This window comes from Salminus brasiliensis, chromosome 18 (assembly GCF_030463535.1).
Source record: "Salminus brasiliensis chromosome 18, fSalBra1.hap2, whole genome shotgun sequence".
Lineage (NCBI taxonomy): Eukaryota > Metazoa > Chordata > Actinopteri > Characiformes > Bryconidae > Salminus > Salminus brasiliensis.
The window spans coordinates 23,840,921-23,948,682 of NC_132895.1; the positions used below are offsets into that span (position 1 = coordinate 23,840,921).

The window sequence follows — 107,762 nt, forward strand, 5'->3', positions numbered from 1 at the left end:
GTGGCACTGTTTTGCCAAATACACGCAACCTGTTTAACAGTGTTTCTCCATTACGGAAGAAATTAATAGAAACTGTTTGAATTTCACATTCTACTATGGTTAAAATTAAGGGTTGGGATTAGGGTGAGGTTAGGGTATAGGTTTAGGTTGAGGTGTAGGTTCAGGTAATAAAATAACTGGGGTTACTCTGCAGCATTCTCAATTTGTTTGCTTTCTGCATGTCTGGGTTGCGTCAGTAATCCATGAATATAACCAGAGTCGATCTATAGAGAGAGATCCCACCTATAGTAGTACACACTGTACGAATCCTAAAAAAAATGGTCTTTTAGTCACAAGTTTAAGAATATTTACGAATATCTCTTGAGACCAGCCTGCAATGGAAGTGCTCACAAATCACACTGGTAACTGTTTAAGTGGTCTATTACACATCATACTCTACATACAGGAGTTTACACCATGTCATGCCATCATGCACTGTCCATTTGCTCTTGATGTTATTCCTCAAAATGCAACACAATGTACCACAAATGATATAACCTTTACAGATATAACAAACAGCCTGCACAGGGAGGTCACAAGAAGGTACTTTGAGCATATGTGGATCACAAATGTGATTCCCCTTGCCATTTTTAAGCTCCATTACTAACATCACCAGATCAGATGGTATTAAGCTCTCCGTGTTTCATTTACCAACCCAGTTGGAAAGTGCATTGAAAGGACATCTCTGGCCTCTAGCAAGACATCTCATTCCTTCAAGCAGTCTTCCATGTCTATTCACGACCCAAAAGAACATCAAGAATCTGTCCATGAGACAATTACTTCATCAGAAGTAATTGGGAAGACTATTGCGCAATGATACTTCTGACTGGAGAAGGAAAAGTGGAACGCACCTCTTATATGTACCAAGACTTATGCGATGTACTATGACTAATAAATGGTAGCTGAAGTTAACCCCTAGTTCTGCACATGTAAACTGCAGTGTCGTATGTACCAAGAGCAACCTCATAAAAAATGAAGACAACTTTCCACCCATTTTCTCCAGCCAAAATTTCTTATAAAGCTACTGTTGGTTCAGCGAATCTTTTTTGAACGCAAACATTTTTGAAAATGCTCTCAGCTATGGAGCTGAAGGTTTGTTCGAATCTCAACCTCTGGATGGAAGCACCATTGCGACTTGAAGAGGCCATGGTTGCAACTTGAAGAGGCCCATGCCATCTTCCTCTTTTTTTTGATTTCCCACCCTGGTAGAGCAGCCATCAATTCCTGGCCCATGTTAATGCACCCTTTCAATATTTGATGTTTTTATATGGAGTGCTGACAATAGAACAAGAAAATGGCGGGCACATTTCGCTGATCTAGTTCAATGGCTTCTGCATCCATCTTCCTAACAGAGCCCCGTAAGTGCCTCTCCTCCGCTGGGAACATTTTCAAAGTTTACCAAGGCAAGAAGCTGTGCGGGAGAGGGGGAGTAAAAAAAAAAAAAAAAAAAAAAAAAAAACACAACACAAGAAGAATGCCTTTCCCCAACAGTTTTCTTGTCATCCCTTTTTACTCTTCCCAAACTGCACCCTGTTTCATGTAACGCTGGTAGACCACATGAACGTCAAGGTGAGACTGCAAGGCTGCAAGAACAACAGACCGAATGAAGTGATGACTTTTTGTTCCTCTAAGCTCTTCTACAAACCCTTACAGCCTCCTCCAGCGAAACGCATGCTGTCATTTGCACCCAGGTCATTTCACTGGCCAGAAGATGCATTCTCTTTGGCCTTTCGAGATGGATAGCGATATCTGACCTGCCAACGTGATGCCTTCAACCTTTCAACCTGAAGCTCCATTCCAGGTCCAGTGCCATCAGAAGGATTGCTTAGACAGATATAATGAATGCACAGTAATGCATATGTTTGGTAAGGTTATTCAACAGGAAACCAGGAATACACAAGCTCACCTTAAACACAGCAGGACATAATAATGTCTAGCTTGTAAAGACGACGAAACGGCTCTGCTCCCATGCTACACCGAGTAGAACAGTAAAGCTTCTTTGTTAGTTCTTAATGGAATCAGTTTTGTAAATGAGATTATGAACCTCCACGTAATCAAGTTTTAAAACATCCTCATAATATAATGGTTCTATACCAATCGAGGGCTTTCTATAGAACCATTTGCCCAAGCCAAGAACCATTCAAGTCTTGGCAAGTGAAATCATCATGCAGTATTACTCTTTACACAAGTCCAACTTTGCTGCTGTGAAGCACCACGTTTGTTAGCTGTCCCAAGAAAATTTAGTTCATTAATATGTATTTATATGCAGCAAAGCGTATTACACACTAAGGTGTATTACTCAGTGACTAAATTTGTAATAACGTAAGCTTTTTAAGGGGTTAATAATAGATATTTTCCTCATCTGTTAAGCTAAATGATCAACCTTTCATTAATTCAGTCCAGTGTAAGGGAGAAAAGATACATGTACACTTCACACGTTGCAGAGAGATCCATGAGCTGCCAAAGGTTTTTATGGACTTTTTTACGGAAGCAAAATGTGCAACCAAGTTCCTACTGAAGTTCTCCTACTCAAAACTCGGCCACGTCTAGGCTTGGGTTCAGTACAGGGCAAAGAGAACACTCTTCCAGCAGGGATTCTGATGGTTCTTTATTCAGGACCAAGGGTTGGGAGGGAGGTATATCCTTAGTAATGTGTCATGGTTATAATCAAATTCAGATTGATTATACAAGACATTGCTATGGTCTTTTCTTACTTCTGCTCTTATTCTCAGTTTTTACCTGTTAACCTATTTTTTTCCTTTGCTACCCAGCAGCCCTTACAAGAACAAAAAGAACAAAAACAAATGAAATTACAAGGTGAAGACCTGCAGCAGATTTTTTTTCATTTTTTTTTATATCATCCAAAATGGAAAAAAAAGAGTCTCTCTTTACATTGATTTCTGATAAAAGTTATGATTTACCATTTGGGGACTAATCAGTTCAAAGAAATAGGCCAAGCTGAAAGAAATCAAATGGAACCATTAGTCCACAAATGGCAAATGAAAAGACTTCTGCATTGTCGTTCTTTACTGTATAAGCCTTTATTTGTAAAAAGTCAGTTGGTTAATTATAACCCTTTTTTGTACCACATACTGTTACATTTTGTATTAGTAAAAAACACATTTTGCTCAAACACCTAGAAAAGCTGACTGACACCATTACATTAATTGGCACTGACAAAAAAAAAAAAAAAGGAAATACAACTTTATACTTTACAAATGTTGATTTCATGAAGACAAATCATACCCCAAAATGAATCATAACACCTCAATATATATGAACAAAATCCAAAACCGAAAAGATTAATGTGAACGGAACCAGTACAACACAAAAACAAAAACGCATTTTACTCTCAGGGCAGGATGTAAAGTAGAAATATATTTCCTTTCTATGAGAAAACACAACAATAAGAGTTAACAATTCATAAAAAAATAAAAATAAACAACAAATACAGGCAACTAGAAATGAAACGAAACAATACTGAAGAATGATTGAATCTCCAAATCAGTCGTGTATCGGTTGCCTATGGTGAGTCATAATTTGCCAATCGTTTTCCTAGGAGATTTCTCGTCTCGGTGGCCAGTTTTCCTTGTGTGTGTGTGCGTGTGTGTGTGTGTACGTGCTGTATTTCCAGGAGAACGTTCACGGTAATTGAAGTATTCCGCTGAACCACAGAATCTACTGCTCAGCAAAACAGAAAGTCACTGAGCTGTAGTGTTTTTACAAACATTTTGTCCCTAATGCTTTAAAATGGCCAATACCAATAGCCTCTAATCTAGAGGCGTCATCTGGCAAAGGCCAAAAAACTAAAAAACAAAACTAAAATATAAATAAAAATAAATAAAAAAGGAAAGTTGTACCAGTCTTGCATTCTCATGGCTTAAGTTCTGGTGCCACTGATGAACTGTTTCTATTGTAATCAGTCCTAGGAGATGTTAGCAGAATACTCTACTACCTTGATCTAATGGCTTACTAGGTGCAGCTATCTACTCATAATTGTATGTGATACATAAAAAAAAAAATAAAAAAAAAAGCAAGAAAGGATGGCGTGGATGTGCGTATTTCTTTAAATTGTATTTCTCATTAATGATCTCGTCCATTGCACTCCTGCTCTCTCTCTCTCTCTCGCTCTCTCTCTTTTTGTCGCTCTCTGCCTCTCTTCGCTTTCCTTTGTTGTACAGTGTTAGGTTTAGATCTTTGCCAGCAAGAAGGAGTGCAACCTAAAAGCACATCATCATCAACAACAACTAAGTCCTTTCTCTCCTTGCGTGTGAAGGGTGAAGATATGACCAGTTCAGAATATAAAAAAAAAATATGAAAATAAACCTTTCGGAAAACTTAAGTCATGCAAAACAAAACCGGTATCTTTTTGTCTTTTTCTGTCGTTTTTTTTTTTCCTTTTTCTTTTTTCAGAGGTTTCGTTTGCAGAAGTTATGCAGGTGCTGCAAAAGCTGTCCATGCCAGTCGCAGTGAGGCTAGCTGTTACTACCAACTGCCCTGTTTAGTTCATGCATTAAGAAATATAAGTGAAAGATATCATATTTACAATACAATTCACATGTAATTACACATATACACAAGAGGCAAGAAAAAATTCACATTGAAATCAGTTCAACAGTTTTTGTACTTTCTTTTCTCATGTTTTGTGGTGAAAGACAAAAACAATATACTCAATTAAAACCTCCTTGATGGTTTCTAGTGTTCATGAGGTTAATGGCATGGGAATATTAAAAGGTGATTCGTTAACATTGTGATTCGTTGGCATGAAGTGAATGAAGTGCATGACAAGATTGACGCACGTCCTCCATTGTCACAGATTTTTTTTTCTTCGCCCCGCCCCATCCCTGATATTATATAAAGCTCTCTCTCTCTCTCTCTCTCTCTCTCTCTCTCTCTCTCTCTCGCTCTCTCTCGCTCTCTGAAACATTTATATATATATATATTTATAAATATAGAAGTGAATATTAACAAAGAAATAAGAGAAATCAAACAGATCTTAGTTATTCCTAAACCATTAAGACACAGAACAAATCAGTGAACCGAATCTAACACTGTGACACATTCTCCATAAAAGGCCGACAATCACCTCAGTGACCAGAGTGCTACCTTGACGCAATGTCATTCGTAAGTCTCTTAGTAATATGCTCTTCGCATGAACGTTGGTCCGGCTTGGCATGCCCGTCGGCTTGCGGACAGAATCCGTGATGCTGTGTGCGAATTTGTACATCTAAACCCAAAGACCACTGGAGCTGCTTCTAAAAAGACCTATAAACTATAACATATAGGTTCCATATACTCTGACCATGTTAAGCTTGAGACAGTGGCTAGCTTAGCATCAGAAGCAGACTGCATTTTCCTCTATAACTCACAGTTTTCGTGGTACGCAACATGATAGAGCTCTCGGATGCTGGGAGCGATTCATCCTTAGAGATGTTAACCCGGTTACCAACTCAACTGCCATCAAAAGAGCATCACGATCCCGCTCCTCAAGACACTGGAGACCTCCGGAGAGCAGAACTATTGACCAACAAAAGATCAGACCATCCAATACACAAGGAAAGGGAAGGGGGAATGTTTTTCTTCATCGTTCTATTAATTCAATTATTTCAACGTCTGCTCATACCAAACTGAACAACATGACAAAGATGTTGCGCAAATGAGTGCAAACGTTGGTAAACGCGCAAAACAGATGAGAATGAACGTTTCCGAAAAGCTCATTTTTGAAACTTTAGCACAAGCGGACCTGTTCCCTTTAATAAAAAGGTAAGAAATCTTAAACTGAAAAACAAAAGGAAAACAAACAGGATAACAGGACAACATCATCACTACGGTGGTTAGCTAAGTGGCAGGGACTGCCACGACAACAAACGCCACCTTTCCAGCCTGGTGTTGCTACATGTTTGAGTATTTTGGCCAGCTGACCACTGTAAACTAGCATATCGGTCTTAAAAATAAGATGTCGATTTCAGCACTAGCATGAAACTGTGAACTTCATGATAATAACGTAATGCTAATGTCACGTAATTTGCGAAGTTACACTTTGGGAAACTCTTTTAGCTTTGTCTTGCAGGTTATACCAGCATCTGCTTACTTTTTAATAGCCTGGAATAGTTAGGTAAGATTTTCTGACACTGTTAGCTAAGTCATTATACGTGTATATTAGCGGTAGCGTTGACAACAGTACTGCATTGAGTGAATCTGAAATATTGATCCAGCGATTTTGCTTACTGGCTTACTAACCAGATAGCTACACTGGTTTTGGCTAACACTGTAGCAGATGTCTTTTTTTTTTCTTTTTTTTTTGACTGGGGAATACCATTACAGGACACTGTATTATGATGTACGGACCTCACTATTAGGCTACTATCACTAAGACATTATTCAAAATTAAGACTTACAGATTTACATTAATTTATAATGAATGCCTGTATTAAACATGTTTGCAGCAACCAACATATCTTTGATTTACCTCAGTCTACAACTGATGGGTAATTGCTAATCAATACCTAACCATGATTATAATGACTACTGTGACCATTAAGGCTTGAATTGATTTCCTGTGTGTGGTTTTTGCATTGTATTGCTCTGGTAATATCCTCCACATGTAAAAATGCTTTCGCGATCTAATTAAGGCAGATCCTGCAGGTCAAAAAAATGATGCCCGCAACCCAGCATTCTACCTAGAATTTGATCAAGTTCAAAGTTCAAGATCACTGTGAATTAGCCGAGTGCTGGTGCTACAAGAACATGCTGATGAGCGACAAAATTTCTGGAGGAGATGACTTGCTTAACTGGCTTGAGGAACTGCAAAGCTGAAACTCATACTCCCTCTCTATTCTTAGCTCCCTTAGTTAACCATGTCTGTATGGCACAGAACAACATAGCACTGCTATGCAGCAAACATCATGTCTCATCTCTTTAGCCATAATTGGCTGAGCATGGACGCATCCAGGCCGATAACGATTCAGAATTGTAAATGGCATGTGTAACTGAATATCACAACAGTACGAGTGCATAGAAACTGCAAATGTAGTGGGAGTTAGTAAATAATAATAATAATAATAATAATAATAACAATAATTAAGGAGTCATCTGATGGATACAATAGAAAACCTGTACTGTCTGTACTTCTAAAACTTAAAACACAAACTGAGGGGCTTATTAAAAACAGATTAAGCCAGGTTGTGGACTTAATTCACTTTACATATAGAAATTTAGCCTTTGACTAGACTTGATCTGTTTTTTTTTTTGCTGTTATTTATTTATTTATTTAATTTACATATTAACAAGTTCCACTAGCTACTTCAGAAAAAAGCCTAATTTTTACAACCTAGTGAGCTACCAAATGTTTTTTTTTCTGTTCTAGGGTTAACCACTGAAAGAGAAATACTGTACCTCATTTACGTTGCTAGCTGATCGAGAAATCTACAGTGCATTTTTCGTCAGATGTAAAAATATATCTTCTCTTTTTTTGTCAGGTTGTGCAGTCATATTGTTTAAAGGCAGGGGCATTCAAATGATATGAAAGAGTGCTTGCATGTGTGCATGCTACCAAGCATTCGAGCAATGTTCACTTTGTGATGGCCCATTACCTAATAAGCAAAAAACAAACAAACAAACAAACAAAAAAAAAAACCAATACAAACAAAAAGACTTGTTTGCTCATATCTGAAAATATCTCGGTTGCTTGCTTTCAAAGACTTTTCCAGAAACTTTTCCTCAGACATCTTTCATGAGGTACCTTATGTTATGATCTACACTGATCTGGCAACCGTTGTTTTGTTCGGACTTTCATTTGGCAAAATCAACTTATCCGTATCTCACACAGATATGAATTATATGGTCTTATATGACCACTTTGCCTTTCAGATTTATATTTGCAGCATATTGAATTATGAAGCTTTCTTATTGGTTTCCACTAAGAACATCTAACAGGACAAAGCCTTCATTACATTATTCACTTGTTCCAACATTTCATTGCAGGAGACCTCGCCTTCAGTTTATAATTCGTTCATGGCAAGTTTACTGAATTTCCATGCAGTAATGCTACACAGATATTTGCCAGCTTGCACTTACCATCAGCCCACTCCTGCAGTCACAATAATCCAAGGAATGTGGATATCTAATGTAAAAAGGCATCATCTGTCAAGTTCCAACATGTTCAAAGAACTAAAAGACGACCTCACTGTTGTATCATAAATGTGTAGCATATTAATAGTTTGGCAGTCAATCTCTTTCTTTTAGTTCTAGGTGAGCCATTCTCATGTACAGGGTGGGGTGGTGTGGTATGATATGAGCTGAGATGGTTGAGAAGCAGAGGACTCCGCTCTGTTCCGAGGACTGAGACCTGCTCAAAAATGTCCTCCACCTGGACTACAGCAGAGTTCATGGTTCTCAACCCATGTCATGTGAAGGTCCACTAGAAGATCCTTTTAAAAAGGTCCTCCCTGTTGATAGCTTCACCCAAAAACATACTTCTGCATTCTGTACGTCCTCACGGACTGACCCAGCCTTGCCGTCAGAGTGGAACGGCTCAGCTGGGGGGAGGTCTGTCTACACATGCAGCTTGAGTTTGAGCACGGGGACTTCAAGAGATTCGGTGCCTTTTGAGCGTGGACTGAATGGAGCTATGGGTGGAAGGTCTATGGACGCATGGACTTGTTGGAAGCAACTAGCATGTGCGGTAGGCTCAGTGTGATCATGTGAAGAAGAGAGGCCTTGCAGCATGACATGGTGAATGGAACCCTAAACAGATGTGGCTGTTTGAGACAGGAAATAATAATAATAATAATAATATAATAATAGAAAAAAAAAAATCAGAAATGAAATAAGAATGGATTATAGGCCTTTTTGGTTGTCACTTCAGTTCATGGCTTTTATCGTACATCTCATTTTGCCCCGTTAAAGACTCAGAAGCTCTTTTTTTTTTCCTGATCGTGCTGATGTCATCAGTCTTTGGGATTGAATCCTAAGATGCGTAACATCAGGGCTGTGGGTGGGTCTGCAGTAAGGTGAAAGGTCAGAGGCCAAAGGCTGTTCCTCCCTCTTTTACTTCAATGATCGGCTGAGGACACCTCTTTCGGGTTTCAGACAGGCACGTTAGAGGAACCGAAAAAAAACAAAAAACCCAACCAACCAAAAACAAACCCCCCAAAAAACCCAAAAACACAACAGCGTGAATCGTTCTCAGGATGGGCCACTACGATGAGTGAGTTACTACATACAATATCAGGTCACACTATGGGCTGACTTAAATATGAAAACAGTTACCACCTCTCCTGTTTTAGTACACAATACTCTTTTTTTCTTTTTTTTTCTCTTTACAACATCATATGGTTGATGGACGAACTTCAAAATCCAAGCTCTGACAAACAACTGTAGCTCACCATGGTCCCCCTCATGTCCTCAGACAACACAAAGCTGTGTATGATGTTCATGAATGCTGTATCTACAAAACAGATGGATTGCACTAGGAACAATAATAAAGCAAGAATACGATTATACTACCGAACCATGTCGATGAGGATACTGAGTGAATGTACACTTGATGCCTTTTTTTTCTTTTCTTGGAACAAAATAAAACAAAACAAATAAACCAAAAAAAAAAACAACAAAAAAACAAATGAAAAATGCATATCTGTGGCTCATTATCTAGCAATGCACTAACTCTAGAACTCTATGCTTTAAATAACGCTCTCCCCCGAAACGTATCATTTTCCAAGACAAAATAATAGCAACCAGAGTAGTCATAATCTTTAGAACCAGAATGAAAAATATATACCCCAAGGAATCGCTCGCAAAAAAACATCATGAAGAAAGAAATGAAAAGGAGACTCTGGGCAAGGCTTGGTGGTTTTCAAACGCGGAGATGGCCGTCCAGTGTAAACCATTGACCAGAGCTTTTATGTCTGAGAAAAAGAAAGGCGGTCTCTCGCAAAAATCAAGGGAAACACATAATCCAAAAGAGGCTGCTGTACAGTGTAGAAACGGACAATTCCGTAAGTCTCTTCCATGGTAGACAGCAGGGTGGTGGTAGGGGGCGGGGGGTTCAGTAGGCGCATTGTATGAGACTTGAGGGAGGAGGGGGGGGTGTTCTGCTCGGACGATGCTCAAAAGCACAGGAGCCACCGCTGATTTTCATGAGCTGCGGTGGGAAAAGGCTGATTACAGTGTGTATCAAGAAAAAGCCAGTGATACGCTCTGATGTGTCCTTTTTTTGAATCTCGCAATCTTTCTTTTAGCAAAAATATCATGCAGTCTTTAGTTCCAGACCCTCGCATGGGGGGTAGTGGTGGGGAGAGGGGAGGGCTTCATTGTTGTATGTTTGTTTGTAATTACAGAAGAAAAAGAAATTCAAACGCTTCAAATGTTTGTCTCGCATTATTCTTAAACATTCAAGTCAATCTATATAATACTTTTTTACATCAGAAAAGTCCTTTCGATTTTTACACACGTGTGTGTATATAGAAATATAATATATAGAAATATGCATATACATATGTATGAACTTTTTTTTTTCCTATATGTGTATACATATTTTCCCAATTGTATCAAAGCCAATTCAATGTGCTCTCAAAATATGGCCCATGTTTCCTAGGAGGACGCGCATCAATTCACGTAGTACAACCAGTAGATAAGGTTGAAGAATCCAAACGTGATGGGAAAAATCACCCGGGACCACTTGTCAATGGTGCTGACATCCGTCAGGTTGGGGATTTTGAGCTTCAGCTTGGATGAGCGCCTCCGTAGCCGGCAGTTAGCGCGGCTACGCATGGCACTGCGGTCCAGCGAGTGGTGGCTGAAGCCGTCCCGTGAGGCCATGGGCTTGCGGAACTGCACGCCAGAACTGTCGAAGGACATGACGGAGTTCCGAGAGTCGCTCACGCTGCTGCCCACGTCCGACGGCATCACCTCGTTGTTCATCTCCAGCGTCGTAAGCAGGATGTTGCCATAAGCGTCCACCTTAAGGAGATCAAGGAACAGACCGGTGGTCACCAGGAGTCGGCCCAGGCGTCTCAGAGCCAAAATAATGTTCAGAATTGTCTCATACTGGTCATGCAAAATGCAGTGGTGATGTGATGTCAACATTTACAACAGCACACTACTTTCGAAGAAACTAGTGAACTTTACAGAGCTTCGCTCAGAATGTAGTGGCTGATACAGACACACAACACATTCGCTAATGGCATTGGTATGACCTAAATCTGCAGTCTTGCAGCTATTATGAGTTCTAAATGCATGTACCCCGACTTTTCTTTGTTCCTCGAGATACAGATTTCTTCGCTGTGTATATGACCTGAGGGTGTTGGTTTGAAACGGCGCTGAAATGGAGTCCTTGCGATGTGAAAGAAAAGATGAAAAGAACATTAAAACGCCCAGAAGAAACTTTGACAATCAAGCAACATTTTTCTAAAAATACACAAATGCATAAACATGAGGGTCAACAAGGAAACTTTTGCATAAAGCGTTGCACGTTATCTTTCATACAGAGACAACTGGCTTCATTCAATCTGACTGCCGTGTCATTTGTCCCCTGCTAAGGTTTCAGAAGTTGTATCTTTTGAAGTATGGAATCGGCTGACAAGATGTGAATCAAAAAATAAAGCCAACCGAGACCATAATTCATGCTTGGCATACTCCCAATCTGCTTTTAATGAAAACATGATCACATCTACTGCCTAACCCATTGCTGATATCTGTAAGGGTCAGCTTTTACAGAAAAATACAGCAAAATCATTGGAAATAGAATTTGCGTTAGAGGAAAATTACATATCCAGACCACACTTAAAATTCAAATGTACATAAATAAATAACTGTTTCCAGAAGTTAGGGTAAAAACATCCAGCCTACTGGGAGCTTGCCTCGGTTATAACTGAAACAGGCCCCAAAGCAATCATCTAAAGGAGATTTTCACCCATTTTCTCCCCAATTTGGAGTGCCAATTACCCAACCTGTAGGTACTCCCCCCGCCCCGCAGGCAATGCCCCCAAAACCAGTGAGGGCAGACTAGCACACGTCCCCTCCAACTTGTGCGCAGTCAAGCCACTCATTGTTCGAATCAATGCGTCTGGAAGGAAGCACCGCTCCAACGCACCAGCCTGCAGATGCCAGTAATGACCAGCAACGCAACGAAGGACAGCACCATCTACCCACCCTAGAGAGAGGTCAATAGTGCTCTCGGCCTCATGACCTAGCAGCATGACCGGGATTCGAACCAGCGATCCTCTGATCATAGTGAGAGCGCCTTAGTCTACGCGCTGGACCACTCGGGGGGCGCCCTACATGAGAATTTGATCTAGAATACTGACAGCGTAATATATAGTCAGAACAAGACGAGCCTCTATTGATGATAAAAAAGTAGCTTCGATCAAATGAAAGAAGCCATCGGTTAAGGAGAAGCAATGGGCAATGGGACCTGCGAATGCATCGCAAATGGTGGAGCCAAGCGATTTGTTCAGACAGTAGCCAAGTGTGTCAAAAACCTGATCCTTACAGGACAAATATCATCTAAAAACATATATAGGCAAGATTTGACAGTACCTGAGAATATTCTACTTAAACCAGCTCATTTTTGGGACTATTGACACATTTCAAATCAATACAAATCAAGTTTAAATATGAAATATAAACAGCAATGTCCGCCCAGAGACGAAAGGATTGCCAACCTGTTCTCTCAGACGTTTGTCCTCGTAACGGGGGCGTTCGTTGTTAGCTTTGTTGAGCCTCTCGTTGATTTTCTTCTGCTGCTGGGGTCCTCTTCCAAAGAACACATAGTTTACGAAGGCATATTCGAGCAGGGCCAGGAACACGAAAACGAAGCAGCCCATGAGGTAGACATCGATGGCTTTCACGTAGGGGATCTTTGGGAGGGTCTCCCGCAGGTGGGTGTTAATGGTTGTCATAGTGAGCACCGTGGTAACCCCTGAACAGAATCCAGGCCGCAATCACATTTTTTCTTTTTAGGTTAGGCACATTCATTCATTCATTGACATTATACTTATAAACAATTTTACAGCACAATAAAACTCTTCTCTTTGAATATCTATGGCACCCCTGAAGCAGAGAGGGTCAAGTACCTTGCTCAAGGGCTCAACAGTGGCAGCTTAGCGAACCTGGGTATCAAACCCACAACCCTGTGATCAATAACCCAGTGCTCTAAAAGTTGTTCATTTGCATGTACAGTGAAATGTACAGTTTTCCGCTTACCCAAAATTAAGTCAATCAGCCAAGGCATGTTTAGTGTGTGAAGTTGGCTTCTTTAGCTTTGCACTGGATTATTGCATTTATTTTTAATATTTGCCCCTTTTTATAATATATCAGCATTTCTAATACATCACTGTTATCATCAAGCATCACTTTTACTCAGCCTTAGAGCTTTGCTGTCGGTGGGTTCTTACCCAGGGCCACCCGAGCAGCGGAGGCATCGTAGTTAATCCAGAAGGAGACCCAGGACAGGATGGTGATCAGGATAGAGGGCATGTAGGTCTGCAGGATGAAGTAGCCAATGTTCCTCTTGATGCGGAAACTCAGCGAGAGCCGGGGATACGAGCCTGAGCAGACAGAGAGTGAGAAGCAGGCACAGACAAGACATGTTAGTGAGCATGAGACAAGCGCAGGAAAAGCAGAGGGTTTCAAAGACAGCACTTTGTCAATGTGCTGGATGGTCGTTTCTCCATTTGTTCGAATGGAGCATTTAATTTCCCCAAAGCAATGGATTCCTTCCCGGGGACAGGTTTGATTCCAGTTAAACATGGTTGAAAGTCGCCAGCATGGCAGATTTTTTTTTTTTCTGAAAGCTCCTGTGGCCCTCTGAGAGATGCCACATAAAATCGCACCGTCTTTCTTTTTTCTCGGTTTGCCCCCCCCTTTTTTGTCCATTAAATATCACCGAAGGGGAATAAAAAAAAAAAAAAAAAAGTCATCTAATCGGACAACATGTCCCCTCTCTATATACTGTATCTGAAGTCTGGTGTGCTGTATGGAATAAGACAAGAAGAGTAAACAGCCTTTCAGAGGTAGGTCTGCTTCACATTAGCTCAGACATAGGACATCCAGCTTAGTGAACTGAGGGGCACAGTGAGATACTGTACCTGATATTACAGTATGGTGCATTTATACTTTTCACAGTGCATACATTTGCAACATGTAAATCAATTAAAATAATTTACAAAAAACGTTGATTGAACAATGCAGTTCACTGCTTATAAGCAAATGTAGATTAATGCACCATGGAACCCATTCATTACATTTCTTTTGCTTGAAAAATGTAAAAGAATTGTTTTACTACTCTAACCTGTAAGACTTGCTAATAAATAGGGATGCACAATGACCGAGGAAGCAAAAACGTCAATAAATGACTGGAGTAAGTTATTTAATTGGAGTAAGTAATTAATTTGTACACTTTTCACAGACATGCTGTATAAAAGTACCTTACGAAGACATTACACAGCATAAAATGTATGAACACAAACACATAAAAACACACTGCACAGGAACTACTTTTTAGAAAGATTCCACAGAATCAGCAGATCTTAGAAAAGTGGGTAAAAGTGTTCCACAGTTTAGATGTAGGTGACCTCAAGTGCTCAATCATCAGGAACAAACAGTAAACTTAACTTATTTGACCCAAGAGAATGAGCCGATCAATTGGAGTGACGTGGATCAGCCACATACATAGACGCCTCTATGCAAGGCTCTAGAGGGAAGAGTAAGAAATTTACACTGGATCCTATACTCAAAGAAAGCCAGTGAAGAGATATTAGCAAGGAGGTTGAGGCTGCGAGACCTTAATCATAGGGCTAAACTTTGCAAAACATTTAGCAACACTAAGCTGTAATAAACAAGTTCATATTTGGTTATTTAATCCTTATCATTATTTAATTCTTTCGCTATTAGCTTCAAGTTTAATGAGCTTAAAAAGTGTATGTCCACCTTCTACATCTGTGGTGGTCCTGCCCATACAACACATCCGGAGGTGGAGCTTAGTGAGGAGTGATAAAAGGCTATTGTGTCTTGAGGTCGCCGCCCACACCTATGTAATAGTGGGGACTCTCATCTCTGCTTCATCCTCCGTTAAGGCGGAGTTACAGAAACAGCAAAACTACATTTTCAACCACTTGGTGGCGCACAAGCCAGGCTTGGTCCATGTTAAAGTGTAATTTAAATTGTCGCAGGATGGCTACAATGAATATGCATGTGAAAATGTTTGTAGATAAAACAAACAAACAAAAAAAAAAAGCTCACAGTGATTTTAAGAACATCTTGACAAATCTTGGCACCTGAATTTACTGATTATTTAAATGTCTGCATCAGCGACTCATTAAATGTGAGAGTAATATCCGCTCCTATTCCCTGCGGTTCTGACTTCCCCCAACTTCAGCTTAACTGCAGTGTTTATGGCTGAATATGCAGAACACATACCAAAGGGAGCCCTTTTGACTACAGGTTTATCAAAAAGGAGGAGGGTAGGGACTTCATCATCAAGCCTCAAGTCAAACTGCAATTGGCTGTGAGCAACATGCAGTGAGAGATGACCCAATCTGGCTTCCTGTGGATTGTATGAATCAATAGTCCTCCGCACATATTTTATTCACGCTGGTTCCATAGCCTCCCGCTAAATATAAATAAACAAGAGCCCACAAGGTCGAGAGCGCTTAAAATGATGGCTGCATTTCCTAAATTAATTCAAGCACAACATCACAGAGTGATAACCCTACGTCTTCGTAGTTTTCACAGTGAAGGCGGGCCTCAAGCTTAAATTTAGTGCCACTGTTAACCCCTAGTGGTCGAGAGTTATTACTGTTGTTTTTTACTACCTTATTAAAGTACAAGTAAACAATTACAGAACTAGTTTGAGGTCATTTGTCATTAGTTAGATGATAAATAGGGGCTCAAATGTGCAAGACTGTATGCACAACAACTACTTTCACAGAGATAAGAAAATATCTCTTCTCCTTACAAAAACAAATGTGACTGGATGAGTTGAACATTTGGAATATGAGCTTGGAGCCATGATTGAGAATCTAATATTACAGTACTTTATGACTTTATGTTTATTTCAAAAGGTATTGCAATATTACATCATACATATACATTACAAATTTCCCCCTACATGCTGTTGCTATACCCTCCTGCAAAACCCTCACATCTCCAAATGGACAACTTTACAGTTAATTACTGTTTAATTACATAAAGCGTCCATATTTCTTTTAACACATGTTAGTTGTAGCAAATCAATATCTGCTTTACTGTAAATTTGTAAAGATGTAGCCCACCTTTGACAGCTTGATTCAGCGACACTAGCAAACTAGGTCTTATATATATTTATATAAATAAATATATAACTTGTGATAAACCTCATTTCTCTGGACACGAGATGTAGCGCCACAATGGTAGAGTGCAGTAAGTTGAAAATCAGGCTACAACATACAACTTTGTTTTCTACTGAATCATTTTAAATGTATTGCAACTTAGTAATATTTTCTGACATGATCGCCAAATCCAAATCACAAACAAAAGTGGAAAACCTACTTAACTTTCAATGGACGTCAGGGTAAAACAGATTGTCTCATTTTGGAGCATTTCTATTGGTCCGTTATCATAAAATTGTAAAGAATAATGTGAAGAACTGCTGCAACAATGATGAGCAACCTGCATATCAACCTCCAATTGAAAATAGACACTTTGTTTCCAGTAACAGATAATGAACAACTGTGGCATAAGTGCAAAATCCATCCAACAGTGGCATGAGTGTAAAATTTACAACAAAACCTACAGGTTAATACACCCATGTTGGTAAAGGTAAAATGAAGCAAAACTAGTCCATTCTCAACAATGCTATGCTGTTTAAACTACATAAATGCAAGGATTAGTGAATTAGTATTTAGTGGAAATCATCTGTATCCAACAATGACATTAATTGTTAACCAGTGGAACATCAAATATCATATTTGATGAATCTAACCATTACACACTTCCAAAAATGTAACCGTTTTAACTTGATACAGGGCAAGCAGGACTTCTCATTGGTTTAATTGGGTGTCCTAAACTAACCTTGTAATGTGGAGGTTGTATTTTAGCCTGGTTAGCCCTCATTGTGAGTTGCACGCACACACACACACACACACACACACACACACACACACACACACACACACACACACACACACTTCAGAATGATGCTACATTATAGCCACTGTGAAGGTGAGGGTGAATTCGAGTGAATTCAATGTGTGTATTAGTATAGTTCTCATGGGTGCTTTTCAGAATCGCTTAAAAAGGGGTGCAGTTTGAAAATTAGGTTATACTGCCGTGTCCTTCCCACAAACAGCTGGATCTAAAGCAATGTCGCAAGATTTGCAGTAAGTGACGAATACACTGAAAATGAACCGAAAATGTGCAAAAAAGTTTGACACCAAATGCCGCCTACATTTCCGATGGCCACTGAGTACTTTTTAACTTAAGCAAGATCAGTAATATACCCCTATATGTTGTTGCTATGCAATCCCTCATATCTCCAAATCGACAACTTTACAGCAAATTACTGTTTAATTACACAAAACGTGCAAAATTGTAAGGTGCCACTGACCATAGTTGCTGGTTATAGAGAAAACATTCAGCTCTCATCTTTTTAGGCAAGGTCTCGGGATTCTGATACTTTTTACCAAGTCTCTCAATGACAAATGATAGACGATCCTTTAAATGAAAGCGGTTATTTTGAAGATACAAAATAAAAAAAGTTACTTTTAAGACTTTAGAAATCCTGAGAGGTATCTAACAATTGTCTGATTACTGCGCAAATTCACAGATGGTGTTTCTACTACATAAAAAAAGATCCTTTTACCTGTTAGCCCCCATTTCTTTTAACCCATGTTAGTTTGCGCCCCCAACAACGCAACCCAATGCCTGATCTTATACCACTTTTGATAGACTGATTCAGCAACAGTATAGCAAACTGGTGGTCATTTTTCACATTACCTGTAGTAAACCTCACTTCTCTGGACACGAGATGTAGCTCCACAATGGAGAACTGCGGCAGCTCCAGTTTGTCCACACCCGTCACAGCATTCTTGCCTCCTTGCCAGAAGAACACAATATCATCTGTGGTGTATCCATCTGCAGGGGAAATGGGGGAAGGAAACACAGAAGCCTGCTGTTACAATGAGCTCAGTTGTGGTCTACCACCTTTCGGTCACTCTTCAGCAACATTAGCATTTTTTGATTAAAGTGTTCCACTGTATTTGGGTGGCAATGGCAGGTGAAGTGAAAAAAGGGCAACTGAGCCACGTGGACAGGGGACAAATTGTGATGGCTAGACGACTGGGTCAGAACATCTCAGAAACATTGCAGTGAACTGAACATCCCTATGAACTGGCAACACGATCACGGGCACTTAAAGCTCACTGATGCGATCACTGGAGGCCCCACCTCACAGGACTTGAAGGATCTACTACATCTGCCTACATCTTGGTGCCAGATACCTCAGGACACCTTCAGAAGTGAGGGGGAGTCCATGTGTCAAATACTGGCAGCACAAAGGGGGACCTACTCAAAACTAAGCCGGTAGCTGATTGTTGTGAAGCCGGACGTGAAACAGAGCTACAGTATATCGCACAGAACACTGAGACTTAGGCACGCATCTTCTCAAAAGACCTCCCCAGCCATGTGTGAGACCTCTATGCCCCTTTACGCCTCATTGGAACATTTATGTTGCTCACTTGGAGCTCCCAGGAACCATATATAACTTGGCTCCAGGTTGGTTGGGCCGTATTTCATATTTTAATTACGCCTTTCGCCCCTTGAGCGTGCCAGCGCTCTGTCAAGGGTCATATCATTTCCCTGCCCGGATTAGAATTCATCCCTTTTTAATCATTTTGCTTTAACGTTGGGGTTGAGCGTCTATAGCCCTGCTAGTTCCCCCTCACTGCCCCGTGCTAGGCCAGCCTCTCTGAATGGCTAGTCAGAAAGATCTCTCCTGAGCATCCCAGCAGTGCATCTTCCCATCAATGGTAGTTCTTCTGGAGATTTTACCAAGCTTCAAAAGGGTAGCAGTAGTAGTAGCAGCAAGTCATTTTGCTGTACTATTAAAATGCAAATAAACATGCATATTGATTCAATTGTTAGATATGATTTAATGACATTTACATTACATCTTGGATTGACAGCTTTGAGTCTACTTCCAAAGTTCTTCCTCTTGATTTTTAAAAATATAAATAGTGACTCTTAGAGCCAAGCCTTAAATGTCAAAACCCAGTCAGTCAAACACCATATATGCCAATATCTAGCTATATAGTGCTACGTTCTATTGATACCCTAGAAGATTGCCAATTCTATATTAGTTAGGCTAATTTGAACTGACATTAACATGCAGGTTACTTTGCATGTTGCAGTTTCTGTTACGGGACAGCCAGGGAGCGACCCTAAGTGCAGAGAGGAAAACTTGTAAGTACAGACCTCAAGTGATGTAAGGATGTGGTTAATGTGACAGTGGGTGCTTTTGTGTACTGTGGGAGACGGCTGGGTTTGAACCAGCAACTCTAGCAATCAAACACCTTACCACTCCTCCACCAGCAAACACAGGTAACTGGTGGAGTTGCACCCCTTAAAACAATTAAATAAGAAAGGCGGGAAAATCAAACAAAGGAGACACCAAGATGGCGTAGCTCAGAATAAGGACAGTTAGTAATAAAACAGCGAAAGGAAATTAAATAAATTCCCCTCTCTCTCAAGCTGGTGGATGCAGCTCTTTAAACAAAGGAACTAAGGATCAACGCTTTCCTCACTATAACCTCAGCCTACTGCTAATTCGGCTTACTGACTCTTTTTACTATTGAGCTGTGATCTCTTCAGCCTCTCGCAACTCTTACTTTTCACTTTTCTTTTCTCTTTCTTTCACATCTGTGTACCATACCAGTCACCCCTCTACAAAGGTGTGACAGAGAAGCTGTGTTTGCCACAGCCCTAAATGCTGTGACCACCAGGTGTGTCTGGTTGGCACTGATTACCCCTAGGATTTCTGGGGATTGGAGTTCCCTTGGGTAACAGTGCCTTGCTGCCGTCGCCCTCTGCTGGTAGGTGTCAGGAGACACTGACCCCTTACAGTACACAACTCTCAACTGACTGAATCTTGGTTAGACTACCATTCATACTGATAGTCACTGACATATGCAGAACATCCAGTAGGTCTAGAGCAGTGGTGTCTAGGTCCAACACATCAGGCTCTAATATTCAGACGCCCCTGTAGTCCTTCCTTACCTGGATCAGGTGTGCTATGTTAGGTCCAGCAGCTCGACTATATCTATCTAAGGAAAATGTCTTTTCCATTCAGTATTTTTTTTTACAACCAAATCCTACAAAGTATGTATACCAATTACCAATATGTGTAATTGGTCACAAGGTTTAGAATGGCCAAATTTCATAGCACTTTAGTTATTTCTAGCAATAATGGTGACTTTTAAATGTTAAAGAATGTGAGATCTGCTGATTGGGAGAACAAACATAACAGATTGCTTTACAGTGTTTTTCGGTATTTGCTGTATAAGGCTTCTTGGCGTGAACTCATCAGTATTTGTCCAGTAGCGTTTCATTATTTGTATTCCATTACATAAGTTGTCCATTAGTAATTCCAAACGACAGCAAATGCATTCATTTGAAAGCCAAGCATTTGCCATTTGTCTGTGCACTACTGCTGCATCAGTGATGGACAATGTCCACCTGCCTAGTGGGGGTTGGCTGGTCAATAGCACAGGGGCACCTCATTGACAAACAGGTGAGCGTGTTCAATCTTACCTCAGTTTGTCAATGCTGCCACTTGGCCCCTGAGTGAAAACCCTCTCAGAGCATTTATCACCGCCGTCTCACAATGGCTGGGTGGGCAACACCACAGTTATGGGTGATTGGTGTAAATGAGCGTAATGATCATGCTTGCTGACACTAGGTCTCTCTGGGCTGAGGTGTGCCATCAAAGAGATGAGGTAGACAGGTCTGAACTTGCCATCTGGTTTTCAGGAAGGAAGCTTGAAGGGCTCAGAGGGGAGACTTAAAGTGTAGTTCAGGGATTTGAAAAGTTTGTGTTGATGATACTTTAAGTGTACATAGTAGGGATGCAATGATTCACAAAATTTAGTTCAATACAATAAAAGTGTGGCTTATATTAATGGCTTATGTTAAAATTTCCATTCCGGGTTATTTATTCGAGAATTCATAAAATTCATAAGTATAATATGGTGCAATACAGTACTGTGCAGTGCAATCTGTTGTATTTGTGCATTGCATGTTCATTCCTATTGTTTCTAGAAAAAGCACCCCTCATAGATTTACTACCTGCTCTCCTAGCAGAATGAGCCCATTGGTTATGGACAATTAAGTGTGTACTGTGGACAGAGAACAGTGTATATACAGTATTAGCATGGGAGGAAAAACAGTGTGAAATGATACTTTTAGAGAAATTATATATTTAATTCGATTTGTCCCAATTAAGTAATTTCCTCACTTACTAGTTAAGACTCCTATCACACGATGCTACCAGTGCTGGGAAGGTGAGGGCTAGCAATTGCTTCCTCCGAGTCTCATAAAGCCAACTAAGGCAACTTCATTGGACAGCTGAACGTGATTGGAGGTGAATGCTAACTGCCAGTTCTGTTACTTGACTAACTGACATCTGCATAAGTGGGCACTGCATTGAGTGATTGGGGAAAAATGGAGAGTGAGTCCAATTATGCTCTCTGGGGCACCTAGCCAAAAATGGCTATGGCATCAACAGGGATCAAACCTGCGATGGCCCAATCTCCCGTCAACACTTAGATGGCTGAGCGAAAATTACACTAAGGGAAAAATTGAGTACTTCCTCAAAATCACAGTGATTAAAAGTAAAGAATGATGGAGCCAAAAAATGTAAAATAAAATATATGTGCTGTGGGAGGGGTTTAAGGAAAAGAGAGAAATTCCTAGGCCTTTAACATTTGTAAGCAGTGCATTAAAGGTCTCAGTAAAAAGGATGGTTTCATTCAACGCTTTCACACATATCTCAGACGTCCATTAGCCATGACCGATTTGAACTGCTTTTGATGCATCACATATGACAATGACCAACTATCCTTTTAATGTTTGTCTGTGCTGGGACAAAGCCTGGCTGTCTGCATGCCAGTGACAAAGACAACTGTGATTTGTGTGGCGAGAGTTGCAAAAATTCACAACAACAAAATCTAACAGGGTGTTAGATTTTAAAATAATGCCGCATTTTCGCCTTCTGTAAAATCATGCTTGGTGTGGAAGAAATCATCTGTAATATCTTACACCAAGCGGGATTTGCAGATGTCTGAAACATATGAATAAAATGTGTTAAGGCCTTAGGAGTATTTGCTGTTCGATTAAAAAAATATATAAAAAAAACCAAAACGTGTACTTTCCACTTTGCATCTCACAAATCAGACTGTAGGGCAAACTGTGACACTGGGCCACTTTCCACTTTGAAAAAAAAAGGCCAAAGGAAGTCTCCAAGACTGTCCTTTCCTGTCTGCTTTCCAGGTTTTTACACAATCTAGTAGCAGTGTGGATCCTGCCAGTACTTAGTACGAGAGAGGCCGAAAGCTAATCAGGCAAAGTCAGAGGAAAGAGATGGGAAGGGTAAAGGAAACTCCACATTTCATGATAGTACAGGGACGCTGCAGAGAACAGGGAGTTTCAAAACCCTGATGAGGAGATTAAATATCAAGTGTTTTACCACACAGCTCAGCCCTTCATAACTCAGAATGGCATACTTTTGAGTTTTTGGTAATTTATGTTTCACCTTAGATAAAGGTTGTAGGTCCAGGGGTTCGCAGACACAGGCAGTTGTAGTACACTGAGATGCTGGAGCTGTCGTCTCGCTGCTTGCACGCGATCACTTAGGTTTGTGGACAGTGGAGCAGATGGACGCTAGTGTTTCAGGGTGCTCCCGTGTCTGTGTTACCTTCTGGCTCTCTCCTTTTAACTAGGCTGTTATAGTCAGACCTGTCAGAGTCGTCAGACACACTCTGATACTTTACCTTCTCCGAGTAAATGGCCACCCAGCCCAACCTGCTGAGAAGACTGCCTGCTGAGGTCACCTCTACCAGCTGCCACCTACCAGTTAGACCAGCGCCCCCCACCACCACCACCACCACCCATGCCAGACCAGCGGCACACCCTCCTACCACTGCTACCTGTCCAATGACCCTGTTAAAACCTAAATGGACTTATCTTAACTATCTGCTACTATTAATATCACCACTATTAACTATCATTACTCTGACCACCACTGCCATGACTATACTAAGTTATACTACACCATGATTATTATATTATGATTATGATCAGAGCAGTTCAACAGTATAGATGGTTTGGTAATTTTTATCAATAATTTATAAATAGTTCTGATCAGAGGAGGACGGGTCGGGTCCCCCTTGTGAGTCTTGGTTCCTCCCAAGGTTTCTTCCTCCAGCTCTGAGGGAGTTTTTCCTTGCCCCTGTCGCAGTTGGCTTGCTCACTGGGGGTCTTAGATTTTTCATGTCTTCTTATGTTATTATTTTTTCTTTTTTTCTGTCTTTTACTAACAACTGATTATGTAAAGCTGCTTTGTGACAACAACAGTTGTAAAAAGTGCTATACAAATAAATTTGACTTGACTTGACTTTTAGCTCCACACATGATGAAGGCGAACTATTGTCTTCACGTTTATTAAAATGGGACACAGCCGATCAGTCATGTTGATTGTTGCCATGCCGACACCAGAAAGAAGCGGGATTAGTTGAGCTCATGTGAAACTTTCAACAGAGGGCGCATCAATAATTTTGCATTTGCTGTGAAAGACATTATTGTTAGTTATGCAGTGTTCAAACCTATTTTTTTGCGTCATCTGAAAACATTGCACTAAATGCTGCTTAGGGCTCGTGTTGTGCCATTTTCAGTGAGCCACAGTGCTGTCATAGCCATTTACTGTGGTTTTCTCTGTTGAATCTATTGGGTACATTGAGGAGCAGCCAGTATTTACATGTCTGATTGCTCATTGGACGAAGGGACTCCATGTAGAAAGCAGGGTTCTTTCAAATAGGATGCCCACTCTAAGGCATTCATCTCTGCTTAGTGGAAAAGATACAAAACCAAGAAAAAAAAATAAATATGGAGGACTGAAATGCGGAAAATGTAGTCTGAGGTGTGTGAACACGTTTTTGTATCTGTGTGTGTGTGTGTGTGTTTACATGTCTACTTACAGCTCTCAATCTCCAGGGTGCAGTTCTGTTCGTCCAGGGGGTATCTCCTCAGATCCATCATACATGCGGCCGTGGTGGTTATTCTAGAAAAACAGAAGAGCAAAGAGGAGGAGGAGGAAGAGTGGGAGCGAGGGAGGGGCAGGAAGAGCAGAGAGAAAGAGAAAGAGAGACACCGTTACCTTGGTAACCTTTAGGAAATCGTAGCTTAGCCTTGACTGCGCCATGTGAATCTCTAAATGAGTAATGTTTGGCAGCCGCTGTCATGCGCCAAGAGAAAGAAAAGGGGGAAAATGCAATCATTGGTAGGTGAGTGCTGTATGCAGCCTGTTGTCCTTTCTGACGGGGGAGGGTGAACGAGAGAGAGAGAAAGCAAGAGAAAGAAAGAGAGAGAGAGATAGAGGAGGGGGCTGGATTGTTTAGCAGCATGCTGCCTCTGCAGTACCTGCAGCAGCTCTTGCTTTTTAGTCTTCCTTTAAGGATGTTTTGTCAGACCGCATTATAGACTCTTCTGCACGCGCAATTAGGCCGTTTACTGTGTATACGTGTAACACACAGCACCAGAACCCTGCAACACAGAGCTCTGGCTCTTGGAATATGAAGAAGCTCCATGCTTCTGGGTACAAAATGATGTTTGAAATCACACCACTGATCATTTACACATAATGTAATAAGTAAAGGTTGACTTTATTGTTGAATAAAGGTTTACCAGCACTGACATTAATCAGACTGTGGGATCTACCATCTTTTATGCTTCAGAAGAGCCATAATTCACTTCACAGCCAACATTAGCCTGCATAGCTCTGTGGGTTGTATGTTTGACAGGCATGTCTGGTCTTTTCTATCGCTTTGTGGGAGGCAGCAGTATAGGTGAACTGGTATTTCTTGCTCCTGGGCTCCCCCTACAGTAAGCAAGACAGAGCACCTTTGAGAACTCACTGGTCACTTCATCTACAGAAGCACGAAGCCTTGGTGAAGTCATGGATGACCAGTTATTGTTCTCTAGTCATACTGCAAATCTAACTCGATCATGCAGATTCCTCCTGTACAACATCCAGAGAATTCGACCCTACCTCTCTAGAGAGGCCATCCAGGTGCTTGTTCAGTCTCTTGTCACTTCAAGACTTGGCTACTGCAACTGCCTGGTCTCAATTTGTGCACCATCAGGCCCCTGCAACTTATCAAGAATGCAGAATTGTCTTCAATGTTTCTAACTTCAGCCGTGTAACTGCTCTGCTGACCCGTCATCCTTTTAGATACACTGAAGACAAGCATCCAGGCTTTTTTTTTTGTTCTGGTACCAAAGTGGTTGAACAAACTTGCCTTAAATGTAAATGTCAATGTAAATGTAAGTGTAATGTGTGCTGGGAGCCACCCCAAAAAGACACACTTTACACATGCATTTCTGGACAAGCTGAGAGCAACTGAACCATCACTGAGAGTGCAAAGGGCATGTGGACTGAGTAATGCAGCAATGACCACTATTACAGTGATATTACCGGATTGTACGTGAATATGGCTGGAGTTACGAGCATTGTCAGTTCTTACGAGCATTGTCACGCCCACTTCTCCAGAAATGTTCAGCAGCATGGCGTGACCCGCATGGCAAGTAAGCTCTGTTCTGATTGGCTGTCCTGCTTTGTCCCTGAATTAAAAAATCTTCCATATAATGTAACGCATTAATGGATGGGATTAAACTGGATGCTGACAAGTTGGGTATCACTGCTGTCCAGTGAAAAACGTATCTCCATTGTTGCCAGTTTTTAGTTTTCTCCATGGTTTGAACCCTGGATCTGCTCTGTACCCTGTGTGAATAATTCTGGATGAATAGACCAATAGAAATGCTCTAAATGATTGGAAATAAACTCTTATTTTACATTAACCTCCATTCAGAGTTAAGTCCATTGTGTCTTCTCCTGTAAAGTCACCATTTGGACAATAATGGTATGTGTAAATGTGTTGGTTTTCATGACATCACAAAAAAAGACTGATATCCTGCAACAAAAATATTATAAAGCCAAAGAATTCAGTTATTTTGGATGAATTTCTATTTCATATTTATTTAAATTGGACAGCAATAATTCTCCACTGCATGTATGCACAGGTGACAAACACTCATTAGTTAAAGATGTCACGTGATGTGTGCACGTGCTTCAGATCGATAAAACTGTGGATAAAGGACACGCAGGCGTGGGTGTCCGCCGTGCTCAACAGAGATATTTACTACCGTGGCACATTTTTGTAATTACATTTGCCATGTTAAATCACAGTGGCTTCCTCCCCCCTCCCGGGTTTTCGCGGATGCTTGTGTAAATGAAATAGGGATTCGCTGGTTTGCATGAACGGGAGGGGAGGAGAAAAAAACTGTAATTGAGTTTCGGCTCATCACCCCACTGTGTCAGGAACACGGATGAGTTCTGAGGGAGCCCTGTGATAGGTACTGTGCGCTTGTGTAGATTGGTGTTGCAAATTGTTTATGGAATCATTTATACACCAGTGTAGGGTTTGTATATAAAAGACCAGCATTAAAGGGTAGCATCAAGATTGTGAATCAAAGTATTGTTAATAAATTAACATTATAGGCTCAACACTGAATACATAAGACCAGACCAGCATTTTGTTGGGTAAATCCAATGACAGATTGAGACTAGTTTTAGTTTAAAAGGTTCACAGTGGGAGGGGCTTAACTGCCTATAGGCAGATATGCAAATGTGCTGATTAGTATGCCATCACAACAACAGTAAATTAAAAAAGACTGTTTGTTCAATCTAGTTTCCATGTATGTAACTGTACAGACTGAGAAATGAGAAACTCTACTGTTCACCTCAGGAAAGGCTTGTTCATTAGTTCATTAGTTAGATCAAGTAAGGGGAGCAGGGGGAACTGTAAAATTGCAGTGGTAGCCCAGGAGCAGAATAGAGAACAATTTGTGTGATATATCCTGCTACGTGGTTCTGTTTCATACAAGTGATGCTTAGCATTAAGAATTTCTATAGTACTCATATTGTATTTGTACGCTAGACAAATTCTGCTTTACTTCCCACTATAGAAAATCTCAAAATAGCCTTAAGACTTTGCCAAATCACTCAACTATTAACGCCATTCCAAATCATTTAACTATTAACACCGTCCCAAATTATTAAACTACTAACACTTTCCCAAATCATTCAACTATTAACACCGTCCCAAATTATTCAACTATTAACACCGTCCCAAATTATTAAACTACTAACACCATCCAGAATTATTCAACTATTAACACTGTCCCAAATTATTAAACTACTAACACCTTCCCAAATCATTCAACTACTAACACCATCCCAAATTATTAAACTACTAACACCTTCCCAAATCATTCAACTACTAACACCGTCCCAAATCATTCAACTACTAACACCGTCCCAAATTATTAAACTACTAACACCATCCCAAATTATTAAACTACTAACACCTTCCCAAATCATTCAACTACTAACACCATCCCAAATTATTAAACTACTAACACCATCCCAAATTATTAAACTACTAACACCTTCCCAAATCATTCAACTACTAACACCATCTCAAATTATTAAACTACTAACACCATCCCAAATTATTAAACTACTAACACCATCCCAAATCATTCAACAATTAACACCATCCCAAATCATTCAACTATTAACACCATCCCAAATTATTAAACTACTAACGCATTCCCAAATTATTAAACTATTAACACTGTCCCAAATGATTAAACTACTAACAGCATCCCAAATTATTAAACTACTAATGCCTTCCCAAATTATTAAACTATTACCACCACCCCAAACTATTAAACTACTAACACTTTCCCAAATCATTCAACTATTAACACCATCCCAAATTATTCAACGGTTAACACCATTATTTTGAATCCAAAGCTTGTTTTTTATAATTTATTAATAAAAAAATTGTCTAAATATACAATTTATTACCAGTTAATTTAACACCGGGAAAGAACAATTTTGATATTATTAAAATTCCTTCATGTTTTTAAATGATTTTTTTTTACAGATGTTAAAACTAATTCTGTTTAAATGCACAATTCACAAAAATCATTAGTGAATTTTTTTTTACTCTCTCAATTAGACAGGGAATGGTGGACGGCAACGGTTGCTAAGCAGTGATGGTGGTGAAGAAGGTGAAATTGGAAAGGGTCAATTACATGGTTAATGGTCAATTACACATTGATAAGAAACACATGTAATTAAATACTGACCACATACAAAACAGAGGTGATTCATGTGCAACCCCGAAAAAACATGAGTTTTGTATGCAAGTGCATACCCTGCATACCCTGCATACCCGACATACCCTGCATACCCGGCATACCCTGCATACCCGGCATAGCCACAAATATATGACCTCTAAGGAGTTTAAGTGAGTCAAAGTCTGTGATTTTGAATCATGAGGTTTAGATTTAACCAAGAGTCTAAGAGCACAGAGGAAGTGGGAGTGCAGCTCCTCTGAGGGAAGCTGGAGAGACGTGGAGTGTTTGTGGCTTCGGGGCTCGTGTTTGGCTTCGCCGTCAGAGACTCCTGAGCAGCTCTCGAGCCATTTTGGGTCGGCCCCCGAGTGGCGCTCCACTAAAGAGCCGGTGTCACATCAGCTTCAGGATGAAATCTAGGGCGTCCCAGAGACAGGAGCCCGTTAAAGACCATATCTGGTGCAGTCACGCAAGTTTACGTTAAATATGTTCAGCTTTGCTCCAAATAACAAGGTGCTTTCGTTACTGGCCACATACAGTATTTTCTTTTGCTGTACGGTCCATGCAGCATTAGCATACTCACATGCACATTACTGTAACAGCTGGTGACAACAGACATGACAATTCCATATCAAATACATTTCACATATCTCAGGGTGTTTGCTTTGAGCATTCCCATCATCCTGCATCATAAGATACAGTAGAACATCATCAAACCAAAACTCATCCTTGATGCGAATTTCAGCAACAGACCATCTGCACAGTGCTGCTACGCGCCATACATTAGCAAGCCTTCCAAACAAGAAGGTCTCCCAACACTTGTTCAGCTCTCTTTGCAGCTGCTGGTGGACACCTTGAGATTTGTGCAAGCTGCTGATTGGTAAACTCCTCCTCAGCACCCAGGGCCTACTTCGTCAGGAGGCATAATAAATAAGCATTTAACACTCCATTGATTTTCTCCATTTGTTGCTAGATACAGCAGCATCATATTTGCTTATTAATATGATAGTCAGAGACCCCAGTCCCTACAGCCTTGGTTTGTATCTCACCACTTCAGATGTCTGGACTCATACCAGCACTTGTTGCTTGACTTAGTAACTGGTCCAGTGAGGTATTTGTAGCTCCTCCTAGCACCACCATTTGTAGCTCCTCCTAGCACTAGCAACGCTCCTGACACTAGGGGGGTAAGGACTTAGCAAATGTCCTCTTTGATACATGCAAAGCCAGACAGCGATTCTTTTTGCGCAAGAAGCAAGCTCCACCACTTCAGCTAACATCACTTTAAGTGATGAGGGGAAACAGCACCATCTACCTACTCTTAGACTCCTGCCACTGATGGCAAGGTGGCAAAGGGGATTGGAACTGCATTCAATCCCGCTATTTTGAAACCACTAAACTCGACTTTCTACAGGTTTGATGTTTGCCTGGTCAAATTTGATGGCAGATGTGTAGGCTAAGCTTTGGAGTTCTGGAGTAAAGAAGTCCACTTCTAGACCAGCAAATATCTGATACACACCAAAAGTTAGTAAGTGTTTGGGCTGAATTTGTGCCCTTTTGTAAGAGTTTGGCAAGGCTTTTCTGGCTTACACATGCGAAGTTCATTACTACCATTCTGATCCCATATTTGACAAACACGCAGTTTCACTATTGATGTTTGCCTTGTGTTGCACAGGGAAATCTGTTGTAGACTCTCAGCTTGAGCTGGCATTTAAGAATGTGCTGCTATCTTTAATCCCCACAGACAATAGCAATGAGCATGACAAGAGCAAATGCCATACTTGCCGATTGTGGAGTTAAATTAGGTAATGGAGCATAGGCGTAACGTAGTAATGTAGCCATCACACTGGCTTCTGTGCATTTAACTGTGAGCATCCTATAATTAACATTTAGAGCTGCGTTTGTTTTTAGCTCTGAAACATTTCCAAATGCGACTGCCCTGTGGAACCAAGGAACAAACAACATTAGTAAAAGCCCATCATGTTTTATATAACTCACTTTGCAGGATTAAGGCTGTCTGCATTCCCTTCCATTCTCCGCCCTGCATTTGATTATTATTATTATTATCATTATTATTATTCCTATTGATTTTCTTTAAAGTGTAAAGTAAGGTGTAAATTCGCTGCTTAATGTATTCAGTCCCTAAACAGTCTGCATCTGTTTATAAAGAGGCATCATCATTTGTTTGGAAAATACCACCAACGAAGCCCCTTGGGTGTTGATTGCAAGTGCACAATCATCTTTACATTTCTAGGCTTCAGCCTGCCCTCGCAATAACTCATAAGATCTCCTTTCAAAAGCAGAACGCCATTACATATTAATAGGCATTTATATTTGTATTTAATAAATAATACACAGATAAAACGCCAATAGCTATTCTTAGTCTCCATAATGCAGTGGGAACGATGGTGCTGTTGCTAGGGCAAGCAGCGTGCCTCCCCCTCCTCCACATTTCTATTCATCAGGCCCTCCGTTTGCCGAGACCTCAGGGAGGAAAAGCTCCCAAGCCATGGCCTCATTCCTCCTCCTCCTCCTCCTCCTCCTCCATGATGCCACCTGTGCCAGAGCCCCGTGGAAGAGGAAACAGTTTGTCATCTTTCATTATTGATAGCCTGATTGAGTGGGACGCTCAGAGTGTCCTCGCTGGCTTGCCAGTCGAGGCAGCCCCAGGTTAATGCACGGCAGAGCGGGGACGAGGGCCCGCTTTGGATTTGTTTATTTCTTTTTTTTATTTCTTTTTTTGTGCCTGGCTCTACCCAGTGTGGGTTTCATTGGGCTCTGATGGAGTGATACAACCTGTTACGTCCTGTTACGACATGTGAGTGATACAGGACCTTACCCTATAGCATGCATTTGGTATGGTAATAGAATTGCCATGCATTTACTAACCGAGCTAACTTATCATTTAATAATATATCAGTAATATTACTACATCATTTGTGGTGATAACTATAATTACACTTTATAATGGCTAATAAAGCTTGGATAACTTACGTACAGCATAGTAAGGAGAATGAAAGAATGATAACTTACATAATATTGGCACAATTCAATAATTCAGATATTCTGTTATTCTAATTAGTGGCCAAAGCGAAAAGGCAAGAGTGTGAAGAACCTCCACAAAACATAAAGATACCAAACTAATCTGCCAAATAAAGGTTTTACCTCACTTATTTTATTATAATAATAGTAAGCTAAAAGCTAAAGCTTCTAAATATACAGAGTAAATAGATGTTCTGCTGTTATATGTAGGCCATATACTTTAGATCATCACAGGTTTCTGGACTGATTGAAATAGATAACTGAATGCTGAGTGCATTTTCTTAAAATAAGCCCCAACTAACAATAGTAGAGCACATCATCAGAGGGGGACACCTCTAAATGATGACACCTTGCTAAAAGACAGGTCTGATATTTCTGGTTTATGACATAAGATTAACACAAATCTTAAAAAGGCAGAGTCTGGGCATATGATCCCATTCGCCACCTTCTCCAACCTAATACCATTATCACCTTCCTTTTCGACAAGGACGTGCTGTGTGTGTGAACTGCTAGCAGATGTCTTTAACACACCCTAAATAGAACGCTGTTCATAGACATGACAACCTTTCGCTCCAAACTGTGAAATTAATTGTGTTGCCAAAATGAGCCCTTGGTTTGAGCTCGTGACCAAAAGTTAGGCGAGGAAGTTATGAAGCTATAAAAAGTCACGAGAACTCTGCCAACAATCTTAAAATCTTAATTCTTAATTTCATCATGTGCTGTGTAATTCTATTTCCTTCTAATAAAATGAATACATGCACATTTTGCATGTCATTAGCCATTACTTTTATTATCTTTTAATGTCTTAATTACCTTATTGTCTTAATTACATGTTTTACTATGTCATGGCTATGACTTAATTATTACAACTTAACAATCTCATTCCCATGTCTTACTAGGCTGTGGCCATGACTTGATTATCAAATACCTTACTAACTTGTACCCAAGAGTTCATTCTCTTGCTCTTGTGCCTTTTTAAGGTTCTGACCATGCCTTAATTACTATTATCTTAATTATCTAATTCCTATGCCTTTCTACATCATAACCTTAACTTCATAAGCTCTTCATAAGTTATGGGTGTGACTTAATTATCTCACTCTTGTGCCTTTTAAAGTTCTGTCCATGACCTAATTGTCTCATTCTTGTTCTTAATTATCTCACTCTTGCACCTTAGTAAGTTGTGGCACTGACTTCATTATCTCTTTTGCACATCTTAGTAAGTTGTGGCTCTGACTTAATAATCTCATTCTTATTTATCTCACACCTTACTCAGTTGTAGAACTGACTTAATGATCTCACTCTCAAACCTTACTAAGTTGTAGAACTGACTTGATTATATCTCATTCTCGAACCTTCATAAGTTGTAGCACTGACTTAATTATCTCATTCTTATTTATCTCACACTTGCATCATATTAAGTTGTGGCATTGACCTAATTATCTCCTTCTTATTTATCTCACTCTTGCACCTTACTAAGTTGTGGCACTGACTTAATTATCTCATTCTTATTTATCTCACACTTGCATCATAATAAGTTGTGGCATTGACCTAATTATCTCCTTCTTATTTATCTCACTCTTGCACCTTACTAAGTTGTGGCACTGACTTAATTATCTCATTCTTATTTATCTCACACTTGCACTGACTTAATGATCTCCTTCTTATTTATCTCACACTTACACCTTACCAAGTTGTGGCCATGACTTAAGTATCCTGTTCCTAAGCCTTGTTAAGCTGTGGCGTTGACTTAATTATCTTATTACCATGGCTTACTAAGTCACGTCTATGCATATTCTGTTCCCATGTCTTATAAAGCTTTATTCTTCTTAAGAAGGGATGTCACCAGTGGGGCTCTGCAAAATGCTGTAAAACTGAAAAGGAATTTACCTTAGCCCATAGAGAACCGTGCCGTCAGGGTGGAGCCGGATCATGCGGTTCTTTACCGTCACACCATGCAGGAAGGACTTCTTGTCATTCAGGAAATAGGTGTCTGGCAGCCACAACTGATCGGCCACACGGTTGTCCAGGGTCAGGTTGAGTGGCATTTCCACATAGGCCAGTCGTTTGTCCCGCCAACTCTGTTGGAAATACATGGTGATGGTGTAGTCCTGTAGAGGGGGAGAAAAGAACAGTCAGAGTTTAAACTAAGACCCCCTACACCAAAACAGACTGGAGAGTCTATCTGCAAAAAACAGACCAATGGCTGGTAAAATGTAATCTTAGCAGGTGTTACAATATTCTAAGACTCGTTAGAATCTTATAACTTATTTCTTTTGATGTTGCCAAGATCTTTCTGGGGGCTCTATATAGATTTTTTTGTGTGGGGCCAACATTCTAGTTATTGTAATTGGTTTAGGAATAAAAGTGGAGAGAATCATTTTTAACTATTTAAATTCCATAAATGTCAATGGCAATATAACATAAAATAAATAAATACATATATTCAAATAAAATAAAATATATACTTATACAGTGTAACAGAGGAACCTTTTGCACAGTGTAAACATTATGTATGGGTTTCCTGGATATGAATTATTATGGTAAGACTCAATGTTGGACTACATTTCTTTTCATTTTATTGGATTATTACCATTGGACATTCTTTTTTAGTTGAGGCTAAAGCTTAATAGGGAAACTGGCCCTATATGAACAAAATACAGTAAAAATGTGAAATAATATGAAATAAATACAAATCTCAGAAAAAGTCAACTTAAAAAACCCATCGGCAGTCACAGTAGTACGAAAGGGTCTGTAAAGCTAAATCCTTGCTCTAATAGAATCTCCAGGATGGTGTGTTTGGCTACCAGGCGATGACACCAACAAAAAGATGTGTACAAATTGTATGCACTGTAAACTAACGTGTGGCTGTGCAGATGATTCTGCGGCTGTACTGTAGATTAGGCCTGAGATTTCAAGGGGATCTTTGACAACATAATTGTATGGTAAAAAAAGCAAAAAACAAAAACATGTGTAGAGGGCCCCTGGCAGCCACAGGGCCCCAAGCAGACAGTTGTGTTGCTTATTATGCAGAGCCGGCTCTGTGCATTAAACCCAGTTAGACTTGCTAATCTCCTAGAGCAACCTGCTAACATGATATGCTTGGTAGGAACTGCTTAAGGTGCAAAAACTTACAAACACAAATGTGTTTCTGATTGTTCTTTAATGGAATGATATGCAGTCATTGATCAAACCTTTGATTCAGCCAGCATCTATGTTTATTATAAATTAATATCATGTAATAAGATGTGTTGATGCGTTTGTTTTATTAGAATGCAAATAGAATTTTACATCCAGTTAATAAAGTTTACAATCCTCCACTAGGGAGCGTAGTGATGTCGTCCCAACTTTGGCTGATAAGTTAATTGATCAATTAAACAAGAATATCTGGTTTTCATTATTTCATATTAAAAAATATATTTTAATTTGACAGAAAGTCTCTTTGAATTCCTGGAAAGTTCCATTCTGCAACACTTGTTTTGGGGTGGGCTTGATCTTGTGTTTGGGGTAGGCCTCTAACACTAAAAAGTAAGGCAAAAGTACCATCCGCATGCCCTTTTTACTTGATATTCAATGTTCATAGTAGAATTTTTTCTAAACAGAACATAATATTATAATATTATATTATATTATATTAATATTATAAATGTTCTTCAAGTTGTTCTTTGAGCGAAGCCAGAAGAATCACTTTTGTTTTCATTAATAACTTTGTTAGAAATTTAAATGTGTGAGTTTGAAGAACCTTTGCATCAAGTGAAGGTTCTTTAGACTCTAAAAGGCAGACTTGGCCTAAAGGTCAGAGAAGCAGGGTTGGGACGGGAAGGTTGCTGGTCCATTCTGCAGGACTGGCATCCATGGCTGTGGTGCGCTTGAGCAAGCCACCTAACCCCAAATTGCTCCCTGGATGCTGAGGTGGCTGATCTCGGTGTGTGCTCTCCCAGCCTTAATCACTAGTGTGAGTGTTTGTGTGTGTTCACTGCCAAGGATGGGCTAAATGCTAAGGTTGACTTCTACTGCACTGCTGTGCAATGGAGGTAAAGTGTCCTTAATCTTTAAAGGTTCTTCACATTCACCCATCTCCATTATGGACACATGTCTTTATGCAAACAAAAGTGGTTCTTCTATGGCATCCCTCAAGGAACCATTTAAAGCACCTTTATTTTTAAGATCACTTGTCTTGTGGTTCTCAAAACAAGCCTCAGGACTCCCACACAGCCCACATGTGTAGACTGTGTGGGGAGTCCTAAGGAATGGTAAGCTCAGGACTTAAAATGATTTTAAGTCAGTGTGTCCAAACCTGGTCCTGAAAGGCCGGTGTCCAGCACAGTTTGCTGATTTCCTTGCTGTAGTACAGAGCTGCTAAGCTGAAACTGGTGTGTTTGACCAGGAATAATCAGTAAACCAAACCTGGACATAGAGTTTATACTCTGAGATGCTTTCTTAAATATAGGTAATTAACAAAACCACCAATATTTTTTTTTGCTGAAAATAATCCACTTTGTGTGAGCCTGAAATATCTGGCAATTTGTTGTTTCATCTAAGCGATAAGGGACACCATCCGTGCATGACGCTGATGCATGACGCATTTGTGTATAGGCACTGACTCAAGACCTGAATTGACATATTTTACGAAACAGAATTAGTGTGCAGCAATGGCAGGGCTAGGCTCATGTAGCGAGCCCAGGCTAATGTAATAAGCCACGCTCCATTGTTTAAGAACACACTGGGATCTTAACAAGGGGAAATGGGGAACTCAGTGGGCTGTGCTAATGCACCTACTATGTCGAGAGAGGAGGCTGCTGCACGCCAAAGTCTCTCTTAGCATTCAGCACAGGTATAATGGCAGCCTGGCTGCGATTAACTATGGCCTGAACATTCTGTGCTTGTCCATAGACCGTGTTGAGCAAATAAAGGATACCCCAAAAATGCTAACATGGCAAACTGTAAATAATAACTCTATGCAACAATCCTTAGTCATTATTAGCAATGACAGCATCTTTTTATTAGATTTATTCTATTTATATTTCTATATATATATTCCTATTAAATTTCTATTCTATTTATATTCTATTTATTCTGTGGGCAGTTTATTCGTTTTTGAAACAGTCAAGTTAGCTATGAAAGTAAAAAAATATATACATTGAAATTAAATGACAGGAAATAATGCTTCCAGAGTTCTTACTGATTTGGGACAGTGGTGGTTCAGGGGTTAGAGCTCCGGGCTACTGATGACCGGGTTGTGGGTTCCATACCTGGGCTCTGCAAGCTGCCACTGTTGGGCCCTTGATCAAGGCCCTTCAGCGCTTAGAGCTCTGGGCTATTGATGACCGGGTTGTGGGTTCCATACCCGGGCTTGGCAAGCTGCCACTGTTGGGCCCTTGAGCAAGGCCCTTCACCCTCTCTGCTCCCTGGTTGCTGCAGAAATAGTTGCCCGCTGCTCTGTGTGTGTGAGTGTGTGTGTGTCTGTGTGTGTGTGTCTGCTGTGGATAAATGCTCTTCATTAGCAGATCATGCTCTGTGTTTAGTGGTTGGTGTGATGCAACAGATAACACCATTACGTGTCAGTAAGCTACTACACCATGTGGGAGACTGGGGTTCAATTCCCAGCCTGGGTGACTATGCTGCACTACACCAATAAGTGCTTGGTCAACCTCTGTAACATGAGTAATCTTGTAAGTTGCTCTGGATAAGATCATTAGCTAAATGCCAGAAATGTCAATATCGCTGTCACACAAAAACCTCATATCTCCAAAATACCAACTTTAAAGAAGATAACTTTCAATGGAAGTCAACATAAAACTTCATTCTATTGGCCCATGTGCCACCAAAGTACATTACAAGATTTTTGCTTGAAAGGGACGTTATACTCTGTGACCTTTTGACATCTGTTTGTAGAGTTTACGAGGTTAAAATGCTGCAAATGCTATAAATATAATCTATTAATAACATTCATCTGAATTAATACCATAAAATAAAAAAAATAACTGTCACAGGTGAAGAAGAGGCCATATGTGTCCCGCAGCTCTTCTGCATTTGATGACTATGTCTTTTGCGACAGCATCACCAATTAGGCACTCTCCTTAGCGTCCAGGAAAATCCCTAATTGTTTCGAACCCAAGCGAAGCAGAAGGCACATCACATTTCCTAAGTGGACAGGACAGCAGATTGGAGTGGTCACCCAGTTGGATCTAAAATGACCTACATTCCTGGAGTCGTGCACTCTGTGAGATGGCGAGGGGGGATTCCAGTTTTCCGTAAAAACGTCTATTTGTGGCGTCATAAAAAATGGAGCGAAAGATTAAATATTAACACCCAAGTAGCTTTGTTTTACATGCCTCTCCCTCCGCAAAGCCGAGTACGGAAGGCGGTAATATTTATGGGGCACGAAAATCCCTGCAAGAACACTTTACAGCTGAAGAAGGACTGGGTTTTTCGGGTACCGTCCAAAACAACAGCACTGTGGATTCAATTGTGTGGCAGATTGTGTGGCTGTTTAGCTTTAGAAACATTAGCTTGCTAAAATATGGCATATCTATTATAACTGTGAAAAGCTGCATAGTCTGTAAATCTCTCTCTCTCTCTCTCTCTCTGGATCGAGTTTTTGCAACCTTGTGCTACACTGATTTAGCACGCTCCTTTTATACCGCACTTCTGAAATGTCCAGGGAAACAAAAATAACATAAAACATCAGATAGAACTTGCTGTGTCTTCAAAACACCCGAGTACAAAGAAATTTCAGCAGTAACTTCATGATGAATAAATCAAAGAGGCACACTTGCTCTTGACGGAGGGTTGGGGGGTGGGGGTGGGGACAACTTCATACTTGAGTGACTACTTCCAACAAATTAAAATAAAATCTGCTGCCAGAGACACGACCAGAAGCCTCCAGTGGCCCTAAATGGAAGGGCTGCAGGAGACAACAAAGCAGGATATTGCCCTATCCCTGTATGTGTGTCTTTCTATAGAATCTCTCTGTCTCTTGCTTCCTCTCTTCTTAGCTTGTTTTCCTCCCAGTCTCTATTGCATTTCTCCTGCTTTCTCTCTCTCTCTCAACCTCTGACCCGTCTCCTTCTATGTCTATGTATCCATCACATATCTCCTTTCTCTCCAAAATCTGCCAAGAAGATGTCCATGGTCATAAGAAGGACATCCTTACTGTGAACTATTTCAAAACATCTAGAGAAGTCACAGATGACTTTAAAAAAAAACAAGTGTTGTGGACTGAGGATGTCAAAATATGATCTCATGGAGCTGCATTTCATTATAGGATTCTTGCCAGCTTTGGGGTCGTGTTGCTGCCAGTTGCACTGGCAATGTTGCCTGGGTGGAGGTAAGAATGGATTCCACAAAACACAGAACTTTAAATCCACTAAATAGACAAAAGTATTGGGACATTGCTCATTCATTGTTTCCTCCGAAATCAAGCAACTTTCTTTACTGTCCTGGAAATCACTGCTGTGTGTTTGCATTTAGTGACAAAAGCATTGGTGAGGTCAGGATGTTGGATGATCACCACCACACCTCATCCCCAACTCCTCAACTCATTCCAAAATTATTAGACGGAGCACCAACCAGCATTCCAGGGAACACAGCTCATCTGGCGTGATTAGGCATGATGCCAATAGATCGATGTTTACCTGCTCTAGAGAGTCCTATGCTATAGGCCGAACTTCTCTACAGGGGCTAGACACATCCGTGTCAGAAATGGGTGCTGAATGCATTCATTAAAAGGGGTATCCGCAAACATTTGGACATATAGTGCATCTTGTACATTTCCACTCCTGCAGAGCATACGTTCTATAAGGATCATAAGGCATATGTGCGACATCTGGAATGGTGCTATGGACCTAATGCTGTCAAAAGGGTGGTGGTGAAAGCGTTGGATGACTGGCCATGCTTATTCAGTGCTCTTCGAGCATCATAGAAAATGCTTGGGACTAATAGGAAAAGTGATGGTAACTGTTGAGTTCACCCTGGGAGCACTTTCGATAACTCCATTTTGATTGCCCTCATCATCTCCTTCTCCGAGGCAAAACTGGACAGTGAGAAATGTCAGAGCTGTAAAACTAAGTACTCCTAGACTTCATCTTCAAACTGCCTTTCTGTTAAAAAAAGAAAAGAAAGAAAGAAAGCGGTATCTACCTGACGGCGTCAGGATTTTTTTTTTTGTAAGAGTCAAGAAGGGAGCGAAAGAACTGCTTAAGGAGTGAGCGGAGATATTGTGTTCTGCGGCCGCAGCCTGTTCTTCACACATCTGTTAGGCAGGGTTTATTTTAGTCGTGTGAAGACTGCTGTCTCAAAGAGTCTCGGCTGCAATCTGATGACTGGGACAGGAGGCACGCCAGAACCCTCTCTGATGATGAGGTCACCGCTCGCCTCAGGGGCTTCTGGGAACTGCGCTCCCCGGAGGCGTAGTAGCTCCAGCCATCCGATTGCTGCGCAGGGCCTGATCATGGGCCACATAAAGCGCTCCAAAGCGGAAAAGGCTGACCCTGCATTCAGAAGCGATCGCGGGGAAGCGCTGACCTGAAATCCATTTTCCCCCTCGTCCCGGCTGGTTGTAGTTCCAACATCCTTTGAAGCAAAAGTTGATCCGGAGACCGTGGTCCTCCTTCGGAGGTGGTTTATGAGTGCGGACCATGGTCGTTGAGGCTAAGGCTCTCATAAAATCATAAGATCCCTGACTCGGCATAGGGAAATGATAAATGCAATAACGCCGCATGGGGTCTCCACAGTGGGAGTGCAGGGTGTGCTGTCAGCAGAAATGCAGAGCACGGCTCTTAAACTGCTTTTTAAGGGCTCCAGGGTGATGCTTATCTTAAGGTGGTTAACTTAAGCCAAAAGGTCCATGAGCCCGCCATAATTGGTCAGCTCTGCATAATCACGAATGCATATTATGGATACATTATGAGCGGCAAGGCGCAATAAAGCAGAAATTTGCTTTTTAATAAGCTTGGCTCTTTCCAAATGGTGACTCATCCTATTGAAGAAGAAGGTCATTAGATGCCATTTGCACACAGTTTGTACAGCTGTGATGGAATTCTTTGTTTTTGCATACGCTTAACGTCGGAGTCAAACCCCGATGCATATCTGGGTATGCATCGATGAGACTTGAAGGACTGAAGGGAAAAATGCGATCTTAAAGAACGTGTTCGGTTCTCAAGAGCACCAGAAAAGATTTTATAAAGGCTGTAATTGTGAGTCAAAGAACTCTTTTTGCTGAAAGTTTGTTAATTTGTTGCCTGAGGATTATAAATTCTAACATCCCTGCTTCAACCACAATGCTTAAACAACAAATCCCGTTAGGTGTGTTTCAGTACATCATGCCTTTATCGCCGATCCTTAAGCATGGCGCTCTAGAAACGTTCCAATGTTCATGGCATGGCTTAAGAAAAAGGAACCCATGAAGCCAAAACCACCAATAGAAAGGAACAGAAAAGGAGAGGGAATCCAGTGTTTTAACCCCTAGAGTGACAGGGTGGGGGGGGTGGTAGGGTGGTATATCTATACCACTGCTATATCAAACCAGATCCAAATCTGATCATTTGATATATAGATCAGATACATTATCTAGAACCTGCAGCAGCAAAGCAACTACAGTGTCTACAATACCACTGTTTGACCTCAACAGTCTTTAGTCGTCACACAATTAAACTAGCTGCACGTAGTAGGTGGGTACGCAACTACTAAGCTACTAAATGTGTTGCTCCTAAAAGAATGCACAAAATAAACTATAGCCCACTTATTACTGGTGTATAAAACAAAACGAGCACTAATTTTACTGCCGTGACATAAAAAACATCTAGGTTCTAGAAGGATAAAGAAGCCAGACGAGCAAGAACAGTACATTCAAAAAACAAACAGACTAGTAAGTGTATGTTGGAGCAATTAGAAATGATAGAAATCACATTAAAAATTATTATTTTACAGTAGCATACAGGTTTAGTATAGTATGGATGGTAAAACTAACTGTATTCCCTTACAGTAAGGCAGATACAATGTAAAAATAGGATGATACCTTCATAGGCAACATGAATTCACTCAACACAATTTTTATAGTGTCTATGTTTGGCATATTAAGAACCAAACTGACCAGAGATTTGGGTCCCAGCATCATTTGATGCTAGACCTCCAAAAGCAGCTTAAACTGCGTTGCGGTCGACTAAGCCGTCTCCAAGTACTACAGAGTTTCAGCTTGGGAATAAGAAAGGTGGTGAAAGTGCTGCTTTTTGCGTTTTAAAATAGAAAGTGGTGTACCTAATGACACCCTTTGCATTTTTTTGTGAGCAGCAAAGGATATCTTTGTCACTTGAAGACATTCTGCTGTCAGTCTTTTGTTTATGACGCAAATAACACTCTTAAGCCAAACAATTCAGTTGTATCAAGTGTCCATAATTTTGGCAACTAAACTCTTGAACTCGTACACTCTGTGATACCATAGAAGAAGCACTTTTGGTTCCATCAAGAACCATGTTTGTAATAAAGAAAAACCTTCAGATCTTTTACAAGCACAGTTTTTAATGGAAGAGTGGTTCTTCTATGGCATCACTCAAACAACCTTTTGTAGCACCTTTATGTTTATTACCGTGTTTCTCACCTGCATCACTTATGTCTCATGTAAAAAGAAAAGAGTGCTCTTGTCTGCCTTGTGTTTCGTTGCAGATGCAGTTGGTGAAATTGGTTTTAGCTGTTCTCTGGAGTGATGGTGCTCCATCCAATACTTCAACATCTGAGTTGGGGAGTTAGGGAGTTGGGGGATGAGATGGAGTGGTGATCATCCAACAACATCCTGACCTCACTGGTCTGTGTTGGTGCTGAATTCAATCAAATCCTGCTATGAAGCAATGCTACTAAATCTAGCAGAAAGCCTTCTTTAGACTGTAAAGACAGTTACCCCAGCATAAGCAAGGATGAACGCTCAGGTGTCCCAATACCTTTGTCATAGTGTGTGTGTATATATATATATATATAGCAAAAAGGTGTCCCAATACCTTTGTCCATATACTGTGTGACTCTCTGAACAATTAAGTGTGTGTATGCCACACTTTGGCAATGTTAATTTGGTACTAACGTTAATATTGGTATCAATGTTATGTGTACACATGTGATACTGTGATCTATGCAAAATTTCAAGTCTTGGCTTTGATAGATCAGCAAATTCATTCATGTAAAGAAATGTATTATCTTGTGATCTCTGGTATCTTGATATATTTAGAGAGGGAGGGGGGGTCATATTAATATTTCAGGGCCCCAGCCATGTCTTTGCGTGGGCCTGCATGTTGCAGGCAATGATTTAGTGACTTTTTTCAAGGGCACAGTCATGGAAAGTCTGGTTCAATCACAGCACAACTCACCATGTTGACTTCCGAAATGGAGTCGATGCTGGCAATGTTTATGCTCATTCCCACGATGACTGGGGGACCTGGAGGAGAAAATGAGAGAGGCAGACAAAGAAAGAGAGTCGAGTTAGCTGAGTCCACAGGCACGGCGCAAGCAAGCAGCCCAAGCAATACCCTTCACTGTACGTTAGTCCCTTCAGAGCCAGAGGCCAGCTGTAATGACATTGACACAAGGTCATTTAACATTTACAGTAACATGCTCCCACCGAATGGTGGTACGTCCTCTGGGTGCACATTAGGAGCCCACAGAGCACAGGAGGATCACAGGCAGCAATTCTGAGAACAGTTTGCTCCAATCAATACCAAGTTTTCTGGACCTTGCTACTGATTTGGATGAACCCGTAAGACGCGCTACAGAAAATCATATTTTTTTGCCCGTTTTTGACCTTTTGACATAATTTGAATCTGACAGCTGTCCTTTGCATTGTGTCAAACCACCATGACAAATGGACAAATAGAAATGGTCTTGGATTTTTTACACTGGCTACCATTGAAAGTTAGAAGTTTTTTTTACCCTCTCCTGCCTTTTTGGAGATACAAGGTTTCATTCATTAGATGACAAAGATGTTTTTTGCCCATTCTGGACACTTTTGCCTATAGACTGGTGCTTGACCAGTCTTTACAATCAGACAAAGTCGTAATTTGTTCTGGATTAAGTTCCAGGAGATGGGACGACCTCCCCTCACTCTTACCCGACAACCCCTTCAGCCTACCAATAAACCAGATTCCTTAATGACTTGCTCTGCAATCCATAGTATCACAGTACTCGTATGTAAATGCAGGCAGACTCCGTTCGGGACTGTGTCTGTGTGAATCTAGAGGCTGTAGTGGAAATGGAGTGTTAAATGAGTATGGAAGTGCAAGTTTTCCTCTGCTCTCATGGCCCTAGCGAGCACACAGCCCCACTCCATATGGCGTTTGGAGCCGCGCTCTCTGCTTCATTACAAGTCACTTTGTTCTTCACTAGCACTCGCCCCTGTCCCTGGCGACCTCCTGAGGGAAACGACTTTCGATACAGGAGCGAAGGAGCAGTGTTCCTATTTGTGGTTTGTGCAAGACTAGCAATCTGGTCGCAAAGCTCTGACTATCACTATCAGCGTGATGCAGCATCAACTCTAGGAGAGTGTTTCTCCAGAGAGGCACTTTGGAAAATACACACACACATGCACACATACATACATGAATACAATAGATCAAATCCCAGGTGTTCCCTTTTCTGTTTATGGCTAGGGTCATTGGGGAATGAATCTGGCCATAGGTACATGGGGGAGAAAGGGAGATAGGGAGGGAGGGAGAGGGTTTACTGGATGTCAGAATTTACAGCCTATGCTATGTGAAGTGCTGCATTGCTTCATTTGCATATACAGTCATGTTTATGTGAAATGCAAAGAAAAAAAGAAACAACAAACAAAAAAAAAAACCCCACAAACCTTAAAATCCTGTCTTTACTCCAGCACCATAATTGGTTTTATAAATGGGGTTGGGGTATCAGATAACACTTCAGTATGGGAGAACATTTTCATGCCCTTGTAAAGTCTTTACGAAGCCTTAACAAGGCTGTAGTGGGCAATTAATTGGCTGCTAATTACTACTATTATTAAGCACTTACTAGAGTGAACTGAGCATTTCCAGAGCTCTCTTATTTTACAGTGACCACTCCCATAGCTAGATTTTAAAACAGGAGTGGTCCTGTGGTAATTAATCCCTTAAAAGCCTGTGCTATTACAAACGTCTATTGCCAAAGAATAGCCCCACCAGTTTAGTTAAAGGGTTTTCTCCCCAATTTAGATTCCCTCCCCCATCACATGCAACAACACTGACACTAGTGAGGGCGAGACCAACACGTCCCCACATGCACAGTCAGCCACACCTCTTTTTCCAACTGCCGCCGATGCGACGTCACCAGGCAACCAACGCACCTGGAGGAAAGCACCATATACCCGGCTCTGACACACGGGCTAGCAGACGCCAGTGCCGGCCAGTGCCACACTAGAGTGATGTGGGAGGAGAGAGCCATCTACCCACCCTAGAGAGAGCAAAGCCCCGACTGCCGATGGCTAGCAGCATGATCGGGATAAGTTTTATATTGCTACTGTCAAACACATTAATGGGTCAATTTGTCAATATAAGTATATTGCTACTGTCAAACACATTAATGGGTCAATTTATCAATATAGGTCAATTAATCCTTTATAATAAAATAATAAATAATAAAAACAGCGCTTGCCAACACGTACTGCACTCTCAACAAGCTTCCGAAAAAACACAGTGCATCCAACAGGAGCGAAAAACAGTGGCATACACATTTAATACAATCATAAAAAACATGGTAGCACACAGAAAGCACTGATTCTACACCCTGATCTGTATCACTATGTGCAGCCTTAACATGCATTTAAACCAGTAAAAAATATTCAACCAGTCGACTTCCATTGTGCCTGCACAGTGGCCACAATGGGGCCTGTGAAAACAGGCTAAATCTGAAGCATGGCATGCACTGCTTCAACAGGCATGCTCACAAAACCTCTAGTGAATACTGTGCAGTTTACCTTTAGTCACATGTGCAAAAGACACCCCTGCAATATATAAAGCAGGGTTATGTGATTTTATGAATTGTTCCTGGGCTCCCCCATACGGACGTGGAATTGGTGTTTTGAGCCACCCATCAAGAAAGTCCCACTTTACAAATGCATTTCTGTGTGAGCTGAGAGATACAGACAGGTATTAGACTTTATAAGGACTTTATGAGGGCGTTATAACATCCCTGTTAAAAGATATTATTATTTTGAGCATGATTAAACACACACTAGACTGAGAAAGATCTAGATTATCTGATGTGAAAATGCCAATATTTGCAGTCAACATACATAATCTACAGTAGGTGACTGATTGTCTGAATAAGGGCTTTGTTGAAGCCAGCCTTGCTCTTAGCAGAGTACTAGCAATCATTAAATTTGGAGATGTAAGAATTGATCATACAGGATAGAGCCTTTTGCTCCCATAGGAAATATCAATTATTGGGTTTATACTTTAAGGTGCCATCTGTAGACAACATCTCTCCAATGTGTCTACGTTTTGGATTGATACATGTGGACAGATGAGGACAGTGGTCATGCTCAAAACGTTATCACTGAATTGCATTCTGATCGAGACTTTCTTGTCTCATTTCAAATGGAAAATATGTTCACTGACAATAAATAAAGTGAAAAGCAAAGATTCTAGATACCAATGAACACTGACTCTATTTAAACACTTAAGGTTTTTGTTATGTAAGCTAATACATTGGTGGTTCAGACCCTATAGCGATAATTAGTTCAGCAGGCACCCACTTTTAGCCTTGGTTTGTTCCTTTCTACCTTATATGATGCTGGAGCCTTGGCTCAACCTCACAAGGGCTGAATTCTTTATTTGCCAGTAAGCTAAGTACCGGATCTTAATTGAATCAAGGAAATTAAAAACAATGCCCAGAAACAACAACCAAAGCATGCTCAACAGACAGAACACTCGCCCTTTCTTTAAAGCTATTTAGCTAAGTATTGAGTCCAGAGTCCTGAGTCCTGAGCATGAGTACTTCTGTATAGCAATGCCCCTCATACAAGTGCCACACACACTCTGACAGTACAAGCATGTGAGTATCATGGCTCTGCAATATCCATGGTAAACTCAGCTGGTTGCATAAAATTGTGCATAAGAGTTGCAGTTGGGGCTCTATAGGTTATCCATGGTACAGATCTTTTTTAATTGTGGTCTAGTAAATGAGGGGTCTTTTTAGCATCCACAGTGAAATACAGTGAAAGGCTTGCAGGGGTATGTGTACTTGGGGTAAGAAGGAAGACTGGGCTGTAACTGGACGTTGTTGTATGCCGTATTAGTAGCACACACCTCGCAAGGTCCATGGAGCATTTTATATATGGTCTTTATTGTTTCAGCCCCCTTAGTCAAAGCAAATAATCAGGCATATTTCAGTAATACTTTTGCTTAGATTTGCACATCAAGCCACATCCCCAACGGGCTTTTAAAATGGCTGCTGATGCCAACAACAATATTTGTTTAGGTGCATGGTATGTTTTACCCCCTCAGATCAGTAAATGACTTAGAAAATAACTGAACTCCACACAAACAATCTTCCACTGATATTCTGACACTTAAATATATCTATTATTTGCCATTATTTTTTATTTTAAGTAATTTTTTGTGTATTACTCTATAGGCATACAATTTAGGTTGTTTCAATCATTATTTCTCATAACTACTCAAATTATCTGCATTTTTTTTCTAAACAAATTGAATTATCTGTATTTTTTCTCAAAAGTAGTTAAATGATCTGCATAATTTTGCAAAAGTAGTTAAATGATCTGCATTATTTTTCAAAAGTATTAAAATCATCTGTATTATTTTCAAAACTAGGCAAATTATCTGCATTGTTTCTCAAAAGTAATTAAATCATGTAATTCTTTTCTCAAAACGAGTCAAATTATCTGCATTTATTCTTCAAAAGTAGTTAAATTCATTATTCACTGAATTAATTTTTATCTCATGATGAGAAATATTAAATATATTCAGTTAATATTAATTATGATAAATTTACTTGACAACTTATTATCATTTCGCTGTGTGAACCATTTGAAAGCTCAATTAACTTGCCTGCTTAAACTGTTTTTCATCTACAAATAAAACCTCCTGTAGAACAAAATGGTTCTACATTGCACCAAAAATGGGTTCTCCCGTTATCAAAGAATGGAGTCAAATAACCATTTTTTCACCTTGTAAATCTGACCTGGTGGAGTACAGTTAGAGAATGTTACCCAACTGTGTACATGCAAAATTTGAGTAATCACTTTCTAACCCTTCATCAGTGGTCAGTTGGTCAGTTTCTGACCAGAAAGCTCCTCTCGGCTAAATACATTTTGGATGGTGGACAACTCTCACTGTCTGATGTGTAAATACCTCTGCAGTGCTACTGTTACTGACATATCAGTGCCAGACATGCACAATACCATGCCATTATCATGACAGTATCACTACTATGATGAGAATGGTGAATGATGAGACCAATGGTGAATGAGCTAGAGAATTTGTTGACAGTTTGGCTTTCTAATAAATTGGACAGTGTGTGTATGCAGTTAAATCATGCTGCAATCATTGTACAATACAGTCCTATGATTTTACTGAGAACACGCTGCACCTTGTACAACTCTTCAGTTTTTTTTTTAGTAAAGGCAGTGGTTCTATTTAGAACCGTGAACAAGTTTAACAGATCTTCTCATTCACTTTTGTCAATTTGTTTGTCATCTTCTTGCCCTCAGATAACTCTGCCATCCTCTCCATGGTTTTTGGTCATGGCATTTCTTTCTTAATTCCATCCCTTCCCTCCCAGTCACCGGTGACACATTGACATGGCAGCACATTTCCCAGCCCCCTCCAAAATTCTCTGAACCTCTGGCATTCTGAGGCCTATCTTTAACTCCTAAGAAAGAGAAAGAGAGAGGAGAAAAGAGAGAGAGAGAGAGAGAGAGAGAAGTGGAGCCATTTTCCATTGCGCTCTGGTGAAGGCAACCAGCAACAATTTTCCCAGGAGATGTCAAAGTACATTCGTCGGGCCACTGTAAACAGTGAGAGCCTCGAGATCTCTTGGCCGCTCTTCCTTCTGCATATTCCAAGCCAGGCTTCCTTGAGATATGTGTGTTTGGGGGGGAGGGGGGTCTCTTTCTTTCTCCCCTGGCCTTCCATGATTTTTCTCAAAATAAAACCACTTACCTGCATCTGAGCCTCTTATAGTGTACTGAAAGCTTTGCTCTATAGATTTCTCTGCTCTCAGAGCGGCTTCCATTTTGAGGCTGTTGAGTGTGTTGGCCATGTTCTTGCCCAGTCCATACAATCGTGTGGAGGTTGGCGTCATCTTCCATGTGTGTGAAAGCGCTCTTACGTAATGCCAACTCAAGCGGGGTCAGAGGCCAATTTGGGTTGCGCAAATCTCACCCTGGAAAGTCGTCATTGCTCGGTTGTGCTTTGAGCCACAATAGGGCCCCATTGACCCAACACAGCTCACAGACATCACTCCTTGACCTCAGCCTTCCTTGCATCAGTACTAGGCAGATACCTTACTGAAAACAGACCAGGCACGTTAGTTAAACGTGGGGGGTGCCTCTAATAAAGTCGGGCTCGGTTCCAGCTCACATGAGTCCGACTCGCTCAGGTTCAGCGCTGAGGCAACTCGGCGCATGCTGAAAGATCTCTTGATCTTTGATTGCCTGCCAGTCTCCTCCTCAGATCTCTGCCGATTCCCACTGCTGGAGACAGCACCACCATCTCGCACAAGGCCCCAACAAACACTCCCAATTTGCTGAGGTTTTAATCTAAGCCCAAACACGAGGAGGAAACATGGGGCTTAATCTGGGGTTGAACCGTCTCTATCCGACTCTTTGATTCTAGCTGATGCATTCGATAGAAACGCTAGCAAGACACAAAGGTAAGGCTTAGAGGCAGCTCCAACTTGCCTCCGAGCCCGTTGGTAACCCTCCATTTGAATGTTTATATTGCCGGAGCGTCCCAGGGGACGAGATTAGCATTTCATGTTAACAAATCAATAAAAGTTTGTGTGCCTGAGTTAGCCTTTTTGCTAGCAGTGTGTCCTGCTATTTAAGACATATACACAAAGACAAATGGTGCTCTTATCTGGCATTGTTTCCCTCTGTAAACCTCACTTATGCTAAATCAGCTTTTATGTGCACTCCAAAAACTGCAGCTCCAGAAGTTGCTGCTGCCTCGGACTTTACGGTCACCCTGCAAAACTGCGCAACTTCATTCGTTTGTTAAAAATTAGCAAGACCAAAAAAAAACTGTTCAGCAGACCGAACAGACCCGGATCATTATTTTTATTTATGAATAATAAAACACAGATTCCTTACTGTACAGTACAGTACACAGGAAATTGGCTCCAAAAGAATAATTGCAGCTTCAGAACAAGAGCAACAACTAGACAAGGCTATTAGTTTAATGTGCTAAACAGATATCAATGCAAACAAAGTGCTTGTCGACATGGCACTGCGCTTGGCTAGACCTGCTAAATTGCTACTGTGAAGCCTAAGATGTATCAAGTGTCAAGCAAGAGTAATCAAAAGAATGAGCCACAGTTTATACAAAAGTTCATACATAATCGATAAGAGTCCACACTTGTACATTAGCTACAGGAAAGGTGGCCGACTTGCCTAATAGTTGCCCAGTGCAAGTATGAGTGAGGGGAAGAAAGCCACAAAAAGCTGCCGCATCCCACCCTGACTCTCAGCGTTCCTGAGCTAGTTGACTAAGACAAATTGCGGAGCGCGGAGCCCCAAATGTCCGGATTATTCTTTATGCCTTTTCTCCTTTTGCATACTCTGACATTTTGCATCTATTTGCTCAGTGCTCTGGGGCCCATGTGAGCTGCTCCGTCACCACCACCACCCCCCCTCGCAGAATCCCATGCATTTCCGCCCATTTTTTCCCTCTCTCTCTCCCTCCGCAGCCAGATGGCACTATCATCTGTGTACATATTTAAATGACAAATGTAAGGCAGGTGGCATCTCTGGAGGTGCTGACTCCGTTCAGACTACCGGCTCGTTCCCCCGATGCCATTGTTTTCCTAAACAGCGGGCAAATCACCGGGAGCCCAGCCCAGCCCACGCAAGAGGGCCCAACGCAGTGGGGGGAGGAAAAGACAGCGGAGTGCGGAGAGAGGGGGAAAAACAGTGAAAGCAGTACTTGTGAAAGAGTGCTGAGGATCCTTCGTCCTAGGCGCCGGATCCTCATGGGCCAGCGGTTCCCTCCCTAAACACGTTTCCACTGACACGCTAATGTTTCTCTCCTGCAGGTAATGATGACGATAATGCCTTGCGTTTGTGTTTGGACCTTTTCTTTGCCTCGGGATGGAGCTCAAAGTGCTTACTAGTGGGGGGGCCGCAGCATCCATCTGTATGATGTATAGCCGCAGGCCCTGGGGCCTAGCTGTGGATTGCCAAGGATTTATTACCCCAATTAGTTTAGGGGGTTGATGAGTTATCATGGCATCGGGGAGTGTAATATAAGTATGCCAGGCGCCGCGCTAAACAAATGCACACCTTGAGCGCAAGGGCCCCCGTTCTGCATTGGGTGATTGGGTTGTGCAAGCCACTAGTAGAGTAGAGTACGCTCTACTGTCTTTCATGGAGCATCAGTAAACCTCGCATGGACTCCAAATCCCTAAATCTCTCCAAAGCTATATGAACACCAGTCCTCTTTAGGTCCTGAGCCGTGTCAAAGATCCTAAGTCACCGTAATTTCGAAGAGCTTTGTGTCCAGCTGCTGTTCCAAAATCCATATTTGCACACACCGTGCTATGTTAGTGAGACTCTATGTGGGTTTTAATAATATATGTGTTTATTCTGTTCAGCAGTAGGCTAATTCCACGTGGATTAGGGTTATGCCGGGGTCACGCGCATTTCCATCAGTGCAGTAGCGCACAAAGAACCCCAGCAAAGGCAACTGCAGCGGCAAAAAAGAAAATACCGCTCTTCCTCCGGATTCAAAATTCTAATCATCAACTCATTGCTTAGCAACAGAGGGGTTCCATAGCAACAGGGCGGCATTGTCACTTTAACATTGCAAAGGGAGACACAGTGCTTTTCATGCACTGCGTTCAATCTGCCTCTCGTTTTTTCCACCCCTCCCATCTTCAGTGGCCAAATCCTGGCACCACGTCTTATTGTTGTGTTTTTTTTTTTCCTTCTATTCCTCAGGCAAGGAACATCTATATTAGGCCACTGTGTGAGGCTCCTTGCTGTCGAATGATTAAAGGTTGCACTACATACTCTTACATGCTTCGGAGCCACACAGCAAATGCTGCGTCTTGCAGACACGAATCAATGGCCTGGGCACGGGCCGAAATGGGAATATTCATGCGTTTGTCTACCTGCTGTTTTCAGTTATCAACACATTGTTGACATTTATAAATGTGGCAGTGGAAGCAGTGAGTCAGAAGTAACAGCCTATTCATTATGCTTTAGTGGTCAATAGGAACACCCACACTAACAACGACACTGCCCATCCTAATGAAGCGGACAGATAATCAAAGGGCACCTTAATCGCCACAAAACAACAGGTAAAATAAATAAATATTATTTTATTTATTTATTTTAAATGGTTAACCAACTAATATAATAACTAATATAATAACTAATAACCAACACTGACCAGGCTCTAAAAACAAAATCAGCCAATACTGTGCTCTTTTAAGAATATGACCGGAAACATTCCCATTCACATCTGTATGGTTGACCTTTCCAGTGGTCATTCACTGAATAAGGTATACCTTAAAGGATTCCACTGTGGCTCCTAAATTGAAATTCTCCATCACACTGTCTCATGCAAATAACAGAGGCATGTCTTTTGTTATTTAGTCATTAGCATCCTTTTTGGCAATCGATAGAGGGAATGGTCAAGAGAATTGCCTTAGTTACTGCTGCCGAATAATACATCAGCTTCAGGGCGCTAAAGGCTATGGTAATTAGCATTTCTGCGGCGGACGAAAGAGGCTTCTGACACTTCTTGACGCGTGAAGAATGAAGGGGAGACCATTACTCTAGAGTCACCAGTCAGAGGACACAGCAGAACGATGGAGAGAGTGTGTGTGCATGTGTGCAAGGGAGAGCAAGAGAGAGAGAGAGAGAGAGAGAGAGAGACAGACTTAGAGGCAGAGGAAGTCCCTTTTACGCTGATCTGAGACCACTTTAACCATTTCCCACATGGCTCAGGTTGGAATTCTGGGTCATATAATTTGGTGTCAAGAGACCTCCGGGCCCCCAGTGAGCAATTTCTTAGCCGAGCCAAAAAACCCAAAGCCTTTCCTTCACCAAAGCCTCAGCTCGGCCGGTGCCGGCGCTCTCCCGAGGTGCAATAATGAGATGGGCTTTTAAACATGCTTCCTGGCAGGGCTGCATCAATCTTGGGCCCCTGCCGTAAATGACATTTCTGTCCCGTGTTTATTTATCTGAGACAATAGCGGGTCGCATGCCGCCCTTGGCAGGTCCCTCCTGGCTCCCAAGGACGCACCGCCCCATCAATCACCTGCGGGGCGCCTGGAGAGCGGTGGAGGGGAAACCGCTCTCACGTGAGAAGGGACGCCTCGCACCACATGTGACCCCGGGCCCCGCGGGGCCCCTCTAGGGCCTGCTTTTGTGCTTTACCCAGCATAATTTTTCCCTTTTGCTCCACTCTGATTCTGTAAAGGTGCTGAAAAAAGCAGTTTTTGTGAAAGGCATAGCCTGTTTTTTTTCTGGTCCCAGCACATGCTAACCGAGGCTAACCGAGTGTCCATGTTACCTTTCTGTGCACTTTCTAAATACTACATTTGGTTGTTCTTCAGAGATGTTTTTCTCTCAACTGTTGCTTTACAAAACATTATTCTGTCATATTGAGCCATTAAGGACTTTATCATTATCATATCATGGCTACATAATGTTGAGTTTCCAGTTTGTTAATCAGTTGGAGCCAGGATTAAAACACCAGTGAATTTGCCACCATACTAATGGTAGCTACAGATTATTAGTAGGCTGTAACAATGTAATGCTATATTTTACAGCTTAATTTCAGTGTTACCAGTATTTGTGATATAGCAGTGAGCTGCACTCTAGCCACAAATGGTTCTATGTAGCACTACCAAGGAGTTATTTGAGTCTTTAACAATAGTGGAACCTTTTCTGTTGCTATATAGAACTGTTTATTTTGTAAAGTTGTACACAGAACCATCTACAAAAGGACTGACTAAACTAAAAACTCACATGATTGAATTCCCACTGTGTCTCTATTGTTGTAGAAGTATATGATCAGGTAAGGTAAAGGCGCTGGGGTCTTGGGGTGGTCCCAAAGTTTGCACAGTTGATTGCCATTCCTGTAAGACTCCCATTCTGCTATGTCACTCATTCAAAATCATGCCTTAAAGAACACAAGAACAGGCTTTGGTTTAGTGGATGGATGGACAATGAATGGAGCTACATACAAATGAGCAAACTAACTGGGAACAGCTCACTTTTATCCTGGCTGGGTTAGCTTCACTTGCTAGCTTTCACTGACTGAGGTTCTCTAATGGCACAATGGAACCGACAGGTTGTGGAAAGTAGTTTTGGACATGGCAACGTGTTGGATATAGAAGCACTATAACCACTGTGATTATGATTATGAGGGATAAATCTTGCTTAACATTCTATAAGGACGCAGATTACAGCAAGTTGGACAGTGCATCCAGCAGGTAGACTAACATGAGGCTGGTTAGACCTAAAATACTGGATAAACTAATGCAGCAACTGCAGCAATTTCATCAACAGGAGCTGGTTGGCCAGAGATGCAGGGAGGACAAGAGTCATGTGTAGGAACACTCCAAGTCCCAACACACGGTTGCCACGTGGGAAGCGCAGAATACAGGCAGTCCAGGGAAATTGGCCAGCCAGCTTCAGTGGAGGAAGCAGGGACAGAGCCAACAAGATCGAAGACAATTTTTGACACTAAGATGAATGAGTCCACAGACAGAGCAGGGAGACAGAGAGTTCAGGAGAGACAAAGTGGGGGGGGGGGATGCGAGGCTGTGAAAACTGGCCAGATGAGTGGGCAGATCGGAGTGAGGCAACAGTAGCCAGAGTAGCAGAAACCGAGAGAACGGACCTTGGTTTGGATGTCGGGTTACGTGTTGGATATAGAAGCATGGTAAGTAAGTCATTTAAGGCAGGTGACAAACTTCTTGGTACCAATGGACGTAATGTGGAGATTGGCTGTTAGAAGGTAGTAGCTGCTTGTGAGAGTTGGAATGTGGCAAATTGAGCATGAAAAAAAAGAAATCCCAAAGGGGTGTGACTGAGTTAATGCATAATGTAAGGAACGGGAGGTTGGTTCAGCAGAGTTGCAATTTGAAGAGATGGCGGGTGGAGATGGTGACAGATGCGCAAGGGGGCAGAGCATCAAGGTGGACAAAAACACGACTATAGGCGGGAGATAAAAAGAAAATCCCTGGGATAAGTTGTGAGAGTAAATGGAAGAATTGGAATGTAGTGTATCTGGGTAGGTGGAGAGGTTAAGTGACCAGAGGGAGTGGGCAGAAGACATACTCAAATAGGTGGCGATATAAGAAGACAAAAAAGAGTCCTGTATGGCAGAGGGGCCAGCCACCTACCAGACTTGCCAGTGGCAATATCTGTGGGGTTTTTGGTGGGTGAAGAAGAAAGGGGCAGTTAGGTGCCCTAGAACCAAGGCAAGGCAGGTGAAGGTGAAGGTGCAGGTGCTGGCTGAATAAAAAAAGCTTGTTAAACGATGCTTTGCTGATTAAAGGCGAGATGTCAGGACCTGTGTTCAGAATGACCCTAGATGCACCTAATTCTAGCACTTCTGTAAGAGAGCGATGAACCAGAGGCTTGAGCAGTGTACCGAGGTGTGGTCAAAGAGGGAGGTTGTGACCTAGGTCGTATAGAGAGTGATGGGGCTGAGCTGAGGGCTAGATTGAGGAGAAACTGCTGCCCAAGCCAGAAGGTGTGGGAGGTGTGAAGAGTCAGGCGTTGGGTGACAAGGTGAACATCGAGTTGGCAGTTGGAGTATCAAGTGAAGCTGGCTGTTGAGGACCCAGAGGACCTGACATGAGGTGGACGAGCAAAAGGGAGAGGGTTTTGGTGTGATTAAGAGAGGGGTTGGGATGATAGAGGGAGGGACAGGGATGATGGGGAGGAGTTGAGATAATAAAGAAAAGGGGGATGGATGAGGGAAATTAGCAGGTACAAAAAATAATCATTCTAATAACCACTGTGATTATGATTATGAGGGATAAATCTTGCTTAACATTCTATAAGGACGCAGATTACAGCAAGTTGGACAGTGCATCCAGCAGGTAGACTAACATGAGGCTGGTTAGACCTAAAATACTGGATAAACTAATGCAGCAACTGCAGCAATTTCATCAACAGGAGCTGGTTGGCCAGAGATGCAGGGAGGACAAGAGTCATGTGTAGGAACACTCCAAGTCCCAACACACGGTTGCCACGTGGGAAGCGCAGAATACAGGCAGTCCAGGGAAATTGGCCAGCCAGCTTCAGTGGAGGAAGCAGGGACAGAGCCAACAAGATCGAAGACAATTTTTGACACTAAGATGAATGAGTCCACAGACAGAGCAGGGAGACAGAGAGTTCAGGAGAGACAAAGTGGGGGGTGGGGGGGTGGGGGGGGGGGATGCGAGGCTGTGAAAACTGGCCAGATGAGTGGGCAGATCGGAGTGAGGCAACAGTAGCCAGAGTAGCAGAAACCGAGAGAACGGACCTTGGTTTGGATGTCGGGTTAAATAAATCCGCTGACCGAGCAGGCAGACGGCTAGGAGATTTCAGGACAGCCCATGTGGAGGTAGGCAGCACAGGGAAGCAGGTGAGCTCAGCTGCGCACACTGCGGGCTAAGCTGGTGTTTCACAGCTGGTGCAGAAGCTTCATCATGGGACATAGGCGGTAAAGATGGGAATTTACAGGTTGTAAGCTTGGGAGGAGGAGGGGTTTCCGGCATGTTTTTCCTCAAGCACCTTTTTGTAGCTATAGAGAATGATAATTTGAAAGTATAACTACAAAAATTGTGTAGTACAGTTTTCCCAGATTCTAACGAACAGGACATATTTGTAGGTGAGGCACAGTCCAACACTGCAATATAAGTTACTAGTCCATAATGTCAATTTTATTTCACGCATAAAGGAAATTCTGTCACTTCCAAACAGGCTGAGACGAAGCAGTATTTTGCAAGCTGTTTAGCTTTTTCCCTACAAAGACCTGCAATCAGCAGTCCTGCACTGCAAGTGTGTGAACATGCCTAAAACTGTCAAAGGTTAGGACGATCAGCTGGTCCTAAGTTACGTCCTAAGTTACCAATAGTGAGTATCTGATATTTTCAGTGTTTTAGAAAAGTGTGTTTTGATACATACATACAACTAAACACACGGGAATTACACGTCACCAGTTTCCTTAGACTAAGGAGTATCAGGTAGAGGGCATGACAGATGGACGGACAATTGAATGGAAAATGAGAAAATGTTTTGTTAACAAAGTCACTAGGTTTAACTCAGTGCAGTGCAACCAACTACAAAGGCAACATTGTGCCTCGTATACAGTGACAGAAAACACAGCAACAGCCAGAAAGCTCCAAATCTATTTTACTGCTCAATGCGGACATGCACACACCTCTGCTGCTCTGGGGGCAGAACTGAGTTTTAGCAAACAAATGTACAGATAGAGTCAAGTAATAGCTGAGTCTCAAACCTGCCTCCTAGAGCACTTCTTTCCTGCCTGGGCCCTGGCTCACTTCATAAGCCAGCAAGGCCTTTTCTCCTTGCTAGGATACAGATCGTTCCTGTGCTGCTCGTCTATTCATTCTCTCCCACCTTGGAAGATGCTCCTGTGCTTTCGGCTTACGCAGCTGGACGTGTGCAAAATGGCCTTCAGGTGGTGGTGTGCGTTGGGGAAGCCAACTGCACAGCAGCCGTCAGGTTAATTTATAAGGCTCCCAGGTAGACTGGATGCATTTATTATTAATAGGAAAGGTTTGTGGAGGCAGGCTGGGAAGGAGTCAGCAGCTGGGAGGCCTAGTGGGGAAGCATTGAAGGGAGAGGTCTCCCCATTTGCTGAAATGTGTGCTGCAGGAGCCATATACATAAGACTGGAAGACCTGTCTGTGTTTGTGATGCCATGAATGTGGAGTGGATGAAGGCAGCAGTCTGTTTCCTGGGTGTTAATCTGGCAACAGTCTGCCTGCATTTATGTTGCACATGACAAAGAGACTGGGAGATTACTTTTCAGGAACACTTTTGTTGTAGCGTTGCCGACACTCGAGGAATTGACTTGGGAGTCAAGAAACTGAAAGCTTCTTGAAATGACAAAAATGAGTGGAGATGGAGTGCTTCTTATTAGTTATTGGAATCAAATTAGAAGTACATTCATATTTAAGGCAGGCCTGGCAAGGAGTAAATGCCCTCCCTCTCCTGGAAAACTGCACAGATTGGAATTGCATTGATTTCCTGCTGTTACGACATTTTAGATGATTTTGCTTAATTTGAATCGGACATAGCATTTCATCATCTCAATTCTATTCTAAATGTCTAACTATCCAACATCATAACAATACTAGAAAAGAAACGAAAAAAAAAAGAAGTTCTCCATCAGTTACATGGAGCCGTAAGCTAAGAATATGTGTGTTTAATGGTATAGTCCACTTTTCATATAAGGTAAATCAAGAGCTAAATTCATTAGGTTATCACTGATGCTAAACAGGTTAGCTTGTTAATCTAACACAACGTACATCACCATTTTGCCCTGATGGCTACTTCATCCTGCCACTTGGCCTTATTTGTGCATCTTCGATAACCACATTACTGCTGTACACAGAAAAACAAACTCTCCAATTTCGCAACAGTTTAACAAAAAGAGGTCAGTTATGGGAGGCACATGGATAGGTTCATCACAATACACAAGCAATGTTACTCAGAACAACCCATGCAAACACCAAGCACCCAGCATCTGTATAGAGTCAGCTGGTATCTGAAAAAACCTATGTCATTTCAGCTTTGTAGTTTTATATAGTCTATAGAGTGAAGTTGCCAATCTAGAGAACCACTTCAGAGAGTTGTGAAGTATATTGTGATGGCAGAGCTAAAACTAAAGGAGCCCATAGAAATAAGTAATTATGTTTAATGAACAGTTAAATAAATAAATAAATAAATAAATAGAAATTCATTCCAGATTGCCTGAAGGAGGTGTAACCCTATTTTGTGCCACATTGGGGATGTGGTCTAGAGTGGCACACCTGTTCTTCGTTCCCTAATGTATGTTTAATCGCTTTTCCCCCGAATTCTGTCCCATTCAGTTTTATTGAAATATGACTTTTCACAGCATTGCCACAAATCGCCTATTACACTAACCCAGGCCTGAACATCTAATGAGCAAGCTGAATGTAAAACCTCTCCAACAGCATGAGGAAGAAAGACCATGACAAACCAAGGCTCATAAAGGAAATCCATGTTGCTCTGGGCTCTGCCAAAAAGCAAAGCTGATCCATACTCCACCCACAACTTGTGTTTTTCTGGATCAATTGTTAAAACTAGCTTCACAAAAGCCTCTTTCACATAATAATTCTTGTTTAAAGTCATTTTGTGTTCAAAATGCTATGGTAATGAAATGGCCCATGTGGTTTTAACTTCTCCACTGTTAACATACAATCAATTGCATGATAATAAACCACATATAACATTAACATACTCTGACATTAATAGACACTCTACATTTAGGTAACAGTTTCTCATACAGCTTCATGAACTGTTTGCCAACATTCTGTAAAGCTTGACCAACCTCCCAACAGTTCCTACACGAGCCCGTTTATTTATGGGCAATGTTGCACAGGTCAATTACGAAAAATAGGGATAAGCATATTTTAATGGGTTGAGTATTGGCTATGCTAAGCCCAATTCACTTCCAACCATTTGTTTCTTTTTTTGTGCACTGTGCCACTGTTGTAGAGGTGCTATAAAAAGAGATTATTCACAGCCTGCAGCAGTGAGACAAAGCGGACTAAACGTCTGCAGTGTGGCACTGTTACCAGCTGTCTTTCATCCAAACATAGACACATTAAACGTTTTCCTGCTCTTTACAATACACAGAATAGCACCATCAAGTACAAAATATGGTTTTTACTTGTGAGCTGAGATCTGAAGTGAAAGCGTAGGTGATGTGTTTTGCTTTACCAGCACACTGCTCCTGGTTTAAGACCAGTGTTAGCAGACTGCGAGAAAAAACTCGAGCGAGAGAGGAAGAGCTCCTGCTTGCAGTTCAGAGCAAAATGAAATCATAGTGTATTGACAACACTAGGAACAGGAAATTTTGCATAATTACTTCAATACAAGGAACCATATCCACTCAGACTGTATTCAACCTATGCGTATATCAAAAAGAACGGCAGAAATTGAACTGGTTGCCAAATCATCAGGTAGGTCAATGAGATTCGATCATAAGCCAGTCTTGACAATGGTTTTAAAAAAATCAACAAAATTTTACCTAATAAAATATTAATCACAGTACCTATAAAATACTGTAATTGCTGTCATATTTGTCACATTAGCACATTCCTTTGTTTTTAATACCTAAGTAATAAATCGATTGTTATGGCTAGCAAGAGAAAAATGAGTGGCGAGCTTCTCCAAATGGAGCTGGCTAGCGCACCAACACATGTAGCTGGCTAGCTATTCACATGGACACCCCAAAACATATCCAGTAATGTTACTCCCACACCAAAACTAATGATGATATTGTCAGCTAAATGATGCTAGATAACAAAATCCATCAACATTTCATGTGAAAATTGTTTACTTTGGCAATGCTATGCACACTAGCGTACTGGATAAGAAAGATCGGTCATTCTATAGCGTTTCCCTCTCTCCCACTGCAGTGTAGCTAGCATTAGGTAGCAATGCAGGACCATAGAATGGCTGCAGATTTGAGTTCAAGTTACGTATCACTCTCTACTCTAATACATAGAAGAATATAAAGCTTTCAACGGTTGGCATGAGTTTGAAAAAGGCTCGGCTAGGGGCGTTAACGTATGTGTATTTATCCAAAGGACTGTCAGCCTTTCTCTGTGTACATTTCTGCTACGTATAATGTAACACACTGGAGCTTTCTGTGTTTATAAACAGTTATGAAAGATATAAAGACGGCCTTCTGTCTGTGTGCCAATAAAAACTAGTATCTGAGCTGGAAATGAAGAAAATAGGGCCATTAGCAAAGATGGATTATTGTTCAAACTGCTGAAAACAAAAATTATTGTGATTTACAGGATAAAATATGTTTACTGCCACTGAATTTTGACCATAAGGCTTTGCAGATCTACATTAATATGCTACACTCAGGATCTACAGTATGAATTGATTAAAGTGTACAAAATTGAATCAGATTGGCTTGGTGTCTGACATCCGACATTTAAAGTAATTGGATCAGATCAGTAACCCCCCCCAACCATCCTCAAAATCCAGCAGAACACACATCTCCCCCATCTCCGCACCCATCCCTTTTCTGTCAGTGTCTGGGCCACCTGCCTCCACTCTTTCAGACTGTATTCAATCTATGCGTATATCAAAAAGAATGGCATAAATTGAACTGGTTGCCAAATCATCAGGAAGGTCAATTAAATTTGATCATAAGCCAGTCTTGACAATGGTTTTAAAAATCAACAATATTTTACCTAATATGGCTATATTACCTACACTGCAAAAAGTAAAAGTAAGTTGCTTTAGTTTGCGTACTGTACATTTAATCTATTATGGATATAAAGACGACATTCTGTCTGTGTGGCAATAAAAACTAGTATCTGAGCTGCAAATGAAGAAAATAGGGCAGTTAGCAAAGATAGATTATTGTTCAAATGGCTGAAAACCAAAAATTCCCCCCCTTCCCAACCCATCCCCAAGATCCAGCAGATCACACAGTAACACTCTTCACCCAATGCCGTCCTCCCCCATCTCCGCACCCATCCTTTTTCCATCAGTGCCTGGGCCACCTGCCTCCGCTCTTTGACTGTATTCAACCTATGCATCTATCAAAAAGCGCGTCAGAAATTGAACTGGTTGCCAAATCATCAGGTAGGTCAATGAGATTCGATCATAAGCCAGTCTTGACAATGGTTTTAAAAATCAACAATATTTTACCTAATATGAAATGTACAGTATCGTGCTAGCAGCAATTAGCAAGTAAAAGTAAGTTGCTGTAGTTTGCGTACTGTACATTTAATCTATTAAGGATATTAAGCAACCTAGCAATAATAGATTATTGTTCAAACTGCTGAAAACCAAAACCACCCCCCAAACCCATCACCAAGATCTCCGCACCCATCCCTTTTCCATCAGTGCCTGGGCCGCCTGCCTCCACTCTGACCCGCCACGGGCACACAGCACAAGGGCTTGCATGTGTAAGATGGCTGCGCTAGCCGCTAGTGCCTGTGCCGAAGGTATTTGGAGAAGGCGCTGGTGTCCATGACAACCTAAAGCTCAGGTGGGAGTGAACTGACTGCAGCAACATGATGTAATGGGGAACACATCAGAGAGGCCGACTCTATTTCTTCTCTCTCTGCGTTTCAATTTCTTTCCGCGCTCCTTCCCCTCTCTGACGTCTTCCTGACGTTTTCTCTTCTCTCTCTCTCTCTCTCTCTCTCTCTCTCACTGCTTATCTAAACTGTCATGAGCTTGTGCACAACACAACATGCAAAGAGCATGCAGTGTGCTCACTGACCACGGTCATATACGTGTGATTAGATGTTTTACAGCATGCGCATGTACAATTTAGCAGTTGCTCTTTACGCAGCATCCTTAAATGGCTGGACAAACAGTAAACCTAGATGTAACTTCAAATGCACATGGACTCACGCATTCCTAGATTCACAGGGAATGACCAAAACAAAGAAATGCACGTTCCCAAAAGATGTACATACCCCCTAGGCCCAAGAGTTTGCAGACACCTGCTCATCTATCATACATTTCTTCTGAAATCAAAGGTATTAATAGAGAGTTTGCAGGAGTAACAGCATCTACCCTTCTGGGAAGGTTTTACACTAGATGTTGGACTATTTCTGTGAGGATTTGATTGCATTGAGCCACAGGAGCCTTAGTGAGGTTAGGCGCTGATGTTGAATGATACGTTCTGGCACTCCAGTATGCTGACACCTGCTTAATTTCCTCTGAAATCAAAGGTATTAATAGAGAGTTTGTGCCACATTTACAGGAGTAACAGCATCTACCCTTCTGGAAAGGTTTTACACTAGATGTTGGACTATTTCTGTGAGGATTTGATTGCATTGAGCCACAGGAGCATTGGTGAGATCAGGTACTGATGTAGGGTGTTCAGTTCTGGCACTCTAACTCATCCCAGAGGTGTTGGATGGTGCTCCATCACTCCAGAGAAGGCAGTTCCACTGTTCCACATCCCAACAGTGAGGGGTTTTATACCTCTCCAGCTGAAGCCTGGCAATCCTTTTCTATGGAGATTATACAAGCTGTGTGTGTGCAGTTGAATGCCGGCGTCAGCGATGGGTGCACCTTAAAGTGGCTGAATTCTCCTATTACAGGGGTGAATTCATTCTCATATATATACACACAGACATATCAAGTACTAACAAATCAAATGGGTCTATATATCCATGCATTGTTCACTTCAAGGGTCATGTGATTTACATTTAAGGCTTTGGTTGACACCATTATACAGAGCGACAGTCATATGAATCATGTTACAGAAGTAGGTGAATGTAATGTTGAGAGTCTTGCCCAGCTGGGGAATCGAACCCCGCTCTGCCACAGGGGTAGGCTAGGGTTGTTATTTACTGGTGGATATCAATTGTTGCAAAGATGCACCAATTATGGTACAGCTCTGACAATGTGAGAAATTGCAGGAGGCATTATGGTTGAAATAGCAGTAATTTTAGAATGGTAAGTTTATAAGCAGTAATGAATTGAATAATCACAGTGGCATAATGTAAGCAATAATATCTCAAAATTTGTAATTTCATTGTTTTCCAGTTTTCTTTTAACCCCATTTGTGCAATGCATGCACCATCAAATTTTCAGTATTTCAATTTTACAGTTTATGATGCTGTGTTTTCCGGCACTGGAATCTGCACGTCCTGATGCTGAGCAAGGAAGGGTGAGGAAAGGCCTGCAGGGTGAAATGAAGCTGTGTTCACAGCCTCACGGGCATGTGGCGTCTATTTCAAGCTTTGTTAACGGCCGGCAGACGATACAATAAAACCTCAGTTCCAGCGGCGATGACAGTGTGGTCTCTGGGGTGTGGCTTGGGGAGGTTACCGATGGTTGGGGATTGAAGGGGGGGGGTGTTCTCTATCTGTCTATCTGTTCTCTACACTCTCTCTCTCTTTCTCTTTCTTTCTCTCTCTCTCTTTCCCAATCTTTCCCTCACGCCTCGCTTTGTTTAGAGCCTCTTGTGCGACATCATTATTCGGTGGCCCCCTTGGCTGGGGTTAGGAAGCTCCATCTCTGGCTGATGACTCATTGCTCCCCCTTGCATGCACAAATCAATGATGGGGGACACGCTTTTGCCCCCCCCCAACACACACACACACACAACCTTTTGGCACTCGCATTCCTACCTTCATCTCAAAGTCCAGACGAACCCAAGGAAAACACTCCCGCACTCCCCATGCCGACAACAAAGCTATGGCCTCGTGCTGTTTTAGCTACCAAGCAACTCTTCCATTTTGTCAAGCAGACGCTGCTTCGCTGTTGCTAGGAGTAAGCTGCTGTTCGTTCTATCTATCTGCTGCAATAAATGTAGATGTAATTGCTAAATGAGATAACTAGATGATGTAATTATGCAATTCATAATTTTCTATTGACTATTTGTCAATGCTTAGGATATCTGCAAAGGCATTTATTCAATGTAAGAAGGACGTTTCATAAAATTCAGGTCCTGCTTCTGTTGATCTGTTGACCACTTGTATTCTATACTGTCCTTCCCTGCACCAGTCCCACAAAAGCCAATTCACATTCACATTCAAATGCAAATGTACTCAGCCAATGAAGTGATTCTGATTCTGTTCTGGCAACGAATGGATGCTCACAATTAAACGCATGAGATCGAGACCGGGGAACCGTGTTTACCAATTAATACGAAATGTTTGCACACTAGCTATTACTAACCAGCCAGCATGAGTCACGGAGAGCGGTGTGTCACCGCGACATGTGACCGGGCACTAGACGTCCCACAGACATGAACATCCTGTCAAATTTGAGTTTGTTCCAAGCCCCCTTGACCGAGCCAGTCACATATAATGTACAATAAAGCATAAAGGAAGAAAGATAAATGTCAGCCTTCAGGTTTCATCACAGGGATTATCAACACACTCTCTTACGCACGTACATGCATAAATGCACACACACACACACATAGTCTCCGCTGAGCCTGGTGCTACTAAATCCCCCTGTTAACAAGATGGGGTTCTCAAGATATTCGCAATATGAACAACCATATCTGTCTTGACCAGGTTCAATCCTCCGGAGGCATGGTGGAATGGATGAGGCACTGCAGTCAAGGTTTGGGACTATGGTGTTGGGAACAATCCTAACTAAGGCTTCTGGATTTAAAATACATACATCCAAATATATAAAAACGGTTCACAGACACTCACATGATGATGTCAGCCAAGTAGGTAATGATAATATGGTACAAATTTGATGTCAGACTCATTACCAAAAACGTTATATTTAAAAGAGTAGGGTGAACTGTGTCACAAATGCTAGATTTAGCCTAATTAAATGTTCTTAAGGTGAAAACAGTAATTTGTTTGGTATGAAATACTCTTTCCAGAGAAACCTACAGAAGTAGAGTTGTTCACAATAGTGGGGATAGGACCAGACATCTGAAGAGTTTAAGACATTAACAAACCCAGGACTCCAAATGTTTATTATACACCTGTTCGTTTGCATTGTAGTCACTGTAATTATTGAATAATAAGCCTTAAAGGTGTAATAGCTTGGATTTTAAGGGGATAAGGTCAATAAAAGCTACATCACAAAAATAGAGGTTACATAAAATGGCCAGGTTATAAGCGCCCAGGTTTTGTGTTATTATATATTTATTACAGCTCCGGTCTGAAATCCTCTACCTTCAGCCCAACTTAATTTGTTCACTATTCATTTAACAAAGCTTTTAAAGCACTGCCAAAGGCACTAAAGTTGTACAAAATGCAGATAACAAAGAAAACAAAAGGGGGGAAAACAATTACTGATACAATTTACAGGCCACTGCTTTTTATTAGATTTCCCTGCAGTCCGCAGAGGCCACTTACAACTCGGGTGAAATGGTGAGCTTCTCAAAGATAATGTAATTAGCGGCCTTTTGGTTCACACTTTAATTTCACTGGGATCTCTGGTGGCGTTTCCCCTTCCATACAAAGGGTTTAATACTTCATCAGCCATCGATTTTGCCTATGGCCTGGTTCTCATTCTCCACACCAGGGTTATGCAGCTCAGTGGAGGACAATCTGAGGATTTGGAACCTTTAAAGCTCCAAGACGCTCAATCCTAATCTACTCAAGAACAAATCTACAATGTTGCATTTTTGAATGAATGGTATAGTACTGTCTCACGGAGGAAATTCCTTATTAAGTTACACTGTTAAATGTATAAGATCTTTGTGGAACCTTCAAGGAACAACTTTCTTCTAAACACCATGTTCCTCAAAGCACCTTAAAGGTTCTTCCACAGTTTCCAAAAGTTCCAAAAGTTCCAAAAGTTCCTCAAGGATCTTTTACTCTGAACAGTGGTTTACATTCTGCATTGACAGGTTGGAAACTGTGCTTTTTTTGACATCAGGAAATGTATCAAAGCACTATGATTAGCTCATATATCCATCTATAGTTAAATAACCACACCCAGCCCTAATTAAAACAACACATTGATCTCTTAAGGCCATTTCTTGTTTTTTGTCTTGGTGGTTCGTTGTAGACTGCCACTCCATGCTGATTTGAGGGTCACTGTATTAGTCACTGACTGTTTAAAATTCATTGGTGTATTCACCATTCAGAGGTCGTTATAATGCCACTTGTGTTGGTGAAGTCCGAGCAGGGCAGGGCCGAAAACCTAAAGGCCTGCTGCCTGGGAGGCTTTTAATCGTGCCATGGCGTTCCAGTGTGATAGATATCTGAGTCCAGTGATGGTGGGATGTAGAGAGATAGGGCCGCACTTGGGCTTTCTGTGCTCAGCCACCACGTGGGTGTGCATATGTCTGGAAAATGGGGGTGGTGTGAGGTGCTGATCAGAATAGATGTTTGTGTTTGTGTGTGTGTGTGTGTGTGTGTGTGTGTGTGTGTGTATGTTTGTGTGCGCTTTATGGTGCAAGATATCTGCACCCTGACTGATCTGCAGCTCACAGAAAAATCATTTAAGAAGATACGCGGCAATGTGACTCAGTCTAAACGGCCAGATCGGAGCGACTCGTCATTCGCTGAGAAGAAATGAACGACAGGCAGTTGTGAGGGAGGTTTTTTTTTTAGAGATAACAGACCTCCTGAATATTTGGGGTGATATCTCTGTTCAACCTAAATTAGAAGGCTCATTTCGCAGCTACTGGAAATCTTGGACAGCTCTTCAGATCAAGTTTTTTTAGCATGCACCTCAGTTTAGGAGTGTGAACTATTCAGATAAATGCCAGATTTAGGTTGAATTAAAAAGATTTAGAGTGTGAACAGTCTAAAAAACACCAGATTTGGTGAGGAAATCGGCCAATGGGCCATTTTACCTACTGTGTGAACATGAGAAATGTTTGTGGACACCCCTTCTAATGAATGCATTCAGCTACTTCAAGTTGCACCCATTGCTGACACAGATGTGCACATACAAAAACACAGCTTTATGAAAATATGACTTTCTAGAGCAGATAAACATGAACATATTTTCACTAAGACTAAAGCCTTCTTCCCTGGACAGTAGAGATAGTTACTCCACCAAAAGCAGGATACACTTTTTTATACACTTGACTTGAAACAAACAATGAACAAGCATGTGTCCAAATACTTTTGTCCATATAGTTGATATGGTTTACTATACAATAGAAAATGGTGTCCCCTGCAAGCGAGCCACTATATTCTTTCCTGAATGTGCCTCATCAAATCAGGAATGTGTAGAGGAATGTGTTTTCTCATAAATAAAGAAGCTTAAATCTATTATTTTTATACATAAAAGAACATTGATTAAATGTATACACTTATGAATGTTAGAGATTAGTTCACATTTGGAATCAATAACCAGACAACCCACTAGTCAGTATAAAAACATGGGGGAACCAAATCATTTTTGTGTTCATCACTGAAAAGGGAGGGAAACCCACACCATCTCATAAAAGTGTGTGTCTTTGTTGCTACATATTGCATGTATATGAAGAAAATGCATGTGTTATATAAGTTGTGTGTATAAGAAGCAAAAGCGTACATAAATTAAACAGCTTGGCAGTCAGCTAACAGACTAACAGGCTACTCCAGGGATTACCAGTTTTATATGTTTATAAAGCTATATTTATATTATTTATATTTGATATTATGAGCAAATCTGAGTGGACAGTGGAACAGTCGTATGTGGAGTTTCGGTGACTTTTATCAATAATGTAAAAATAGTTCAGACCAGAGGAGGATGGGTCCCTCCTTCTGAGTCTAGGTTCCTTCCAGCACTGAGTGAGTTCTCCTTTACCACTGTAGCCTTTGGCTTTCTCACCGAGGGGTTGTGTTGTTGATCTCTTGTCCTCTTACTGTTTACTGATTCTATAAAGCTACTTTGTGACAACACCAGTTGTAAAAAGTGCTACACAAATAAATCTGATTAGATTCGATTTGTTTTTCACATTAATTCTGAAGTGAAAATCAATAAGTAAAAGTTTTACACTGACACAAAATACCAACAGCACCGTAATGAAATGAATTACTAAAAAAAAAAAATATTAGCGGCGTATTAACGGTTTTACTTAGTGATGTAAACACAGCTTTGCTACTGTTGAGCTCAAAGGGAAGATTACACTTTATTAATGCTGAAATATGGATTAAATATCATAACTCTTAGCTTGCATAATTCAGCCCAATGACTGATCACCCATTTATCACTTAAAAAGTTGTTGAAGCATTTTCCCTATTAAAGCTTCTCTGTCCGAGCTTTGACGTGTTTGAGGCTAAAGCTCTCCTTACTATACTTTACAATATAGATATTGTAAGAAATAAAGGATATACCTCTAGCCAGTTTAATAGGCATCTATTTGTTCCCCTGGCTAAAAATAACTTGTGATTAATCATAATTAATCACAGAATATTGTTGTGATTAATGCAGTTAAACGTTTTTAATAGATTTTATATATATATATACAGTATATATATATATATATATATATATATATATATATATATATATATATATATATACACAAACTATATATATATATATATATATAAATATAATATATATATTTAAATATGATTTCCTATTAGTCTTCTTTATTAGTAAAATTGCATATTATGGCTATAGTACATTGTGGTTTACAAAATATGAAGAGTTTTCGTTCCTTCTGCAACGTAAACTGATAAACTACGCTGTTTTATACACTGCAGGTGGTGATGCTACAAGTCATGTTATTTGCATTGTGACGTGTAGTCTTGCATTCAGAGCAACAGTGTCAGGTGTGTCGATCTGCGTTTTGCCCAGAACCCCAGTCTCCCACATGGTGTGGTAGCTCACTGGCAGGTAGTGTTCCAGTTGCATCTGTTGTATCTGTTGTGCCACATTAACCATTAACCGGTTTTCTCTTTGTGTGTGTGTATGTGTGTGTGTGTGTGTGTTAGTGCTGGGCTGCAGTGCTGACCACATGTTCTCAGTACTCTAAACTCCCTGCAGTGACAGTGGGCTGACGGTGTGTCCTCACATTGTGGAAATTAAAACAAACCGCAGCATGGCACATTACTCACAGCTAAAAATCACACCGCATCTTTCTCACCACCACCCAAACAGCAACCACCACTGGAAAAAACCCCCAAAAAAACAATAAATCGGTGAAAAAAACAAAAAAAAAGAGAGGGATAAAATCCTGTCTTGCCACGCGAAGTCCTGATGATTCATGGCCTCGGATGTGACATGTTGCGTATCCAGGCAACTGCTTCCCTGCTCCATTCCGTTAATTAAAGTTTCAACGTGTTTTTTATGGTCGGAACATAAACGGACGGGCCCAGGCTCAGGCAGGACCTGGACGCACCGAGGTGCCTCTTGCTGGAGGAAAGGAAGAAGACTGGAAATGAGAAAGCGCAATCTCGTAAAATCAAGGTCCTCAGAGACTGACCTGATTATTGAGGTCGTAAATAAGACCCTCACGGGTGTGATTAATCCCTTGTCTTTCTCTTCCGCCGTCTCTTGTTCCATTTGCATGGGCCGAAGCGGCTGCATGGTTTATCGCTGGCGGGTTAAAACCATTTAGCAGGTTGCAGAGAACAAAGAAATAAAATATCGACCAGTTGAGTTTTGTTTTTTGGTTCTTTTGCAGTCACATTCCAAAAGTACAAACCCATAAAAGGAGCTACCAGCAATCTTACCAGCAATAACAAAAGCTTTTCGTTATGTGATGCTAATTAGTCCTCATTTATTGAAACAAGTTACAATGTTGTCAAAAGTGGAGATTCATAGATGTGTCCTTTTAATAGCCCTTGTAAAGCTGCAGATTCAGAACTGTCAATCATTATTTCAGCTTGTGTTTGTAACAGATGGACAGATGAGATATTAATCTTTATTAAGATTTATAGTGGTGTGTCAAGCATCTTACAGGCCCAAGTGGAAAATGAAGAATGGGACAATATAAGTTATTGTTATCTCTCAAACAAGTTTAAGCTCTCAATGCAGTGGCAGCTAACATTAACCTAAAGGCTAAGATTGGAGAACATGTTCGGATCACAATAATTAGACATCTAGACATTAGGACAAATAGGAAGGGTAAATAGATTCCCCAGAAATCCTTACTTGCCTTATGTGCATCTAAAACCTCAAACTAAAATCTTAAACTAATGGTCTAGAAATCTTTTTAATTGACGATATAATTACATACCACTACACAATACAAATAATATTAATAAAAATCCATTTTTTTAATTTATTGAATATTTTTTTACCTTAGTGTTTTTATACTTTTAGCGTTAAAATATAAGAATAAATGTAGAATATTGATGGTTGTGAAGTGTCTGTTTGAAAATGGTTACCATGCATTCTGATGGGGTGCAATCTACATAAAAAGAAGGTAACTATACTACAGGGATGTCTGTGAAGCACTGATGGAAGCTAACTACTGACATTCATTATATGGACAAATAATGAAAGCACTGACACACTGTTTTCTTCAAAATCAAAGGTGTTATAGTAGGAGTTTATCCTATTTGTTGGAGTAACTGTCTCTTCTGCCCAGAACAGAAGGCTTTCTACTAGATTTTGGAGCATTGCTGTAAGGATTTGATCACCAACCAATCTCACTTGGAACTCCCCAATTCAACCATCATTTCAGAGAACACAGTTCCAATGCTCCACATGTTAAACCCCATCCAGCCCATGCTTGGCATTAGGAATGGTGCCAATTCTATTGCCGGTACTTCTCTACAGAGACTAGGCAAGCTGTGTGTGTGCGTTTGCACATCTGTTTCAGCAATGTATGCTGATGGCAGCAAACGGAGTGTGGTAGCATAAATGTTTTTAGGAAACTGGATCTTTCTATGAGGCATGAGCGTATAGTTCATTATTCATTTATAGCTTTTAAAAATGTACAGTTCTGCAGGTCTATATATATATATAGACATATATAGGTCTATATATGTGTCTATATGTGGAGCCCAGTAACGATTTTAAGGGACCCGGTCACCTAAAGTCAATTGAAAGTCATTATGTAAAAATGATAAGTCATTTTCAGTCTAATTTCTACAGTCTGCTACATCTGTAGCACATGGTGAATTACTATAGGCAATAAATCTAATAGTACAGTAATAGCTGTCACTGCAAATTTCCATAAAATAATTACAGAACAGGGTTTCAAACTGGTTTGGAGAAAGCAGGGCTTGGAACGGGTTTGAGGAACAAAAATTCTGGATAAGAACATCAGCTAGTTAAGTATACTGGATAACAACACTGCCTTCCCTGTGGCATACTAGGGTTCAATTCCCTAGGTGGACAAACACACCATACCAACAAGAGTCCTTACACTACTTCACATACCTGTGTAACATGATTCAACTGTTTAAAGTACTATGGTCTCCATATTGACTCCATATTGACTTAGAGCTATCTTTGAATTTTTAGTCTATTCAAACTAGCAGAGGTTTTTCTTGAGTAAATAGGGAAGCACTTTTGTAAGTCGCTCTGGAGAAGAGCGTCTGCTAAATGCCTTAAATGTAAATGTAACTGTGAGTCGCTCTGGATAAGACAAGCCCTTCTAGCTTCAAGTACGGCTCGGCTCGACCCGCCATCCCTAAAAATCCACGGAAGACGAACGTCCAGACTTTTTTCTGTCCTGGCACCAAAGTGGTGGAACGAGCTTCCCCTGGGAGTCCGAACGGCAGAGTCGCTCGTTGTCTTCAAACCCAGACTGAAGACCCTCCTCTTTAGAAAATACTTGGGTGAATAGCAGAGTGGTCACCTTATGGACTTGTGTTTAGTGGTGACTAAACTTAGAAGTATCTTAGAATTTTAGCCTATTCAAACTAGCTGAAGTTATTCTTGGGAAAATAGCAAAGCACTTTGTAAGTCGCTCTGGATAAGAGTGTCTGCTAAATGCCTTTCATAGGTTTTCATGATTTTTCATTTATATTATGTTATATTTGGGATGGAAACTGTTAAAGTATTGGAACTGTAATTCCACTTCGAAGCACTGAAAGGACATATTCATGGCAGATTAACTAATGAACCATCATGCCAACATAGGTGCTGTGAAAGAACATTGTTTTGTGTTGAAAACGTCTTTGAAAACCAATGAGTTTTTAAACTGGTCTTAAAATTGTCACCCTAGAATGGGCTTGCATTGCTTCTAGAACACTTTTTAATCGAAATTAAATGGCAACCTAATATATTATAGGGCTACACTTCATTATTACATTATGCTGAGATATGAGTATATGAAGTCCATACCATCATTTTTACAGCCAGACATAAAAACCTCCACGTTTAAGGACCTAACGGCCAACCAAGAGCCAAGAAAAAATCTCCTTACAGTCAAAACATCTCCTCAGTCTTTGGAGGGCTTGCATTGGAAAATGTCCTATTTTCGACCATTGGCTACTTCAAAGATTACACACGCTTAAATAAAAAAGGTGCCTGAAGTTGTTTTGGAGACATGCCATAGAGGAGCCACCTTCAATGACTCAAAAGTGAAATGAAATGTGAGATTGTGCAGAACCTTTTAGAAATATTGTTTGTACACCAATTAGAAGTACCATTTAAACCATTTAGGGACCTATATTTTTAAGCATTTAGCTATGGAATGCCAGGAATGTACCTCCAGATTGGTGTGATTCCAATACAAGCCCTCTAAATTAGACTCTAAAACTGAAAACTGCAACATGCATGATGATGGTGATGATAATATTGATGATGTGGGCCATCGTCGCCAACAGTTTCCATCATGAATCCCATAAGCTCTTTATATCCTCCTCACCATACCACGATTGTGTAGAGGACTCTAGTGGTTTGGAGTTCTGCTCAGCCAGGTTTCTCTGACTTCCTCTCTCTCTCTCTCTCTCTCTCTCTCTCTCTCTCTCTATTTCTCTCTCGAGCTCAGATAGCATGCTACCATCCATGGGCTATTTGTTGAGGAACCAGAGCCAAAGCCAATAAACTACTGCGCAAACAAGAAAGCCGAGTGAAGACGAGAGCAGAGCAAAGACGAAACGCGAAGGCTCATCATCCGCTACTGGCAAAACAATGAACAGCGCCGAGACCAACGCAACAAGACATGAGAGCAAAGCTGCTGTGTCAGATAGGTTGAGCATCTGAACTCCTTATGAAGTTACAACTTGCGTAGCACATTACTGGTGTTTGCTTATTAGGGAAAAAAAGCACCTGAAAACAACATGAGAGACATGAGAATGTCTTAATTGGACATCTTAATGAAGGATGTGAAGGACAATATGTAAAAATATTAAATGGAGAAGTAATGCAATTAAATAATTAGGTGCTTATATTCTTTAAAACAGCAAACCAAACGGCGGGGGTGACAGGTTTGATGACGTCTCCAAAGGAATACTGATATATTACTGGGTGTTTGCATCTGGGTTATAGATATAGTGGGAGCTAGGGGGGCTTTGGCCTTCTGCTTGCAATCATAATGTAAGTGATGTGCAATGATATAAGAAACAATTGGTAGATAGTTCTCAACATTCGACGAATGATTGGGTAGATAGATCAATTTTACCAATACTTCAAATATTTTAATATTTCAGGATAATTGCTGAATATCTTTTGTGGTCAGAAAGGGCACAATGATTGTTTTATGGTTGGCTACTGTGCCAAAATACTAGCATATTAGCAATGAAGCCTTTTTTTCACCTTAAATGTGAAAAAAGTGACCGCCATGAACTTTTGATCATTACCAGTTTTTGGTGGCTGCTACAACCAAGGCGCTTTTTGCCTATAGTGCATTATTTGATTGAAGAAGATCTACGTAGTGCACTGTACAGTAAAAAGAGAACCGTTATAGATCTGGCAGCCTGTCACTGTTTTTACACCAATTCTGCAATGAAGCATATTCATTTTTCCCCATCCACTTCTTCCTGGGCAGGGTCGCAGTAGTTCTGGAACCAACCCAGAAACAATGGGCGGTAGACAGGAGTACCCCCATGTGCACCACATATACCATTAACCCACAGACTCACACCTAGGAGCATTTTAGCAAGGCCAATTTGCCTAAAAAAAGAAGCACAGAGCAGTTACAGTACCCCAGCTGCATTTCTGAATACTCTTGCAATGTAGCTGAGCCCTGCTAGTTCCTGGCATAGACGGCTACTTGCCCAGCTTGTGATTTAGCTAAGTAAGAAAGCTGACAATGGTGAAGGCAATAATAATGTGACAAATATTTAGAACACTGCAGACTTGAACCATTGACCATGGACATGCTCTGAAATGTAAGAGCATAGCTGATTAGCCAATAGCCACTGCAGTCCAGTACCATATTTGATCATATCTTGAGACTCAAATGCAAAGCAAAAGTAAATCATTTGTTGGATGTTCCTCTCTGGTTTTGGAAGCTGCAGCGAAAAAAGGCTAGTTAACTGCTGTGTGTTTGTCATCTTCACTCCAGTAATGTCTCTGGAACCTACTGCTAGGTCTCCTCTAAAGTGAAATTCTGGCTATGGGAATGGTATGCACGGATGTATGTGTTCGTGAGAAAGGCCACGGTTGGCTTAACATGGTATGGTCTGACGTCTCTCTTTATCTCTCTCTCTCTCTCTCTCTCTCTCTCTCTCTCTCTCTCTCTCTCTCTCTCTCTTTCTCTCTCTCTCCCTCCCATGTACTCCCCCCCGACACACACACACACATACACACATTAACTGGACCCTGCAGCTATCCCCCCCAACCCAGTGGAAAGCTTGAGCATGTTCATGGCGGCTTGGCTTCTCTACTACCTTCACTCTCTCTCTCTCTCTCTCTCTCTGTTTCTTTTTTAAAAATTTGACTGGCCAGCTTAGCCCTAATTCCAGCCCAGTTCAAAAGCAGACTTGCTCGCGACCCCTTGAATGTGGTCAACAGTTGTATTAGGAGAATGTGAATCTGACTGATGACAGATCACTCTTAAAAACAAAGGTGCCAAAAACAGTTCTTCAGAGTGATGACCACTTCTGGTTCCCTAAAGAACCTCTACCTGGATGGTTCTTCAAAGGTGTGTGAGGTGACAAACTGAAGACTGTAAGGACTGAACCCTACCTGATAGAACCATACCTTCAAACAAAGAACCATTTTGGAACCTTTATTTGTAAGAGTGTGCAGCCAGGTCAGCTGGCCCTCAACCACAAAACTCAAACCACTTGAGACCCTGAATGCATCAAGCAGAACGATGTTGGGTGTAGGATCAAGAAAGCCTGGAACTGAGGTGTTCATGCTAACAATGAACTGGGAAGCATGCTCTGTTAGCGAAAAACAGAGGAACTTCTTTAAGGAACTTTATACAAGAGGTTTTCCATCATGGAGAAGAACAATGTAAGTCAACAAATTTTACTAAAGAACCATTGAAGATCACCCTGTTTTAAGGGTGTACAGCACCCTCCTATTTCTTCCTCATAATCTGGTTGACGAATTCAATGAATAATTTCAAGCAAGGTAATCTAGAGTGACAGAGAGAGAATATGTGTATAGTAGACAACACTATAAGCATATTCTACAAGTAAGACCAGCCAATTCAATGTATATTAATGTAAAAAGATTTGATGGATTATGGATTTTCAATCACTTTTAAACATTATTTGTTAAATTCTTCCCCTTTCCTCCCAATTTGGTACAGCCAATTCACCCACCTGTTCGTAGCACCCCTAGCACTAACAATGCACCCAACACTGGAAGAGTAAGGACCCTAGCTCTGCCACACCAGCTAACAGACACCTGTGCCAACATCCAACTTTGCTTAAGAGTGATGAGCAGAGAGAGCGCCATCTACCCACCCAGAGAGAGCAATGGCCAGTTGTGCTCTTTCAGGCTCTGGCTGCTGATGGCAAAGCGGCTTGGCTCAGGATTCAAAGTCATGACCCCTGGACCTAGATCATTTCTATTGGTTAATTCATCATGAAATTTTGACACGATGTTTAGAACAACTGCTATATTCCCATTATGTCAAAACATGAAAAATTGAAGAAATGGAGATAAAAGCTTTTGGATGGATGGGCAGATAAATGAGTGATGGGATATATGGATGGAGTGGGTGGCTGAATGGATGGGTAGGTAGATAGAATGCTAGAGAAAAAGGACTGTCCATCGAGCTATACCAGTGTTCAGCTTGCTCAGACCTCTAGTGAGTTTGATATTGCTGTGCTCTGTGCACTTCCCAGCATAGATTTGCTTCTTTGGTGAAATACAGGCTAATTTGCTGAGGGTGAGCTGAATGGCTAAATCGAAAAAAGCACCTTCTGTAGCAAATTTACGGCCTCTTTGCAATATCAGGGGGTGAACCAGAGACGTATGATGAATGGTTGGACACAGTGTCCTTCAAACAGTGCATTTCTGTGGGCGCTGCAAAGTCTTTCTGAGTTCTCTGGTTGGAAAACCATCTCTGGGGTCCTTTAAAGTTGTGAACGTGTACAGAACTACAGAGCTGAAACGGTGTGCTCAGCCTTTAGAAGCTTTTTCTACTGTTTTTGCATTTTTTGACTTTTGTGAAGTCAAAGACAAGTGCAGTGGAGTCAGTGTCATCATTCATTGCACTAGTACTTATATGTCCTTGGAAGGGCGATTGGAGGTCTGTGGGGCAGAACGTAGTGCGAGGGTTTTTCTACTGTCTTATTGCAGTACACATCTCTCAGTACACTGGATTGATTATCTTTCAGTAGAGTCATTTTAAACATTGCAATAAAGGTCTTTCAAACACTACACTGAGAGTCATCCAGGACATTACACTGAATGCTTTCAAACACTGCACTGAAAGCCTTTCAATACGTTGCACTGGGATTTTTTCAGTAGACAAGACCAAGAGTCATTCAATACATTGCAGTGGACATTCTTCAGTACAGTGCTGTGGACGTCTTTCAGTAGATTTCTTTTAAGAATTATTTCAAACACTGCACTAAGAGTCATTCAGAACATTGCACTGAATTATTTCAAACAATGCACTACACAGAGTATTTCAGTACATTACACTGGGAGTTTTTCAGTGCACTACACTGGGAGTCTTTCAGTGCATTACGCTGGGAGTTTTTCAGTGCACTACACTGGCAGTCTTTCAGTACATTACACTGAGTATTTCAGTACATTACACTGGGAGTTTTTCAGTGCACTACACTGGCAGTCTTTCAGTACATTACACTGAGTCTTTCAGTACATTACACTGGGAGTCTTTCAGTACATTACACTGAGTCTTTCAGTGCATTACACTGGGAGTCTTTCAGTGCATTACACTGGGAGTTTTTCAGTGCACTACACTGGGAGTCTTTCAGTACATTACACTGACTATTTCAGTACATTACACTGAGTATTTCAGTACATTACACTGGGAGTCTTTCAGTGGATTACACTGGGAGTTTTTCAGTGCACTACACTGGCAGTCTTTCAGTACATTACACTGAGTCTTTCAGTACATTACACTGGGAGTCTTTCAGTACATTACACTGAGTCTTTCAGTGCATTACACTGGGAGTCTTTCAGTGCATTACACTGGGAGTTTTTCAGTGCACTACACTGGGAGTCTTTCAGTACATTACACTGACTATTTCAGTACATTACACTGAGTATTTCAGTACATTACACTGGGAGTCTTTCAGTGGATTACACTGGGAGTTTTTCAGTGCACTACACTGGGAGTCTTTCAGTACATTACACTGAGTATTTCAGTGCATTACACTGGGAGTCTTTCAGTACATTACACTGGTAGTTTTTCAGTGCACTACACTGGGAGTCTTTCAGTACATTACACTGGGAGTTTTTCAGTGCACTACACTGGGAGTCTTTCAGTACATTACACTGACTATTTCAGTACATTACACTGAGTATTTCAGTACATTACACTGGGAGTTTTTCAGTGCACTACACTGGGAGTCTTTCAGTGCATTACACTGGGAGTCTTTCAGTGCACTACACTGGCGGTCTTTCAGTACATTACACTGAGTATTTCAGTGCATTACACTGGGAATCTTTCAGTACATTACACAGAGTATTTCAGTACATTACACTGACTATTTCAGTGCATTACACTGGGAGTCTTTCAGTGCATTACACTGGGAGTCTTTCAGTGCATTACACTGGGAGTCTTTCAGTTCATTACACTGGGAGTTTTTTAGTATGTTGCACTGGGACATATGCACTGGGAATCATTTCTCAGAGTCCTTTTAAATATTGCATTGGAAGCCTATCAGTACGTTGCACTGGGAGTCTTTTAGTACGTTGCACTAGAAGTCCTTCAGTACATTGCAGTGGAAGTTTTTCAGTGCGGTGCTGTTGACGTCTTTCAGTACATTGCTTTAAAAAACGTTTTAAACATAACAATGGAAGTCTTTCAAAAAGTGCATTGAAAGCCTTTCAGTACATTACACTGGGAGTTTTTCAGTACACTGCACTGGGGGTTTTCAGTACACTGCACTGGGGGGTTTCAGTACACTGCACGGGAACTATTTCAAACTACTGCATTGGGACTCATTCAGTACATTGCAGGGGGACCCTTTCAGTACATTGCACTGTGACTCTTCGGGAAAACCTGAAGGTGGAGAACCACTCTGAGATTCCTCACTGTCTTCACCTAATCTTGGCTTTAGTTTTCTCATAGCATGAAGCCAACACCATACTTCAATAACATAAACATGTCTGCATCTGGGTACTTTTCACATTTCAGTTCAGGCAGCACCTGACTCAGATCCGTGAACCAGCTTTATGGCAATGGCAAGATCCATTCATTATACAATTAAAGCATCATAAGCTCCGATAGAACCTACAGGTTTTAACCACATTTTGAGCTCGACTCAAAATCGTGCTCAGGCAGGCGAAGCTGAAAGGCTCCAGAAAAGAGAGGAGCTGACGTACCTCCAAAATCCGGCCGGAGACGGATGTCATACCCCTTCAGCAGTTTGTCCACTGTCGACTTGGCCACAGATATTCCAGATCCAGTGGATGTGCTGTAGGAAAGACAGTTAAGACCACTTGGTTATTTAAAAAGAAGCCATATTTAGGAGTATTTCTGAAATTACATAATTGAAGACGCCTTTTTTTTTTTTTTTTTAGAGGAGGTGTATAAAGTGACACTCTTAATGAACATACAGTTATGCAGATTCGGTGTGTGTATTATAGACCATGTGGCAACGCTTATTGGCTTATTGATTTCAGTATCCGCACTCTAAACAAGAAAAAGCAACTAAATCAAGCAGGTTAATTAAAATCTTAAAAAAAGGAAATTGGTGGCAATACAAACAATGGCTTCGTCATGACATCAGTGACATCAACAATGTCATATGTCCTATAATACCTGAATCTGCTGAGAGCCTTCACTCAGTATGTAATAGCAATCACATTAATATGTGTGTAGCGTAGCAGTATAGTGACTAGGTTTATAGATAGACAGTAAATAGAGTGGACAGTGATTTTTTCACTGTGACCTGTAATATCCTAGTTACACCACTGTTAACAATCAATAATGCCCTCCATACAGAAATGACTTTCAGTTCATAATTCATAATTGTTACTCTCAATGCATGCCACTCTTCTCATAGCACCTACATGTTAATATAAGAGTACCTGTTTGGATCATAATAAGCAGCATATTTGTCTGTTACATACATGCCAGAGAACTCTCACTGTGCTGACATACATATTTTAGTACATCATTATAACAGGGGTAAATATTTCATGATTAAAGAGATATAAATAACACATTTAAGAGGCTGTGAAGGACCTGTTTGAACATGGGCACCATGAATAAGGGAGTTTATGAATAACAGACAGTGGAGATACATGTCAGGTGTCAGGGTTATCTGTGCAGTATTGGTGGAAGCTAACTGGTGAGGTATACAGTTAAGAAACTGGATCCTCATGAGGCATATGGGTGTACATCCTTGCCTGTATTTTGGGTGGGGGATAATTGCACTGGGGCCCATGGCACAAAGGGGCCCAATCAAATATTTATTGGACCCCTCCATGCCATGAGCCCCAGTGCAATTACTAGTTACCCCCTTTAGAGCAGTAAAAAAAAATTACATGACAGCCTTGGTTAATGTGTAAATCTTCCAGTGTGGTTCAGAGAGCATCACCATATTGCCAGTGGTCATTAAACCCATTGGCTTGCTCATTAGAGAGGATTTTCTATATGTAAGGATCATGCAAGCATGGATGAAACCCAAGATGGTCGACTTGGTTTTGAGTGAAAGCCAGCAGCTTCTGCTCTGGGCGGCATGAGGTTGAAACGTCAAAATGGAAGACGTTATGTTTGAGGAAACCGTGAGAAACCGTGAGAGCTTTGCGGATCAGGATCGATCACGGTGACCAGCCCGTGGCCCACCTGCCGGCAGCTCTAGTCTTTCTGACGGTCCGGCAAACAAAAACAAAAAAAATCATAAATAAATGAATGAATGAATAAATAAGTGTCCAAAACGAGCGCGAGCGGCTCACGATGGCCACCGGATTACGCCCGGCCACTTAGCACGTCCACAGGTGGTAACCATCGCGAACGCGCAGAAAGATCTCGCACTAGCCAACATTAAGGAGGATGAAAAGGTCCCCGATGGCGCTACAGACGGGCCTCCATGTCGCGAGGCAACAGGCCTATTTACTGATAGGCGTAGTCGCTGGTGGAGCTCCACTGACCGAGCGCCGCTTAATGTAGTAGAATTAGACGACATGGTCGTGGTGGGTAGGAGGGGGTGGGGAGTTGGTGGTGGTGGTGGTGGTGGATGGAGCTACGCTTTGAACGTCGCCTCTGAAAAAGGTGCGTTTTCGCCCTCTTTTACCTCTTGGTGCTGAAAACGGCACGAACACCGATTGCACTCAGCCAGCGCTCTTTAAGACACGTCTGCAGCAGCAGAGCGAACAGGCCAAACACACTCACCCACATACTCACACACACACACTCTCTCTCTCTCTGTGTCTTGCACACACACACACACACACACATATCTAACAGAGTGTTACTCAGATAATATTACATGGTATGCGTTGTGTAGATCGGAAGATATGGGCACAGCACGTCTCACGGTGCACACACACACACAGACGGGTGCGCGCGAGCACACACATACACACACACACGCGTGCGCGCACACACTCTCTCACACACACACACGCGCGCGCGCGCACGCACCTCAAGTGTTTATGCCAGTAACAGCTATGTGCTGTTGGCTACCAGTGAACGGTCAGCGCTGAATGGCTGTAAGTAGCCTGGCGCGTTTTTAGCCCAAATAATAAACAAACAAACAAATAAATAAATAATAATAATAATAATAATAATAATAATTAAATCCCACGCCCCCCCCCCAACAGCACTGTGCGCTTACACACATCTCCCCAGATCTCCCCAGATCCCCCCCCTCCACCCTTTCCTTACCATTGTACGAAGCAGAGAGACGACAGCACCGTCAGAGCAGAAAGCAATCCACATAGTTTGTCTTCCTGAGGACCCAACATTTCCACAAAAATCCGTTATAATGCACTTTCAGTAATCCAGCCTCCAGTGGTCCAAAACGAGAAGGAATTCTAATAACAAATGGGGGGGAAATCCAACAGAGGGAAAAGGGATTTGTTTTTTTTTTACCAAAAACAAAAAAAAAGGCCAAATCAATGGTTCAAATCAAACCCAAACCAGCGATACACACACATGTGTGTGTGTGATGGCCCTGAAAAACAACAGAAGAAAAGAAAAGGAGGGAAAGCAGATGAGTGGGAAGAGGGGGTCTGCACAGCCTGTAAAGGGTCCCAGCTGTTTTTTTTTTCCTTTTTCCCCCTTTCCTCGGCTATGGAAATCCGTGCAGGTCCCAGACCCCCTCGGCCACAGCAGCATTACACATCTTCCTCAGATTTTTTTTTTGAGGGGGGGTGGGGGGTGGGGGTGGAGAGGGGGGAGTTTTGAAAAAGTGCTGAAAAAAATGAAGGGGGGGGGGTCTTCTGGAGCTGAAACACGAACACGAAGGCAAATCGAAGAGGAGGAGGAGGAGGAGGAGGGTTTGGTGGAAGAGGAAGAAAGGGGAGAGGGGAAAAAGAATGACAAGAGAAATAAAAAAGGAAAGAAAAGAAAGGTCTTCTTCGTTTCCTTCTTCCTTTATTTTTATTTTTACTCTCGCTGTTGCGGATTCCCAGTCCGAAGGTGCGGATGAGCCATGCTGGTGATGATGATGATGAGGAGGAGGAGGAGGAGGAGGAGGGGGAAGGAGGGAGAGGGGGGTTTGCTCCTCTCTCTCTCACTCTCTCTCTCACTCGCTCTCTCTCTCTCTCTCTCTGTTGTTTTAAGGGCTTTTTCTTTCCCCCTTTTTCAAACCTCCCTCAGCTGGACACGTTGGGGTGGGGGGTGTCAGGGGGTGCAGTGGGCGAAAAGACAGAAAAATGAAATCTGCATCCCCCCTCACAGTCGCCCTCGATGCTCGAGATTGGCTTCTCCGCTGATGATGATGATGGTGGTGGTGGTGGTGGTGGTGTTGGTGGTGGTGAAGAAGAAGAAGAAGAAGGAAGAGGAATGCACATTAAAAAAGCCAGAGGAATATCTGATGTAGACGTCAGAGAGTGAAGTCCGTGGTGCCCCCCTTCATGAAGTTACAGGAGAAAAATAATAATAATCGGTTGTAGGTAAGAATCGCGCGCCAATAAAGAGCGCGCCCCCCAAAAATGAGGAAGAAAAAAACGGGAACGTGTCTCGATTTAAAAAACAGGTAGAAAAGTCCAGGATCGCGCCTTGCTGGAGGAGCCCCAGAATCCCCTTTACGCGCGCGCCGTCAGCCCTGCATGTCCCGCTCGCTCGCTCGCCTTGGCGGAGAGACGGAGCCCGAGTGATGACACACTTCAGTGGGGAGGAACCGACACGAGGAGGGAGGAAGGGGAGAGAGAGAGAGAGAGAGAGAGAGAGAGAGAGAGAGACAGAGAAAGAGAGAGAGAGAGAGACGGAGAGCTAAAAGTCCAGCTCAGACTAAGAGAAGACAAAAACGTGAAATGTTTGTTTGGGTTAAAATAAACAAATAAGAAAAAAGAAACGAACAAAAGCCAAAGGGAACCAAAGAGGGGAAAAGGCAGGTCCGTGCATGCGCCCTGTCGCTGAGAGGACTGATGTCTGGTGAGCCTGTTCACTCCGCAACCCACATTAAAAAACGCTGAACGCATTCCCGGCTGCGTTTCCGTGCGTTTTTACGCGTTGCCGAACATTTCCGTTCATTTCCGAGCGTTTCAAGCACTTTGGCAGAGATATCAGCACGCGCACACTTTACATGTTAAATGTACATGTTACAAGTGTGAAGAGAACCACAGGTTCATGTAAATGCCGAATTCAAATTGGCCACACACGCACACAGACACACACACACACACACACACACACACACACACACACACATAGGCCTATATAACCATCAACATTCATAACACATATCGGTATGTTGGCTTCAGTCCACTACTACACGTTTAGGTGTCTTGTTAGGTGCACTTGTCCCCTATACTACGCCATAAACATGCTACAAACAGACAAGAAGTTGTATTATTATTATTATTATTATTATTATTATTATTATTACTACTACTACTATTATTAAATATATATATTTTTTCTTTTTTTTACAGAAGACGAGGCTTTCTGCAGGGATCTGTGTGCTGCCTAGTTGCTAGGCAACCCTGCGAGCAGTGATGCAGCGCCAGTGTGTTTGGAGGGGAAGGCTGCGCGCGACATGGCACATTTTAAAGGAGCTAAGGCGGGACAGGAGGGCAAACGATGATGTCTGCATGTGGTGCAGCCTTCTCCTACCCCAAAAACCCTGCTGCCTTAATGGGACAGCCAGCCTCGCTTCCGCTGCCTGCAGAACGTCCCAGCAGAAACAGAGGACAGCACAGACACACACAGGACAGAGACAGACGGCCATCAGCGCTATCTACAGTAGTTCAGCGGCACTTTACAAGATTAGTTTAATGAGGCATTACCAGCCATATCAGCATGTTCACATTCACAGACTGTACATCATATGTTTACTACACAGCATGTGATGTAGAGCAATACTGGGCTTGGACATGGTGCTGGACTGTGGTCAAGGGTGCACATTGAGCTGATTTGATCAAAGCTACAGTTTAAAACAAAAACAACAAAACAGTTAAGCTGCCAAGGCACGTACCACCCCAATTAATTTGACCAAATGAAACTTATTAGTAGTGAACAATACAAAAACTACAGTATCTTGGAAGGATTTTTGTTATATGGCCATATATAAATATCTTCAGCTCCATGACAACATCAGTTACAGTGTCCTCAGCACCATCTTCAGTTTTCAGCACCACAGATACTACCAGCTCCTAGCACTAGTTCCAGTTTTCAACATGAAGATCCTTTCCTCAGGAACACAGGAGTACCAGCTCCGGTCTTCAGAACCATGAGCAGATCCCAGACAACAGCACCACGGACAGCGACAGCGCTTGTTCTTTGTGCTGGTGCCAGTGTTCAGAACCAAGGACAGCTCCGGTAGACAGTGTAACTCCTGCCTTTTATGGCAGTCTTCATGTACCTCTGCGAGCAATTCTAACAAAATGTCTGTTTACCAACACAGACAGCAAAAACTCATCACTCTGGCTTGTCCAATACCTCACATCGTGTTGTATAATCAACAGTCACAACCCCAAGACAAATGAATGTATCAAAAAGCATCTCAGTGCCTACAATACAGAAGTTGCATGCTACTGTTTTCACAATCAGCTCCAAATAATCTTGAGATTCTGCCATGATGTTCATATCTCTACGCATAAGTTATTTTTTTAGGTTTCATTGATGAGATCCAATACTGTATTTCCCTTTTTGCTGTAATGCAATTGATGCCAGTGCTATGCATCTTGTCCTATATGTGGTTTTGAGTCAATGAATATGATACAATGTCAGATATATGGGAAAGGTATTAATATAACCAATGTTGGGCAATATAACCAATGATGTGTTGTCATCAGTGTTGATAACTTGAAGTCTTAGTCAATTAAAAGTTCTACTTTTAGTACATTATAGTTCTGTTCAGAGTTTGTTGAATCATTCTACATGTGTCCATGGATAGGACCAGTTCCAGTCTTTAGCAGCATCTCCAGTCTTTAGCACCACAACAGCACCAGAACCATGGTCAGTTGAAGTTCCAGCAGCAGTTTCCAGCCTTCAGCACCAGTCTTCAGCACTAGCTGCAGTCTTCAGAACCATGGACAGCAGCAAATGTCTAACTATGGAGAACACTGGGTACAGTCCTCAGCAACAGCATTCAGCACCACCGACAGCACCAGTCTTAAGCTCTCCGGACCACGCCAGGTCCTGACCTTCAATGCAGTCTTCAGTCATTAGTACCATCTCTAGAGGACAGAAGGTGCATGTTATTGGGTTCACAATCAGCTCCAAATAATCTCAACAGGTCTGCCTTGATCATATCTCTGTTCAAGAGCCTGTCAGGTTTCACTGATGGGATCCAATACTGTATTTCCCCTTTTACCGCAGTGCAACTGATGCCAGTGCTGTGCATCTTTTTCTATGTTGGTTTAGGTTAAGTGAACATGATACATTGTAAGCCATATGCGAATGCGAGTTATTAATATAACCAGTGTTAAGCAAAGGATACTGTGTTGTCAGCAGTGTTGACAGCTTGATGAAGTCTTGGTCAGTTGAACACCCTATTTTTAGTATATTCAAACCATGATCAATAAAAGGACACATACATGCAGAACTATTTTCATAAGAATCATACAAGGTCTTGTACAGAAGTGGCCCCGGTAAATGTCTGTCTTCTTCTTAGTAGAAACAGAGCATTGTCGATGGTATCAGATTAGTTACATACATTCTTCAGTTAATTTGTTAGCTACAATAGACTGCTCTAATTCAGTCAATAAAAGACGAGTAAAGTATAATCTTTATTAATTAGATTATAGAATGAGTAGTGAAGAGTGATTACTAATTTCATCAACATGAATAGCTGTCTTATGAACTCTGGTGTACACACAGTGATGTGATGTGTGTTATTGGTATACAAATAGGTATGCAATTTGTGAACTACTTCTATGCAATATTATATATTTATGTAGTTATGAGAGTGAGCAATTGATGTGTCATGCTTTGAAGGGTTAAATGCCAGCCTTATTATTTAGTGATTAATCTTAAAGCTTATTATTTTTAGTAATTAGGTTCTATTCTGAATTATTTAGTAACTCTGATAAAACTGATATGTTATGCAATTTTATTGTCATAAAAAAAGATCAACAGATCCTGGGAGCTAGCGGTCACGTTTGACAAAATTTGAGAGTCCCCCATGTCAAGTCCCCCTGGTTTGAGAAACGGAAGATGTTGTCTTTTATGTTCATGGTGGGAAGAAACACAGGAAGTCAGTAAAGATGCTACTGGCCATCCATCTTGTCCCTTACACTCTGTACGACCTCATGCTGACAATGAGAAGCATCTTTATGGTGGTGTCATTATGAGGGGGTGCTTTGCTGAGAGCTCTGGGCTGTCCAGATACTATTAGCCACACTAATGAATCACAATGGCAGCTATGATATTGAGGCATACGGGCAGGAAGGATAAAGATCCAGTACACTTTTCGCTGATTCGAAGCCAAAAACACCTTGCATCTTCTACAGACGATATCAGGGTTTGAAAAAGTGCATTACACACTTACTGTCTCTTTAATTAGAAGGACCCACCCTGACTGACCATTCTGCGTACAGTCACTGTTAGTTAAAAAACTGTGTGTTAGCATCATTGGTTATAAAGCAGGAGCTTGTAATAAACTGTCCTGTGAATGTAATGCCTGGTCGTTTTACAATAGCAATCAGACATTAGAAGCTGTATGCTAAATGATATTTTAGAAATTTTAAATACAATATTTAAAAGTCCTCAATCATTACCAAGTTGAGCTTTTCACTTTTCTGATAAGATATCTACCCATATTGCAAAACAGAGGGTGGGAACAGGAGATCCTCGATCTTCATTTAAATGTCCTGAAGCTTAAAAGCTAAGGTAAAATTGAGGCTCACAGTAAGCACAACAGTTTTCCAGTGCTGACTTGTAAGAAAACGCCAAGCATGCGCTTTGGAAGTGCTACGCTACGTTTTCTTGTTTGTTGCCAGCAAATTCTCTTATTAGAAATGTCACTCATTCTTGTTGTAGAAGGCTAATTAAGTTTTTTTTCCTCCTCAGCTCCCTCCCTTTGGGTTTTCCAGCTTGATGTATTGCTTTATCTGTAGGAATGTGGGCCTGAACCGGCTTAGATAGACATTTCTTTCCATTATGAGGCTGTGCTACATTGATGAAGTGCAGTATTTGTGCTGTGGTAATACATCTCTGCTCGTAGCAATAATGCCCTTCTTCTTGCACAATGCACAGTTCACTTGGGGGGGGGGGTGGTCTGGTTCAAATTAAAGATTTTCACTTTCATTGTTGTCTTTGTGCAAAGTTCCCCAAGGAACACTGTGGCACTGACCCTATTGGATGCACATACATGAAACATTGCAACGTGTCTTCCACTGTTGGAGGTCCACTATTAACGACAACGACTAATACTACTACTGTTTCAACTGCAACTACTACTACTATTGCAACGACAAGTACTACTGCAACTACACAAACTAATGCTACTACAACTCCTACTACTACTATTACAATTGCAACAAGTACTACTGCTACTGCAACTACACCAACAACTACTACTACTACGACTGCTACTACTATTAAAACTACAAGTACCACTGTTACTGCAACTACAACTGCTACTATTACTGCAACTACACCAACAACTACAACTACAACTACTACTACAAGTACTACTACCACAGCAACTTCATTAACAACTAATCCTACTACAATTGCTAATACTATTATTACAAGTATTACAAGTTATACTGCTACTGCGACTACACCACCACCACCAACTACTACTACTACTACAACTGCTATAATTTTAATTACTATAAGTATCACTACTACATCAACAACTAATACTACCAAACTGCAACTGCACCAACAACTACTACAACTGCTGCTACTACTATTAAAAGTACTAGAAGTACTACTGCAACTACACCAACAACTACTACTACTACAACTGTTACTGCTACTACAACAAGTACTAGAAGTACTACTCCTACTGAAACTACACCAACTACTACTACTACAACTTCTTCTGCTACTACAAGTACTACTGCTACTGCAACTACACCAACTACTACTACTATTACTACAGCTGCTAATACCACTATTGTAACTACTATAAGGACTACTACTACAACTGTTTCAATTACTATTACAACTACAAATACTACTACAACCACTACTACAACTACTGCTACTATTAATACTATAGCTACTGCAAGTACTACTACCAATGCAACTACATCAACAACAACAACAACTACTACTACTAACTGTTACTTCTACTTTGAACTTCTACTACAAATTTTACTAGATGTATATTGGATTAATTTTCAAAATGATTGAATTGAACTGCTTCATTGTTTTGTTGGCAGATCAAGGTAGATCCCTTTGACTGACATTGTAGCAGCTGAACATCTACAAATGTTGAAATGTTGGGTGAAGTCTAGGGCTGTGTATTAGCAAGAATCTTACAATACAATACGTAGCACAATACAGAGGTTCCGCTTCAGTATACTTTGATATATTGAGATCCAGTCAACAAAAAGTAATATTGCGATACTTTGATATATTGATATTTTAGTAATTGTATATCAATGAGGTTGGCGTTTTCAATAATGTGGCCAATAATGTGGTCAAACCCCATCTGTGTGCATGAAATGCAACTAGGGAGACAAAGATCCAGTGAAAAAAAAAGTGTGAATGCACACTATAGCCCCAGTCCATGCAAGTCTTTATCACACCCACGCTGATCTTTGCCCGGTTTGCTTGTGCTACCACCCACTCCCCCCTGGCTCATAAATAGCACTGAAAAGCATTTCAAAAGGTCTTCAAAGATTCAGCTGGTGATATTTTAAGTCTTTCTCATTGATGAACAGTAAAGGGGAAAAAAGGGCGAGCAAGTGTCTCTAAGCTAGCTATGCATTAAGCATGTGGTGCTATTTATAGCAAAGAAGTGAAAGTGACCTAGTAACTCCCATGTCTTATGCAACATGTGTGTATATGAGTGTGTGTGTGTGTGTGTCGTTGTTTACATGTGTGCTTGAGCAGGAACTAACCATACCTACACCTCTAGGGCTTCTTGTGTCTGCAGCTCAGGAGCCAATCAGTATAGGGGAGCCCCAGTCAGGTGACCACAGGGCATTGAGTCAGAGTGCGCCTGAATGGGCATCAGAAGGGAAGCGTACTGCTTGACTGGGGGTCTACTGGGACCGGGCTTAAGGGATCTGTCTGGCACTCTGTCTCAACAGACTGCCCATGCCTATCAGTGTGTCCAGGGCTGAGATCCATTCAGCCCTCATGAAGCTCTCTCATAAACACTCGCTCGCACAACCATTTCATTCACACCAAACACCCAGTTCAGTCTGTCTTGGTGTACACATGTCTGGAAGGATGGTAGAGAGGTCCTTTTTAAGCATGGAGTGCCCACTTTATTAGAAACTCTTGTTCTGTAAGTCCATCTTGCTGGTATACAGATAGAGACAATAGCCTGTAGTCTTTTGACCCACACATTAGCCTTAGCCATCCTCTAGCATTCTCATCATTGACCGGCAGTTTCTCACCAGAGAGCCGTTCTTACCTGTAAAGATAAGGTATTTCTAATAAGGTGGCTCTTGAGTGCATGTCCAGTAAAGCCTTTATTACACTTTAGGCAGAAGAACACACTGAGGTCAGCTAAAATGACTTGGGTTCCCAAGTTATGCAGCCACATATGCACTGGCCCTGTCATCAGAATGATCTGAAAGAAGATCACTGGTTCAATGCCCCCACCATCAATGATTAGGAGTTTCAGAGATCATTCTTGGCTTTTGTCTCAATTGGTGGTTAGGAAGCAGTCCCATGCAATGCTACTCAGTGCAGATGTCAGTTAGAGCTCTCCTCCAAGCATGATCAGCTGTGCAATCAATACCATTTTAAACACAGATTAATTTACTTCTTGATTTTTGTCAACTTCACGTCTCTAGGGTGGCGCATCTGTCTAACTGCTGGCTTACCTGGTGATGCCACAGCTCTCCATAGTCAATGATCTAAAAGAATAACGCCTCTCTTAAACTACCAAAAGGTTCTTCACAATCCCACAGCTCAAGTGCAAACATGTTTCTTTAGCATCAATTCAATGGTTCCTTAGAGGAACCAAGGTGGTTCTTCAATGGTATAGGTGATTGTGGTATACCACCAGGATCAGCATTAGGCGCCACCTTAGATAAGTACATAGATGAGCTCCAACTTCCGAATTAATACACCAGATCCAGGTGATGAAAGACCTCAAGGGGCTCAGAGTGGTCCAGCAGACTAAGGCGCTGCCACGATGATCTGGGAATCACAAGTTTGAATCCTGGGTCATGCCATCAGCAGCCGGAGCCCAAGAGAGCACAATTGGCCTTGCTCTTTCTGGGTGGCTGGAAGGCTCCCTTTCTCCCCACATCACCCTGATGTGATGCTAGCCCATGCATCAGAGCTGGGTACCAGGCTTTTCTGGCACATTGGTTGGCTGGTGATGTTACATCTCTGGAAGTTCAAAAAGAGTCGTTGGCTGGTTGCGCTTGTGTCGAAGGAGGCATGTGTCAGTCTACACCATCCCAGTGTCAGGAGCATTATGTGTAATGGGGGAAGGTACTAATAAATACTGGTCATTAGTATTAGGGTTGAGTAATTAGCTGTCCACAATTGGGGAGGAAATTGGGTACAAAATATAAATAAATAAATAAATAAATAAATAAAGTCGTCAGTAGTCATATGCATATTTGAGAGTCATGTGTGTTAGATCTGAACTGAAAGATCTCCAGGACCATGATCCACATTTTTAAGAGTAAAAAGACCCTTCTAATATGTGCTAGCAAGGACATATAAAGTGCTTCAATTCCAAACAAAATCCCAAATTCCAATAAAAAAAAGACCCATATGTGTATAAAAGACACAACCTGTACTTTTGCATCATGTTCACCTTTTCCTATTTAATCCACAAAGCTCGAGTGCACAGCAAAAATAACACTGGCGTCAGTGTTCCCGGTAGTTACAGAGGGCACAGCAGGCGTTATCTTACTGTTACTGAACCACTGCTCCGATTCTAGTTTCCGACACGCTGATCATCTTTCCGGACAGAGGTATGATTTTCATCATTCTTATCCAAAACGAGAACAGGACATTCTGAGGCAGGAAAAAATCCCATGCAACCTTCCCAGAGCCTCACCTTGAGGCGGAGTGGTATGGGAGAGGGCCGCAGGATGTGGAAATCAATGGCTGTATAACTGATGAATGCTCGGGGCCTTCGCTCCTCCATGAATTTGCTGATGACTTTCTGCCAGGCTCTCACTCATCCGCTCTCTTCACTAGGCCTCTTTAGCAAGGCCTGATGGGATAGGGCCAGGCTGTATTGACGGTGCGCATGGTGATGGAGTGGGCTGATGGTGGTCGTCATGTTCAAGGCCGCCGCTGTGCAACTAGCGGTAACCTCGGGAACTACTGCTGGGCGGCTCTAGCCCTGAGACTGATGTTCACATGAGGATACAGGGTCAGTGTGTTATTTTCTCCTTTCCCTGCTTCGGTAAATAGACTTGAGGTTGTGACAGGTAAGGATAGTGTGGGTATTCTGTTAGACTTTGACATATGCTTAACTGTGGTACTGCAGACAAATGGTTCTGGATGGTGTTCCAACTGCTAGTTATTTAAGGTCTTTGATTGGACAGTAAACACCTTAGACCATCCTCTTTGTAACACTGTTTAGTCAATTGAAAATTTGTAAATTGACACAGATCTAAATAAGGGTGGGTAAAAAAAGAAAAGCAAATTATAGTGATTAGGTCATGCTACTTAAAAACAAAGTCTAGTCCTGGAATTTGACAGCATTTCAAATTACTTTCCCATGAAAAGAAAGTATGGTCCACTTTAAGACCTACGCTCTTAGCAGTATGAGTTCTAAATAGTATTAAAAGGCCCCTTGACTGATAAAAAAGCTTGTTTCCAAAGCTCATTTGGCTTGCTTACATGTTCTGAAGCATACTTCAGATGTTAAGTTTTGTGACAAGGTTGCAGGTAAGGTTTCCTTCTTCCATGAAGATCATGTTTGGGCAAGCAAAGCTGCACAGTAGAAAGGTGCGCCAACTTCTTGAATCAGCAAACTTTCATACAAGTACTTGACAGTCCATACCAGCATATACACAGTTCTTGCAGAGAGTTTTATTGGACTTCTAGGTCTCAGCTTGACCTCTGCAGTTCCCCTGAACTGACATTTCTTAATAACTGTTTATACTTTATTGTTACCAAAAGCTGGGAATGCTGGTCTATTTTATAGTCTTCCTGTGCTATTGGGCTTCTGGATAACTTCTGCTTTCCGATCTTTAGACTGTCAGTTGGAGGACCATATGATGATTGTTGCTGAGAGTTAGGACAAGGTTTATAAAGCTTGGAAATTTGCTGATATTTGCTAATTGCAGTTGGGGACACGTCTCAGGCCTGATTTGGTCATTTTTACAAAACTTTGAAAAAACATTGTGTAAATTGTGAGGAAAGCCTTCATTGATCGAGTCAATGAGCCTTAGGTGCCCATTACCCTGTTGCCGGTTCACCGGTTGTCCTTTCTCGGACACATTTGGTAGGTACTGACTACTGCATACCAGGAAAATATGCCCAATGTCAGATGCTCTGACCAAATTTGGCCTTGGTCAAAGTGGCTCAGATTCTTAAGCTTGCCCTTTTTTCCTGCTTTCAACATGTAACCTTCAAGAACTTACTGCTTACTTGCTGCCCAATATATCCCACCCCTTGACAGGTGCCACTGTGGATGAAGATGGCCAATGTTTATACATATACAGGACTGCTGAATGAAACTGCTTGATGAAATAAATGACAAACTGATTTCATGTCAGCACTCACCAGGACCTTTAACCATCATAGACATGCCATTGAATTAAAATCAGCAAATCATATCATAACACTTACCCTCTCATCAGAGCTTTCAGGTAGTGTCTACATGCCCAGTTATCATCTGCCCTGTCTTTCCTTCTCATGTCACTCCATGCTATACATTGTAGCAGTACTGGCCAGATCCTCACACTCAAACGCAATTACCATAGTGGCGATCAATAGCCCACATATCTCCCATGTGTCCACCTGTGCATCCTCATGTGATGGCTCCGCCGCTGCTCCATGTCACGTGATGCAGCCCAGCGGCCTACATCTTTTAACCTTGGAAAGAAGAGGTCACAGGGACAACAGGCTACAACTGGATGCGCAATTTTAGCAGGTCAAACCAATGAGCTCTGTGGGGACAAACGGGAGCTGCGTCAGCTCTGAAAGCCAAATGGATTAGCCTTCTGGGAGAAGTTAATTGCTCGAAAAGATGTCACGTGTGAAATATGACGCTTGTATGATTTATTGCATACTTTATAATCTCACCTTCCACTTTACCAGAAACACCTTTCAGGTCCACCTTGCTGGTCTACAGTTAGGCCTTTAAGACAGAAGGCCTGGCTATCAATCTGTAAACAGGGCAGCTCTTCCATTTAAGCAACGTAAACTAATTAAACTAATTGTAGCATATTTTCGTTGCATTTCTGCAGGTCTAAAAAAATAACGTGTTACCGCCTTAAGCATGTTGGATTCCCTATAGTAGCTATATACATATACCTATTCATGACCATATAGCTATAGCTACAAAGCTATAAGATAGGTGTTTCTAAGAAAGCAGACAGTGAATGGACTTGACTTGCTTTCAGCCTTGAGCAACGCTGAAACATGATGGTGGGAGCTTTCAAATACCCAAATGATATCATATTACACCAATATCATCTGGTTAACAGGGTAATGCAGAGTCTTTATCTAACACAATGAGTACATGACAACTATTCTCAGCAGACAAGAGAAGCCTTTTGCTCCTCATTCCGTATTTGTTAACCTGTGCTAAGGTACACATGACGTTCATTAATCTACCACACATGGTCAATTAGGTGCTTGTAGAGAGCACAGAGAAGGTTAATTTACATAATAGCATTATCGAACTCCTCTCATTCTCCTCTCAGGAAGACGTGGTTTATGCCGTTTAATTAGGCTGCTAACTACGCGCCTGCTTTCTACCTGCGAGGCTGCTTCACACGCGTGCACACACAGCTGGAATGTCACATCTGCAAAGCCACCCTGAATGGAAGATGTCGTAAAGCCACAATGTTCTTTTGGTGCAAATGCAGAGAGATGTGCGCTCGTAGCAGTGCGCCCTGCGCGGCTGTGAATGGGCGTCGAGCGCTGCTTTCAACGTTGCTCGGCGGCCAGTCCCGTGGATTTTGTGGCGTGCATGTTACTATTTTTGATGGCCCGGGCGTGTGTCGGCGCGTGGGTGGGCGTAAACGTATGCACATGTGTGTGCTCACCAACATGGAGGTCTATTTTTATCTGTTCCACAGAGATGCTTTGCCTTTCTGTTTCTATTTCTGAGTGTAGCGTGTGATCAAGAAGCTCTTATTCCATACGTTTGAAATGGGGGTGCTTCAACCTTCTTCTTCTTCCTCTCTTACCCCTTAATGTCCCCCTCATTTCCCCTCTTTCCCTGTCTCCCTCTCTTTACCCAATTTTCATTCTACCTCCTTCATTTGTCCCTTCTTTCTCCCTCTCTTTACCTCATTCTCTCTCTTTCTCCATCATTCTCCCTCTCTTTACCTCATTCTCCTTCATTCCTCCTCTCTTTACCTCATTCTCCTTCTTTCTCCCTCTCTTTACCTCATTCTCCTTCATTCCTCCTCTCTTTACCCCATTCACCATCATTCTCCATCTTTCTCCCTCTCTTTACCTCATTCTCCATCTTTCTCCCTCTCTTTACCTCATTCTCCTTCATTCCTCCTCTCTTTACCTCATTCACCATCATTCTCCATCTTTCTCCCTCTCTTTACCTCATTCTCCATCTTTCTCCCTCTCTTTACCTCATTCTCCTTCATTCTCCCTCTCTTTACCTCATTCTCCTTCATTCCTCCTCTCTTTACCTCATTCTCCTTCTTTCTCCCTCTCTTTACCTCATTCTCCTTCATTCCTCCTCTCTTTACCCCATTCACCATCATTCTCCATCTTTCTCCCTCTCTTTACCTCATTCTCCATCTTTCTCCCTCTCTTTACCTCATTCTCCTTCATTCCTCCTCTCTTTACTTCATTTGCTCTCTTTCTCCATCATTCTCCCTCTCTTTACCTCATTCTTCTTCATTCCACCTCTCTTTACCTCATTACCCATCATTCTCCATAATTCTCCCTCTCTTTACCTTATTCTCTTTCTTTGTCCCTCATTTCCCTCTTTACCTCATTCTCCCTCTTTCTCCATCATTCTCATTCTCTTTACCTCATTCACCTTCATTCCTCCTCTCTTTACCCCATTCGCCATCATTCTCCCTCCCTTTACCTCATTCTCCTTCATCCCTCCTCTCTTTACCTCATTCTCCTTCTTTCTCCACCATTCTCCCTCTCTACTTCATTCTCCTTTTTCCTCCATCATTCTCCCTCTCTTTACCTCATTCTCCTTCATTCCTCCTCTTTACCTCATTCTCCTTCGTTCCTCCCTTTTACCTCATTCTCCTTTTTTCTTCCATCATTCTCCCTCTCGTTACCTCATTCTCCTTCATTCCTCCTTTTTACCTCATTCTCCTTTTTCCTCCATCATTCTCCCTCTCTTTAACTCATTCTCTGTCTTTCTCCCGCATTCCCCTTCTTTCTTCTTCATTCTTCCTCTTTACCTCCTCCTTCTTCTTCATTCTCCCTCTCTTTACCTCATTCTCCATCTTTCTCCATCTCTTTATCTCATTCCTCACTCCCCTTCTTTTCTCTTTTTGATATTCCTTTTCTCATCTTCCCTCTCTCTCTGATTCCCTCACTTGTTTCCCCATTCTCCCATTATCTTCTTCAACCCCTCTTTTTTCCAAATTCTCTCTTTCTCTTATTGCCCCGCTCTCTTTTCCTCATTCTGTCCCTCTATCATACCCCCTCTCTTTTCTTCTCGCTCTCCCTCGTTGGAGCTGTCAGGCAGTGCCACTCTAGACAGTTTCTTTCTTTTTTATTAACAGACTGGTGGCATTGAATTAAAGCCGTCGCTAATTGATTTCCCCCCTCACACATTTGGGCCAGGGAAAACCCCCTTTGGGCTGTGTCTCTCTCTCTCTCTCTCTCTCTCTCTCTCTGTCTGTCTCGGTCTCTGTGTATACAGATATTGGAGCGAGTGTTGTTTGAAGTGTGCGTTGCTGGCTGTAAATAGCAGAAGTCCTGCCTTTGCTTTGCCTGCATACAAGACTGTGTGGGCTCTGTGCAAGGAAAGCCTTTCTGGAAAGGGTTAACGAATCCTTCTCACAGATAGATATTGCCATGGAAACAGCTGCGTGACTGCTTGCAGCTTGTATTTGGTACTCCCGGGGAAGTGTGGGGGGGTGGGGGTTGGAGAGAGAGAAAAGAGAGAGTGAGTGAGTGAGTGAGTGAGTGAGTGAGTGAGTGAATGAGAGAGAGAGAGATGGCATGAGAGAGAGAGAGAGAGAGAGAGAGAGAGAACACAATAGAGCTAGAGGTATTTTAAAATTCTGAGACCACTAACTTTCAAAGCACACATAGCTTGTATTTAAGAATTAAAAGAGAGAGAGAGAGAGAGAGAGAGAGAGAGAGAAAGAGAGAGAGAGACAGAGGGAAAAATCCACAAAAGCGGCAGCCAGTAACCACCAAATACTACCCAACCCCCTTTAGCCAATCTGTGCTCTCTCTCTCTCTCTCTGCATCTCTCTTTATGCGAGATGAACCAGAGATATGCCCAATATGCGTTCACAAAGCAGGTTTAGGCTGCTTTGCTGGAGAAGGCAAATCTGGTGTGTAGTTGATTCTACGCTTGTCTTATTAGCTCTGACACTGCTTTGCCTCTGCTTATATGAAAAAAAAATCAAGGCAAAGCGAGCGAGACGAACCTATAAATAAATGAATTAATGGAGAATGTGGAGGACCTGAGGCATGGTGCCTCAGAGAGAGAGAGAAAGAAAGAGAGGGGGAGAGCAATGTAGAAATAAAAGGAGATAGAGGGGGAGAGCAATGTAGAAATAAAAGGAGATAGAGGGGGAGAGCAATGTAGAAATAAAAGGAGAGAGAGGGGAAGAGCAATGTAGAAATAAAAGGAGAGAGGGTGGGAAAGATAGGGAAATAGATACACTCAGAAAGTGAGAGAGTGAGAAAGAGACAGAGAATGAAGGAGAGACTGACAAAGACTGAGAGAGATCAAGCGAGACTGAGAGAGAGAGAGAGAGAGAAAGACTGAGAGCTTGGGGGGGGGGGGGGGGGACCCTGAGCTGTGATGACGTGCAAAAGAGGGACACAGAGAATCCCCCCTCTCTCCTCCACTCGCTCTTTCTCGCCTTCCATCTTCCTTCACCTCCTGCTCTTCTCCTTTCTGCTTAGGCCGCTCTACTGTTCGGCTTGAATGACACGAGCAGCGTGAAGATGAACCTTGGACACATTCACAATCTCGCCGTTTGTGCCTGAGGCTACTGTGGGGAGGGGAGGGGAGGGGGGTGCATTAGGAGAATGCGCAGGAACACCATTCATTACAAACACAGCTGATGCAGCATGCTGTATAAGGAATAAAGGGGAACCATTAGAAACCATTGCCGTATGTCTTCCACTGCCCTTTTTTTGGACTCTCTGAGGGATATTTGAACTTCCACTGGGTTCATGTGCCCCTTTTTATGTCTGTCTAGATCTTTAAAAGTTCCCCCGAATAACTGTGTAACTCAATATCAGCTATTATTAGACAGATTAGGCACAATTTTCCCCCTTTTCTCCCTTTTCGCACTGCCAACTAACCCACCTGTTTGTGGGTCCCACTAGCACTAGCATGGGCTAAACACTAGGAGGGTAAGGGGTTACCGTCTCTTTTCTAACTTTTGACTGACCGCTAATGCTGCATCGCTGGTCAGCCGACACGCTCTGAGGAAAGTGCCGGGTCCCTAGGTGCAGCTCCACCAGTTTTGGCCAACATTGCTTTCTGATGAATGAGGGGAGGCAGCGTGTTTTTACATGCACACTACAAATAATCTGATCCAAAATGACGCCCACGTGTAAAGTACAGTACAAAGGTATTCTTTACACGTGACTATGACAACCAGCATCACGCGCCAGAGTAAGAGGAGCAGCAGTGTGTTACCTGAGTTGTTAGATGGCGTGTTTGTTTTTTTTAATTGCATTAAAATGGGCGGACTCAGGTTTATTATTATGGGGCGAGAGGAAGATGTCTGGCAACATTCCAGTAATAATACATGACACTGTTTGCTGTGCACTTGCAGAGAACGTACTTATAAATGGTTCAATTGGGATATTATCAGATCCGAAAGTGTAGTCCGATTGGCCCCAATTGGACTAGTCTATTCCGATTAAAGTGTATACATGGACGCAGGCTGTTTTAAATGTGATATGGGCAGTGGTGGATCAGCGGTTAGAGCACCGATAACAGGGTTGTGGGTTCGATCCCAGGCTCGGCAAGCTGCCACTGTTGGGCCCTTAAGCAAGGCCCTTTACCCTCTCTGCTCCCCGGGCGCTGGAGTTGGCTGCCCACCGCTCTGGGTGTGTGTGTACTCACTGCCCCTAGTTCACTAGTGTGTGTGTGAGTGTGTGTTCACTACCACAGATGGGTTAAATGAGGAGGACACATTTTGCTGTACATAGTACAGTGACAAATATGTGCACCTTTACCTTTACCTTTTTTATTAGTTGGATTATGAGTCTGCATGTAAACATGGCTAGTGTTATCATCTCAGTCATTTTAATTAATATTATTAAACTTTCTTTGTATTAATTTGACCTTTAATCAGGACTAATTCCCAGTCTCTGCTGTGATACATCGTTCTTTGTAACCATGTGCTTTTGTATTTGTTTTGGTTCATGTCTCCTCCATTGTCCCACCTGTGTCTAATCTGTAGCCTATTCTGTAGGAGGTATCAAGTAACAAAGTACAAATACTTTGTTACTTTACTTAAGCAGAAATTTTAGTTTAGCTATACTTTACTGGAGTAATTATTTTTCAGCCGACTTTTTACTTCTACTCCTCACACAATTATCTGTACTTTCTACTCCTTACATTTTAGATTGGCAAAAATAAAAAATAAAGATTGTGTGATTGTGGTTGGATGAGAAGTATAAACATATACAATTCTGACACCCTATTGGTTTGTAAGCGTCCCATTGCACCTGCACGTTATGTCATACTCCAGCAAGGACAGAGCAGACGTATGTAGCCTAGTATGAAGATGTCTGTGGCAGAGACTCAAGAGAACTTGAGTGAAACGTCCCGAATAAGCCCCACATTTACATTCCAGTAAAGATTAATGATAACATTCCTCAGAAGTTTGATTTTTTACACCATAACTAAACTTATAGACAACTACTCATCATATTTTCCGCTCCATGAAACACGTTAATGCTCAGTAGTACACATAGATGCTCCTTTAATATATTTGATATTACTAAAATGCATTCACTTTCGATGGCAATATGTGCAGCTGAAACTGGTAGTCTAGCGCATCCCAACATTTTTCAACATTAACATTTTAATATAACATTATAGTCATTACGGCTTTTAGAAATATGTTTTTTTGGGAAGGTGGTACTGCACTGCAGACCCCTGTGGAGCGGTCTAAGCTTGTGACATTTGTTTTCCCTACATTACTTTTACTTTTATACTTTAAGTAGTTTTGAAACCAGTACTTTTACACTTTCACTTGAGAAAAAGCTTAAGTTGATATTTCAGCTTCTACAGAAGTCTTTTAAACCCTAGTATCTCCACTTCTACCTGAGTAATGAATGAATGTTTGAATGGTGCTGCATTTAGCACATTTTCAGATTAAATTCTATTATGAATATACTATAGTAGCCTAGAGTAAGATCTGACATTAGGGATACAATAGTTGATTTTGAATAGTTGATTTTACCAGCCAAAATAAAACTGAAAGTTTTAAAAGAGAGATTAAAAAAGCCACATAAACGAGTATGAATTTGATTTAGAGTGAGAAAGGTTTAGACATTAAGCTTTTTATTCTGATTAAATTCTTACGATTATGGAGAAGATACATAAACCAAAAAGTCTGGATATAGGTGATTTTAACCAGAGGACTACACAGAGCCAGTACATTAAAGATTCCTGAATTTTTGGTTATTACTGCCTGTGTAAATATACCTATACTGCTCAGTTGTGTGTGGATTGTGTGTGTGTGGACAGTGAGGGGTTAGCAATGTTTTTCTGCTTACACCCTGTTCAGAACTTACTGAAACAGTGCTCCAACACTTAAGGTCCAGATACAACTGCCTGCAGTGTCTCCTAATCACCCCCCAAATAGCATGTGACAATAGTAGCCTGCCTATTTTTACACAATGTGCCTGGGGTCCAGTTAGAGTGGATGAAAAGACTGAGGGCTGTGCATAGAGATTTCTGTCTTTGTTAATTTCACATGTTTATTTAAGTGACAGAAAAGACAGCTGTCTGATGTTTGAGGGATCTTGTTTTCATCAGAGATCTTGTTCAGACTCCTAAGTCTGTGAAAGTGCATTTGTATATAAAATGAACTAAACGGCTTTGAAGCAGTGGTCATTTAAGGTGAAAAATATGTATGTATTCTGAGATGCATTTAAGAGCTTTGGGACCCTTCCGGGGCCATTCTGTTTGAGATCACATCAGTTGGTGGGTAATAATAAAAAGGCATCATGCACATGAGAAGCTTGAAATACGCTTCTCCACCAGACCCATAAAGTTCACGTTTTGTTCAAGAGTGGTGGAAACCTTGAATATACCCGACAAACATTTGGCCGCTCAGTGTTGCAATGACTGTCCATGGATGGAAATGTTCTTAAGTTTAATGTTAGCAAATGTATTGAGATTCCAAGCAGTTTTTGACCCTTGTATTGGTCCATTCATCCCAAAAATCGAGTTTCTGATACAGCAGGAAGGATATGTGGGACGCTGTAGCAGATTAAGCGGTATAACACTTCCACACACCCACATATACAGTGACCTTCAGTAGTGGAGTTGGCATTGAGGGCAGCATGACTGTTGCCTAAAAACACTGCATTGTTCGAGTCGAGTGTGCTAAACTTTATTATACTATCAGTGCACTAGAGTGTACTTGTAGCCACACTAATGATTGTGCACTTAAAAGAGCCCTATTCTAGCCATTTTAACAATATGCCTGAAATTGATCTGAACACACCTCATTCTGAGACCACCCCACATCATAGATATATTCGCAAGCACCATTGCTAGTTAAACAGACTGTTGGCGGGATGTAAGATAAAGCAATGAGTATCGCGACACGCCCTGCGCAGGGTGCAAGATATGGCCTAAAGGGGGCTATAGTGGAACAATTTTTGTTATTATACTTTATTTGTACAAAAATAGCACAAAAGCCTATCTGTAATTCTGTAAAGTGTTCTTAACTGTGCTAAAATGAAGCTATTTTCAATATACCTAGGTTGACGATTCTACACTGAGTATATTAGAAATCTACAAAAATATACATTAAACACATGTACATCAAGACAGCCAATCCAGACTCCAGTCCTGGATTTTCTTCTCATTGGACCAGTTAATGTAAGCAATTACATGGTCCAGAGTCAGAATTGATGCAGGTTGGTCAAAGAAGGAGGTAACTTGTTCTTACAGCCTACAACATTAATACAAAGCAGCTACAGCACTAGTTAGATTACAACTAAACACATAGTGGAAGGTAGGCTGCATCACACAAATTAGGTGGTGCCAGGAGCCAATGGGAAAGTTGTAAGTTTTACTCAAATAAGTTGAATTTTGCTCACAAACACAAGCACAGCTGACTCAGTTACTGGACTTGTAGAGAAACATCAATATGGGAGAAATGATTAACCCCCTAACGCTCCAAGGCTTGTTATTCAGTAAATACAGGGACTGAAGGAACTATTCTTTGCTGATAGAAATTTGTAATAACACTTTTGGCTGTTTTAGGCTTTTAAGGGGTTAAATCCAGCACCAGTGCAGTTTATTTGTGTGTTTGCCATTTAAGCTTGCACAGTCCATTTACCAACAGCAACCAAAAAAACCTCAATTATTAGAAGTTGACTAAACTCAAAGATCCGTAAGATGATCACAAATATTAATCTAACTTAAAACAGTTCAATAATATGTGGATAGATCCAGTTTTACATCCAACAACTTACAGAATTACAGAATCCCACATCATTTTATGTGATGTTTCATGTGATTTAAGTGAATTACTTTCTAATAATAATTAAAATTTTTATTAGAATAATTATTAGAATTAGAATTAGTTTCTAATAAAATGTACTAAAGTCATTTTTAGCACACATATGTAAGAAGTATATCAACGTGATTAAACCTATATTCATATTTATAAAAATATATTTTCTTAATTTATGATCAAAGTTTACTAGCTGAAATTTGATGAAAGTTTAAAATTAATGTAATTTTAACATAATTTGAAATACATACATTTTCTTAGATTGTTTAAAATACAATTAAGTGTATTTTTATTTACGAGAGCTATGACAGGTTTTAACATATGTTGATACAGGTTAGTAAGTTGAACTAGCTGATGTGCTCAAATTCCAGATAGTTTGATGCTGCATTGAGGGCTTCTGCACCTGTAGACCATTCTGGATCCAGTCTAGCCTAGCAGACCATTCTGGATCCATATTCTAGCATACATACTAGAATATAAAATCGTGGCCATCAAGAGATTTCGACAAAGGCTCAGTTCCACATCAATGGAGGGCTGTATCTTGTAGCTATGATGACGAGCTAGAAAGACTGGATATCCCCTGTGCATTCCTCAGTGCAAAGCACCATACTGTCCATGTGCTTTAGGGATTGTACAGGACTCGACTGACCATAGCTATGCCACGGCCTCCAGCCTTGTCCCTTTTCCATGTTTCCATCCTCTTTCTGGATAGCCTTTTGCTAACCTCCTTCTTCTGAGCAATGTGAGCCAAGCTGACCTCTCTAAGTGGGCTCCTTCATAAAAACTGCTACTATGTTGGACAAGCTTCACAGAACATTAGCAAGAATCTCTTTCAACCTAAAGAGAAATGTCGCACAGTTTATTTATTTGTTTGCTTGTGTGTATGAATACAAAAAGCCCCACTGTTCGCTGCATTTTCTTGTTGTGGTGTAACTTAGCGTTAGCATGAGGAAATATTCGCAATCGTCACTTCGGGCCTACTTGCAGGACGTGAAATAATTACAGCGACATGGTGCATCTCAGTAGCAGAGCATGTTGTAGCAATTCTAAACTGTTTCTCATTCTAAAGGGGTTGAATGGGATTCCTGTCCATCCTGTCTTGCACCAGGAATGCGATACTGTGGCCGTCAAGTGATATCTCAACAAAGGCTCAGTTCCGCGTCAATGGAGGGCCATATCTTGTAGCTATGATAATGAGCTAGCAGAGCACCATACAGTCCGTGTGCTTTAGGGATCGTGCAGGACCTGACTCACCACAGCTATGCCATGAGCCTTGTTATCCGTCATACATCATTGTCTGACATACGCGCTCCTTCCACCGGATTGGCCCCAGTGGGGCTTGTCTCGTTCAGAATCCATTAAAGGGCCAACGCCACGTCGCCTCACAACTTCATTTTCGCTCATTGGCGCACAACGTGGTGGGAGTCATTGGAGGCGTGTTTTGAGAGGGCACCCATATTGATTGCAATCATCCAAGAAATGTCACTGCTTTACCCTGTGACGAGTCCATTGGCGTATCTGGAGAGAAGCGAGGCAGTGGTCCATGAAATGCCCCCTCCGCATCTATTTTAAGGCCTATCAGCTGATGCTAATTGGACACTGTGTGTATGTGTGTGTGTGTGTGAGGACAGAAGATGATGTTCATCATGGGCATTAAGGCAGGAGGGTACATCCAGCGTGACGCTGAGGTTTGCGGGCGAGGAAAAGGTTAATCACTGGACATCATAGTAGACAGTTGATTGACCTACCCGTTCTCCGCCCACAGATGTGTTCTACTCATAGCAGCTGTTGCGAGGATGGCAATGCAAGCATTAACAGAACATGGGGAAAAAAATGCACTCAACCCATTTCAGATGAGAATCTTTAGGCTTTTCTGTTTAGACTTGCTACATCATAGAGCTTTCACTTTACTATGCTATGCTACTAAGATGAACTTTGTTATTCTCATTCATTAAGGTCCTGCCAGTCATGCTAACACTACATGTTACGCAACAACAAGCAACTGCTAACACTGTGACAGTCATAATAAATGAACAAACAAACAAACAATAAAATAAATAAATTATATATATATATTAAAATGAATAACTCCACATTAAGGGTTACAGAGTTATGCACTACCATAAGCTAATAAGAAAGAGAATAGAAGCACGGAAGACAGAAAAAAAAAATGTCACCGGCAGATGAAGTGTGATGGAAATATTTTTGTGTGACATACGGTGAAAGGACTGAGATTTGGCCTAACCCCCCCCACATCAAATGCAAGCTCATCAAATGCAAACACACGTGTGCAATTCTGTCTTTGTGGTATATTTGCATTGTCCAAAGTGTATGTTACTGTAAACTAATTTTTTTTTCAATAGAAGGTTGTATGCAAATATTTGGGCACCCTTCTGTCAATTTTGTATGTGTGTATATTATATATATTATACTGACAGTGACATGGTGGTGGCCTGAGTGATAGGGTGTGTGTCACTGTTTACTCTGAGCTGAGGTGTTTAAACACTCCAGCAGCACTGCTGTGTTTGATCCACTCACACCTGCACAACACACTACTAACAAACCACCACCATCAGTGTCACTGCAGTGCTGAGAATGACCCACAGTGTCATTGAGGCTAATTAATTATGCAGAAAAACAGACTAGGAACAAACTGGAAAACAATCCATGTAATAATAGAACTACAGAGTTTTCTTATATGGTCAGTGAAGCTGATCAAATAAATGGCCAGGAGTTCCTTCCAAACCAGGGGTGATAATATTCTGATATGACTGTGTGTGTATATATATATATATGTGTGTGTGTACGGTACCCTGCAATGGGCGGTAACCCTGCCAAGAGGGTATATCTGCCTTTCGTCCATTGATTCTGGGCAGACTCTGGACCATTGATGGCCCTGATCATGGATGGAGCAGAAAAGAAGAATAAAAAAAAATTAAAGGATTTATGGACGTAAATTTCAGAAAAATAAATTGAAATCACAGAAATTGTCATTTTTAAATATTCTACAAACAACTATATGTATATCATCACAGTTTAACCAAACACGCAACAGCAGAAGGCCAGGATGTTCTGAATATTGAATGTAATTTAATGTAGCGAGATTGTATTTCTGTTGGTTTATTAATTAATGAAATGCTGACACAATGTAATGATGTGGGAAAAGAAGAATTGGGCAAAAACGGACATTGGGGTTTGCAGTCAGTGTGATATGTCAATATGTTTGCAGTGGCATGCAAATATAAACGTAATTGGAATTAATATTATGAAAGAAGAATTTTCTTTTCATGGGTCTCATAAGTCTGTCAAACATCTCCACAACATCAACTACATGCTGGCATTATTTTGAGGGACATTTTTATTGGTCTATTTATCATGAAATGTTTACACATTGTAAATGACCAAGTTAAAAGAATGAAAACAAACAAGCAAACAAACAAACAAACAAGTCACAAGGTCTGTGATGTGCAATTTAAGCCTTAACCCCCCACTCCCCCCACAGTAGTCCAAAGCAAACCAGCTAACTGGTAACTAAACACACCCATAAACTCTCACGCCACTTATGAGACACTTTTGGACATGATAATTCCAATCGAGCAGGATGTAAAGGGAGGACTTTGTGTATTGTAAATTTAAAGCGACTTTAAAGGCCCTGTGTCTGCTATTTATGATAGCTAACAGTCGCGCCTTGATGATCTACACGTCTGCCGAAATTTACTGACCTGCGTGACTAGCCCGTCCATAAAACACGCTTTTCATCATCATGCTCCACGTCCATTTTTACCTGCCTTCCCACGGTTGCTTACTTTATTTTTCCCCCCTGCTGTTTAAATTCATTACAGCCAGGCACACAGATACTGCTACAGGCAAGGTAGAACAGCGAACAGCATAGCTGCAGACCCCCTCCCCACCTGGGGACGACCACAAAGCGGTATATCTGCGTTTTAAAAGGGACATTTTATTGGTGGAGAAGATGAACAGGGAAATGTAGCGTTTACTGCCCTCCTGTTTACAAGGGCCGCGGCTCCACGGCAAGAGTGCAGAGTAAGCACTTCTGGCGGCGTGGAATGTAAAAGTGCTGCCATGTTTGTCCTGCTACATCAGGCTGATGCGTGTATGCACACACACACACACACACACACACACTGCCGCTCACCGCATCACGTTCCACATGTTCAGAAAATTAATCATGCAGCATTCAGTTCACGCCTATTCAAGAGGCTTCTAAGCAGGCCTGACAGCGGCTCTGCAGCCAGAGTGAAATCCATCACTGACCAAATTACAAAAGCTAGTCAAATACTATGAAGGGACAACTGCAAATGCTGGAAGCATCTCAGTGATTCTCGTGTATAACAACATCATCTAGGTTACGCAAGTTTACCTCATTTTAACCAACCCAAGTTGGTCAACCATTTTAAACGCAGGCCTTTTTACTGCATGTATATATCAGAGACAGACTAATCAGGCCACTAGGGGGCCCTCAACCAGCCTAGATTTACGCCAATCAGCCATAACATTAAATACACTGACAGGTACCGTGAATATCATTGTCCATCTCATTACAATGCCGCCTGTCAAGAGATGGGAGTTAATAGGGATCAGATAAACAGACATTTCTTTAAGTTAATAAGTTAGAAGCAGTTAAATGGGTAAGCAGAAGGACCTTTGGAGCTTTAAAGAGCAAGGCAGCATAGTGCAGCTGGCATGACCGGGAAATTTACGTTGATTAAGAAGGGTGTCTCTGTGTTTTGGCTGTGTGTTAGGTACACACTCTTTGCTGGGGGGAAGCAGATGAACTAGTTGACTTGAAGCTGGTTGCTGTATCATGTTCACATTCTAAGGTCTATGGGTCTGAACATACTGACCACACCAAACATGGCAAATCTCACAGGTGGGACCATACTTGCACACTCATGGGGAATGCATACAATCACCCACCAGACACTCAAGACACCACTTAAATCACATCCTTGACTTAGAATTGCAACCCATGAGACTTGAGACTTGACTCAAAATCACACCCAAGAGACTCGACTCAGACTCGTAGTTCAGAGACTTCACTTAAACTCGCATCCAGAGACCCAGAGACTCA

General features: G+C 41.5%; 1 protein-coding gene across 1 annotated transcript; it reads right to left on the reverse strand.

Moving 5' to 3' along the window:
* Positions 1 to 2,669: 2,669 nt before the first annotated feature.
* Positions 2,670 to 83,157, reverse strand: gabrb4 (gamma-aminobutyric acid type A receptor subunit beta4). Its single transcript, XM_072661345.1, has 10 exons — positions 81,714 to 83,157; positions 79,205 to 79,296; positions 42,882 to 42,949; positions 33,418 to 33,638; positions 24,267 to 24,349; positions 18,016 to 18,153; positions 13,437 to 13,589; positions 12,705 to 12,961; positions 11,284 to 11,373; positions 2,670 to 11,001 (listed from the first exon to the last, which is right to left on the reverse strand). Exons 1-10 carry the CDS (start codon positions 81,791 to 81,793, stop codon positions 10,648 to 10,650), a joined length of 1,536 nt encoding a protein of 511 aa, XP_072517446.1. The 5' UTR covers positions 81,794 to 83,157; the 3' UTR covers positions 2,670 to 10,647.
* Positions 83,158 to 107,762: the final 24,605 nt, after the last annotated feature.

Bases quoted from the DNA above. Each gene is read 5' to 3' on its own strand.
- gabrb4 (XM_072661345.1), bottom strand. From the start codon at position 81,793: ATGTTGGGTCCTCAGGAAGACAAACTATGTGGATTGCTTTCTGCTCTG. The intron at 42,950-79,204 runs GTACGTCAGCTC...TTTCTCCTCCAG, and splicing joins TCTCCGGCCGGATTTTGGAG to GTCCCCCAGTCATCGTGGGA. The intron at 11,374-12,704 runs GTTGGCAATCCT...TCACATCGCAAG, and splicing joins ACAAACGTCTGAGAGAACAG to GACTCCATTTCAGCGCCGTT.